This window comes from Neofelis nebulosa, chromosome 1 (genome assembly GCF_028018385.1).
Source record: "Neofelis nebulosa isolate mNeoNeb1 chromosome 1, mNeoNeb1.pri, whole genome shotgun sequence".
In the NCBI taxonomy this organism is placed as follows: domain Eukaryota; kingdom Metazoa; phylum Chordata; class Mammalia; order Carnivora; family Felidae; genus Neofelis; species Neofelis nebulosa.
In genome coordinates, this window is record NC_080782.1 from 53,415,856 (window position 1) to 53,560,034 (window position 144,179).

Genomic DNA, 144,179 nt, shown 5'->3' on the forward strand with positions numbered 1-144,179 from the left:
AGGGAGTGTGTGTGCACACATGCAGGAGAGGCAGAGAGGCAGATAGAGGATCTGAAGTGGGCTCCAGGCTGACAGCAAAGAGCTTGATGTGGGGCTTGAATTCACATACTGTGAGATCACTTGAGCCCAAGTGGGATGCTTAGCTGACTGGGCCACCCAGGCGCACTGTGAATACATGTTTTTAAAAAATGTTCAAAGGAAGGTTTTATGTAACTGATAAGAAGATGGTTAAACATAGAGTAAGATGAATACAACAGATTTTAACATGAGCTTACAACCAGAGTAACAAAGGACATAAAGTACTGTGGAAGTGTGGTTAAGAAACTAAGCTTTGGAGTCAGAAGATCTGAAATGCATGAACATTCTCTACCCACATGACCTTTGGCAAATCTCTCACTCTCTCTAATCTATCATTTATTGAATGATTTGTAAAACAGGTGTATTAAAACTATCTCTCACAGACATGTTTTGGGAATAAGTTGTTAGGTTTATGCAAATTTGTTAGCACATTACTTGGCACCAAGTAAACCCTTTAAGAATATTAAATATCATGGTTATTACTATTTCAAGAATTTACTTCAATCAGGTGCATACACACTTTGAAGGGATTTATTCCCCTGGGTAGAAGAAAAAAAAAAAAAAAACAAGAGTGTCAACAATTATTTAAAATGTTCAAGGAGCACCTGGGGTGGCTCAGTTAGTTGAGTGTCCTACTCTTAATTTTGGCTCAGGACATGATTCTAGGGTCTTGGGATCAAGCCCCCACAGGGGTGCTTCATGCTGAGCATAGAGCCTGCTTAAGATTCTCACTTTCCCTCTAACCCTCTCCCCTGCTCACACACTCTCCCTCTAGAATAAAAAAATAATAAATAAATAAAAGATCCAATATAACAGGACAATATAAAGTAAATTAATTCCTTACTATTAATTTCTTATATTCCTATATTTATTCCTTGGTTTTATGTTCATATGTTAAAGATATCTTGATGGGAAATAATAAACACTGATAATCTAGAGTTGCAATTGCTGTTTTTGGAGTAGTCAAATTTTCAACACTTAAATGGCTACAATTTATTTATTAAATTCATTTATTAAAAACATATATGCCCAAAAGCAAGTTATACAAATATCATCTAGTAAAAACTGCCCTGTGAGTGTTGTATTTAAAAAAAAATTAACATTTATTTATTATTGAGAGACAGAGAAACAGAGCATGGGCAGAGAGAGGGAAAGACACAGAATCTGAAGCAGGCTCCAGGCTCTGAGCTGTCAGCACAGAACCTGATGTGGGGCTTGAACTCACAAACTGCGAGATCATGACCTAAGCTGAAGTCAGACACTTAACTGACTGAGCCACCCAGGTGCCCCCATGTGAGTGTTGTATTTTAAATAGAAACTCATAGTATGGACATTTCCATTTCTATATGTGCTCTGTAATTTTAAGATAAACCCAATAATTACTTATAAATATTTATTTGTTTTAAAATGTATGGAAATGCTGCACAATTGTCACATAATACTTTCAGTCTGAAGAAAGATATCATTGGCATTGTTCTCAATGTGATTATTGTGCAAATGATAATGTTTCAGTAACTGTGCTTGAAAAAAAAACCATAAGCAGTAGAGTGATTGGTTGTGTGGCATTAGATATAGGATAGAAAGTCATTCCCATTTGCAAAACAGTGTAGAAGAGTAGAAGGAGCTGTGACAATTTTACCAGGAGGGGAAAAAAAAAGATGAAAAGATTACATTTCTGGGACTATCAGTCTTTGCTGAATCAAAACATAACCATGGAATTACATTATATATTGTCAGGTAAGAAAATAGTGTTTTCTAATTGTTAACTCAGGATTTCAAAATCTTAGTAAAGTGAGTTTTATTCTCACAACTGCTCAATCAATACATGATTAATGGATAAGCACATAAATAAATTTTAAAAAATTGAGTAATATCACATAGGGAAGCTATGATGAGCCTCAAAGGATATCTTTAAGAGTACATTGACCTTTGTTGTGTCTGAACAGAGGAGGCAACATAAAATGATCTTCAAATTTCTCTTCCTTAAAGATTTATTTCTAAAATCATTTCCCAGTAACATTTCCCGTTCAAAACTCAAGATAGCAAAGCCGGTTGCGGAAGGTGGTCTTCAATTTTATATTTCTGATCATCTCAATCACCTGTCTTAAGTTGTAACTATGTAAGCTGATTGTATTGCAGCACAGGGTCAAGGAACGTTTGTAGCATCATAAAGCCATGAGTGGTATAGACTGACCATTTAGGTTTTTTATTTCACTTGGCCAAGCTCCGCCCCTATCCAAAACGTCTCCCCTGCTAGAAGTCTTCTTGGACAAAATGATTAGGGAGCTCATCAAAGTTTGGACCTTACTCACCAGAAGCATTACATGGAGGCACCCCACCATTTCAGCACCTCCTACCTAGTCCTGTGCAAGTGCTGAAGGGACAGCTCCCAGAGTTTCAGATCATTTCAGAAAGCACTCCCAGGAAGACAGTACCCATCTCCTCTCTGCTACAAACACCCATTCACAAAATCCGAAGAGAGAACTACAGTCGCCCCTAGTTCCTTGGAGATTTAGTTAGACTGATGTTGGAACACACCCTCCTTCCCTAAGTGTATAATTACTCGTGGGTGGAGAGCCACCAGGGAGGGTAATAGAAGAGGGCAGAGGGAAAAAATTAATTAATTTAAAAAAAAAGTAGAAGACGGTTTTGTCCTGACTTCTGAAAATCTTGTTAATTTTCTCTCCTCCCCCTCTCCCATTTTCCCAATCCGGAGAATGATGGAGTTCGAGGCAAGGCAATGATTCCGGAAATGGAGATATGACTCTCAAACCTAGAAATGATCTGGGTGATTTATTTAAAGTTAAATACTCCTCGTCCCGGGAACCCAGCACAATTCTTATTTAAAGGAGCTTGTGTTTTCTCCTACATAACGTAAACAGGCAAACAGTTGCCTCCAGAGGTTGAAAACCCGGTTCCGGAGCGCGTTTCTTGCTGTCTTCTAAGCTACAGACGAAGGTGGGGTGGACAGCGCTCACAACCTGTGAAAGTGCGAAAGCCTCGAGAAGCCCAGTGGCCAATTCCCTACTGGCCAGAACTCTTCCCCGCCATCCCTCATCATTCGTGACTCTGCAAGACACAGGGACTCAGACATGTGTGTGGGAGTGCGTGCGAGGGAGGCAGGCGAGAGGACAGCGGCTCTCCACATGTGCAACCTTGCAGCTAGCTCCCTGCACTCATTCATGTGCATGCAGTGGTTGAATCTTTGATCAAAGCTGGACTAGTTATACTTATCAGCTGTCTTTTTTTTTTTTGATGGGCACACCTTAAAACAGTGTTCATGAATTGGAAGTGTGAAAAGGTACTGAGTGGAGTCCCTATGCCTCTCACCCTCGCTACCCTTTCCTCCCTCATCTCTACTCCCCACAAAAAAAGGGAAAGCTTGCAGCAGATTGTGGAAGGATTTGAGTCTGCAGCCAGAGAGAAGGGGATTAGGGCCAGAGCGATGCAAGTTAAATTGTGCTGCATATAAAAAATGGGCGGATTGGTCTCCAGATCCAGAGGCTGGTACCACCTTCCTTTCTAAAATAAAATCTCTCTGGCATGAAGTCACCGCCTATTTCACATCCGGTTTGCCCTGGGACGTATTACTACTGTCTTGGTAAAGAGAAATCTTTTGTTGTATAGCTGCAGATCGGATACTGGGAAGCAAATTTGGGTGTGAAATCTTCAGCAAAGGAGCACGCAGAGTCCATGATGGCTCAGACCGAGTGAGTGAGAGGCAGAGCGAGGACGCCCCTCCGCTCCCGGCGCGCCGGGACTCGCGGACTCGCGCTGGCTCCAGGTTCTCCGCGATTTTCTCTCGCACACTTTTCCCGGGTCTTGAGCGATCCTGTGCCCAGAGGGGGCCCGAGGTAAGTGCGGCTTCGGACCGCTACACGCACAGCCTTGAACGTGGTTTTTCCTAGCTGGAGAGACGGGAATGCTAGAGAAAAAAAAGAGAAAGAGGGAACAGGACAAGAGCCTGATCCCATAGCAGGTAGAAACAACGAATGTTTTTCTTTCAGGGTGAAAACCGCAGCGATATAGAAGCATTATTCCCCCCCCCCCCCCCCCGTACCTCTTGTCTTTCCTTCTTTTCTTAGGCAGATATGAATTTATTCCGTGGGGTGGGTGGTGACATGTTGTTTTGATTTTTTTTTTTTTTTTTTCAGGAGGGAGCTGGGATGAGGTGGGGAGGGGCTTTGGGGGGCATCGTTTAAAGTTAAGATGCTGGGACAGAAAACCTGTGTTAATGTTCCATCCTTGGGAAGGCACTTTCTCATTCTGGCTGCAAAAATGCCTCTTTTCTCCTTTCCAGTGGACGCTGCTAAAATGCCCTCTGGTGTAGGGGTCTCTCTGGTTCTGAACATAAAAAACTCAACTTATCGTTTGATATGGGTGGTGCGGGATATAGGTGTTTGGAGGGTGTGTGTTTGGCAGGGGGGAGGTTGAAGGTGGAAAAGGGTAAGGAGGCAGCTTAGCATTTCTTTTAAACTATTATGTTTGTATTTGCAAGAAACTTTCTTACTCAACAACTCAAGTGCCATGATAGGTTTGTTTTTCTCTTTAAAATGCCAGAGGAGGACAAAAAGCTATGGTACCATGCCTTGGGATTTGTTTTGTTTCATTTATTCCTTCGGGAATCACCTTTTTTTTTTTTTTTTTTTAATTTTACAAAGGCCAACAATTATTAATGGATAAGAGAAATTGTTTTTCCTTCATAACAAATGTTGAAGATTAATGCAAGAATGAATTATAACTGTGCAATTTAGATGCAATATTTTAACATAATGATATTTATCCAATAATTCTTGTCATCTGTGCCAAAATCAGTGACTAAATTAAGTAGAAACTATGAAGCTCACAGCTCTTATCTCTAGACCTAGACCATTTCACTCTAAACACATTAATTATGTTTCATTGCTTACATGCCTGTTTGTAATGGTTTTTACTGATATAAATGATCCCCAAGAGTGTGGGAAGCATTTGTGTAGATGTACTTAAAGGCATACCACATTAAACTATACAGTGCTTAATAAAAAACATGCTTTAAAAGACATGCAATCCATTAATCACTCACGATACTAAGGAGTATAGATTCAGGGAAGGGCTAATAAATACCTCTAACATTTCTCATGTTATAGCTGCCATTAATTGTAGCAAATTAAATAAAGTGTTGCCACATCTGCTCTTACCCAGGTAGTGCACTGATTTTTAAAAATCGTCTCCACAAATAGGTCCTAGTTTTTCAAAATTCTCTAAGCTTTCCATACTCCTCCTTTCCTCCAGCATCCCACTATCAAGTCTAAAATTCGACAATCAGATGGTGATTGATTGCACTTTACCTAAGAGGGAAAAAAAGATTCCCTTATTCATGCAAAGCAAAGCACTCTAGCTCCCATCTGTCTGAGATGAAACATTTTCTAGCAGCAACCTGGCAGAATTCAAGAGGGCTTAAAAGATATGTGTGGGCATGTTTGTATGCATTTATGTGAGTGTGGTTTGTGTGTATGAGAGAGATTAGCACATGGCTTGACTGTAAAGTGTGTCCTTTAGCCTCACAGAAGCATTAGTGAGCATACTTAACAAGGCAATCATAGGCAGAGAATATAAGCACGACTTCAGCATTCAACAGTGTGTTTCTTATGTTGTTGTTTTTTTTTAAGATAAATACAGTTGCTTCTGAAACCAAGGTAAATCCAGAATTCAAAGATGAAGTCAGTCATTGAAGCATTATTAACCAACCCCATTCCAGCTCCTAAGCATGTTCTCCCCATTATAGACACTAGCTTACAAATTTCAATGCACAGTTCAGGCGTGGAAACTCAAATCAGAAAGGTCAATATTCTCAAATGATAAACAACAAGAAGAGAGTAATTCAAGCTATATTAGAAATATAAAACCTGGAGGAAAAAAAAACTCACAGTTTTCATGTTGAGCAGTATTGTCACCTGAAAGGATTTCAACTTGTATTCTTTTACAGGAGAAATTAAGGCACTGATATATTTCTGAATGGAGAAATGGAAGGGAAAGTGGAGAATGGATGGTCCAGGTTTCCATTGCTTCCAATGAGGTGTCATATCCCAGTGAGGTCATTTCCTGACTTCAAAGCATTCATCTGAACTGCCTCAGTCAGCCCTAGTGGTTATAACCTGATGTTTCTTGCAAGAGACATTGATCTCTACTTGTTCTACTTTTCAGCTGCACAAGCCCGCGATGAAGAAAAGTCCGGGTCTCTCTGACTATCTTTGGGCCTGGACCCTCCTTCTGAGCACATTGACTGGAAGAAGGTGGGGGCACTTTATTTTAAATCTGCATGAGAATTTCTGTAACTTTTTGTTTATTCTTTCAGGGGGAAGAAAATTGTCCTTGGATGAATTCATGACTAAGGGAATCCAAAAAAACTTAACTGCAATAAAATTCCAACTAAGAATAAAGAAGAGCAGTATGAAAAAATAATCATCTTATTTGTGTGATAGTTAGAATACACTTAACACGCTTTTGTTAAAGGAATGTATTCATTCAACATTTAAATCTTAAATTGAACTTTTTACTGTTCAGTTGTAACTGAACAAAATAAGTTGTTTCCTAATTCATAGAAAAAGTTACTCCAATTAATGTCTGTGTACTATGTGAGTTGATTTTCCAACAAGAAAATTTCTAGCCAGTTGTAAAGATCATAGAGTAACTTGTGACTATATGAAAGTGGGAAGTTTAAAATAATATTTGTAATTTGAAAGTCATACGTCTCTATAAATGCATGTGCATATTATTTTGAAACCATTATTTGTGTAATCGATTGAGGTAGAATATGCCAAACAACTATTTGAGAACATTAAGTAAAATTGAACTTTCCCATTTAAGCGTAACTGCTATGGAGACGAGTTATGATAAAAATTTAATAATGTGCTTAACCATATTCAAAATATTTACTAGTGATCAAATCAAGCATATAAACACATTATAGAAGCAATGATATAAATGACCAAAGAACCAAGAAGAGCTAAAGATTTTTCTTTATCTGCTTTTGTATTTCTTGCGTAGTCTACTCCTATGGCCCATAAGAACGTTTTAGACGTATTATAAACACCTAAGGTTCTTCAAAATGTAATGGAAAGTGAACTCTCATGAATTAAGGCAGAGAGAAGCACTAGCTGGAAAGATATGAATTTAGGAGGATTTTTTGAGTTGGGAAGTTGTCTGTTTTTATTTTCTGCTATTGTGTATGGTAAATAATGACTTACCAGATAATGAGGAGATTCCCTATAACCAGATACTCTTAATCTGAGGAGTTAAATGTTATTCATTGCTTTTGAAAAATTATAAGAAGTGTTACTATTGTAATGACCTGTAGATGGAGTTAGTGCACAGCGTTTTATTATATAGTGGTTCATATGGAATCAAAATCAGGTACTGTAACTGACATTTCTTTTTGAATTATATTTTCAGTTTAGGAAACCTTACATTGGCATAAGTGTTTAAGAGCAATACATAATCTTGTTCTTTATCCTGGGGTTATTTTCTGACAATTACAACTGGACATGGTAAATTAGAAGTAGAGATAAAAGAATAACCTGATTAGAAAAATCCCATGAAATAAAGAATTCTATTCCAGTTGGGATAGCAGAACTAGTTTTCTGGGAGGGAAGGAAAGTCTCTTTTGGCTTTTGTATGACAATGAATACAATTGCTGGAAATGGCATTTGTAAGATAAAACCAGAGATAAAAACATTTCCTGAATTTGATATAAGCTTAAACACAAAGAAAATGCAGGAAAAGGTAATAGACAACCGCATATTCTAGGAATCCTATCAACAATCTAATTGTGCTCTGTCACGTCACCCCATCTCATCTTTCCCCCTTCTTATTTCATGCTTTCTTCCTTAGACCCCTTGATCAGGCCTTCCTCACAACTTAAAGTGTACTAGCATTTCTTTTCCACCTTTATCAAGATGACCTTCCAATATCCTTGAAAGATGCATACATGGCAGTTCGTTTTGTGACGAGTTTTTATAAATAATTGCATTCAGACAACTATTTTTGCTTTATTGGTGTTATCTACTAATGAGACACCCTGGAAGACACAGAGCTCAGTAAAAATTTGATTTAAAAAACTAGTAAGATGTTTAATTTTGCCAAAGGAGAGTAAACTCTCAATCTATATGGTATAATGTTGAATTTAGGAGAATGAAAAATTGTTTCATAGAGGTACATTTCATATATTTAATATCATGAAGAGCTTTTAGTTTTAATAGCTTTATTAAATTCAAATTTTATCAGAAAAATGTCCATTGAATTTTGCCAATATAAAATTAAGTACCTTTTAAAAAATAGTCTTTGTTTTTGAAATGTTACTTTGATTATGTTTCTTGTTATGGTCAAATAAGTGTATCCTGGTTTCAATTACTAATTTTTTACATTGAGCAGTAATATAAACAAACAAGAGTGAAGCTGAAAGCATATTAAGTTGAAAGTATGAAAGTGATATTTTTGTGGTGTTTCTTAGTTTACATTCTGAACTCGTTTTTCTTGTACTCAAGGTCAGAGCTATTATTGAAATATATCAGTGAGTGTGATCCACCCTAAGATAGAAAACTCTTCTCTCAAAGGCTTTTGGAAGTGTCATCCTAATCATTACATAGAATATGATTCAATGAGCAAAAATGATAATGTGATTAATATAAGAAATACACAATATTTGAACTGTGGTCACTATGTGGTTGAAACTCAAAGATTAATGATAAGGGGTAGGAACTATACTTGCAAATGAAAAGATTTAAATAGAAACAATTACTCCAGGATAGAAGAATAGAATTAAAGTTTTAGACTAAAAGTTGAAGAAAACCGAATTCGAGTTTAAGCTCTGCTCACAAATAGCTGTGTTTTCTTAAACAAAATCTAATCCCACACTACAGTTTACTAAACCATAAATTAAGAATATTGGAACATGTCTTTTTCAAGGTATCTTTTATTTTTAAGACAGAAATGTTACAAATTCAATTAGAGTTTTAAATAGACACGTCACAAAAATTGGTTCATAAACTTTAGGGGAATGGAAATTACACACTGACTTGAAACTATAATTATCCTAAGAAACAAGTTTTAACTATTTGTCTCATCTAAATACCCTGAGAGAATATCAGAAGGACAAATATATATATATATATATATATATATATATATATATATATATATATAAAGTGGATTGAAGGAAGGTTATGTTGGTAGGTGAAATCTTAGACTAATGCTGCATGTTAATTAAATGAAAACAAAACTATTAATTTGATAACTCATAAATACCTTTTTTTTTTAATTTTGGAAGAGGTTTGCCAGATTTTTTTTCTCTCCCTAGCATGCATTAACATTCTTGCTTGCCCAGAGAAAACATGCATTATAGCATTGTATATGTGCTGAAATTTATACATGTAAAGAGACAAAACACATTTACTGTTATTTTGCTTACATAGAAGAAATAATAGAATAAAGAACTTACCATCTGTGAGAACAAATATGAGAAAATGGTAAAAATTAAAATCTTACTTTTTTTTTTTTTTTTTTACTTTACCAAAAGGAATTTTCAAATTAAGATTCAATAGAAAAGAAGGTAGGAATATCCAGGGAAGGGTTTATTTGGAAAAAGGTTTTAATAGAAATGTATAATTTAGATTAATACCTGAATTTATGCTTTTTTTTCAGCTATGGACAACCCTCATTACAAGATGAACTTAAAGACAATACTACAGTCTTCACCAGGATTTTGGACCGACTCCTCGATGGTTATGACAATCGTCTGCGACCAGGATTGGGAGGTGGGTCACATTATTGTGTTTTTATTTTAGAGAACAGTATTAAATATTTACTAATGAAGCCTTGCTTTCCTTCTAAATGATAGAGTAATAAGAATGGCAGTATGTAGTTTAATGGACTAATCCTATTTTTAATAGATGGCTCATTGTTAACTCAATTTACTAAGGTAGTTCTGTGCACATACCTATATGTAGTAAAAGGCAGATACAAACTTCTCATAATTACATTAAAAATGTTACATTTGCTTGTCAATCATAATGTTTTCTGTGCAATGACTTGATTATCCAGGGAAAACATGAAGATAATTTTCTCCCTTCCAGCCCAAAGGCTACATCTACTTCATTTGGCATTGCTATGTTTGCATTGAATTCAAGTAGATTATCTCTGAGCCTAATGCTCTAAACATTTATTTTGGAATATTACATATTGATCCACTATTTTGCATTAGATTAGCACCAACTCTAGGATAAAAGGTGAATGTGATAGATGGTAATTTTTTTAACCATGCATTTGAACTTAAATCTCAATTTTCTGTAGTAAAAATATATTTTTCTTTCTTTACCAATTAATTGGTTACACTAATGAGTTTCTACTTAGGAAGAAAATAGCACTTAATAATACAATATTTATAAAAATAAGAGTAAATAGTGTTAGCTATTACACACTTTTTTTAATAACCTTTGAATAAGATAATTAACCAATCTTATTTAAACGACTAATGAAACAAAACAAAATATTGATCTAAGAGTAAAACAAGGGAAGCAAGGAAATAAATTATTGTTTAAAGTCACATAGGAAACGAAGGTGAGGATCTATGATTTCCAGCTATAGCTAATGCTACACTTTCTCTGAAGCATTTGTTAGCAACTATTTAACAGGAATATTTAAATTACAATTAAGTGGCAATATTAAGAAAGTCAGCTCTTCTTAGATAGCAAACATATACAAATAATAAGCTTAAGAATCCAAATTTTGATTTTAAAACTGAATGGTAGACTGCACTTACAGTCTATTTTTTTTTTTTAATATTTTGAATAGTGTAATCACATAGATGGGGATCATGGGTCTGTTTTGAGGCTGCCAAATGCCCTTAGTGTCTCAGAGGTTTAAGAGGAACTGCTGTGTCAAAGACACAACTCAAATATATCTCAGAGGTCTTACCAGGTGTTTTTTCTTGTCAATTAAAACGTTCATTCTTGCACATGCTGTACAAATTCCTTCAGGTGTGAATTCCACCTAGTTTTCCTTTTCTACATTCTTAGAAAAAAAATCTTAAGGAACAAATGTATTGTTAAGAAAATGGAGTGCATAACCGTGTATGTGATGTATTGCAGTAATGTTTGTGTATATCTAAACATCTCAATTGGCTTCAGGAAAATTGTCCTTAAATCATAAAATTTGAAATAAATTACAAAGACTGCAGGTAGGGGATGAATGTACAAAAAGAAAAACAGGATAGTGATATAACTTTTAGAAAAAAGACTTTCTAAAGTACTAATGGGCATGCATCTGATTCGTTTACTTCCTGCTCCATGACACCAGTCCTTACTAAATCAGCAGAATTTTATAATGCATCTAGAAAACGTTGTTTTCATTCTGGCTTAGGAAATCCCATGTAATACTTCAACATATGAATATGAGTGTCCTCTGTCAGCTTAGTGTACATAATTTTCACTTTGTGAAAGGATTTTTAAATATATTCACACACACCTTTAATGATCAGCTGTGTGGTTGTATAATACACACACACACACACACACCTTTAATGATCAGCTATGTGGTTGTATTGTTGTTTGGAGTGTAAGTAATAGACCCTGACTGCTCATTGACATTTAATTATATATCTTAACTATTATAGACATGTGTATGTTAACTCTTTAATCAAATATAGTGTAAGCAGGAAGTATTTATCTACTTCTTATGTGCATACCTGGGTCTTGGAGAGACACAGAACTCGAAAACATATAAGGTAGACTAAGAATAAGTTGAAAAGCTAATTTTCAAGAACTGAGATAATGGTAGGTTTGTTAACAGAAACAACTACATTGATTCACACTGCAACATTACTACTTTGTTAGAATTTACTTTTAATACTGATTTAATGCCTCCTAATAACAAAAAAAGAACAGGAATAGTAGTTAGCCAAATGTAGTCGAGGTATATTCTTTTTAATTGAAATGGATAAAATGTGCTATGATAATAGAGAATTCAAGGATTCAAGAAAATTTAAAAGAATGGATGTGCTTTAATATTTGCTAAGATGACTTTTCTGATATTTATTATTCCTGGAAACAGTGATTTTAAGGATATGATAGACCAAACAATTTGAAAAGTAGCTCAAATTTTTGCTTCTGTTTCTATTTTATGTATCATCCTGGAATGTACTGTAATTAAATCTGATAAACTTGAGAGTTATGAGGAAACTTTAATACTGACTCACTTAATTTTTGTTAATTTTCTTGGAGTGCAGTTTTTAGCCATAAGTGATATACTGGTATGTGTTTATTACATGTATCTCCTGAGTCATCAATATTTTTAAGTACATTTTGAAAATGTCTCTCTGTCTTTAGAAAACTACACCTTAAAATATTAAACATAGTTTTTAGATATTTTCGAAGACACAATCTACTACAGAATTAGAAAAACATTACCCCCATGATTTCTGGATGCTATAAGCTGAAATTATTGAATGCATTTTCTCTGTAGTTATTTTAATTTCATTTCTTTACCATAGATTTGTGCGAAGTATGACATAAATTCCAGTAGATCTCCATTGCAAAAGTGTACTTTTGTTGTTGTTATTGTCACATGATCCATTTGCTTCTTTATCTACCCATTTTCACTGATGAAAAGTCCATGTAGACGAAACACTTGAAAGATTATCATTAGCTTCTAAGAGAGTAAAAGTTTCCTCTTAATAGCTTTGTGATCACAATTGAGGTAATCTCTAGCAAGAGAAATGGGCCCACTCTCTTCTCTATTAGGACAAAAGTCTGGTTTTATAAGAAGAGTAACATATGCAGAAGGCAGGGATGTTTTATTCTGAGTATCTTCCAAAGGTATAGAAATGTAATAAACTGAGACTCGAGACAAATGTAAGAAACTCTTGTATGTGCAAATTCATCATGACCTGTTTTTCAGAAAAACACACTGCCATCCGAAGGTATAGCAATACTCTTTGGAGACACACACAGTGGATCTAATAACTAAGCAACAAAATATGAAGCTTGGTTCATCTAGATGATAGAAACCAGTTTGCAGATATTGTTACACTATTTAAAAAGTCTACCTTTTCAGAGCCCAGAGAGCAATCCTGGGAAAATGATAGGATCACATAAAGAAATATACCCTGGAAGGGATATTCATTCTTTCTTTCTTACTCTTTCTTTCTTACTCTTTCTTTCTTTCTTTCTTTCTTTCTTTCTTTCTTTCTTTCTTTCTTTCTTTCTTTCTTTCTTTCATAGAAGAAATAAAAAGGAATACAATTATACAATGTGTGGAATTCTAATGATAGAATGTACTTTAGTCAGGAACAAAAGAGAACAATAAGTTCGCCATGTTTATATTTTATTTTTTAAACAAATTTTTAACGTTTATTTATTTTTTGAGAGACAGAGAGAGACACAGCATGAGCAAGGGAGGGGCAGAGACAGAGGGAGACACAGAATCTGAAGCAGCCTCCAGGCTTCGAGCTGTTAGCACACAGCCCGACATGGAGTTCCAACCTAGGAACTGTGAGATCATGACCTTAGCCAGAAGTCTGATGCTCATCCTACTGAGCCACCCAGGCACCCTTGGCCATGTTCATATTTTAAATAAAAGTTAATGAAACCTTTAAATAGACTCAATTTGAAATAATCAGTAGCCATAAAATACAAAACAAAACTGTCAGAAACTGTGGGATTCATTCTTATTTAAAAATCTCTTTTTTTTGAGGGCAAGGTATAGAGGGCTGTTTCTTCTTTGAACTAGGGACTAAAGCATGTTTTGGAAAGGCTCTTGCCCAAAGCCTGGTCATTACAGAATACAATCGTTGGGGGAAGGGAGAAGGTAAAAGCCAGAAAGAATGGCAAGATGAGAAGCAAAAGGTTAGATAAGAAAGGTGAGCAAATTGGGCATTGAAAATAAGGAGAGGAGGGGAGCCTGGGTGGCTCAGTCAGTTAAGCATCCCACGCTTGACTTCAGCTCAGGTCATGATCTCATGGTTGTGGGATGGAGCCCCACATAGGAGCTGAGCGTGGAGCCTACTTAAGATTTTCTTTCTTTCTCTCTCTCTCCTCTGCCCCTCCCTGCCTCTCATAAATAAATAAATAAATAAATAAATAAATAAATAAATAAAATGAAAATAAGAAGAGGGAAGTGAGAGGGATAGAGAAGGTAAAGGAGAAGAACACAGAGAAGATGGTAAAAGAGAGGAATCTGTGTTATGAAGATTGGTAGGCTCACATGTTCCTTGATTAATCGAGATTCCTCTTCTCTCTTTAAATCAGGACCAAACCAAACACATTCTGAGTTCACCTTCTGAAGGTTTCTCCTTATTGACTATGATTAAAATATATTAATGAAACCTGAATTTTCTCCAGCTTCCTAAAGCGTTAAATGATGCAGCCCCTGAATTGGAACTGTCTGAGTTAAAATTTGGCCACTATCACATTGGTTCCCCCTGCACTCTTGGTGGGGGACAAAAACAACCCATAAACATAGATCCCAAACTCAATTCTGAAGGGAGGTTTCAGTGTTTAAGGATAGGTAATGCCCTTCCAGTGACATCCTTTCCTTTTGCGCAGCCTTCTATATAGGCTACATTTTATCAATAATAGGACAAAATCCCAGGGTGAGCAGGGCTGATGTTTGCAGTTTATTGTCTGGAACATAACACCAGGCTGAGGGGCTGCCCTTCTTCCTGTTCACAGGCTTCTTAAGCATCTTGCTTACAAAAGACCTTTTCTTCTATAAACAATTTTATTTCACTCCTTGGAAAACTGATTAAGGTAAAACCGTTTCTTAAAGTTTATTTATTTATTTTGAGAGAAAGAAAGCATAAGCACAAGCAGAGGAAGGTCAGAGTGAGAGGGGGAGAGAGAGAATCTCAAGCATGCTCTGTGCCATCAGTGCAGAGCCGAAGCTCGGGGCTCCATCCCAAGAACCGTGAGATCATGACCTGAACTAAATAAACTCCAGAGCAGGCCCGCTCAAGTGCTCAACAGACTGAGCCAGCCAGGTGCCCCAGGGTAAAACCATTTTTAATGGAACTCTAAAAGGATAGTGCCAAAGGAATGATATCTTTCTTGGTTGAAGCACATTTTGAAAGGATTACAGAACATTTTTGACTCTCTCCCTCCCTGTAACAGTAGTTTCTAGAAATAATGTAATTTCTTAATTTTGCCTTAGGTGTAACCTCAATGAATAGCATCTAGGGTGATGGATGCCTCTCAAAGACTTCATCATTAAGCCAAAAAGATGAAGATGGTAAAGGAAAGAGAGTGAACGCATACTCATCACGTGACAAACCTAGGTGGATGGGAGAAGCAGAGAGCTAGATGAGTAGATAATGTACTTTACTTATCCCTTCTACACCCTTAAGAGATATTTAGTTAAGATTTTCTCCTTTTTCCGTACGTCTTATAGATTTGGGGTTTTTATTTATTTACTTCTCTCATATTTTACTTGAATATATCATTTAGATGAATATTTGGAACTGGAATATAATTGGGGTTTTTCTCTCAAGGTAACCTTTTTTAAAAGTACTAACATAGGGGCGCCTGGGTGGCGCAGTCGGTTGAGCGTCCGACTTCAGCCAGGTCACGATCTCGCGGTCCGTGAGTTCGAGCCCCGCGTCAGGCTCTGGGCTGATGGCTCGGAGCCTGTTTCCGATTCTGTGTCTCCCTCTCTCTCTCTGCCCCTCCCCCGTTCATGCTCTGTCTCTCTCTGTCCCAAAAATAAATAAAAAGCGTTGAAAAAAAAAATTAAAAAAAAAAATAAAAGTACTAACATAATATTTAACAACCAATCGTATGCTTCAAAGCAAACTTTCTCCTTAACTTCCTAATTTTCCCAATTTGGGATTTGTTATGCTATATAAGACCTTTTAGACTTCTTTTAGCCCAATTATTGCAAGAGATCTCAGCTTTAAGATGCAAACGTCTCCGACTAAGGAAGGTGACTGGCTTGGATATGTGCACAGCTGGCAAAATGGTGTTAACTCCTTGGAGAATTAGTTTAGGTTCTTTGGTTACAGTTCTTTCTACATCAAAATAAGTAAAGGTGGAAAACTAAGTGCTCCGGAAAAAAAGCAAATCGACTTTTGTGAAATTTTGTGTAACTTTGTAAAGTTTAGGTGATTGGGGGTAGAGAAAGCAGTATGGTTTACCTCTTTGTCAAAATTCAACTTTGTATTATTTGTATTATTATTTGTATCCTGTGTGATGATGATATCAGAAGCAACCATTTTATTCATGTTCAACAGAAGCTAACACATACATTTTATATTTATATTAAACAGCCAGAATTGCAAAAATTAAGAGGCTGAGATATTAAGAGGCAATGTGGTGGCTTTTGACAGAATAGAAAGATTCTAAGTTACTGACAATATCCAAAACAATTTAAAAGGTTAGATTCATCCAGTACTTTTTGTTGGTGGTAGTGGTGTTATATTTACGTTGCCAGATAATGGTCTTTGGTATTGTCTTTTGAAATTGGACTCTGGGATCCTTCTCTCTGAATTTGCTGTAGTTTTATCGGGTGCTTTTAATGTGAGGTATGAAACTGATGCTCAGACTTTGGCATAATGTAATCCATTTCCCCAGAAATACTGTATCCAGACATTCCATAATTCAGTTGAATTTTTGAGAAAAAGCAGTTACCAAAAACCCAAGAGGAATTGTTAAAATGAACAGAGAACACCTTTTAACCTTTCCTGGCTGAGATCTCCAGTCAGTTCCTGAAGCCAGCTTGTCTAATGAATCCAACCTAGATACCCAAAGGAATGTTGTAGCATGTTTAGAAACTTTCTACTCTCATCTTTTCCTATTGTATATAAATCATCTGATCAGTGCCAAGAAGTTCCTGAGATGAAATGTAGCTACTGAGATTATGCTCAAGTTATAAAGATCAAGTTATTAGTGAACAGCTGCAGTTTATTTTTTGTGCAGTTACTTCTGAAATTTTTATAGTTTTTATTTCTCATCTTGATTCTACAACCAATGTAGAATATTTTTAAAAATGTTTTCTGTAATGATTGTGCTTTTTTTTCAGGTAGAATCTGAACTCGTTCTTTGAAAAATAATGTTGTAGTGTTTCTGAGATGAGAAACTCTGCCATTTTGGAAAATTTAAGAGAAAACAAAATCCTAAGTGGATGTCATATTCCTCCAAGAGTGCTATAGTTTCGTCTCATGTAACTAAAATGCTATCATGCGAACAGGAAGTATGATGCCTCAAAGCTATTACAGGTTATACAGTCTTGTTCAAGACTTAATATAGACCAAAAGAAACCCATTTCTCCAGCACAGCCATGATATTCTTCTTTAAAGGTTACCCTCTCCCAGTAAAAACTGCCTATAATATAAGGAAGAAAGGAGGGAAATTCTCAATGGAAATGAGATTAATCCCTGCCACAATAAAATTTATTTATTTATTTATTTTTGTCCTGGAAGATGCCTGTATCATTTGAGTACTTTGAATCTGAAAACACGAAAGGATTAGGGATTGATTAGATATCTTGAAATGTGAGTTTCTACCCCATATCCAGATATAGTGGCTGTAGGCAGCCACAATTAAGTAGCTCTACATATCAGCTAGGGAAAGTTGCCAACTATTCTAAAGAATTTAGGGAATGAAAATGAAGGATAGGGAGCAAAAATGTTGCCCCAGGCATATTGGCAAGGAGTTGAAACATTGTCCATTCCAAGAGTACACACTGATGGTTATGTAGGGAGCCCAGAATATTTTCAATTTCCAAACAGGACTATTTCCAAGTGGGGTTTTAAGATATACTTTATTATGATGACTAATGTTAGTCCATTTAGTCTCCATATAGTGACTGCCTCTCTGAATTAATAGACAAAAAGTAACTTAAAGGAGGCAATAAACCTCCCTCATAAGTTATAAGTCCACAGAACAGGGCCTAGTGAATATTACTCTGAGTTCTTCAGCAGACAGCATTTCCAGGAAAAATATGGCCAGTACCATATTAAATAAATTATTGGGATAGGCATTCCTAATAAACCACCACCTGTAATTCTTCACTGTTGATTCCCTCTTCCATTTTCTTTATTACACTCTTATAATGCATTATTCACACAGCATCAGCTTTCTTCTTAAACTGCAAGTAACATCATTTCACCTCATTACCCAAAGGCTTCTTATTGCATTAGAATAAAGGTCAACTGCTTGGTAAAATGCACAAATCTCTTTAGGTGTGGCCCCACTTGCATCCAGAGTGTCATCTTTTACCATGACCATCAGCATCACCAGACTCCAGATATATTATTGGATTTTCTGTTTCTTAAACATCACACATTTATTCTCACCTTAGATCTTGTTCTTTCTGAAATCTCCTCCTTTAATTGTCTTTCCCTTTCTGCTCATCCTTGAATATTTCTCATTATTGAGGTCTCAGTTCAAAGTTATCTCTTCAAAAGTCATTCTTTCAGAGCATGTATAATGATCTGAAATTAATTAGTATAATTTGTGTATGTGTTTCTATATAACTACGATCTACCAATCTACATTTCTAATCTATCATCTATTTATCCCATCTATGTTTCTAATCTATCTAAAATGTTTTCCCCAAGACTAAAAGATAAACTACAGAATAGGAACACTTACACTTTTTTTTCATAATATTACTATAACTTGGGACAGTGCCTGCCTGACATTTAGAAAATGCTCAATAAACATTTGCTGGTTAAATTAATGTACCCAACAAACGCATCTCAAAGTGTTTTTGGCATCAAATATTATTCCACCCTTACTCCAGTGTGATGTAGTCAACTGTACAGGTATTATTTCTTCACTGAAAAGGCAAGAAAACAGGCTCAGAGAGATTAAAGTATTGTACCTGCAATCACACAGCTTGTTCTCCAGGAGAATCAGAGTAAAAATCTGAGTGTTTTGACTTTTAATCCAATGTGCTTACTTCTTACTATACCACACTGCTTTTCTCATTTCTGCCTCAAGCACTAATCATCTTTTTGAATTATCACTTAAAAACATCTGTTATTTCAATACTTATCAGCAGGATATCAACATTGTAAGAAATCCCTGGTAAAAACAAATTTACTGCTGTCTAGCAGCTATAGAGTATATAATATAGTGTGTGTGTGTGTGTGTGTGTGTATGTATATATATATTTCTGTGTGTGTGTGTGTATATATATATATATATATATATATATAAAGCATATAAATGTATATAAATCATATATATAAAGCACATAAAATACTTATATATATGTATGTAAAGTGTATCTTTGAAGGTTATGCTTCTTTAAAGACTGATTTTGAATGGTTTACTTATCATTATAAATTTTATTTATATTGATATACTATTTTAAGATATCCCCAGGGCACCTGGGTGGCTCAGTTGATGAAGCATCTGACTCTTTTTTTTTATTTTTACTTTTTTTTAAATGTTTATTTATTTTTGAGAGAGAGAGACAGAATGTGAGCAGGGGTTGGGGGGAGGGGCAAAGAGATGGGGAGACACAGAACTTGAAGTGGGCTCTAGACTCCATGCTGTCAGCACAGAGCCCAATGCGGGGCTTGATCTCAGGAACTGTAAGATCATGACCTGAGCCAAAGTTGGACACTTAACCGACTGAGCCACCCTGGTGCCCCAACACCTGACTCTTGATTTCAGCTCTTGATTTCATGATTTCACATTCATGGTATCGAGCCCCGTGTCATGATTTCTCATTTATGAGATCGAGCCCCGTGTCAGGCTCTGCACTGACAGGGCTGAGCCTGCTTGGGATTCTCTGTCTCCCCCTCTCTCTGCCCCTCTCCTGCTCACAAGCACATGTTCTCTCTTTCTCTATCTTTCAAAATAAATAAATAAACATTAAAAAAAGGTATCCCCAACCACTGTATTCTTCATCATCATCATCATCATCATCATCATCATCTCATTTTACATGATTCCACATTTATCCCTTTGACACTTGAACATACATATAAATTTACACAAATTTTAAAGACTGTTGATCTTTTTTTTTACAGCGGACAGAGATAGATTACTGTGAAGAATATACTTTAAAAAATTTATTTGCTAATTAATCTGCTCTTTGAACGTTTCCTCCAGCTGAGTTATTTTAATTGATTTCCATTTTCAGACAATTTCCTAGTTACATAAGGGGTCCATTCATGTTTAACTTTGGCTAGCTGTAAAATCATTCCAGCTGAACTTTATTAGAAGTTCCTGACTCATGTTGTGTGCTCTTAAGTAGAATATTGGAAACATAAATATATCTTTACTTTTCCTCATGAGATCCATAGAAAGGCCTTGAGTATTTTCTAGATGTTTCTAATAATACTTTAAGAGTCCAGTGCAATGTCGTATCTATATCTATATCTATATCTATATCTATATCTATATCTATATCTATATCTATATCCATATATAGATATAGATATAGATATAGATATAGATATAGATATATAATAGGCAAGTTAACCATGTCACTTTTTACAGTTTGGGTAAAGTACGTTCATAATAGTCCTCTATCTTGAACCTTTGCACTCTGAATTATAAATCTTCTGTCTTAAAGAACAATGACTTCACTTATCACTAAGGAAATTGCTGGTGAGCTGGAGTGAAAGACATACTTTTGGTCAAAGGAACCTATTTCTTGTCACTGAAATTGTACTCAACTGAACGAGAATGTGGTTTGAGGGTAATCATTAGGTATGTATTTGAAAAGGAAAAACGAAGGAAAGGAATACATAAGATGTTAGCAGTGGATTTATGTAAATGGTAGTATTCTAGGGAGTTTAATTTTTTTTATGTTTTTTTTTTGAAATTTCCAAACATACTATGAAGATTTAAAAAATTAAATAAACAACACGATGCATTCTATTGGCTTCATGTTTACCCAAAAGCTTTTGTAACATTTTAGAGCAGCATTCCTAGATAAGTTTGGGAAATACGGGGCTAAACAAGGTTGATCGCATTTATTTAAAACATGACATCTTAGAGACATTGGCACGCTAATATTCATAATGAATCTTCCAGAGGCATGCATAATAAACAGTGGAAACTGGACAATCACAAACAGCCAATGAGAAATCAAAGAAAACTGTTTGGGTATGCGGTAAGGAAAATACTTTAGAGGGGAAAATACAGAAGGTGTTGTTTCCTTTCTCTAGTTAATCTTATCCCAAGGTCCAGATGGCTTCCTGGATTTCACTGCATTGTGCTTGGTGCCATCACCCACCTCTTCCATTCAGTAGTTGAGTGGTCCCTGCAGGCCCCTCCCCCACCCCCAGGCAACTTCAGTTTGGGGACTTGGAAATTTTGCTACCTTAACCTTAGGGTTTGTGACTATGTTTGGAGGAGAAACAGGATGAACAGAGAGCAAAAATCAGAAACTCTTTAAAGATATCTGTATGGTTAGAGTGCAGGGTGAGGTCATTTGAGGGATTCATGAGGTAAGGGCTCTTGGTCAGGGTACATACCTGGGAATATTACAGTGGTGACTTTTGGGAAATATCAGAGGGAGGTAGCTAGTGGAAAATAAGATGAAGCACTTGAAGATGATGAACTGGTATGGTAAGTATACTTAGGGGTAGGGATAGATAAAAGATTAAAAAAATATACTTTCAAAGTGTGATTATAGCCATTTGTGTGAACTGCTTTGCATTTATGCCTAACCTCTATATGGCACACTAACAATTATGTGTGGCAATAAATGTATGTAAACTTAACCATGTTTTACATTCTATTTTATTGTTACAGTAATCTTTATAAATAGGCTGTTTGGTCTTTATAATTTGTTAGTTATATAGCATCGTCATTTACTAACAATCTAAAACAGCAAGGGGAAATGGCCCATATATTTAGAAAGTGGATATCTCACTTCTTTGCAGTGCTTTATCATGCTAGATTAAACAGATTGGTTGCTCCTAAAACATCTGCTAAGTCAATTTTTGTAAAGCTACTAGCTACCTTGGGGAGTTACCATGAAGTGCAGAAATTATGCCCTGCCTGCACCCAAGAAATAGATAATGGTGATAAAGGAGTTCAAAAAACTACCCCACACTGCCAAGCAGTTGCAAGTGTGCAGACAGGGATTCATATATATTTCCTAAATGAACATGCATTTAATAGTGGATCCCTGCCACAAAAATAAAAATGAAAGAATGGGCATCATTTTAATTCTGCAGATGTCTCTCAGATCTATAAGGTATTCACTGTAAGTCTTACAGTTTATAATCTGCAGAGAATCAAAACTCAGCCTTAGAAACAAAATTAGGTTGAGCCATACAGTTAGAAAAATAAATAAAAAAACAGGATGATCCAACTATTTCAAGACTTATGTAGAAAGAAAATACAGACATTAATTTTTTCTCTTATCACACAATTTGGAGTGCTTTTAATTGCAAGAAATTAATCTGTAAATAATAAAGAAAATTATTTCCTATAAGGAGCATACCTGTAATTCAAAGAATTAGGACGCAAATATGCCCAATTCTATATTATCTGTTGTCTTTCTTTTTGTATTGTTTTCATGACAGTAAGTGCATATTTTGTCATATCAAAGAAAGTCCAAGTGATGGTTCCTTTGCTTCAACTAGAAAGGAAAATGCTGAAAGAGAAAGGCCAAAAATGAGCTCAATTAATAAAATAAATTCTAGTTTTTGTGAATAGATAGCATACATTTTTCTTTTCATTATTGTTTTAATTCGAAGTCAGGCCATGACATTCTAATAAAGTATGAGCTCTAGATGGAGTCTTAAGAAATAGCAGATGTTTAGGCTAAGGAAAAGAATTAGTCTAGTAAAAAATACTTTTGGAGGGGCCCCTGAGTGGCTCAGTCGGTTAAGCGTCCAACTTTGGCTCAGGTCATCATCTCATGGTTCGCGAGTCCAAGCCCTGTGTGGGGCTCTGGGCTGACAGCTCAGAGCCTGGAACCCGCTTCAGATTCTGTGTCTCCTTCTGTCTGCCCCTCCACTGCTTGCAGTCTGTATCTCGCATTGTCTCAAAATAAATAAACATTAAAAAAAAATTAAGAAAAAAATACTTATGGAAAGAGAGTGCAATAAAAAGAAAGAGATGTGTGCACTGGGAAAATAACTGCAGAAGGGGAGAGGATGGGGGCAGGTAGAAGAGGCAAATGGTTATTGCAGCTTAGACGTTGCTGATGGCTGTGAAGGAACAGTGAAGGACAAGTGAAACACTTGCTGTAGAATGTTAACACTGATATTGGAAATAAGTTCTAAATACATAGCTCTATTTTCTTTGTCTCAAACTATGTCCTCCATTTTGAAGTTTTTAAAGGGTAAATCCCAGATAATTCTTACATCAAGGGGTTCATTTAAGCATTTTGGAGCCAATGAAATTGTTAGCCAAAAAAAAAAAAAAAAGAATAGAAAGGAAAAAAAAAAGAAATATTGGATTGGTTGTTGAAGGGATTATCTGTACCTCCAACTTAGATTATAATTTGTGGTACACATTATGTGTAGTATATAATAAGACCTTCTTGAGAGAAATTTATACTGAAAGTATTTACTGTTTGCAAGTGACTTGCTCAAAGATAAAATTCTTGATTTTCAAAAGAATTCATTATTGCATATATCAGATCACCTTCTTAATGTCCTACCTTTGAGATATAAGTGTCCTGATAAATAAAATGAGTAGCTTAAGATACTGGGCCATTAGTTCTCAGAGCTACAGTTGAAAATGACAAAGCCACCTTTTTCATTGTCACATCAAACAAATTGTGTCCTTATATGAAAGCAACATTTTTCAATTTTTGGGGGGAGGGGGTACTATTTCCTTCAAAATTTCTGTGTTGAGTTGTCACCTAACTACAATAAATATGTTTTGTTGGTTGATATATATGCCTCGGAGATTAATAAAATAAAACCACATTGAACTTGAAATGGAATCTATTAAAGGAACTTTTTCTGTGCCAATATATGTCCTTCTTATACTCAAAATTGAAAATATTTATATAGGTTGTCAGATTTTTCCCAGGGAGTAATTTGGATAGTTCAGTTATGATTTAGTGCCAGCAAGCAGTCATTTGTAAAACATACCCTTGAGTCTTTAAAGAGTTAATAAAGTTTGCTGCAGTATACTATATACTTCCCAAGAGTATCCTAAATACCTGGAGGATCTGGTGAGCTCTGTAAGAATGTTTAAGCTGAAATCATACCCATATGCTAATGTTGTTATGACAATGTGAAATGGCTTGGTATCATTTAGGAAAGTGTGTCCATTATTGAAGAATTCATTAAGCAGCCACTGACTCCTCCATGGAGTCTGCCTCCCAAAGTGGCATATTTGGGCTGCATTCTCCATTGAAAAATATTAACTGTGAAATTTCATGTGTAAGCAGCAAATTATCAGGACTACACAGTGGACCAATTTTAGAAATAGCTAATCAAAGCCAATAAATTTCCCATTTGGGTGTGAGTATGTGGTGGTGAGATCTAATAAGGACTATTGATGGACATTCACTGTCCTCATTTCCTGCTTCATCAGAGCGTGTAACTGAAGTGAAGACTGACATCTTCGTCACCAGTTTCGGCCCTGTTTCAGACCATGATATGGTAAGTGACACTACATTTTTGGTTTTCTTAGTATATTTTCTAAATTTAACTTTGGAAAGAAAAGTACAGACCAAGTATGTAGAAAATAACTTCAAATAGCTTGGCTGTATCTTTGTGTCTTTCCATAAGTGTAATATGTAATATATACTTACATATAATGTATAATATCAGCATAATAGGAATATATTAGACAGAGAAATAATTAAAATAAAACACACTGGAGGGAAATGTTTAGCTTCACTGCAAAAGACATTCATTAAATTATTACCAAGAAGGAAAATAAAACTAATACATACCTGTTCTTTCTTTTCCCAACCCAATAAATTAACATGGATATCTCTTCTGTCTGATGGGAATTGGTAAATCAGTAGAGCTCTCAGGATGTTAAGTAATATTTGTGAACTATAGAAGCCAAAAAAATCATAAAGAAGTCATGAAGACATATTGTTATGAATTTTTCAAAGATCTATTTGTTGAATATCATTTTTGAAATGCCTTTTTGTTGACACCATCTTTACATGAAAGTTCTCTCATTTCAGAGTAGTTCAGATGATTCAGAATAAAAATTACAGAAAGTATCAATTTATTCAGAATAAAAATTACAGAAAGTATCAATTTAGACCAGCATTTCCCAAAGTGTGGAAGCTCACAGTTTGGCAGGGTAAAAGCTCTGATAAATCCCGAGGTAAGGAAACCTGTTTAACTACATTTAAGCTAGTGTTTTTCCAATCATATTTGCCTAAAGCCTTTTATATGATACCTGTTGACATTCTGTAGACCTAGTACTCTGTGAGTCAAACACTGGGGAGTGCTGGCTCAGGATAATTACATATGTTAGATCTTAACACAGGTTGAGAAATGTACCAACTATGGCAATTAGAGTCAGCAGAACATAAGAGAGACAGCAGAGTAGTAGATAAGAATACAGATTTCTGAACCAGAACGCTGCCTGGGTTTATAATTCCAGCTTCTGCACTTATATTTTATATTGTTGTATTCTTGGAAGTTCCTTAATATCTCTTTGCCTCAGTTTCTTTACATGTAAGATGGTAGTAATGATAATACCTCATGGGGTTATCACAAATATTAAATGAATTCATACATGACAAGCACTTAAAAAAATCTTGCCTATAGGAAGCACTCAACAAATGTCAGCCATTATTACTATGCAAGAAATAGAGATATAAAAGTATCCACAATTGTGGATTTATTCCTTTGGCAACTTATTACAGTGGTTGGTTTGTAGACCACTTTATTGAAATGTTGTGTTCTACAATAGTTTTTTGCTAAAGTGATCACTCTCTGAGAACGTCTTGTGATTCTCCCATGTTGGAATTCTGTCTTACAACACTATTCTCTTATGCTACTACTCTAATTAAGAACATTTAAAAGATCCCAGTCAGATTTAAGGTCAGATTTAAACTTCCCTGCCTGTATTTCATACAGTCCATAGATGATGCTACTACTCGTCCTCACTTGTTCCTAATGTTGACTATTTACTTTAGTTATTTGCTTACATACTACTTTCTGTGAGGCAACACCACAGGGGGGTGAGTGAACTTGCCTAGGATTCAGGCTGGCTGAATTCAAATCTTACCACTACCAATATAACCTTGGTAAGTGAGTAAGCCTCAAAGTACTAAAATGGGTATACTATTGTAATTGCCCATCCTTATAAGATAGTTAGGAATTTTAAATGACCTATATAAAGTGTTCATAGACAGTGCTCAATAAATAATAGTTACTATTTTTGCCTCTGAACTCCTTATCATGCCATGTACCCTTCATGGAAATTCACTCTATTTTGTACCCATCTAAATCCTATGTTTCTATAAAGGCCCAAATCAAAACCTAAAAGATTAATGAAAACTTTTTTTTACCAATCCAATAATGGATAAAGTTTCCCTTTCTGCATTCTAGTCACATTTACTGATGGTAAAATAACAACTTAGCTCTTGGTCTCATTTATAACAATACTTTGTAAAGTTATTTCTCTTATATAAATGTCTTATTTTCTTCAAGTGATGCCAAGAAATATAAAGACACATTTGTTTCATATCCCTCACAGTATCAGTGCATCGCTGGGCTGCAGTATGTGTTGACTTACTACTTATTTAGTGATAGGTTTAGGAGTCTATATTGTCTTTAAAAAAATACAGTCTTATGGGACTCAATAAATAATGCCCTCTTTCCTATGTGAGTTCGGAGCCTTTTTAGAAATAAGGTAATAGAGTAAGGGGTTTGGAAAATGAGAATACCATCTTTATTACTAATGATGGTGGTACTGCAGGAGTGGCTTATAACTGCAGAAAAGTAGGTTTGCAGACAGTAAACACCAGAATCAGCTAGATTACCACCTAGTTAACAGGCAACACTTTGGCCTCCCTCTGTTAAGGCATAGACTGTCTATGTAAAACTTCTAGCATAGAGAAACAGCCGAATTTATGAGTCTTATGGACAGCGCAGAGCAGGAAGAGGCTGCGATAGACAAGATTGATTTCTCCTTCCAAATTTACCCATCAAATTAAATTATTCTTCCTCCTCCCCTCCCTAAATAGAAGGGTATGAGGGAATGGGGAGCATTCAGAAGATTTTGCACTGCTGAAGCTCTCTTCTCATCAGTGGAAACATTGAGAGGGGATGAAACATTACAAACATCACACACTAATAATGATATTATTCCTCCTCCTCCTCCTCATTATTATAATTATCATCATCATAATGAAAAATGAATATTCTCTATCTCTGGCATCTTTCATAATGCCTCACATAGAGTAGATGCCCAATAGGAGTTGTTAAGGGACAGTGTTCAAGTAAAGGTATATGCAATCAAAAACTTCTCTTGAAAATATTTGATATACTTTTGAGTCATCGGTTTAGATTGTGATTTAAGGAACCACAGTTGTTTGTTCGTTTGTTTGTTTGCCTGTTTGTTTTTGTCTTGGACTAAAGGTGCATGCATTAACCCTATGATTATCATGAGTTACTTTTCATACATGGCCTTTGTCATATATCAGATAGGAAGAAGGAACAGAGTGTCTAAGCCAGTTATACTTCTTATTGCCTAAAATTCCAGAACCAGACGATGTTTGAATTGTTCTGTCAAAGGACAAAATTAGTCAGGTCTACAACTGATATGCTAAGTGGCTAGTGGAAATTATACCTGGCCAATTCATTTGGGAAGATTACTTATTTAAACCACATTATGGGAGGGGCGCCTTGGTGGCTCAGTCAGTTAAGCGTGACTCTTGACTTCGGCTCAGGTCATGATAACACAGTTCAGTTCGTGGGATCGAGCCCCGAACTAGGCTCTGCACTGATAGTGCTGAGCCTACTTGGGATTCTCTCTCTCTCTTCTCTCTCTGCCCCTCTTTTGCTCTCTCTCTCTCTCTTTCAAAATAAGTAAATAGACAAACAAACAAACAAAACTTTAAACCACATTATGGGTGAATTATGCATAAAGAGCAGTAAAGTATGATTTAGAGGCTATTAAAATTAGAAGGCCAAATGAAAAAGCTATTTTTCAAGACCAGAAAACTTCATAGTTTTTAAAATGAGAATTACTAAAATATGTAATTAATAATAAACACTATTGAATGTTTATAATATGTGAGGCACCATGCTAACAGTTTTATAGATCATATTTCATCTAGTAACTCAAACTTTGTATTTTACCTACGTATTATTATTATTATTATCCACATTTTCCAGAGGAGGGAAGTGACCTATCTAGGTAGCAACTTGAACCCAGGCTCTGTGTCCCTAGAGACTCTGCTGCTCCCAAGGCATCTGACTTCATCTGGAATAGAAAACAAAATTAGGACAACTCCTTAGCTTTATTTTAAAAACCATTAATTGGCAATCAAACAGCACATTCCCAGGGCACTAGGTTCTGACAGAAATATCTAGGCAGCACAATCACAGAGCCCTGTTTTCCATGGTGCTTAAAATGTACGAAGTCAGAGCACACACAGATGGTAATAGCTGGTGCGAGTGGGAACACTTCCACACAATATTTATTTAGAAACATATCGGATGTTTTATCCCAGTCTTCAGAAAAAGACTCAAATTCTACAGGGACCACTGTATTGGACAGGGTCACTTGGAGAGACTTTTCACTTGGATGGTGGGGGCTGGAACACCGGACCTTGAACAGATTCTTCACCAGAGCTTCCTCTTTGTTCAGACAGTCTTCTCTAGAGTCTTTTCTTGTGCCTTCTGATTTTTCTTTGCTTAGTTATGACCACCTCACTTTCCTCAGGTTTCCTATCCTGCTACCTGTCCAAACAAATAGCACTTTTTCATTCCCAGTGACATTGAACTCTAGTCTAAATCTGTGTTGATTAGAAATAAACAAAAAAAAAATTGGGAGACAAATAACTTCTAATGTTTACTGAGAACTTCCTATGTTTCAGACATTCTTGCAAGCTATTCACTTGCATTAACTCGCTTCTCACAATAGGCCAGTGAAATCAGTACTGCCATGATCCCCACTTTCTAGGTCAAAAACTGGAGTTTAGAAAGACAAGAAATGACCTAAAGTCATATATCTGGAAGACAGACAATTCAGTTCTAATTAGCAAGTTTGGAACTTATATCCATAACCATCATGCTATGTAGGGGTCTATTTCCTCTCTCTTGTTTCAGCTTCCTGAAGAAAGCGCTGGCCCATCCTGGCCTAATGAACTCTGACCCTGAGGGTTAGGTCATGCCAAGAGCCACCTGCCGCTCCCATGGCAACATTGCAGGGCCTTTCATAGAAAATGAGAAACCAAATATTTACACTCTTGATTAGATGGGTTTTGATCATTATCAAGTGCTTTTATTTCAGTTTTCATTTCTACTTCGAACTGAAGGGAACGTGGGAATCAAAGCTTATCCAGTTAATTTTCTGTGTGTGTGTGTGCCTGTTTGTGCCACCAGTACGGTATTTGAAGGGAGAATTTCATAAATGAATTTGGGCATTTCAATGTCTGCCATTATCACAGGTAAGTAAAGCTGGTTGTAAACATGACAAATATGTAAAAAAAGCAATTTGGCAAGTTTTGACATAATTTTTTTGGAATCATTGACTTTGGGATAGAGCTTGTTAAAGATTTGATAATAAATACATTTTAAGGTTTTTAAAATATTTAACATTTCATTTTCAAAGATCTCCTTGGAGTGAGTAAACAAGCAAAGTTGTTGGATTCATGGGAATATGGTCAGTCTAGGCATCCTTGAAATCTTGATTTATAAGTGACTATTCCCTCTACTGTTTGACAGGGTAAAGTAGTTCAGTTGGACAGAAAATAGAGCTTATGTGGCTGATTCCTGAGTAATAGAAATATCATCATTATCATATCCCTATCTCATAAGCCTGTCTGTTGTCCAGAGATGAGAACAAATACAGCTCAGGGTAAATCCTTCCATTTGCTTTCAGGGTAAGCACTGCTACTCTGTATCACTTCTCCACGTAGCCCATAGGCTCCCTCCCCATTTCTCTCCTCATGGAAAATGCCTTTCCAAGCCCATCGCACTACATGAGTTTCCCTTACAGCATCCAAATCTAAACAGCTTCTCCCTCTGCTAAATTAAAAGATGCTTAACAAATGTTTCTTGGTGAGTAAATTCCTATGTCATGTATCTCAGTGCTTTTTCACCTCACACTTCCGGACACAGGAAAACCTAAGCAAAAATCAAGGTATTTTCTCTTGCCCACAAAAATGAACTGGCATTATGTCACACTTCCTTGTCGCTGTCTCAATCAGCATTTAACACTATGCCTGACACACTGTAAACTATGCAGTAATAATTGTTAGCTACTTGATCAGTAAGAGCTCAGTAATGCCAAACATGTGGCCGAAGCATAAACCTTTACTCAGTCTTTACCCAATCTTACTTAAACCCTGAGAAAGAGACAGGTGGTTAAATTCATGCACAAAATGTCTATACACAGACATTATATATTCTGCATGTTTTAAGATTATATGTATAAGATTAAAAACAACAACAACAACAACAACAACAGCTTTCTGATGCATTGAGGTTTAGGGGATTAAGAAAATGTACCATGATGTTTTCAAGTTAGTCTTTCTTCCAGTTTGGAGCAAGCTAAGATTAATGGAGAATGTGGTAATCTTTATTTCAAACCATTAAGTTCGAAATTTAGTGTCAGTGTAGCAAGTGCTGCAAGGAAGATGGATATTACCCTTTTCAATTTTAGGAGCTGGTAAGTCACATTGCTTGTTTTCAGATTAGCAGATGTTTGTCTCTGGGTATTGCCATAAGGAATGCTGTGTTTATTCAAATAAATAGATTCCCTGGCTGTGAATGATGATGAGCTTCACACATTTCTCATGTGTCTTATACACACATAATCTCACAAACACACACTCACACACACCCGCATATTCTGTATTTTTTTTTTTTTTTGGCAAAGATCCCAATTAACAGTGAAACAGATTCTTTATTCTCATAATGTTCTTTGTTGTGGAGAATTGAAAGTCTCTGCACATTATATGTGAAAAAGAAAAAATTTTGCTTAGCCAAAAAGGATATGGGATTCTCACACTCTTATTAGAAGCCGGAACAAGAGAGAGGAAAACACAGCCATAGAAGCCACAGTGGATGATTTGAGATTGACTGAGATTTTCAGAAACCATGGAAGCACCGCCCCCACCCCCCCACCCCCACCCCCACTCCAAATACTATGCTGGGTCTTCATAACTGGAATTAACCTAATTTAAATATTTTCCTGTATGTAGTAAGCTCTAACATGAATTTTATTTTTTATGTGTACTGTGTTCTGTTTTTTTTGAGTGCCGGTGTGGTGGAGCTGTAGGGAATAGGACATGATTTTCCTTTCACATATCTCAGGAAATAATCAGTGGAAATTTTCTGACCAAGAAATATTTCAGGCATTTTAGGTGTTTTAAAAAATGATTATGCCAGCCAATGATTCACCTGCCACCAATATGTACAGGCTACCACAAGTTTACTTCTGGAAACATCACCTAGCTCATATTTTGCTTCTAAAGTTACAGAAATTATGCATGGTCTGTGTAAGCTATTTGCATTGCAAAATATAGCTCAGTGTACTCTTTGCCATTTTCCAAAATTACCTAGGAATATACAATAGATGTATTTTTCCGTCAAAGCTGGAAGGATGAAAGATTAAAATTTAAAGGACCCATGACAGTTCTCCGGTTAAATAACCTAATGGCAAGTAAGATCTGGACTCCAGATACCTTTTTTCACAATGGAAAGAAGTCAGTGGCACACAACATGACCATGCCCAACAAACTCCTGAGGATCACAGAGGATGGTACCTTGTTGTATACCATGAGGTAAGGATGACTGTGTTCTGTTTGGGTCTCTTTCTGAACTTCTTTCTCTTCCATATATATGTGATCATGAAGCCAGTGGGCCATGGTAGAGTGTCTCGTTTCCTGTCTGCCCTATTCTACAACTTTAATAATTACTCTGTTGTGAGAAATAAATTGACTGAAATATTATGCAAGTATTGAGGTGTTAAGTAAAATGATTAGATAAAATGGGAAAAAATTTATAATGTGTACTAAGTGATATATCTCTCCAACATACTCTAATTCACTATAAGGAAATTCTTCTCCTACTATTAACCCCATATATTCCTGCATCCCAGTAAAGTCTAGATTAAATTTCTAGAAGCTATCTCAAAATATATATCTGAAAGTTTTTCTACTTAAAAAAAGGGGGGGGGAGGGAATAAAAGGAAGGGGAAAAATTAGGACAGCACAAGGGCCTTAAAAACTATAGATTCATGTGAAGGTATACATTTAGAAGAATTTATAATGATACTATTAGATATATATATATATATATATATATATATATATATATATATATATGTATTTCTGCTTTGTAAACATTTCCCTCATTTTGAGATTACTGAAAATCCAGCAGCTGGATGCCATTCATTCATTCATGATTGAATGAAGGAAACATGAATCAAAAAAGTTGTGAATATTTTTAAAGAAAAAATATTTAGAATACTGCTAATTCATGAGAAATTAAAAATTGTCCAGAACTCATTCTTAAGGGAAGCAGTGATTTCATACCCAAGTGACTTGTTAGCATGTTGTTTTTGTATATCTGAACAGTACTTGGTAATTCAGACTGTCCAATTATTCCTTTGTCATGAAAAGGTAATGGAGGCAAAATCCTGGACTTGATGGAGTTTGTTTAGCATGGGAATAGAGTGATATTTTGCTTTTGAAGAAAGCTGCCAGAATTCCTACCTTTTTATACAAAAATATCCAAATGGAAAAGAAAGAAAAATAAAATGCTTCAAGAGCCATTTTAGATGTTGGATTCAACTAGTAAACGTATAATAGGACTTAAAGAATGAAAAAAAAACCTCACAAAAAAAAAAGAAAAGAAAAGAAAGAAAGAAAGAAAATAGAAGATCAGTGGACAGATGTGTTGAGACCTTTCCAGATCATCCAATAGGATCTATTTATAATTGAAACTTGAAATATTCTCCCCTTGTAAAATATCTTGTTTTTGAGCCTAAGTTCAGTATTTATTCCTCCAAGTTGGCACTCTTTTAGGGCAGGACTTGCATATCTGATAAGTTTACCAATTAATGCTTTCTGATGTATTCAGTGTTCTTCATCAATAACTAGACTGTATCTCCCATCTCATAAATTTCTCACCACCTTTGCTAATATGTTATCACTTTCCTTAATATTTTATTTTTAAAATGTGAGTTTAATCATTAATTTACCCATTTCATATTTGCTTCAGTCAGTATTATAATCACTTAATGAGTTTACTGGCTATAAAGCCATCCTGACCACATTTCTTGAGCTACTTAATAATATGGGTAAATATATTTTATAAAAACCATAAATCCCTTCATAATTCCCACCAAACAAGATCAAACATATTTCAGTGAAATTTTTTCTTTACCCTTTTTCAAACATAAATAGAACTCATATTCTCTGAAGATAGGAACTAAAGAGAAGCATAGCAGAGTCCTGGCTTCCATTAGTCAGTAGATTTGTAAAGAAAATGAAATGGTTAGAATATAGTGAGATCACATGCAAAATCTCAAAGAGACTCTATGTTATTGTCAATCTCACAAAGCCTGCGGACATTTCCTCCTTTACCTACGCCTTTGTTGGTTTATGCATTTGGTGCTTTTTTGGGAAGGAGATGGAAGGAGATAGGGAGAGCTGCACTGAGGAGAGAAAGCATTCTCTTCTCTTCCTCACCACCCATGTCTTCCCCACCAAGTCTTATACCAGCATTTATTTGCTTCATTTAATTTTAGTCTCCAAATATTTGCTGGGTTTAATGGATGAGGTGATGATCCTTGTCTTGGGAAACAGTAACAATTCTTGCTCATCATACAAAATCTGGTGTCATCCAGTCATTGTTGTAAATAATTCCTTTTAGATCTTTTGATTAATAGCTCAGAATAGTGCTGCAGTTTGTGTGGGCCTCTCTTGCTTTGTTAATATATTTGCTATAGTTAGTAACACACCATTTGTACTTATCAGAAAGTATCTAATCTATAGGGCTCTTGTTTATTTCTGCTGTTTTCTTTAATTGATAAGGCTGACAGTGAGAGCTGAGTGTCCAATGCATTTAGAGGACTTCCCTATGGATGCCCATGCCTGCCCACTAAAATTTGGAAGCTGTGAGTAAATTTCTTTTAATTTTTCTTTATTCTTATGAGAGACCTACATCTTTAGTAAAGAAAGCTGCAGTTAATAATGTCTGTTAGAAATGTAAAGAGCATGAAGAAAGTTTAAATAGCTATTTGCTGCAAGTACTTTCTATAAGTAATAATCTTTTATTTCATTTTTAATGTTATTTCAGGAAGACATTATTCCCTATCTCCTCAATGAGAAAGAATGGATTTAATTAATTAGAAAAGTTCTACTTTTGTTAAAGTTGTATTAATAGAAAAACAAGTGGAGTATGGATGTTTTTACCCCATATATAATATCTTCCTTCCAATAAATGGAGAGCATTATGTTTATTTTGCATCATTGATGACATTTGTTTAACCTTAGGAATATTGCAAGTTGTGGGGCACCTGGGTGGCTCAGTTCGTTAAGCGTTCGACTTCAGCTTGGGTCATGATCTCACAGTTTGTGAGTTTGAGCCCTGCATTGGGTTCCGTGCTGACAGTTCAGAGCCTGGAGACTGCTTTGGATTCTGTGTCTCTATGTCTCTGCCCCTCCCCTGCTTGCTCGGTCTCTCTCTCTCTCTCTCTCTCTCAAAAATAAACATTAAAAAATTTTAAAAAGAATATTGCACATTGTTTATCAGATAGAAATATTGGTAGGTGGCAGCAACAGATGGTACTCTTTTCTTAATAATGAAGCCTACACCAAAAAAATTATATATTGCCAGAAAAGAACTTACCCTAATCATAGTCTTTAGAAGACTTCTAGGTCTGTTTGGATATACCATGAAATCCATGTGTCTCTTAATGCTTTTGGAGGTATCCTAGATACCTTTATGATAATTGTCTGGGCTTCTGCTATTTGAAAATATGCAGGCACACATCAGAGGAGCCAAGAGAACCTTGGCCAATGGAATCAGGTTCTCTGGTCCTCCTTTATCCTTCTGCTTTGAATAGCACACACGCAGAAAGTGAGTGAGACCAGTGTATTCCTGGTTTCCTGCAGGAGAGTTACTTACAAATATTGAGTCAACTGCTGGACTACCTAACCAGCTTTCTGTTCCCACTAGACAGACAGTCTAAGCAACTATTTTGGTGAAGATATGATTCATAGAAAAAAAAATAGGGGTAGTGTAGGAAGACAGCAAGCAAAGAAAATAGCAAAGGGCCTTCAGGCTCCTAGCAGCACTCCTCATGGAGAGACAAGTGTCTCTATTTATAAATCTAATTCCCTACTGAAACCCAAGGACAAACTACTTAAAAAATTGCCAGCCAAACAGGCCTTTGGTGGTAACTCTCCCCTCCCCACTCTTTCCCCAATTTAATGTATATTCTATGTTATGGACTAATATGTTTTCTCTTGGTTACCACTTTCATTTTTAACAATAATATGATGTATTATGTGTTACTTGTATGTCAGGTAGTATATTAAACATTTGAATATGTATCAGTTCATCTAATCCACAAAATAATCTTATAGTTAGGGAAATCATTCATTATAGTTTGCCTGGGACTATACTTATTTTATTTCTAATATCATGGCATAACTACTAATAGTGCCCCCTTTTACCTTCAGAAATACCTTGTCTTGGACAACAAATTACTTGTTTAGTATATTAGTCAGGAATGTTTTCAAGCAGTTTGTATAGCTGAAAAAAAATAGTTTATATTTTTATATGAGATGAATTAAGGTAAATGATTGTTGGTTGATTATTGGTTAGTCAGCATCTCAACAAGGATGATGTTTTAAGATGCCCTTAGACGTTCTTCCTGATCACAAAATGGCTGCTGCAACTCTAGTCATTGCATCTGCTTTAAAAACAAAGAACAGTAGACAAAGAAGAAAGAACTAGCACCTGTATCAAAAAGATAAAAGCTTTCCCTAAAATCTTAGCAGGCATTTACTCACATCTCATTAATCAAAGATGTGTCCCATTGCCCATGCTAACTGCAAATTAGGCTGGGAAGAAATATTCTTAAGTAGGCACATTGTCAGCCTACTTAAGAAGAAAATAGGAGGTATTTTAGGAAGGGGGAAATGGATAGTGAGTAGAAAACAAATAGTGTCTTGTGTAAGAAAAATAAAAATCTGTTTTCCACCTCAGAGCCTTTTTACATACTCTTTTCTCTATTTGGGTTACTCTTCCCTTGGTTCTTAATGGGACTGGCTTCTTTTATTTTTCCACTTCTCAGTATAAATGACATTTCCTAGGGCCTTCCCTAATGACCTTATCTAAATTTACATACAGTCCTGCCAGTCTTCTTGATTACAATACATGTTTAATTTAGATGTATTACAGCAATAATTATTAGTTTTATTTATTGGTTGACATTTTTATTGTCTGGGGACTGTAAACTCCATGAGAGCACAGTCTATTTTTTTTCTGCATTTCCTAGCACAGAGCCTGATATAATGGAGACATTCAGTAAATATTTATTGAATGGATAAAAATTATAACAATCAGGTTTAAAATGCACCTTCAATGTTTAAGTCTCAGAAAAGATAGCCAATTTAAGGCCTGTGGGGAATTAAAGAAACAGAAAAGACTTGACACTGAAAGGTAAGCATTGGAGCTCAGTGGGAGAGCACCATGACTAATTACCGTTGCCTGCCATTGGCTTGAGAAGCCGCGGTGGTTGATTTATTGTATGGTTAGTTCTCTGACCTGGCCTAGTCAGCACACTTCTGAAATGAAGAAACTGAGGCAAAAGTGTGCTAAAATTCCTTTGACCCAGTTTTTGAAGCAAATGTCTTGCCAAAATGTCAGAGAAGAGGATAAGCAAGAGATAAGATAGAGGATTTTATAATAATTTAGTAGAACACTAAGTAATCTATGTTTATGAAGCATCCAGGGCAACCTCATCCATATGTTGATAAGAACTAAACTCAGAAAAGCAGATGTTTTTCCTTACCACTCTCCATTAGACCCTGATTGTCAGTGTTACATCACATTTTTTGCTCATTGGGGATAGAGCCCTCTTCATAAGGCCAGATAACCAGAAGACAACAGGCATGCTCCAGCTGACGTCTTTTAACTGCATTTTGAGGAAAATACAAATGGGGCTTTGATACTAAAAGAAGAGATTCAGGGGTGGCTGGGTGGCTTAGTCGGTTGAGCTTCTGACTTCAGCTCAGGTCATGATCTCATGGTTGATGAGCTCGAGCCCCACGTCAGGCTTTGCATTGTCAGCTCAGAGCCCAGTTTGCATCCTCTGCCCCCGCCCCCCCCCCTGCCCTTCCACTGCTTGCACTCTCTCTCTCAAATATAAATAAACCTTTAAAAAATTAAAATAAGAGATTCAGTTTATTTTCTGAAAAGAATATCTAAGCAAGTGCTAGATCTAGAAAGGACTTGATAAGTGATGGTTCCCTGACTATCAAGCACAGTGCTTTGTAAATAAGGAGAGAGGGATAAGTAGAAATGTAAGTGAATTCTGAACAATAAATAACTTTAGAAATTATTCAGTGCACCTGCTTCATACAAATGGAGAGATGAAGGCTCCTAAATGTAAAGTGATAGTGTCTATAAGTAGCTGCTCTTCTGATACCAAGTCTATGCTTCCAGTGCTGTAGCCCCAGAAAGTTCTTTCATAGCCCCAACCAAAACTTTTTGTCGTATATTTTAAATTTTTCTTAGGTAATCTGCTCATTTATTTGAAATTGGAGCTTAACATTTTGACTAAATAGCTGAAGGTTCTCTTTAAGCTTCTTTTCTCTTTGCTGAATAGTCTCAAAGGAAGGAAGTTTTCATAGACCTACTTTCTACTAGATACTGAAATGAAGAAATAAGGTATATTACCTATTACGATGCCTTGTGTATATCTGTCTTTTACATCTTAAAATGCCATTTTTTAAATTTTTATTTAAATTCCAGTTAGTTAGCATACAGTGTAATGTATTCAGGTGTACATTATAGTCATTCCACACTTCCATAAAACACTCAGTGCTCCTCACAGTGGCCTCCTTAATCCCCATCACCCATTTCACCATGTGGATCTACTCTGCATTTTGGGAGATTTCCACTGAGAGACATGAACAATACGTAATCTCCACTTTCACAACAATGTCATGTTTATTGTAGATTTTGTGCACAATGGAGTTTCTAAGAAGTTGCAAGAATCAGACATGGAATTATATGACATGAGAAGTCAATGGTAACAGATCTTTTCCTCTAAAATTATATTAGCAGACCATTGGCAACACATGATGAGGTACAAAAAAATAGGGAGTCCAGGCACTGTTGCTAATGCTAGTGTAATACGGTAGCAAGAGTTTTTTTTTTTTATTATTAGTTATGAAATGACACAAAGTGTAGAATTGGTTTCATCCCTAATTACTTGACCAACAAGTATCCTTACTTGGATTTTAAGCATCTAATATACAGTTTTTGCCTAGAAAATCTTTATCAATAGCACTGGAGTAGAATGGATGTCATCCTATGCTCTTACTTCGGTTTTCCCACTATACAGCTATGCACCCTTAAACAAGTCATTCACAGTTTCTGTGCTTCGGTCTATCATCTGTAAAATGAGATAAGCTATATCACCTCTAAAGTCCTTCCATATTAACAATCAATGATTCTTTGTTATCATAAACTTGATATGTCTTCTTAGATAAGGCCCATTAAAAAATTTTATCACGATCAGAAAAATATTTTACTGAATATAGGTACCTACAAATTGTAAGCAATATGGTTCTCAAACTAATGTGCTCTGCACTCTTTGAGGGATTTTATAAAAATAAATCATGTTTCAGATGCTATTAACAAATGCAATCCTCCTCTCTAACAAATGCAATGCTAAAATGATTCAAAACATTTTTAAGTCAATGAGATGTGTTAACTCATTGGTAGGAATTATTTCACAGTGCATATGTATATCAAATCCTCATGTTGTACACTTTAAATGTCTTACATTTTTGTCAATTATACCTTAATAAAGCTGTGAATAAATACACACACACATATATACATACATACATACATACATACATACAAGACTAGTGCCATGAAAAAAGTCAATGAGGACAGCCACAATTAAAAAAGAAAAATCAGTGAGAACAAATTCCAAAACTATTCATTTATCAGTCTTACATATTTATGAAAGAAGCAATAACCACTAAATTAATTTCTAGTATATTCTCTCAAACTCCTGGAAAATTTGATAAAAAATATACTTGAACTTGACTATCAATCTGTACAGAAGTAATGCTGGAGCAGATGGGGTACCCATGTAAAATTAGGAGAATACTAATACTAATATTGACTGCACCTTCTGCAAAACTCATCCCAGAGACAGAAAAAAGCTTTTGTTCAGAGAATGAGGGGCACGGCTCGCATCTTTTTTATGGCAGCTTCACGTGTGTGTAAAAATGCAATGATCACTTCGTATCTCATAATATTTGAGTTTGGACAAATAAAGATTTGAAAAAAAAACACACCCAAGTTTGGTTACCTTGGGATGGGAGGGGATGGGTAAAGCAGGGATGCATTATGACTTTTATGGGCTCTGGGCACTTTTGCCTTTTTTGAACAATTCCTCAAAAAATGTATATTAAAACTATACTTTGATTTATAATTTTATATTTTTAACTTTTATACTTGAGGACTATATTTGTATAAAGATTAATAAAACCCAAATGGGATCACTTTTTTTTCTGATTTTAAAAGAAATTAAAACATTATTTGTCCACCTAAAGGTATTGTGGACCCTGGGCATTTTGTCTACCGTGCCTAATGCAGAAATTGGGTAAGGGATAAAGCTTTTACAGTAAAGCCAACTTTTGCCAACATATCTGCCTCTCAATCACCCTGGAAACTTTGCTTTTGCTAATCTAATAGTCTTTTAACTTTTAATATCACTCTGCATCTCAAGAGAGGAAAGTGTGTACTATCTTTCCACCCTATGTATAGTGGGTGTCCTGTGACCACCAGAAAAACTATGGAATCTCTTCTTCTTCTCACTTATTTTGTACAATTCTTCCCCCACATTTCCTGAGTAATGAATCAGGATTTTGACCTAGTTTCTCATATAGAAGGATGACTGGGTTAAAACTGATATGGTAAATGAAAACAATTGAGAAGTGTAATGAGCTAAATGGTGTCACTCATCAACATCATCATTGTCATAGTAAATATCTATTAAAAGGAGAATTAATTAAAAAAGAAGTAAAATCAGACTTCCTTTAGAAACAGATGTTCCGTAAAATTTCCAGTGTTACTTTTTACATTTATTATGACCTTCTGCTGGCCAGACATAATCTGGACCCAGGCTACTACCTCTAGCCTTATGTCATCTCTTATGGACTTCAGTTCTGCCCATATTGGTATTCCTGTTCTTATTCAAATATATCACACTTTTACCTGCACCAGAGGGAAAAAAAATTTGTTCATTTATCTATCAAACTCTTCCCCAAGACTTATATAGCCTACTCTCATTTCTGTCATGCATATAATTGTCATTTCCACAATGACCCTCTCTGAGTCTTTCACCTAAAATAAGTGCATTCTCTACCCTCTTACCTATTGTGAATGGTTTTATTGCATTTAACACTACTTGAAGTTATATGTTTATTAGCTTATCTGTTTTTGTCCCCATTACTGTCACAGCGGTAGGGAACCTTGTTAGTTATGTTCAGTAGCATATTTTCAGTAAGGCACTTTGTCTTTTGTAGATGCTTAATAACCATTTGTTGTAAGAGTGAACAGATGACTGAACAAATCAGGAAAATGTGTTTTAGTGTTCTAAACTATGGGATATGGGCTCTCCTTTCCTGGCCTGCCCTCTGCAACCATGCAATAGAAAATATGAAACTGATAGGACTCACCAAATAATTAGGAGAATGAAAGTAGCATAACACATGGGCCATGTACCCTTCTTTCCTTTCAGATGCCTATACCAGAGCAGAAGTTGTTTATGAGTGGACCAGAGAGCCAGCACGCTCAGTGGTTGTAGCAGAAGATGGATCACGCCTAAATCAGTATGACCTTCTTGGGCAAACAGTAGATTCTGGAATTGTTCAATCTAGTACAGGTAAGTGCCATTTGATTAATTTGATTATTCCAGATATTTCAGAAGAAATATAAGCAGTTTTTGTGAGAATGTGAGAATTCAGTAAGGTCTTCAATAACACATATAGAAACAAGAAATTCTGCTAAACGAGGACCAATTAAGCGAGTTTATAGTATACACTCTACAGAGTTTTGCCCTTGGATTCAGCATTTAACATCTTTTGGCCTCTGTTTCTTTGTTGGCAAAATAAGGTACTGGTTCTATGTGATCAGGGTAGCAGAGTATTTAGGAATGTGAACTTCTGGGGAAGAATGTATGGATTAAATTCTTACTCCTACCTTACCTGATGATTGTGGAAGAAATAAATTAAATCCATAAAGAGTGCTTATGATATTTTCTGGCACATAAAAAAATCTTTTTTTAAAAATTTTTTTAATGTTTACTTATTTTTTGAGAGACAGAGAGAGACAGAGCATGAGTGGGGGAGGGGCAGAAAGAGAGGGAGACCCAGAATCTGAAGCAGGCTCCAGACCCTGAGCTGTCAGCACATAGCCCGATACGGGGCTCAAACTCACAAACCACAAGATCATGACCTGAGCTGACGTCAGACTCTTAACCAACTGAGCCACCCAGGTGCCCCATGAAAAAATTCTTAATAAATGTTAGCTATTAATATCATCTAGGCCCAATTTATTGCCATGATTCAATGAATCTTAGTGCATTTGTAGCAGTGACCTCTACACATATGATACCAAAAATCAATTTCTTCAACATAAACCTATCCATTCATGTCTCCAGCGATGGATCTTCCACAGCTAAATTCCATAGAAACATAATTACATTACTGACCACTTCACTTTGGAATTAAAAGTAGGTGAGGTACCATTCTTCTTAGTGTTGTAACTGCTTTACCAACAGAATACTGAGAACTAGATCAGATAACTATTAAGCAGCTGGACCCAAAACTTTAAACTTTTAAAGTTGCTTCAAGAAATTAAGAGTTTAGTTATATAAATATCCATTTTATGACTAAATGTAATGTGATCATCAGACTGGAAAATTATAAAGTTTGGATTTTAACCCTCCCTCAATCCTAATACTTTTAGTTATGCTCAACTATTGAAGACTTAACAAGTTTATAGTTGTCTTTAAAATTTTAAATTAGTTCATTCACTTTGATTTGTAATTTCTAAAAAAATGCGATTTGGTAATACGTAAGGGTAGAAGTGCTGATTTTCTAAGAAAAATTTCTTCCTTATGTTTCAGGCTTTATATTAGGACCCTGATAATTCTAATATGTTCATGTAATAGGTCAATATATCTTATTCTGGTTATTGTAAAATTCCTGCTTAATGGTATCTGCCTTTTTCTTACTTTATAGAAACCATGGCTAATCTGTAAATTCAAATGTTTATGTTTCTTGTTTTGAAAAATGGAGAAAATTGCTCCTCAGTTTTGCCAACATTAAAAATACATGTGGCATAGTATAAAGTTTTCAACTTTGCAGTGAGAAATATGTAGACTCAAATCTTGGTCCTGCCACATAGAAGCCTGGTGACTTTGGGAAAGTCCTGTATCCAATTAGAAACTCTGGTGTCTTCTAAGAAGTGGTGATTCTATAATTTTGCATTAAAGATGAGATAATATAAAACATTAAACAGAGTGTTACATATAGTAAATACTCAAAATGGTATGTAGCAGTTATTGCTATAGTCTTGAAGATATTCCATAACATGGAAAATAGTGAAAATGTTTTTTTCTTCACAAGTGAGAAAACATATTAAAATGAGCAGTGTTTACTTTTAAAAATCGAATGCTATTTGGATATTGTGGCAGGCACTGGAGAGTCGATGACAGACAAGGCAGAGATCTTGCTGTCATGGAATGTGAAATCTAAAGGAAGACAAACATATAAACTATAATTATCAAAATGGGTGGTAAGTGCTGTGATTAACATTTTGTGAGGGCAGGGACCATATCTGTCTTCTGTATCCCTATTATTTACTATAGTAACTAAAACAGAGGAGACACTAAATATTTTGAATTAATGAATAAAAAAAGAAATGTATCCAGCCTAGAATAATCAAGGAAGAGTAACTGCAGGGGTTGACTTTCATGTTGTTAATTTGTATTTATTGGAAACCAAATAATCAGTATTTTAAGCCCAGAACATTGAAAATAATAATCATAGGACTTTCCCTCTAGAAATTCTCCATCTAATATCAGTAGAATGGAGGCTGAGGGATGTGAATGAAACAATAATTCAAATTCAGTGGCATGCAGGTATTCAATAGTAAAAGTATACACAAGCCATGAGGATTACTCACGGGAAGGTGTGCCTCCACTCTACTTCTAGTGCTAGTGACCTTGACATGTCTCTGACATGTCTCATGTCTCTGACATGTTCCCTCTTTATGACCAGTTTCCATGTCTTCAAAGTGAGAGGCTTAGTCTGATGAACTCGGAGACTTCTGTGGCCTCATCAGACTTTAGCCTATATACGTTCTAGTTATTCAGAAATAATACACAGGCACAAATTGGGGCTAGGGGATGAGAAGCAGTGGCCTAATCTACCACCACCATGCTGGCTGGACCTCATAAGCTGAGTACATTAAAAGTACTCATCTGTGCTAGAACAGCAAGTTTATCTGTACAAATAAAAGTTTTTTCTTACCATTCCCGTAATGGATATTGTTTGGGGGATGGGAGAAAGGGAGGCGAGGAAAATAGTGAGCAAATTCTCCAATGTAGGAGCTCAGTTTGGTGTACATTTTCATCTCCATGATAAGACACTGAACTATACTTCTTCTGGGTCCCCTTTAGCTCATCAAAAACCCAACCTTATAGATTTCTGTGGGGGAAGAAACAAAGATCTTTTCTAAGGTCTTCCATCCCATATTTCAAATATCCTTGTGGAGCCCTAAAAACAGTAAGTTAAAATGGCACTGAGTGCTGTTACCTCCCTTTTTCTGCCAGAAGACTAGGAATGATAGCAAGAAGGAGCACACACATTGAGAATGATTAGATAAAAACCATCTTCTACCTTAAATTTCTCTGTGGGGAGAGAAGCAATATAGATCACCTCTTAGAAGGGGTTGCCCTACTTGCCTGAGCCAACTCACATGTGAACACCAGTGGTCTTTTTCAGTGGTCTTTTTCTGTGACCTAGGAGGGGGGAAATAAGAGGTTCAGTTCAATCCCTGGATTTTTAAATTCAGTACAAACCCACTAAAGCACAATCTTTTTTTCTGGAGTCTGCCATAAAATTTTGGAGAAGAAAGTAAGTTGGAGATTTAGTTTGAAGTACAGCTAGTCACCTGGCAGAGAAAAACCTTAAAGGCACACTAAATGATGAGACCAGTCAGCTCTCAAATCTAATACAATCCTATGTTATTAATTTATTTATTAACTAATTCCTTCAGCCATTTGCTCACTTACTGTGTTTGACATTGTAATTGGGCCTGGAAAAGAGAGATGAAGGACACAATTCCTGCCTTCAAGAAGCTCATAGTTGATTGATACAAGTAGCTAACCTGCACTTGGCATTGTTCAAATCATCACAACAATCCTGGGATATAGGTATTATTCTTACTATAACCATTATACAGATGGGACATAATTGAATCCAGGGAGATTTAACTATTCTTCTTAGGTCATACAGCAAGGCATTGGCAGAGCTGGGATTTGAACCTGGGTAGTCTAGCTGCAGAGTGCTCTCAACCACATGACTAGAAACAGGAAATGTAGACATGTGTGAAATCCTATAATGTGGTGCATCATGGATTTAAGAGTGTGGGCTCTGGAATTATGCCGTGAAGTTTTTAATGCTGGTTTTACCACTTATTAACTTCCTGACCTTTGGCAAGACATTTCTCTGTTCATTTTTCTCTTGTGCTATTTGGAGATAATAAGAGGATCTACTTCATGAGCTACTGTGAGATTGAAATGAGAAAATGCACGTGAACTCCTTAGCAGAGCACCTGACATGTAAAAACTATGTAATAAATATTAGATATTACTATCAATAATAGTGATAGGGTTAGTGCAAGAGAGCCACATGGCAAGAAGAAGAGGCCATTTCTGCTTGACATATCAGGGAAAGCAGTTTGGAACTAGACCACAGACATGGCCCCCATCTCATTCTACTATACCACATTATGTTTCCTAAATAATTCTTTAAGGACAGCCCATGCAAAAATCATAGTAGTCATTAAGAGGCATGGAAATATGACTTATACAGGGAAGTATAATAATTAAATAAGTATAATAATTAGTCATTAGGTGTAATGAAAATATGGCCAGAAAACAATAACAAAATAATATGTAATGCATTTTTTAAGTACACAGTGATGACTAAAGCCTTCATATTTACCTAAGTTACTAGATGGATTTGATCAGAGGAAATTTAGGTGAGCTTTGCTGAGTATGAATATTTCTTCTTTGTGAATGACTATCTTTTATCCTTAGAACATCAGACCAAAAGAAATTGTGACGTCCTTAAAATCTTCTCTGGATGACTTTATTTAAGGATGACCCTGCAGGGTCACAATGAATGAGGAAACAACCATTTTCCCAGACCGGAGGCAGCAGTGTTGTTAAACATTTATCCAAGGAGCCTCAAGTCTCTCATTTATGAAACCTAGTACATGATCTCCAGAGAAATCGTTGTAGCCATAAAATGTAAAGCCTGGCAGTTGGGGGTGGGGAGAAAAGACTCTATAGTCATCTGATCAACCTATTCTTATCTCAGATGAAGGGACGGGTCTAGAGAGGCTAAGTGGCCTAGAACTCTAACCATTTTTTTTTCTTATTTCTATTTCATAACCCTTTGAGCAGATATTAAAATATGAATTCTTCCCTCGATATTTTTCATTCCTCGTTCCCATTAAAAAGGTATCATAGAAACTTAGGAAACACATAACTTAGAAAACACAAATTTTAGAGTACTTGGAAGGAAAGGATCAACTTTATACGGACCTAATGTTCACTACAACTTTGTTGAAGTGAATGGTTGCTTTCTAGATATGGAAAGAATACCTTTCTATCCTTTTGTCTACACGCTATAAATATGCATGTGACTCAATTTTTTTAAATAACTTCCATATCTACCATTTCATTTTATCCTCACAGCATCCGAGGAAATAATTAAGTAAGCACTATCATTTTAATTGAACAAATGAGGAAACTGAAGTCAAATAAAGTTAAGCAAGGAATTTGCTCTTCAAGTAAATGGAAGCCAGTTCTAAACAAACCCTCAAAGCTGCTTTCTGACTTAGATCCCTGTTTCTTTTCCTTCCTTCTCCTTAATTTTGTATGGTAATGTATCAGAAATATTGTCACATCTAATTTACAAGCTTCCCTGAGGGTTACATGATATGCAAGGATATTTGAATTACAATTCTTCTAGATTATTGAATTACAGGAAAAGAATTTGACATGCTTAGTGCATAAGCACTTGATGTCTAGAGATATTCTTTAAGAATATCTCTATTCAATTTAGGAGACTGATTTTTTTTGTTGTGTTTTTCTTTTATTTTTAAACTATTACAACATGATTCTGATTTTGCTGCCTTTTCTTTTCCTTACTTAAATGTTTTGTGCCAAAGCTTCTTAGATTTTGTTTAATTTAAGAAAATGATTTCAGAAGATTTGAAATCCTCCTTTCTCTATTTTGTTAGTGACAAAATGGTTTATATAACAAATATGTTGAATAATAGTTCCTCCAAAATAATATCATTTTCAGAACCTTCCTAAAATGTTCATTGTGAACAACAGAAGATGATAATGGAATATGTATAGATATTCATCTTTCTGACATTCTGGAATTTTTTCTTTGGGCTGGTAAAATTTTGTAAACCTCAGTTGAATGAATGGTTAGAATAATAATGTGTACTCCTGAGAGGATAAAATGTAACATGGCCATGTCCATAAGATGACATTTTAGTAGCCCGGGGAAAATTGTTTTTTTGCATCTTTCTCAAATTTGAATCATTTAATTCTTTTGGGTGACCTTGGAGGTCACCTAATGTATCTATAGAAAATTAAAAGAAATTAGTAAGCATATTTCCCTCCCAAAGAGAGATTCTGATGGATGTTGATTTGAGTGAGTGCCCTTAAATCTCAGTGTGTCCCTTTTCACCATACAAAGATATTTGAATACTTAAAATATGTAAAACCATGCTATATTCAAAGAACTATCCTTTTCCAATTAATTTTAAGTTTGATGAGAGGGATATAAGCATATAAATTAGATAAACTAAAAAGTATAAGATATTATAAATGTAAACAAGCTATAAATAAATTTGAAATTACTTACAAGGGATCAGTAAATCATTACTGATAACAATTAAAATTACTGATAACAATTAAAACAACTAACATTACTGATAACAATTAAAATTGTTATCATTATTAACAATTATCAGTGAAAGCTTATTTGCACTTGTGAATTATTTCCTACTGTGAAGAATAAATGCATTTATTTTACTAATACTTTTACCAATTCTGATTGGAGGGAACAGATAAGAAAATGGGAAAAGGAACTAAAATTTATTTTAAAACTCTTACACAACATGATTTAAATAGACTCCCTATTCTTCATTCTCCCCACAATATACTTCTCACTATTTTATAGATTAGGAAACAGAGGATCAGAGACTGAGTTGCCCAAGGCTAACAGTAAGAATATAAGATGTCTAAGTTTTGAGCTCAAATCCATTTGCTTCCAAAGCTAATAAGCTTTCCTTTACGGTACATTTCTTCCTATTCTGCTATGGATTCATCCCAACCCATAGGTGAACAAAATATTCAGCAGTAATAGGTGTCACGTAGAGAATTTTGTATCAGTATCTCAATATACCGAGTTGTGAGAATGAGTGCTGAGCTATGAGACGTAATGCTAAAATGCATTTTTAGAGCTGTGACAGAGAGAGTCTTAAATACAGCTTAGGGAGTTTGCTTGTCACTATGTAACACTGGAGACAATGTTGATTGTGACACTGGGGAAGAGTGGAGTATTTGCTAGTGGCATCTAGTGGGTACAGGTCAGGCTGAATATACAGCAACATATAGGACAGCCCTCACAATAAATAATTATCTGTTCAGAAATGTCAATAGTGCTGAGGTTGAGAAACCTTAATGTAGACAATGGGAATCCATTAAGGTATTGTAAGATTTTACATATCCTTTTTTTATGATTATTTTAGAGAGAGAGAGAGAGAGAACAAAGAGGAGAGGAGGCAGAGGGAAAGAGAGAATCTTAAGCAGGCTCCATGTTCAGCGCAGAGCCTGATGCGGGGCTTGATGCCACAACTATGAGATGATGACCTGAGCTGGAATCAAGAGTAGGATGCTCAACTAACTGAGCCACCCAGGTGCACCTACATATGCTTTAAAAAGATTACTCTGCATCAAAGTTTAGGGAAAACTGGAGTGAGGGAGTGGCTAGAGATGAGCAAGACAATTAACGGATCTACAAAGGCATTAAGAGCAGTGACCACCAGATGAACGATAGACTGGGAGATACTGCACAGGAGAAATTAAAATTGTGATGATCAACTTATTCCTTTCTTTCTCCCTCTGAAGCCCTACTTCACATCCATGGATCAATTCCAGGGTTTTAGCCTGAGTGAGTAGAAAGATGAGAGTACCATGAATTTAAAGATGGACTCTAAGTGGAAATTCAACACAGCTCTATGCTGGTCATTATTTTTTATGGGAAAGGTTAACTAATGTCTGTTTTTGAATGTATTTGGTTGGTGATGTCAATAAAAAATCAGAATGTCTGAGATGTCTTGTAGATATTTGGGAATACAGGTTGATTTTAAAAACGATGTTACTTAGAGCTCTAGATTTGGCAGCCCTCTAGGTACAAATGACACTAGGGTCAGGGGTGAGAAAGGAAATCCTGGCTAGAGTCAAGAAAAAAAGGGGAAGAAAGCTGAAAGCCAAACTGCACTCAGAACCTCTATAATTATTTTCCATAAAGATGAAGTTTAGGATATTAAGAGATCATGAACAGTTTTAGCCTCATTAAGGGCTGAAGATGGATGGCCACAGACTGAAACATATATAATAGGTTGCATAGGAGGAAGTTTGGAGTTGAAGGGAAGGAGAAAGATGGAGAAATATGAATACCAAAGGAAGTGATAGTGTAAGAATACACCTAGTTCTCTTCTACCCACTGACAGATAGCTAAGTATATATATATTCAGAATGGATTCTAAAGGTTTATAATTGAGAAAATATAACATCAATTAAAAAAATAAACTCCTACAATTTGGTTTGTATGTCTATCACTTTCGACCTCTAAATGAAATCAGATTTTGATACATACCAAAACCATGAATTGTGCCTACCTAGTCTACTATTTCCTAGCCTAGGCTAGGAATTGGGACAAGTTCAAAAGTTGTATTGGAATGGATTTTCCTGGGCCTCCCTGAAGAATGGTTTGTGGCGGCACCTGGGTGGCTCAGTCGGTAAGTGTCCGACTTTGGCTCAGGTCATAATCTCACAGTTCATGGGTTTGAGCCCCACTTCGGGCTCTGTACTGACAGCTCAGAGCCCGGAGCCTGCTTTGGATTCTGTGTTCCTCTCTCTCTGCTCCTTCCCGACTTGTGCTCTGTCTCTCTCTCTCTTTAAAAAATAAACATAAAAAAAAATTTTTTTTAAAGAATGCTTTGTGTATCTAGGTAGGACCTGAAGAACTGAATGTCAAAACATTTCCAGGTGATTCTGATGAATGTATTCCTCAAAATAAATTTTGAGAAACCCTGGGAATAGAACCCAGGGGATAGCTCACTCTCCTATTTCAAAGATCAGGCTTAAGCTAAATAACTTACTGAAGGTGACAGAGCTGCTGAAAGGAATTGTTGCTGTTGCGAGGAACTCCCCCAAGTTGGACACCAAAGCTTCTTCATTAGACAGCCTGAATGTCTTCCATAGTGGTAAACTGGGGATCTGATCTGTTCTAACCCATTAGTATGTGTCATCGGAGACTCACACATTGCCTTCATGGTCATTAAAGCCAATCTGTAAATAGATGCTCAGATATGTCTGAAATGTGTGATGTACCATGATAAGGTTCTGACAATATCTGTGACATTTCTGGCACCTCAGTCTCATCCTCAGACCCATCTTGGTGTGTTTTTGTAATATCTCTTTCCTTTCCTGGATAAAAGCTTTCCTCTTTGGGAACCAAATGTCACCTGGAGACAGGATAGGTCTAAAGAACATGCTTTTGCTGCTGCTGGAAAAATTTAAAGATAACTTCTTTTCAAGGTCAAATTGTTTCACCTTACTGTCTGTTTTACCCTCTAGGAGAATATGTTGTAATGACCACTCATTTCCACCTGAAGAGAAAGATTGGCTATTTCGTTATTCAAACATACCTGCCATGCATAATGACGGTTATTCTCTCCCAAGTCTCTTTCTGGCTCAACAGAGAGTCTGTACCAGCAAGGACTGTCTTTGGTGAGTGCCGATTAACATTTGCATGCCGATTAACATGGAGGGCAAGTTATATCATATTGGTGACGTTGCTGATGGAATGAAAAAGTAATTATACATTAAAATCTGAAGTTAGCACAATAGAAAGGTTCAAAGAGTTACCATTCTCATTATGGTATGATTTTTAAAAACTTTTTATCTAAATAGCAAAAGTTGTTTCTAGTGCATGTAGTTAGATGGAACTAACGAACATTTGATGTGATGTTTTGGGAGAGTTGAGGAATGAAGCAAACATAAAATACATGGTGATAGATGAAAAACAGAAATATTAATATTGAAATCATATATTTAGAATGTATAATCATGTATCAGTGTATTTTTGGAGAATCTGAGAAAATATCAGCAGAATTACTTCCTTACATATATGAAGGCAGGGATTCTTTAGGTAGGGAGAGCTCATGAATGACCATCATCAGTATAGAAATACCTCATTTTACCTCATGTGTGTGCTTCTGAGACTTCCAAATACACTTTTGTTTTTTCCTATCAAGATGTTTTAAATGTTCTATATGTTATGAGTTAAGGAAATCTAATTGTAATATTGTTTAAATTGTAACAAACTTTTTACTTATTGGAAAAATCACCCCCTAACTTATAATTTTAGAAGCTTGTATTTCATATAAAGAGGGATTTCCTGCCTGTATTGTAGTACACTATATTAATTTTACTTTTAAGACTGATGAAAACAAAATATTCCATTACAAAAAATGAATTCATTGATTGATTCATACATTGATTCAGCGAACATTTCTTTGAAACCTACTGTGAGCTCCTACTATGTTGTAGGCATAGAATGCTACAGTGAACCAAACATAAACTGCTCCACTTATGAAGATTATATTCTGGAGCTTAAAATTTGAGTCACATTGAAAATCATAGATAATATTTATTGAATGTTCTTATATCAGGTTATATTATATAAACCTATATTCTCTTATTTAATGCTAAAAAATTCTATGTACTGTTATTATCCCTGTGTTATAGAAGAGAAAGCTAAAGAATAAGAAATTGGGTAACCTGCCCAAGAATAGCACCTTCTGAAGCTATTAGGTGAAGAGACCCAGACTCTCTCTTCGCTGTAGAGTTGGTGCTCTTAATGACCATTCCAAACCAAAATCAATATCTATATAGATGCAATGATGAGACATGAAATCAGGTGGTTGTGGGATTCATTTGGAAATAACAATCACATATTTATTGGTGAAATGTGAAATTATCAAGGTTTATTCTAAAACATCAACTAGGCACATGCTATATTTAAGCCTCTTTACCAGAGAATAAAAAACCTTAAGAAGCTTATAATCTAAATTGAGGATTATTCATGTGCCGAGATCCCTATGGCATCAATCTTCAATAACAGGCAAGGCATGAAAAATCTGTTATCTCATGAAAAAAACAAGACTTTGCTACGAGTGCCCAGGAAAGAGTCTTTTCTTTTGAACTTAGCAAAGTGCTTCCAGGTTGGAAATGACCAAATCTTTGCTCTGAGTATAGTCTAGGAACATAGCTGTATTAAGGTCTGGGATGGGGGCGCCTGGGTGGTTCAGTAGGTTGAGCATCTGACTCTTCGTTTCAGCTCAAGTCGTAATCTTGAAGTTTGTGGGCTCGAGCCCAGAGCCCCCACGTCGGGCTCTGTGTTGACAGTGCAGAGCCTGCTTAGGGTTCTCTCTCTCCCCCTTTTGCCACCTGCCCCCACATCTCTAAAAATAAATAAATAAACATTAAAAAAGATCCCAGATGATTCAAGCTACAGAGCACAAGAGTAGCTCATTTCAAATTCTTTCTTTAATTACCATTTGTTAATATTAACTAGTGTTGAAGCCACTTACTAGAACTGAGGATTGAACTCTTGTCAAGGTGCTTACTTCTATATGTATATTTAGTTTGAGCCCTTTATTCACTGGAAATTGAAAAAAAGAGGGAGTAGAGAAAATATTTTAATATTTGTGTTTATTTTTGTAGAATGAACCCAGAAGTGCAGTGAAAAAGTTATTTTTATTTATTTATTTATTTTTGTAATGCTCACTCTCCCTCCTTCTCACCCTAATAAATTCTATCCTCCTTTTTGGAAATTCTCTAAAGCATTTTGGAATCTTTTATACGTCAAAAACCTTGCTCTTCACATTTCCAACAATGTGATATCTCTGCCAACTCATGCCCTTCTGGTGAACATAACTACGTATTTGTAAACTCAGCTGTGGCAAGTATTTCTGTGTATCAAGTCATATATTTGTAACATTTTAAGTTCAATACAATCACTAGTACAATTTCTCAAGACCTTTAGCCTTTTAACATTTACTTAGTACACATGTTTCCATTGTTTTTAGTCTCAATTCAGCACATTCCTCTGTGCTGTGTCAGATGCCTGACAGGGTCACAGATATTTAAAGAAAAAATATACAAAGGAAAAAGAAAAAAAAAAAAAGTTGTTCTTTCTAACAGGTTAGTATAAGGTTGAAGAATGCAGCAAAGCCAAAGCCTGTTTCATGTCTTAAGACATCATTTTGATGGTCAATGCTGTCATTTAGAGGCAATGTGGTCCTGTAATTTTGTTGCCACATAGATCTAAGTTTTAGATCCAATCTTCATTTTTCAAAGATTCAGTTGCCTGTAAAATGAGAGTACAATTAATGTAAAATAGTGCTTTTTAAAATATTGAGAAAAATAAAATATATGCATTGTCAGATTGAGTTCTTGGAACTTTTAATAGGTGCTCAACACAGTTTTTTTTCCTTTCTCTGCCCCTGTAGCAAGTGTTGGAAGACCACACACACACACACACACACACCTCTGTTTATGCTAGTCTTCACTCTTAATTTACCGATACATTTAGTTTAAGAACACCCATTCCCAAATTATTTCTGACAGTTGTCTACATGAACCAAAATTTAAAAAAAAATGAAATTCACTGCAGCAGAGATTTACTAACAAGGACCAAAGTTGTCAATAATAATAGTCATTGGGGCACCTGGGTGGCTCAGTCGGTTAAGGATCTGGCTTCAGCTCAAGTCATGATCTAGCGGTTCATGAGTTCAAGTCCCATGTCGGGCTCTGTGCTGACAGCTCAGAGCCTGGAGCATGCTTTGGATTCTGTGTCTCCCTCTCTTGGCCCTCCCTCTACTCATGCTCTCTGTCTCTCAAAAATAAATAAGCATTAAAATTAAAAAAAAAAAAAGTTCAGGATTGTGAGGCAGTTTTCCCAAGGTCATTCAGCAATTACAGAGTTGGGATTTGAACTGGGTTGTTCAGTTCCTCAAATACTGACATTTAATTACTTTGCTTTTAGCTCAAGTTAATATTGATATGTAAATTTAAGAACTGTTTACCGGCCAATATTTCTTAAACCATTTGTTGGTTATATAATACAGATAATTCCCCAGAACTTTCTGTAACACCTCCAAAATTTAGAGTAAGTCTACTCACTATATCTGTGACCATGTATCAAAAAAATATGATTTAATAAAAGTCTCAATGTTTCTTTTTAATCTTATCACTCCCTAATATAGTTACAAAGATCATCTACCTTAAAATTCATGGAAAACTAGGAAATATTGGATGGCTTAAAGCAGCTTAGAAAAATTAGTCACCTACCAGCTGTGTGACACTGCTGATTCTCTAAATATTAATCCAAAAGGGTAATCATAGATATGAGTTTTAGACATGAGATGACAGTATCTTCCATGGAAATAATTTACCATCTTTAAAATTCTTTTACCTATTATTACATTTAATCCTCAAGTAATCTTGTGGAAAATTGTACAGAAGTTTCTCTGATAATTTTACAATTATAGATAGTTGAGAGAATGAAATCTAAATCACCCCTTTTACAGATGTGGAGACTGAGGTCCCTACAAGTAAATTTGCCTACTTGAGGCCATAAAGCTAGTAAGTGGTAAGGTTGGGACTAGTCACTGGAAGAGGTTAGAAGTCTTTCCATCCCATGCAGCCTGAGCCACCCCTATGGGACTACTGTGAGTTTTTTAATACATTTTCAAATGGCTTAAGAGGTACGTTACAATGCTTCTGTTATAGGGTTTTGCATATAGTAGGTTGATTGTATCAATTTATTAAATGAACATTGATGGATATCATTCACATACCAACTCATAATTGTCTAAATAAGCTAAAAACAACTGGCTTGAAAACTGCTTTGAATATAGGTAGCATTAATCACTAGGAATGGATTCACAGAATCAGGCAAATGAGGCAGCATTAACAAAAAAAGGGGAAAGATTGTGGACATTTGAATCAGACAAACTTGTGTTCGTATTTTTGTCTTGCCACTTCTGAGCTGTATAACCTCAAGCAAATGACATGCAACTTATTTCAGGAATTTCTTCAAAAGAGGAGCTGTTTTATTTTATTATATTAATGTTTATTTATTTATTTTTGAGAGAGTGAGTGGGGAAGGGGCAGAGAGAAAGGGAGACAGAGAATCCCAAGTAGATTCCACACTGTAAGCACAGAGCCCAATGCAGAGCTTGAAATCACGAACTGTTTGATCATGACCTGAACCGAAATCAAGAGTAGGAGGCTCAACCAACTGAGCTACCCAGGTGCCCCAAAGAGGAGCTATTTTAGAATTAGGGGGAAAATAGTATAAAAGCAAAAAAGTTAACAATGTAGCAAAATATTATCCTAAAATAATTCAATTATCTATCAATTATTGATTAACAAGAAGCTACTAGCTTCTTGGTTTATACATTTAGGATATGCAGATAGAATATTAAACAGAGATGAGGATACAACAATTTCTTGTGGATCAGAGACAATGAAGATCTATGCTTTCTGTTTGAAAGCGTTGGGGACAGTGAGACAGTATTGTTTCCTTCCCTGCCCAGGACACCTTGTTCAAGGTGCCAGTTTAAGGGAATTCATGATTTTATTAACAGCTTCTCAGTAGCAGAGCAGTTTATCTCTCCAAGAGATCCCCCTCAATACTGCCATACCATGAACTATACACTACACTGGGGTTGTATTAAAACTCATTTATCCCAAACCAACATGGGATGATTAAAAAACAACAACAACAACCCACTGTATCTATGGCACTGTTGGTTACCTTTTGCACAAGTAGGTTGGCCTCCAGTGATCAAATTTTGCAGTATGAACCTACAAATTCACTTAATTTCTCTCTTTACAGGGGTAACAACTGTGCTCACCATGACAACTTTGAGTATCAGTGCCAGAAATTCTCTTCCGAAGGTGGCTTATGCAACTGCTATGGATTGGTTCATTGCAGTGTGCTATGCCTTTGTGTTCTCAGCTCTGATTGAGTTTGCCACAGTAAATTATTTCACCAAGAGAGGTTATGCATGGGATGGCAAAAGTGTGGTTCCAGAAAAGGTAAATGCTTTAAGATCCTGTGTAATGCATCACTGGTATGTCTTATTAGCCCTGTGAGATGGCATGTTCAGACTTTGGGAAATGGCTGAAGAATGCAGAGACAGGGTGATGAGGATTCTTTGTTTCTTATATCATCAATGACTATGTGCTATGATAATTTTGGTAGTGCTAAAGAGAGGGGTTGTTTGAGTGGGCAAATGGGCAGAGCAGAGTAGAGTAAGGAGATCATAGAGAGATGAAGGAGAACATTTCTACTCAAGTATGCTTTCCTGTGCCTTCCATCGATTTGAGAACAGCTTTAATCAACCTGACATTAGGAGCAAATAAAGCTATGCCATTATAATTTTTAGAATTTGAAAATCATAGCCTTTTGGTCGTTTTCTGAGGCTAATCACCTTGGTCATAAATATTATGACTATAATGCCTCAGTGGAATTGAGTTTGTGAGATGCATTATCTCCAATTTTCAGTAAAGCAAGGGGCAATAAATATATTTCTTTCCCCAAATTAGAGCTTTGCTTTAAGGATCATAGACAGAAATCACAGAAAAATTCTTCTTTGTAGAAAATTATCAAGTACAGCTCATTACTGTTTTTCTAAATTAGAACCTATTCTAGAGTGTATTTTAAAGCACATGAAAGGAGGATATTTCTACTTCTGTGGCTTGAAAGTAAAGTATGTCAAAATGCAGGTGAACCTTCAGATGGTAGAAAGAAGGTCAAAGTCAGAGACACAGAGATTGTAAGACATCTAGAAGGAATTTAGAAGAATTCACTCTATAGTAGTTTTCCCAAAATTCTGTTCCTCAGAGTACTAATCTCATGAGATAGTCCCTAAAAATAAAGTTGTGTGGTTGAATACACTTATATAATGGTGTATACTATATCACAGAGTCAGAATAAATTCAAGAATCTGAAAGGGTCTATAGTAAAGAAATTAATGGTGTTTTCCTCATAGCTCTACAGATGTACTAGAAAAAGGAATGCTTTGTGGTGGAAACATCTACCGTATTTAAATGAATTTATAGTGTTACTGATTATAAGATGAGTCATTAATATATGCATATGAAAGAAAATATACCGCCAAGTAAAAGCCCTTTTAGATCTACCCCAGATGAATCAGCTGAACACCCCCATGCTCTCCTACACAGGTAAAAGCGAAGGAAGGCTCTGTGTAGAATGCACTGTGGCAGCCAACAGTACCTGAACCACACCCTCAAAATTTGCCTTCCCTTGAAACATACTTGGCAAGTATTAAAAAAAAAAAATCTCTGAATTTTCAAACCAAGAACCTTGGCTCGGGTTCAGTAGAGAGAGGAGATAAGACAAAGGGATTGTGTTTACTAGTTGGAGAGAGGAATGAAAAGAGTAAAGACAGAGTAATTGTCAAATACGTTAGCCACTGATGGCCTCCATTTGTCCTAGAAAAGAAGAGCAGCCCAAAGGAGAGAGAGCCAAACATAGAGATGGGTAATCATAAGACACTACCAGTCGTAAGACATAGCCCAGAGTCATAGATGTGAACAATTTTTAAATGCACATCTTAGAATCACTGGAATAGTCTACTAAAGTTCTTCAGAATTAATGATATGCAAACGTGGGTGATATGCAACTGAAGTGATGTGCAAACATTGGAAAAAATTGCTTTTCTGTCTTAATACTTTGCTGCATGAGACCAGTGTCTTTCTGATTCTGGCTCATCAGTATTGGTTGTTAGTGATTTGTTACATGAATGTGGTCTGGAAAACATAGAATTTAGGTTGCAGCATTGGTTGAGCTCACAGGTAAGTTTATATTTATCTCTGTCTGATGCTGTATTAGGTTTCCAAGTCCTGTGTCTTAATGAAAATATTCTAATCTCTATCAGTCTATAGTCTATGTTATTCAGTATACAAATATAGATATAGGTATAGTCATTTCTTACCTATATATATACACACATATATATTTATCAGCGAATCATCTATATCTATCATCCTAAGAAGAAAGACAATATTTTCTGTAAATTATCTATGCCTCTGTAAAAATCTTCCCCAGGGATTTGACAGTTTGATTTGCTTATTACAGGGAGTGTGATCACAATGTGACCCAGGTCTCATTTTGACATTCAGAGAGGATGAATAAAATATTTTTTATATGACCAGATGAGTGTATTCTATGATCAGGAGAGTTAAATTTCAGTCTCTAACATGATATAACTTGAAAATAAAAAGAAAATTTCCATTAAGTCATCACATTATCAAGTCAACATTCAGTAGCCGGCTTAAGATCCATTCTCATATACTAAATTGCTGAAAGAAACACCAGCTTCTTAGAGAATATGGGGAGCTTAACGTTCTTAAAAATTAAAAAAAAAATGTTAAGTGCTCTTTCCTGATAAGCCAACCAGATATTTCTCAATATGTTATTCAACTTGATGTTGCAAATAAAAGCACTTAACTTGATAAATTTTAGTATTCTAGTGCTGGAGTACTATAATAATTTGGCACTGGGAGAAATGAAATCTATTAATAATATAAACTCTCCTCCAAGAATTATTCTTGTTGCTGATTACCCATTTCAGCTTATCTAATAGGGTGTCTGTCATTCAACAAATTTTGGTTAGATTGGAACCCATTGCCTCTCTTCAACATCAAAGTACATATACATTTTATCTAAAGGACATGCATGCTTGTATTCTGTAATATTAGAATTCTTATTTTTTAAGAAATGGACTATTACAAGTTCAGTTTGGCTGTTTAACTGTGTTGAAACAAACCATATCTTTTTTTTATTCTAGTACGGTGACAAAAAATGTTACATTACTTCAGGACTACAACATAGTGATTCAGCAACTCTACACCTTAATGCTATGCTCACCAGATGTGTAGCTACCATGTCACCATACAATGCCATTATCATTATCATTATCATTCACTATATTCCCTATGCTGTGCCTTTATTCTCATGACTCATTCCATAACTGGAAGCCCGTATCTCCCACTCCCCTTTCCCCATTTTGCCTTCCCCCCTCTGTATTTGCCTACCCTACTCTGTATTTGTGGGTCTGTTTCTGCTTTGTGTTTATTTATTCATTTGTTTTGGTTTTTTGGATTCCACATATAAGTGAAATCATGTGGTATTTGTCTTTCTCTGTGTAACTTACTAAACCATATCTATTTTTGACCTGTAGTCATTTGACAGTGAAAGAGAGAATTACTTGCCTCAGTTTTGTACAAATAATTATGGAACTTTCTGTCATTCTTCATAAAGCTTAACCAAATCTGCCTTCAGTATAAAATAGGAGTACAGTTAGAGTGAGTGGCCTTACTTTTTATGATGTAATACTAGAAAAAAACAATTTCTGGGCTTTCTGTTGTTGTCTTAATGTAATGTTTACAGATTTGAAGGAGGGGAAAAGGTAGCAGAGACATCACAGGGCTGGATAATAAAGAAATTAACCTGTTAAAATTAACTAGTATTTCTTGTGAAGAGCATCAGGTCTTTCGGTAGTAAAATTTTATTCTGATTCAATAATAAAAATGCGGATTATTCAGAGAACATTGAGTCTGGTTGGCTAAGTTTAGCTCTTCATCAGTATTCTCTATACCTTTTTGGAACATCAGTAACCAGACTCCACTTCTGGTTTTCTGATTCAAAATATGAGATTGTGCCCAAGATATTTGCCCTTTAAAAATGTTTAACTAGTGATTTAGTGTGCACAAAAGAATGAGAACTACTCTTCTAAACTACTGCTATCCAACAGAAACATGTGAGCCACAAATGTGAATGATGTATATAATTTAAAATTTTCTATTAGCTTTTTTCAAAGTACAAATCAGGGAAATTAATTTTTTTTGGTTTTCTTTTTCAAGTTTTGATTTAATTTCCAGTTAGTTAACATATAGTGTAATATTAGTTTTAGGTGTAGAATTTAGTGATTTAGTAATATGCTTTTACCAATATATCCAAAATAGCATCTTTATAATGTGTAAACAATAAAAATCATTATTAAAGAGATGTATTGCATTCTTTTCCTTTTTTATACTAGGCCTTCAAAATCCTGTGCGCATTTTTATACTTACACACATCTCAGAGTAGCGATGTTTCAAGTGTTCAACAGTCACAAGTGGCTAATGACAGTATATCAGACCACATAGCTGTGAACAATGATCCACTTCATTTTTTGGAAATGTCTATATGATAGAAACCCCAAGAAATGCTGCAGTTGTGCAGGTAACATTGACAAGCCGCTGACATTGAACAAGAAATTGGCTTCAAGATACCCTGAATAACTGTTTTATCATTTGCCCACTTGCAACCTGGGGAGAAGGAGCAAAACAAACCACTTCAAAACTTAGTGACCTACAGCAACCTCCAGGCATGTGGGGCTGGGAGCAACCTGGTGGTACTTCTATTAGGATATGGGCTCACCAACATGGTTGCAGTAAACTGGAGACTCCATCAGGAGCAGAGGATCCACAATGGCCTCTCACTCGTCTGGGGCCTGACACTGGGACTGGGCTTCTCACTGTACATGGTCTCTGGTCACTCAGTTTTCTAGTCCAAGCTAATTCATGAGGCAGTAATGTTTTCAGAGGGTAAATGCTGAGGCTGCAAAGCTTCTTGAGGATAGGCTCCTAACATGGCATCACATCACTCTACCTCTTGATAGGGAAGCCTGGAAAATACTGTGTCTGCATTTTTCCCCCAGCTTTATTGAGATATGTGACACATGATATTGTGTAAGTTTGAGGTATACCATGTAGTTGATATGATTGATGATACATTCATATATTATGAAGTCATTACTACCCTACCCTACCCTACTACTGTCTCCATCCCATCACAAAGTTACCATTTCTTTTTTTTTTTTTTTTTGTGGTGAGAACATTTAAGACTTAGCCTTAGCAACATTCAAGTATATGATATGTATTTAGTATATCATAGTATATGATATGTATAAGTATATGTATGTCTCTAGGTATAATCACCATCCTGTACAGTAGATGCCCAAACTTGTCAATCTTATAACTGGGCATTTGTGTCTGCATTTTTAATTTGTCTCAATAAAGCAGGTATACATTCCATTTCTTACATGTTAATCAAAGTATAGATTTTGCTCAGCAACTTATAAACTTCCTTCCCACAGTTTACTGAACAAAATGCTTTTACTCTTTCCTTCGACAGCCAAAGAAAGTGAAGGATCCTCTCATTAAGAAAAACAACACTTATGCTCCAACAGCAACCAGCTATACCCCGAATTTGGCCAGGGGTGACCCCGGCTTAGCCACGATTGCTAAAAGTGCAACCATAGAACCCAAAGAAGTCAAGCCGGAAACAAAACCACCAGAACCCAAGAAAACCTTTAACAGTGTCAGCAAAATTGACCGACTGTCAAGAATAGCCTTCCCGCTGCTATTCGGAATCTTTAACTTGGTCTACTGGGCTACATATTTAAACAGAGAGCCTCAGCTGAAAGCCCCCACCCCACATCAATAAGTCCTTCTATTCACATTCCGTTGTTCAGTCTTCTGCACTGGGAATTGCTTTCTGTTCTCAACGCGGTGATTCCCATCTGCTTTCTTGCCTCTGTCTTAAAGAATTTGAAGGTTTCCTTATTTCCATAATTCATACGAGAACAACAGACCCCTGTCCAGCAGTCCAGAGCAAAGCAGAACATACAGCTGAGAGACAGGATTCTGAGAGAGGAAGCGAGAGAGAAAAATCACGACAGAAGGAGACAGAATGAAACAGAGAGGAAAGGTGGGGAAGGAGGTCCAAGCTATGAGGGAAAGTAGAAGGAAAATAAAACTTAAGTCTGTAACTCCAGGTCATTTGTAGATATTTATTTCCAAATATTCTAAAAAAAAAGATACTGTATATGTCAAAAATATTTTTATGTGGAGGTGTTTCAAAGAATACATTATAAATGTTTAATGACAACAATTTTAAAAATCTATGTCTTTATTGCACAAACTACAGTGTGCTTACATTTTGTTTTGTTTTTTGAACGGATGTATAGCTTTAACACTTTGTTTCCAAAGCTAAAGATCCCAATTTTTTTCCTCCTTTTAAAAATGGCTAGTGCATTATATTGCTGTTAAATGCTATTTTAGAATCCATGGAGATTGCATAAGCAAACGTACAGTTCCTTAAGCATTTAATCCAAAAAAGAGAAATGCTTTAAATAGGCTACTTCATCATCATCTGAGCTTTTACCACTTGCTTCGATGAGAAATCATTTTAACAGAGACATACACTCAATAAAAACTAAAAAAAATATTAATAAAAATGAAATAAAACAATTAAAAATATTCCCTTTGCCACCTTGTCTATATCCAGATAGCACATGGGTCCAATAATCACTTGATACTCATTATGAAGATGTTTTTAGAGAGGCAAACCTATTTTGCAAGCTCTAGAATTGTTGAATGTATTATTTTATATAACAGTACATTAAAAGCTTTAGATTGAAATTTATGATTAGTAAACAAATATAGACTATATAAACAAATTATATATGTAAATATACAGCATGAGATTGTACATTTTTTACTTTTTTAAAGTTGTGTTCTTAAAATATTGTGTAGGACTCACCGCTCTTAGCTGTTAGAATGTTGTTAAGTGCTATATGGAAATACCTTTAGAGCCTGCATTAAAAACAGAACAGCCTGTGGGAATCAGATGGAATTTAAAATATAAAGTCTACTTATGTAGAGAAAGCTTGTAATTTCGAACTATTATCTGGGGTACAGTAGTAAATCAGCTGCTATCTGCTCAAGTCATGCCACATTTCCCTATTTTAGGCTCTTGTAAAATAGAAAGAAAATGGAAAAGCATTAGTTGGAGCTAGAAGATCAACTGTATATTATCACTATATTTGCTGATACCAATTATTTCAATAAGTGTTGTACCATATGTAGCATTAAATATAAAAATACATGAAAGAATGTACAGGAAATAGCTTTTATTGAGTAACATTATTACATTTCATTTATACTGTAGCAATATATTTGTAGGTATACTATGTAAGGGCTTTAACTATAGGAGGTCCATTAATACTCCCTATAAAAATTCTGGTCTGTTTCATTACTTCCCAGAAGTTTTAGAGATGAATATTTATGCAGAAGGTATTTTTGAAGTCTCCTTTTGTCTAACAGAATTTCAGAGATGTTTAAAATTAGCATCCAGAATCCACAGGTCATAGTCTAACCACACTTAAAATGCTACGACATATAAACCTATCAGCATAATTGCCAAATAAGTCCATTGGGATCCATATCCAACTTTTGAGCAATGTTTCTTTCAAAAAGCTGCTATCCAATGATGTAGGAAAAAACACAGTTTGTGTTTTCCTAAGCAAACTCTGGTTTTCTTTTTAAATGTGCTTTATTGTTTGATTTGGTCCTGCCGAAATTCAATGAGCTAGGCCAATAAAGACTGAACCAAGGACGTTTCATCCTCTGGTATCATGTGTAGATATCATGTATAGAAAATAAAATATATATATATATATGGCTCTAACATCCGTGTTGCTGTTTATATCTGTTATTTTTCGGCGTTAACTTAATGTGTTTATTAAGAGCATTTTATCTTCCAGACTCCTCACGCCTAACATTTGGTCTGTATTTTACTCATTAGATGTGAATATTTCTTATTAGTCTGCTTTCTGCTATGCAATGATTGCATTTCTATCATTTCTTAGTTTGTTAGTGTGTGTGGATAGTATTCTATTGTATAAATTGACTGCACAATTTATCAAAGATAAATTATTCTATGTAGCTTTTCTACAGTGCTTTGCTAAACCATGTAATACTAGTTAAGTCTTCCTTGAAAATAAAGATACACTCTTATAGAGGACAGTTCCTGTTTATTCCCAGGAACATTTTTTAAAAGATGACGCTGAATGTTTATTGCACCTCAGTGCAGTGAAGTGGCAATAAAACCTAACATGAATCGAGGTTGTTTATGGCAGATGCATGTATTGCTTTACAGAGTTTAGCAAAAGCTCTTAATTTTATGTCATACTGTATTCTATTATAACAATAAAGCTAACATTATTCAATAACAAAATGGAATGCTTGACTCTCTTTTCATATTATCAATAGGACCTACCAATGACTCGTTTTAAACATTTTCACATAGGACACCTAAAAGTGCCAAGTGCTAGCAAGAATCTCGGGTACAGAGAAGAATTTTGAACATGTATAAATAGTATGACTCTAAACTGTGGTTTTAATTGAATCACTTTTACAAAGAGGAGTTATGAAACACCCGGTATCTGATGCTGCCAGTAGCACGTCGACTTAAAATTTATAAAACATAAATAGAACAGAATCAAAATGCTGAACTGATAATGCAGTATCGACTGTCAATACAGCACATTTGTTTTCTGATCTACTTCGTAGAGACTGGTTTCATTTTTGGAGGGAGGAATCTGAGCACTGTATTTTAAGTCTCCCCTGGAGCTATAACATTCCTCAATGTTTCTATAACCACAAAGTCAGATTAAAGTACAAAATACTTATAACTACTTGAAAGACAATAGAAAAATTATTTCAGTGTAAGGCATAAAACTGTGCTTGGCTTCCACAGATAAGACTATGTGAGGCACAATCTTTCTGTGTCAGATGGTGACCAGGCAAAAACAAAATAAATTGTATTTTTACAAATAATCTTCCTATAAAATGATTCAGGGTTTAGCAAAATTAATCATTTAAAAATCCTCCAAATTACTTATTCAATCCAAATATACTAGGAAAATTATTACATTCATTGATTTATTGGCTCTCACAAAAATGAATGTAGTGAATGATGATAATTTTGGCTATCAAAATATATGCATGTCAGGGCTCACCATAATAATTATCTAAGGTATCAAAATAAGAATGAATTTGGCATGGTAGTTGGCCATCTGTTTGAATTTCATTATATCTGTTTGTTAATACCTTCTGTTGGAGTTTTCTAAAATCTATCCAACTCTGATGACCAAGAACAATCATCTGACTCATTACATTATAACCACATTTCAGTCAAATAAACTCCAAATGTTAATTTAATTAAACTAAGTTCTCTAACATTTGCTGCATCTCTAACCTGTGTTAAGTATTGTGCTACATGATAGGATGGAGACATCAATATTTCATGGCCTTTTTCCTTTAGGAAATCGAAATTATGATAGGGAGGAAGAGAATCAGGTGAAAATAATAATATAAATACTGTAAGAAAAGTAGAGGAAGCTAAGAGACAAACAGCAGGGCTAATTTGGCACTCTTCATAAGGTACATAGTTTTATCTAGAGGAACTAATAATATCCAAGATAAAACTTAAAATGTCAGAGGAATTGAAGTGGTCCTGGACAGTTTGTCAGTGGACTGGGGGTATAATGCCAGCACTATGCGTTGTTAGCCATTTAACCACCATCTAACATTTGAGACCTCTTACAAACCTTCAGAAACTGTGGTAGGTACTGAGATTACAGAAATGAAGATGACTGTGTGATCTTGGAAAGTTCATAATTCATAGAGAATCCAAGGGAACCCAAAGTTACAACACTTTAAACAAGATGTACATCTACCAATAAATGTACAAGGTATGGGGCATTTATACTCAGGAAATGGTATGAGGGAAGGCTTCAAATAAATGTGTTAGCTGAGCTAGTTTTTAAAAGATGATTCAATATTTATCAGGTGCTCTATTGCTGAGGATGGCCGATGGTGATGAGGGGCAGGCCTTTCATTCAAAGATGGTAGTAACACATTAAAACTTAACTCAGAGAGTTACAAAGTCTATTGCCAGGGAACTAACACATGTGAGTGAAGTAGACCAAATATGACACTAAAGGAAGCACCAGGTACCGTGAGAAACAGACCCCATTCCCAGTGTATTTAGCCTCAGCCCCAGTTATTTTGTGCCATGTGGAGAAAGAGTCCATGTATTGTAACATTACTCCAATGTTACAAAAAAACATTCAGTACTGAAATTCTTTTTAACTCTAATTTTGAAACTACTACATTTATTAAATATATGAGCCAGTTGAATTTGGCTAATTCAACTGATCTCTGTTTTTCAGAAAATCTATGCAGATTCATGCATTCATTTGGTGGTCATTAATTGAACAGCCTATACTATGTTTGGTGTGAGAATTATTTCACAGAGAAAGGGCAGGTTATCCTCCTCATTATTAGTGAGCAAGCTTTAAAACTGTATTTGAAAGAATACTAACTACCTACATCTTCTGAAGTCATATTGTTTTTCAACAAAATATTTGTGGTGTAAAGAGAAATCGATATCTTCATGGGGCTGAAAAACAGTAAGGTTCTTTTTGGTTTTCGTTGGTAATATACCCTTCTCTATACTGTAGCAAATTTTATTATGGAAGGTATGATTTCTTCATTAATAGTCCATCAAAGTATAATCCTGGATATTATTTTCTTTGATTCTTACCATAAACATGTAGTTATAAAAAAAGAAATTCATACAGGTCTGTTGATTTGCCTAAAACACTGTGTAAGTAACATTGCCTTCATTATAAAGCTGATACTTTCAAAACTCATCTTTTAAAAACACATTTACACTGGATCTCCTTGACTAAAGGTCTGTTTGAAAAATTAATACCTTATAATATATTACAAACACCATGAATAGTCATTTCATATCAAAAGGAAAGGTCATTTTAGGTAAGCTAGATATGATTAGGGTGGCTCATATTGGACATTTTGGAATCCATCATGGCATAGAGAGCCATTGAAATTAGAGACCTCACGTTAAAGATTGACATGGCCCATTGGGCAGTTCCTGCTGAGCCTTATTTATGCAAGAAACAAGAATAATAATAATTAATGTGAACATTGCTAGAATAGCTGAGGAAGGACCCAAGCAAATCAACTTTCCCAAGACAAATGAAACTTGCCAGGTTTTCTAAAACAATAATTTCAGAATTCTAGAAATCAACCAAAGTCACACAACAAAGTAAGGAATATTTAATCAAGACATAAACAAAAGCATAATAGGGCTGAAACTTTTTTAAGAGCGTGTACAATGCCATGTTTTAACCCAGAATTATACTCATGATCTCTTTGTCTACATTTCTGCAATAATGCTACCAGAGAAGGACAAGCTGGTTAATAAACACCTTCCCACCTGCAGAGGTTCTCACTTAATATAGAGCAAAGCATGCAAAAGTTCTAAACCCATGGATACTGTTAGGTTTGTAGCAATATTATAAGCAAATGGATAAGGAGACTAATACTGAAGGTAGCCAGAAGTTACAATCCTGGTTAAAGAAAACAAAAGACTGGAAGAAGAACCAGAAATGGAAATTTAATGGGAAGATGAGGATAATAAGGCATCCACAGTGAGCTGACTTCAAAGCAATATAATCAGTGTGTTTGAAGAATAAAAAGCTATGTTCATGTAATAAAATTGTTACAAAAATGATACATTACATAGAGAATCTCAATGAAGAGATAGAAATCATTAAAAAGGTAAATCCAAAAGGAAAATCTAGACTTGGAAATAGGAATAGCAGGAGTGGTACAGTTACCAGAGGAGCTCAAAAACAAATCTGAGCTATTATTTTATTATTTGCATGTGGTACCCATATTACAGCCTGTGTTTATGGGTTCATTGGTTTTAGTCCAGAAACTAAAGTACTAGACTAGTTTCTGTTACTCCAGAAACTAAAGTAACAATACCTGGGGGTAAGGAAGGAGGAAACACTGAGCATTTAAACAATAAAGCATAGGTTTACCAGGGAAAGAATATACATTTTACTGTAAATGAGAAGGACTTCAAAATTTTATTGAAATAAATCTTAGAGATTTTTGTCTCATTAGGTGTAAAACTGCTAACTATAATAAATTCCACCTATACATGGAAAAGTCAGTACAAGTAAAATGAAGAAATAAAATTCAATGAACCTGTTAAAATAAAGGTTTTTTTTCTCAATAATAAAATTCAAGTATTTTTGAAAATTAAATTACTTTGTCCTTTAAAGAGAAAACTCAATTTCAGACATTATAAATGAGATGATATTATCTTCTCTTCGTTGTAGTACAGCTGTTTGTAGATCATTCAGTAACATTTGCTCCTGCTGTTTGTAGCTGTCTCCACTTGCCCATTAGCTATAGTTTTCAACTAAGAGCAGGGAAATGTCTGTGGCTATTATAATTACTATAAATTTTTATAATCTTGAAAGATGAAGTATAATTTACCCTCAGAATGATCTAGTTTTAGAGGGTGGCAAATGTGCACATAATGACACACTGCCTAGATATTCCCAACACTCAAGTTTGTGAAACCACATTGCTGAATATAATTAGAAATTTCTGGCATCACAATAATCTCAGGGTGAGGGGTTGAATGAGGGTCTCTTCAAAATATTGTTGAGCACTTCTCTTTAAAAAAATTTATTCAAGTACTTGGGGCATGTGGGTGGCTCAGTTGGTTAAGCATCAGACTCTTGACTTCAGCTCAAGTCATGATCTCCCTTTGGTGACATTGAGCCCTGAATCGGGCTCTGTGCTGACAGTGTGGAACCTGCTTAGGTCTCTCTCCTTCTCTCTCTCTCTCTCTCTCTCTCTTTCTCTCTCTGTCCATCCCCCATTCTTTCTCTACCAAAATAGATAAATAAACATTAAAAAAAGTTACTCAAGTACTAAAAGGTTAAACATTTGAATTTGGTTTTGTTAAAATTGGTCACTCTCTGTTCTTCAGCAGTCCTATTTCTGCACAGATTACCACTGGGAGTTGATGAGTTGACATGTGGAAACTGAATCCACATATTTGGAGGTCAGCTGTCCACATAAGTTCTGCTTCTTCCCTTCATAGCCACTGCAAAAATAGAAGAAACAAATAATATACCAAAACTGTTTTTAAATTCAAGCATTAGGTAGTAGCCAGTAAAGAAGTACTCTCAGGAGCATGCTTTATTCAAAAACAATTTCCTTGAGCAAGAGGGATTATTTAAAGGTAAGATTAAAGTGCTATGTGGCCCAAAGAAGAGATACTTTCTTTTCAACAAGTTTTGGCCAGTGCCCCAAGTAAAAGTTAAATCTTGATGTTCGATCATATCTGTATATTCATCTTTGAGAGACAGAGAGAGAGAGAGTTTGAATGGGTAAAGGGCAGAGAGAGAGGGAGACACAGAATCTGAAGTAGGCTCCAGATTCTGAGCTGTCAGCACAGAGCCCAATGTGGGGCTTGAACCCATGAACTGTGAGATCATGACCTGAGCCGAAGTTGGATGCTTAACTGACTGAGCCACCCAGGCACTGCCAAAATATGGAGGTCTTAATGGATAAGCTCCCTATTGAAGGCAGATTCAAGACTAGAGTATGCATTTCTTTTTGTTTGTTTGTTTGTTTACTTTTCTTTAATGTTTATTTTTGAGAGAGAGAGAGACAGAGCATGATCAGGGGAGGGGCAGAGAGAGTGGAAGACACAGAATCTGAAGTAGGCTCCAGATTCTGAGCTGTTAACACAGAGCCCAATGTGGGGCTTGAACCCATGAACTGAGATCATGACCTGAGCCGAAGCTGGATGCTCAACCAACTGAACCACCAAAGTGCCCCTACATTTCTTGAATTCTAATAAGAAAACAAAAATATAAACTTGTTCTTCTGTGTTGGACTTTCCACTGCACTACTGTCTTAATCTTTACCTATTATACTTTAAGAGAAGAGAGATATTTAACCGAAATCATACCAAAAGAATGTTTAGTCCAATCAAGATTTTGAATGCTATGGGTATTCAGAGAAACTCATCATTAAGCAGGTACGTGTCTGGAGTTGTTATGTGACAGGAACTGCTCTCTTTACACACTGGGTCACAAGTGTTCCCCCAGAACACTTCTGCTTTAACAGAAGTGCATGGCATGCACAGTAATAGAGTAAAGAGGATTTTATATGAACATATATGAGGGGAACTGTAATGAGTTGAATGATGACCTCAAAAAAGATATAGCTACGTCCTAATCCCTGGAACCTGTGAGTATGACCTTATTTGGAAAAAGGATTTTTGCAGATGTAATTAAGTTAAGGATCTCAAGATGAGGTCATTCTGGATTATCTGGTCCTAGATTCAATTATTTATAGTCTTAATTTTTTTACTGTTTATTTATTTTTGAGAGAGAGATAGAGAACGAGCAGGGAGGGACAGAGAGAGAGGGAGATACAGAATCTGAAGCAGGATCCAGGCTTGAGCTGTCAGTACAGAGCCTGATGTCGGTCTCGAACTCACAAACTGGGAGATCATGACCTGAGTCAGTCAGATGCTTAACCTATTGAGCCACCCAGGAGACCCAAAGCAACATCTTTTTAAATATTTAATTTATTTTTTTATTTTACATTCAAGTTAGTTAGCATATAGTGCAAAAATGATTTCAGGAGTAGATTCCTTAATGCCCCTTACCCATTTAGCCCATCCCGCTTCCAGAACTCCTCCTGTGACCCTCTGTTTGTTCTCCATATTTAAGAGTCTATGTTTTTGTACCCCTCCCTGTTTTTATATTATTTTTGCTTCCCTTCCCTTATGTTCAACTGTTGTGTATCTTAAAGTCCTCATATGAGTGAAGTCATGATATTTATCTTTTTTTGACTGACTAAATTTGCTTAGCATAATTAACCCTCTAGTTCCATCCACATAGTTGCAAATGGCAAGATTTCATTCTTTTTGGATTGACAAGTAATACTCCATTGTATATATATATCACATCTTCTTTATCTATTCATCCATTGATGGACATTTGGACTCTTTCCATACTTTGGCTATTGTTGATAGTGCTGCTATAAACATTGGGGTGCATGTGCCCCTTTGAAACAGCATACCTGTATCCCTTGGATAAATACCTAGTAGTGAAATTGCTGGGTTGTAGGATAGTTCTATTTTTAATTTTTTGAGGAACTTCCATACTGTTTTCCAGAGCGGCTGCAGCAGCTTGCATTTCTACCAGCAGTGCAAAAGAGATCCTCTTTCTTCCTTCTTGCTGATTTGGATGCATTTTATTTCTTTGTGTTGTCTGATTGCTGAGGCTAGGACTTCTAATACTGTGTTGAATAACAGTGGCAGGAATGGACATCTCTGTCATGTTTGTGACTTTAGGGGGAAAGCTCTCAGTTTTTCTCTGTTGTGGAAGATAATATCATTGGTTCTTTCATATATGGCTTTTATGATATTGAGGTATGATCCTTCTATTCCTACTTCCTTTTTTTAAATTTTTTAAAACATTTATTTATTTTTAAGAAGAGAGAGACAGAGCAGGGGTTGGGGGAGGAGAGAGAAAGAGGGAGACACAGAATCTGAAACAGACTCCAGGTTCTGAGCTGTCAGCACAGAGCCCGACGCGGGGCTCAAACTCATGGACCGTGAGATCATGACCTGAGCCGAAGTCAGATGCTTAACCGACTGAGCCACCTAGGCGCCCCTATTCCTACTTTCTTGATTGAGGGTTTTTACCAAGAGAGGATGCTATATTTTGTTAAATGCTTTCTCTGCATCTGTTGAGAGGATCATGTGGTTTTTGTCTTTTCTTCTATTGATGTGATGAATCACATTATTTGTGGGTATTGAACCAGACCTGCATACCAGATATAAATCCCACTTGGTCGTGGTGAATAATTGTTTTAATGTATTATTGCATCTGTTTGGCTAACATCTTGTTGAGGATTTTTGCATCCATGTTCATCAGGGAATTTGGTCTATAGTTCTTTTCAGTGGGGTCTTTGTCTGGTTTGGAATCAAGGTAATGCTGGCTTCATAGACAGAGTTTGGAAGTTTTCCTTCCATTTCTATTTTTTGGAACACCTTCAAGAGAATAGGTGTTAACTCTTCCTTAAATGTTTGGTAGAATTCCCCTGGAAAGCCATCTGGCCCTGGACTCTTGTTTTTTGAGAGATTTTCAATTCCTTTGATTTCTTTACTGGTTATGGGTCTGTTCAAATTTTCTGTTTCTTCCTGTTTCAGTTTTGGTAGTTTATATGTTTCTAGGAATTTGTCCATTCTTCCAGATTTCAATTGGCATATAATTGCTCATAATATTCTCTTATTATTTTGTATTAGTTTGTATTTCTGCTGTGTTGTTTGTGATCTCTCCTCTTTCTTGATTTTAGTTATTTGGGTCCTTTCCTTTTTCTTTTTGATCAAACTTGCTAGGGGTTTATCAATTTTGTTAATTCTTTCAAAGAACTATCTTCTGGTTTCATTGATCTGTTCTACTGTTTTGTTTTGTTTTGGTTTGGTTTGGTTTGGTTTTGATAGCATTGATTTCTGCTCTAATCTTTATTATTTCCTGTCTTCTGCTGGTTTTAGGTTTTATTTGCTGCTCTTTTCCCAGATCTTAAAGGCGTAAGGTTAGGTTGTATATCTGAGAGCTTTCTTCCTTCTATAGAAAGGCCTTGATTGCTATATACTTCCCTCTTATGACCACCTTTGCTCCGTCCCAGAGGTTTTGGGCCATGGTGTTATTTTCATTGGCTTTCATGTAGTTTTTAATTTCCTCTTTAACTTCTTGGTTAGACCATTCATTCTTTAGTAGGATGTTCTTTGGTCTCCAAGTATTTGTTACCTTTCCAAAATTTTTCTTGTGGTTGATTTTGAGTTTCATAGCATTCTGTTCTGAAAATATGCACGGTATGATCTCAATCTTTTTATACTTGTTGAGGGCTGATTTGTGTCCCACTGGAGAAGAATGTATATTCTACTGCTTTAGGATGAAATGTTCTGAATATATCTGTTAAGTCCATCTGGTCCAGTGTCATTCAAAGCCAGTGTTTTCCTATTGATTTTCTGTTTAGATGATCTGTCCATTGTTGTAAGTGGGGTGTTGAAGTTCCCTACTATATGGTATTATTATCAATGTGTCTCTTTATGTTTGTGATTAATTGATTTATATATTTGGGTGCTTTCACATTTACAGCATAAATGTTTACAATTGTTAGGTCTTCTTGGTGGATAGACCCCTTGATTATGATATAATGCCCTACTTCATCTCTTGGTTACAGTCTATATTTTAAAGTCTAGATGGTCTGATGTAAGTATGGCTACTCTGGCTTTCTTTTGTCGACCATTAGCATGATAGATGGTACCCCATCCTCTTACTTTCAATCCGAAGGTGTCTTTAGGTCTAAAGTGGGCTCCAGCATGTAGATGGATCTCGCTTTCTTATCCGTTCTGTTATCCTATGTCGTTTGATTGGAGCATTTAGTCCATTGAAGTTTAGAGTGAGTACTGAAAGATATGAGTTTATTGCCATTATGTTTCTTGTAGAGTTGGAGTTTCTGGCGGTGTTCTCTGGTCCTTTCTAGTCTTTGTTGCTTTTGGTCTTTTTTTTTCTTTCATCTTTTCTTCCCTCAGAGAGTCCCCCTTAAAATTTCTTGCAGGGCTGGTTTAGTGGTCATGAACTCCTTTAATTTTTGTTTGTCTGGGAAACTTTTAATCTCTCCTTCTATTTTGAATGACAGCCTTGCTGGATAAAGAATTCTTGGCTGCATATTTTTTTTGATTCAGCACATTGAATATATCCTGCTACTCCTTTCTGTCCTGCCAAGTTTCTGTGGATAGGTCTGCTGCAAACATGATCTGTCTTCCCTTGTAGGTTAAGGACTTTTTTTCCCTTGCTGGTTTCATGATTCTTTCCTTGCCTGAGTGTTTTATGCATTTAACTATGATATGCCTTGTTGATAGTTGGTTTTTGTTGAACCTTATGGGAATCCTCTGTCCTTCCTGGATTTTGATGTCTGTGTCTTTCCCCAGGTTAGGAAAGTTTTCTGCTATGATTTGCTCACATAACCCTTTTACTCCTTTTTCTCTCTCTTCATCTTCTGGGACCCCTATGATACTGATGTTGTTCTTTTTTAATGAGTCACTGATTTCTCTAATTCTGAAATCGTGCTCTTTTGCCTTAGTCTCCCTCTTTTTTCTCGCTTCATTATTCTCCATAAGTTTGTTCTCTCCATTGATTCGCTGCTCTGCCTCATCCATCCTTGTCACCATGGCATCCTTTTGAGATTGCCGCTCAGTTATAGCATTTTTAATTTCATCCTGACTAGCTTTTACTTCTTTTATCTCTGCAGAGAGGGATTCTAATATATTTTTGACCGCAGCTAGTGTTCTTATTATTGTGATTCTAAATTCTGGTTCAGACATCTTGCTTGTATCTGTGTTGATTAAGTCCCTGGCTGTCATTTTTTCTGCTCTTTCTTTTGGGGTGAATTCTTTTGTTTCATCATTTCAAAAGAAGAAAAGGAATTAATGAGGTAAAAAAATTAAAATTAAAAAATTAAAAACAACACACACACACACACACACACACACAAATCAAACAAATGATGCTAGATCCTAGGTGTGTTTTGGTCTGGTTATTGAAATGAGCTTGATAGATTAGAGAAAAAAAGAGGGAAAAAAAGGAAAAACAAGAAAAGCAAGAGGGAAACATTTGAAAATTTGAGAAATTAAATACAATGAAATAGAAAAAATAAATGATGGAAGTAAAATAGTATTGGAAAAATGTACAAAAAAGTAAAAAATGTAGTAGAAAAAATAAAGAAAAATATTTTTAATAAAAATGGAAAATAAAAATAAATTTTTTTCACTTTCTGTATTCAAGAAAAAGACAAGAAATGAAAGAGAAAAAAAAGAAAATTGAAGAGATGGACTAGTGAACAGACCGAAATATGACTGAAATTGCATTGTTTTCCCCTAGAAGTCAAACTATGAACCACTTTATAGTCCATAAACTAAGCAGGCAGAGATTTGCGGTGTTCCTGAAGAACGAAGTGGGCCCAGTTGGGTGGGGCTTAGTGTAACAGCTCCGTTCTCCACTAGATGGCACTGCTTGGCCTACTGGGGTGGATTTTTGTGGCACTTGTAGATGTGTATGTGCATGTGTGGGAGAGGTGAAAATGGCATCACCCAGCTGCCCAGTCTCTAGTATTGGAACTCTGTGCTCTCCGTGACCAAGAATGGTGCACCCAACATTTGTCTCCGGGGATTTAACACCGTCTGTGACCAAGCCGTCAGGTTTCCAGGTAACACCTCCTTCCTGAGTTTTTTCTCAGATGTGGCTGTGTTTCCAGACCCCTCACTTCTGAGGGACTGTGGCTTTGACCTGCTCAAATCATCTGGGGGAGGATCTCACTGAGCAATTGCCGGCCACACCCAGGAACATTTGCCAGACAATGCTGCTGCTGCCAATGCCTAGAGGCTGCGGCTGGGTGCCAGCCCAACCCAGAAAAAGTTCACGTGATTGTGTAGCAGCAGCGTTTCAGGGATTATGGAAAATCACAACACACATCTGGCACCAGGCTTCACCCTTAACAAACTTGTTCCAGCACCAGCGAATATGGTTGTTTTCTGGGGTCTGCTGGGACCTGGTTGCTGCACAGCCTCTACCAAATGTCCTTCCAGCAGTGAAACCGCTTCTGCCCATGTGGCCAAGGACCTTCTGGACCCCACTCTGCTCCTGGGGATTCTCCCTTCCCACCAGAGCACTGCCAGGTATTGAGCTGCGGAGTTTCAGACTCTGTGCTCCCCCTGTTTATAGAGTCTTAATGGAATTTAAACCCTCTCCTTTCTCCTTTCTTCCTTTTTAGTTCAGTCCCTGTGGCTGTTTCCACTTTCCCCCTTTCTCTCCAGCTGCTTTTGGTGGGGGTGCTTTTCCCATACTCTCCTCCCGTCTTCATCCTCTCTCCACAAGGAAAAACAGCTCCCTGCCCTCCACAGCTTTTCTCTCCCTCAGTTCATCTCTCCACACCAGATAACTGCTGAGTTCTGTGGTTCAGGTTGTGTAGAATGTTGTGTTAATCCTAAAATCAGTTTTCTAGGTGTGCAGGATGGTTTAGTGTTGAGCTGGCTGTATTTCATGGACACGAGACACTAAGAAAACTTCCATGCTGTTCCGCCATCTTGGCTCCTCCCACTAAGCAACATTTTTAAAAACAGATTTGTCATTAAGCTCCTTTTCATGTGTTGGTGATCTAAATAGTGAACAGACAGAGACCTTCCTTATATCAAGCAAGAGTCAATGCTTCCAATATAAGAAATTTTCCCAGTTATCTATGATACAAAGGAATGAATCTTTTTTTTTAAGTTCATTTATTTTGAGAGAGACAGAGCATGGTGGGGAGGAGACAGAGAGAGAAAGGGAGAATCTTAAGGAGACACCTTGCAGACAGGGTAGAGCCTGACATGGGCCTTGAACTCACAAAACCATGAGACCATGACCTGAGTCTAAATTAAGAGTCAGATGCTCAGCCAACTGAGCTACCTATGAGCTGCAGGATGGAGTCTTGACGTTTGACTACTGTTGACTATGACTCATAGCATATTTCTAAGATTTTATCACAGTAATATACAAGGGTTTAATGATCTATTTAATGGTGTATAGTAGCTCTTCCATATGCCACCATTTGAAGTCAAATAATTATTTCTCATATATCCAAAAGCACACAAGCAAGTATTATTTACCCCCACATCAGGCTCACTGCTGTCACCTGTCAGTGCAGAGCCCACGTAGGATCCCATGTCCCCTCTCTCTACCCCTCCCCTGCTTGTGCTCTCTCAAAAATAAATAAACATTTTAAAATTTCCAATATACAGAAGTACCATTAAGTTGTAAGAAAAAAATGAAGAAAAAAATCCCCAAAAGATTATAAATAAACTTGAATGGGTTATTTTTAAACACTGAAATACCAGAAATTAGATCCACTTACTTTAAGAATGAAAATTTAGTATGTGAAACTTGAAAGCTACATCCTGGCCAATAGCCTTATTTCATAGACAAAGTCACTAAAACATAGAGACATGAACTACCCAATTTGCACAGTTTATAGCAGGCATGGTATCAGAAATGTTAGTTCAACTCCCTAGCCAATACTATTTCCAAGATGCCCTATTTTCATGTTCCTATCTAAACAATTGCAGTATCAATGTTACTTAGACAACTGAAAGTTTATTGCAGGCATTGGTTTAGGGAGAAGAAGCTAGAGAAGTGTCAACAAATTTCATTTAATTACAACAAAAGTCACATGTGAATAGTGGCCCAAATTATATTTAGTAATCATGGATATCTGGAAATTATTTTGATGGGTTAGAAAATAATATGGTATCTTAATAAGCAGTATTTTCTAATAGATGGCATTAGGATATTGCTAATTCTCTTACTGACCCGTTGAAAGCACATAGAAGGGTTTCTAGTCAACACAGGTCTTATCTCCTAATGCCTACCAGGCTATTATGGGAGTATTTATTTGAACTACACATCCTTGTCAAGTCATATAGAGGTTTATGATTCTTTTATACATTCTGTCAAAAGTAAGTTACAATGCTAGCAATATCCTTAACATGAAAATAATTACTCAGACTATACTTGTAAGAACATAAATACTACATTCATTAGTAAAAACTACTATGCCATTTTACTTGTGAAAAGTCAGTCTACTAGAGCAGAGGGCAGGATGGATCAAAAAAATAATTTATTTTCTTTTAGAAAAGGGGATGGTCTAGGTAAGCTTCTGAAACAGCCTTGCAAATAGTTAAGTTTTATGTAACCAAAACCAAACTTCCTCTCTCTTTTACAAACAAAACAAAACAAAACAAACAAACAAAAAACCCTAACTGGAGATTTACACACAAAATAATGAAATCATTTATGGCATTGAGTGTGGAGATGATTTAACAGGTATATACTTATCTCCAAACTCGTCAAGTTGTATACATTAAACATGCACAGCATTTTGTATGTCAATCATACCTTGATAAAGTGAAATCATTAAGATAATAAATACAATGAAGAACATAAACCTACAGAGATAACACCTTGGTTGATCTCTGTGAGAGGTCAACATATGTTCTGAGACATAAGTGACAAGAAGCCAGAAACTGATCATCTACCCAAGCCAAACAGAAAGCTGTATGGCTGGGATACACTGGTAAAAATTCTAGAGGATAAATAAAGTATACATGCTGAAGTGTTATGGGTAAGAGCTGTAGGAGATGTTGGACAGGTATGCAGGGACCATACCTTGGAGGGTGTTGTAGACCATTAATAAGAGGCTGGAATTAATTTTAAGTTTATGAGAAGCTATTGTAGTTATTCAAATGATAGTGGTCAGTCTGCTTTGTCTTAATTAAAAATTCATGTCCTTTCAACTATAACAATATTATACCTCCACATCTTTTTCTTAAGACTGCCAGAGAAAAAGCATATAGAGTTGATTAGATAGAGATAGCATATAGAGTTGATGTAGAGATCAGGTCAAAATCTCGTGGTTCCATGAGCTGGAGCTCTGCATCGGACTCTGCGTTAACAGTGTGTAGCCCACTTTGGATCCTCTGTCTCCCTTTGTCTGCCCTTCCCCTGCTTGCATATGCATTCCCTTTCTTTGAAAAACAAATGCACATTGGGGCGCCTGGGTGGCGCAGTCGGTTAAGCGTCCAACTTCAGCCAGGTCACGATCTCGCGGTCTGTGAGTTCGAGCCCCGCGTCAGGCTCTGGGCTGATGGCTCGGAGCCTGGAGCCTGTTTCCGATTCTGTGTCTCCCTCTCTCTCTGCCCCTCCCCCGTTCATGCTCTGTCTCTCTCTGTCCCAAAAATAAAAAAAAAAAATAAAAAAGAAAAACAGATGCACATTAAAAAATTTAAAAAAGAAGAAAATAGATAAGAATTGCTTCAGGAAAAAAAAAATCATTATCACACACCACATAGATTTTAGGGGAAAAAAGATAAAAAAGGAAAGAAAGAAAAGAAACCATGTTTCTCCAGATGAGAAGTTTAGAAAACCGAGCAATGAGATTATTAGGCCTTTATATTGTTTACAGATTTAAAGAGTATGTCTTCTGCTTGGGTGTGTATTAATATGTGCATTTTATTTATGTTTTATTGATCAGGTAAGAAAGGAAATATGAAAAATAGTAGGCACAGGTTGGAATTTGTTGTAAAGTTAGACATGTAAAGAAAGCCTGCTACTAGTAAATGAGAAAGGGCCAGTTGAACAATGAGCAGTAGATGAAGCTGAGGTTTGGATGGGAGAATTAGACATCTACAATTATTTTTAACAATTTAAAAAATTAGAGGGTGCCTGGGTGGCTCAGTGTGTTAAGTATCCAACTTTGGCTCAGGCCATGATCTCATGGTTTGTGAGTTCGAGCCTCACGTTGGACTCACTGCTGTCAGTGCAGAGCCTGCTTTGGATACTCTGCCCCCCTCTCTTTGCCCTTCTCCCACTTGTGCTCTCTCTCTGTCTCTCTCTCTCAAAAATAAAAAAATAGAAAATATAAAAGAATTTTAAAAAAGTTTTTGTATATATATTTTTCCAGTTTTAAGGAGATATTAAAATCTGCCAATAGTAGACCTGCATCCTAAAAGGAAGCAATGAACTAAAGGTGTCTGTGCCCCTTCCAGATTGGGCATGGACCTTCCAGTTCTTTATAATCTCACCACCCTCTACTATGCTGTGTCTAACCAGCATGCACACCTGACTTCACTCATTGATATTATTCTCAATGTTGTAGGCATTTGGAGACTCCTAGTCTATAATATTGTGAAATCTCAGTGGAAAGTGAGCTGTCAGACTCTCTGATGCAGTACTTTCTTCATATACCTGGGTATTTCACTCTCTCCCTCTCTTTCTTATATTTGGGAAAAAATGTGTGTGTGTGTGTGTGTGTGTGTGTGTGTGTGTTTGTGTGTGTAATGTGTGTATCTGTTTGTACCTCTCTCTCAATAGATAGATAAATAAAGAAAAGGATCTAAAGATATACACACATATATACATACGTAGTTGTTATCTCTTCACATATTTCCTCCTATTTGCAGAATCTGATATAAAGAATGTGTAATGCATAACACAGATGATGACCACATTTTTTTTTTTTTGGTCTAGAATTATAACAAGGTTTAAAACAAACTTCTCAAGAGCTAATGACTTCTTACAGTGCCAATGACACCTACATTTTTTAAAATAAAGAAAGGACAAATTCTCTATATTGGCATCTCTGGCTTTCAGGTACCTGTTTGCTTTTGTTGTTGCCAAAGGTTATTGGGACAAAGCAGAAATGACAGATTGTCTGGAGACCATAAGGCTGGTAGCAGCCCACGGCAGTCCAGACAGCACCAGGGAGCAAACCTTCAACAGACTGCCGGGCCCTGTGCTCATTCTTTCATCAGGACTGCTGAAGGATGCAGGTGGCCTGGAGATCAGGACACCCTCATATAATGCAGGAGAAATAGTGGATATTTCCTTCCACCTGTTCCATTTGGCTCTTCTTCATTTGATACAAATATCCTCAGGAGCAAAGAGGACCTGCTTTTAAGGAGAGGTCAAATATCCTCCCTTTTTATCCATAAGAATAAAAAATAAATGCAAACCTACGGAAAAAAAAACTGTAACAATGAAAATAGCTTATTTGGCAGAAAAGGGCAGGGATAACCACAAGGTCAAAGATTTCTACTGATAGAATGTGTCATTTTAACCTTTCCCTGCTCTCAAGAGGAATATCTCCTGCATGGGCTTGGTCAATTTCCTGGACCAAAAATATAACCTCCCTGGGAATATTTGCCCTACAGTATATATCTCAACCCCTCCAAAGTCTTCTCCAACCTCTGTGGTGGAACTTTTGTTTTAGATCGATTTCTAAGTCTTATTTACTCCCATTGAATGGCAGGTTTTCCCTTCCTTATTCTCCTTATTCTCTTCACTGGCAACCCAGCCTCCATTTGACTTGCCCAGCACTCGCAGCCTCAGGCTCTGTCTGACCCTGGGACTTACTGGCCAAGTGACCCTCAATGGAAGCATCCAACGTGTAAAGTCAGCATTTATCCAAAGGTGAAACTACCGTGCTGTTGAATCACCCACAAACTTAGCCCCGATTGACTCCAAAGCCTGTGCTCTTCACTTCAGCAGAATTTCACTAAAACCGCATGAAAAATAATGAATGAATGGGAGCGACAAAATGCACTGTGAGTTCGGAGGTGAGTGTATCAGTTTGAGTTCAGAAAATTAGGGAAGAATGTAACTTCAACCACCCCAAATGGATAGTGTCTGAATAAACAGACTGGAGGTAGGGGACATCACAAGAGGGGTAATACAAGACAAAGGTGTCAATCCAGCAACATCTGAGGCATGTTATAAGAGCAATGAGAAAACGAGCTGTTTAAGCCTTTTTCTTTTTTAAAAATTTTATTTATTTATTTTAGTTTTGAGAGAGAGAGTGAGACAGAGCGTGATGGGGGGAGGGCCAGTGAGAGGGAGACACAGAATTGGAAGCAGGCTCCAGGCTCTGAGCTGTCAGCACAGAGCCCAATGCGGAGCTTGAACCACGAACCCTGACAACATGACCTGAGCTGAAGTCGGACACCCAACTGACTAAGCCACCCAGGAGCCCCTAAGCTATTTTCTTTTTAAATGGGAGAACAATAATGGAAGCTTGTATTGTAAGACCATGTTCTCAAATCACGTGTCTTGATGTTTGATTTATTTTCATTCATGAAGGGATCTAATAAAGTGCAGTGCTTATGAGTATAGATTCTACTTTAGAAAGATCAAAATTCAAATTTCCTCTCGCACTATCTGTGTGAACAAGGGTAAATTCCATATCCTCTCTAGGCCTTATTTTTGTGATTTATAGTGAGAATAATATTATTTAGCTACCAGTTGACTAGAAAAATCAAATGAGATGATGCAAAGAAAAACTAAGTACAATGCCTAGCACATAGATTTTTTCAGGAATTATATTAATATATATTATATTAATAATACATATTATATTAATTATTCAATCATCCAATACCCTTTTTGGAGCACCTATTAAGCTTCATTTGCTGTACTGGGCACTAAGTGTAGAAGGATGAGTGAAATTGATTTTCTGTTCTCACTTTATTATCTATGGAAGAAGGTGGGAATTTAACCAATAGTTTCAATACCATAGCATACATGTGATTAAGTTAAGTACAAAACCCTGGGTCTCCTGCCAAGGAGTAAGCAGCCACTTGGTCTGATTCTTACCTGATTCACACTTGGGAGGTCAGGTAAGATTTCCAAGATTTAGAAGTGATGAGCTAATAAGATCCAGGAAGGATCTTCCAAACTGAGGTGACAGCAGGTGCAGAGGCCTCACAGAGTTCAGAGAAGCCCCACCAAACAGTTCACCTGGAGCATACCCAGCCAGGACAGATGGGGCTGGAGGGTTTCCCAAGGATCTGACTTTTTTTTTTTAATTTGAGAGAGAGAGAGAGAGAGAGAGAGAGCATAAGCAGGGGAGAGGGGCAAAGGGAGAGAGAGAATTTTAAGCAGGCCCCATGCTCAGTGTGGATCCCAATGCAGGCTTGATCCCACAACCCTGAGGTCATGACCCGAGCTGAAATCGAGTTGGGCCCTCAATAGACTGAGCTACCCAGACGTCCCGCAAGGCTCTGCCTTTTATTCACACTAATGCAAGTGCAGATGGTGGAGGATGTTACCTCCCGCGTGAAAATCACAAAGAGAAAGAGGAGGGAGGTGAGTGTTTCATTTAGTTTGCTATAACAGCTAAAGGCATGGACTTTAGAAATACTGAGGTTTTGGGGAGCCTGGGTGGCTCAGTCAGTTAAATGTCCAACTTCAGCTCAGGTCATGATCTCAGGTCTCCTGGATTCAAGCCCCTTGTCGGGCTCTGTGCTGACAGCTCAGAGCCTGGAGCCTGCTTCAAATTCTGTGTCTCCCTGTCTATCTCTATCCCTCCCCTACTCATGTTCTGTCTCTCTCTCTGAAAAGTAAATAAACATTAAAAACAATAGAAATACTGAGGTTTTGTATTTTTGTACTTGGCTGTTACTGTTGTTAACTCTGGGCACCTACTGCTGCAAACCTCATTTTCCTTATCCATAAGATGGGGACAATTCTCGTAGAGTTACTATTGGTGATTAACTGAGGTATTGTGTGTAAGCAATTAGCTCAGGGGCTAGCATATAACAAAGACTCTGTGTTTGCTAGCTCTGCTGATCACTGATTATTTTATTAATGGTAATAACTTTGAGTTAAGAGTGTTGGGCACAGTTCCAAAGCCGTGCCTGCTGCTGTCACCACCTCTGCTTGTGTAAATAAAATATAATAATTCATAAAATTTATTTTGAAAAAAGAAGAACTTAACCTTGAAAATAGAACACCAGATTGCAAAAGAGATGGAATTATAGACAACCTTGCTTAAAAGATCATGCATAAGTCTTTGGTTTCTCTTCCATGTTTCCTTCTTCTCTAGACCTCTATCACCCAGTTCTCCTCTCCACTTTCTTCCATGATCCATGTCCTGCCCACAATTCTCTAGACTGTCTTCATCCCTATACTGTATGAAGTAGAGGAAAAGGTCATATAAAGAAGTCACAATGATGGTGAGGAGCACCTGGGTGGCTCAGTCTGTTAAGCGTCTGACTTTTAATTTCAGCTCAGGTCATGATCTCACAGTTCCTGAGATTGAGTCTTGCATCAGTATCCATGCTGACAGTGTGGAGTCTGATTGAGAATCTCTCTCTCTCTCTCTCTCTCTCTCCCCCATTAGCTCACTCTTTCTGTCTCAAAATAAGTAAATAAACTTAAAAAAAGAAGTCACAATGGAATGGGTAGCCCTTTATGACAAGGGACCCTACTCCCTTAAACAGTTAATTTTATCAAAGCTTGAAAACTGACACAAAGTTTCTTTAAGAAATTTGGAAGTTGAGTCATTTAAATGTTATGTTTGAACTAAAATATCACAATAGAAATATCAGATCACACTTAATTTCTTACTATGGGACAAGTATTGGCTAACAACTTTGCATACAGCATGATGTGATTCAACCATTAACTCTGTTTTACTTAAAAATGGAGGCACTAAAGTAAATTGGGGAACTCATCACAACTAATAAATGACTTTTATTAATTCGGAGTCTTTGATAACAAACAACTCTTAAATTCAATTATGTAAACTGAAAGCTCTAAACCAGAAAATAGAAAAAAATAAGTTTTTTGCTAATCAGTGGGTAGGCCTTCTTGGGCAAGCCCTCTTCTCTCTACCGATTAACTTCCAAATCTGTAATGTGAATATATACATTTGAGACATCTTAACAATTTTATGTTTCTATAATTTTATATGAGCCCTCAATAGATTCCTCAAACTGACATTTTCTACATCTCCCTGAGAAATTCCTGGAACCATTTAATTCTAAAGGGCAAGTAGAGAATAATGGATTATACCAGTCTATGAATGGAAAATACCTATCACTCCTGTTCAAACTTTCTCATTCCTCTTCCCAAGGCAGATATTGCTAATCAATCACCGTACTCATTCATGACAAGCAAGACTAGATGAGGTCTCATTATCCCACTAAAAACCAGACTGATATGTGAGATAAAACTTATCTGTCAACATATCTACATTGCGCTGAAATGCTACCTTACAGAAAGCTGTAGATTTCACAAGCACCATTTTCAATGCAGGGTCACAATGCTAGGGCCAAAATGTTCTCCCCATGTCCTTCTCACATCCTTCCCCAGGAACCTGACCTAGTACAGAAATTCTCTCTCTCTCTCTCTCTCTCTCTCTCTCTCTCTTTCTCTCTCTCTCTCTCTCTCTCTCTCTCTCTCCAGTCAGAAAACTTGCTGCCTGGACCTTGATTATATTCAGTTAGAAGCATGATAATAAGTTTTTCTTATGTTCATCCATTCACTCATTATTCAACAAATATTTACTAATTTGTTTTTATGTACTACACACTCATCTAGGCACTATGAATAAAATATGAAGAAGATAGACACAGATTCTCCACTTATTGGAAACTTCCTCTTTCACAGCAGATAATCAACAATTGAAAAGCATAATAAATGGGTTCCAGAAGCATAGAGTAGAAACATCCAGGATATAAAAGAAGTCTTGCCGGACAAAATGCAAGTTGAGTTCCAGAGGATATGTAGGAATTAGATAAGTACAGATAAGAGGAATTGAGTTCCCACAAAAAAAAAAAGGGGAGGCCTGGGGAGCAACTATCTAGAGTCAGAGGAAAAACAACTGGAGCACTTTGTAAAAACAATGGGAAAATGGGAATAAGTTTCAGATGCAAGGTGGAACATTGTAAGAGATGGGGTTGAAGGTCTATGAAGGGTCTATTAATAAATGCTCTTGAAAGCAATCAAAACCAACAGTGGATAACTTTTTAGAAAGTAAGGGACCTCATTGAACTGGTTAAATCACATAATTGTTGGAGGAGCTGTTTAGCTAGATTTCAAGAAGTACAGGAATTAAGAGATTCCCAGGGAACTCAGTGGCAGGAACTCATGGAATTTTCTTTAAGGCACAGCCACTGCATTAACTCAGCTCCAACCACCTCAGGTCCTTTCATGCACTCAACTGTGAATTCAGTTCTTGGGAGATTTTGATTGGTCTAGCCTGGGTCATGTACTTACTCCTTAAAGAGACACTTTAGTTGGCAGTTCTAACAGAATACTGTGCAGTGGGAGGTGGTGTCTTCCAAAACAAGTATGCATGGTTGGGTGGTACCATGCTGGCAAAAGGAGCTGTAATGGATAAAAGGCAACAAACTCAAGAGATGCCTTCTATACTAAGATGCACACTGTATCAAGTATGAATGCTAAACTGAGGACAAGGGGGTGACACTGAAGAGTTAATACAGGAGAATAATATGAGCAGGACTGTATTCAAGGACAAGCATAAAGAAGAATGGAGTAGGGGTTGACCATCCTGGGGGCTACAGGCACCTGGGTATGAGATGATGTATGGATATTTGTACAAAGAAAGAGGTGGGAAGGACAGAGAGAAGAAATTTAGTTTAAGAGACATTAATCCTGTAGGACGAAAAGGGCGAGAGGATATAATATGTATCAGCAGCTAGCATATTTCCAGGAACAAAGCAGGAGCTTAGAAAATATCTACTGATGCAACTTCAATGCAGAACTCTGTGGCTTAGGAGGTGCTTAGTAAATTTGTGCATTTGTACACATTCTATGCATCACAATATCTACATTTTCCCAATATATTCTTAATTTCTCACATCACTTACAATAATTATTTTTAATCCCACTATTTTATAGTTTTGCTGCCTAATGATAAGTAAATACACACTTGTTCATGGGGAGAATGCAATCATCTCATTTGAATGAGAATCTCATCTGGGAAGAATAAGGAACATATAGGAAAAAATAGTGTTCCTAACCTGCAGGCATTGCTTAAAATGCAAGAAAGTAGAAAGCCGTAGTAAGAGGACATGTAAGACTAATTGTGATAAATATCCTAGAAATTTAGATTCGTTAATGTGATGGCTTTTAAAAAGCTCTAATTTCAGCTTTTCTCTCTTCCACAACTATAACAAACACAGCAACATTCTTTACCCATTTCTAAGAAAACAGAAATAACAGACTCTGCACATGGAATTTAACAGCAATTAATTGGAAGATATGGATGTTAATGTTTTGATATAATCTTATATGAATTCATTAAATAATTTTACTTGTTAAATTGGTATAATGGCATCCCAAATTGCAGATAATTTTGTTTCTCGAACAGAGAGAGATGAGCAAGGGAAAAAGAAAATCACCAAAGTTCCAAAACAAAACAATAGGAAACCATTCTAGACAGAAGTTGCTGTAGCAAACTGACTCCGGTAGGGATTTGGGAGTTACTGATGAAAATCTATAGTCATCACTCTATGCACCACTGTCACAAAAAGAGGAAAATGAGAAAGCAGAACCAAGGCTCAAGAGAGTTAGAATTGAAATATAAATTAAATGTAATCATTCCATGTATTACCACCTCTGCTCTTGCACAGCTCAAAAACCCATTTCAGTATAAACACAGTGCCATGCGGTTCCATGTGTAACAAGTTGACCTCAAAGGGGAAAAAATGATCTGTTCTCACAACTGAGGCTTACTCTTGATTAAGGGAATATGATTGTAAGGGCAGTTTGGGCACACTGTTGCAATTCAAATGAACACTTCAAGTTTAAAAGAATCTCATTGATCAGTCTGCCAGTAAACCTCTCTTTTTCTTCCTTAGTCTCTCCTCTTCTCTTTTTTTTTTATTATTGAGCTATATGTTATAATATATTATAAAAAGCTACCATTCTGTGCTCTGCTCTCAATCTACTGAGTATTGAGGCTAACAAAATGATTAAAACCTAAGAAAAAGATAAGACAGCTATCAGCAGAAATAAATACAAGAAGGCAGGAAACTATTATTCCCTGCAAAAGGCTGAAAAAAATACTGACAGACTAGAATTTAGTGTGCACCTAAATTATCATTTTGAAGTGAGAGAAAAATTAAAGACATTCAGACTTATAAAGAATGTGGGAGTTTACCACCAAATTAACTTTACTAAAGTAGTGATTAATCATTGTAATCCAGAATCTAGAAGGAAAGTATACAATACAAGGAATGAACAAACATAAACTCCTAAACTCCATATATTTAATTCAATTTACTTTCATTAGCAAAACTAAGTTCAATGAACTCCTAATTGTTTACAAATAATATTTTTAAATTTATTTTGTAAAAGAACAATAGTCAGCTTCTGGCTATAATGGAGTAACTGAGATGAAAGTTACCTTCTCATTGCAAACAATTGGAAAACTGGGGTAGCACAAAAACCCACAGTATTCAGACATTGTAGCCCAGACAAAAAGGACTATGATCACAGAGAAAAGAGAAGCAAAGGATCATCCCAGATTTTGGTCTAGGTGAAATATCCTAATGTCTCAGCATGGGTGATGCAGGTGGAGTTAGCATGGTGGTCTCACTGAGTTGAAATGATGCTTAACATCATTAATCATCAGGGAAATGCATATTAAGACCACAACAAACACCAACCATTACACACCCACCAAAGTGGCTAAATTTAAAAATGTTGAATGGGGGGCCTGAGTGGCTCAGTCAGTTAAGTGCCGACTCTGTTTCAGCTCAGGTCATGCTCTCACAGCTCGTGAGATCAAGTCCAACATCAGGCTCTCCACTGACAGTGTGAGACCTGCTTGGGATTCTCTTTCTCCCTGTCTCTCTGCCCCTCCTTCACTCACATTCTCTCTATATATCCGTCCCTCTCTCTCAAAATAAATAAATAAATTTTAAAATGTTTTTTAAAAAATAATAAAAATATTGAAGAATGTGGACTCACCATATGACCTAGCAATTGCCCTCCTAGGTATTTGCCCAAGAGAAATGAAAACATGTCCACGTAAAGACTTGTACATGATACTTATAGAAGCTTTATTTGTAAGCATAAAAAAGAGAAAAAACTCAAATGTCATTCAACGAGAGGACGAATAGTTGTAATCTATTTATTCAATACAGCATTATTTATAAGTAAATGGAACAAAGTACTAATGTACATAACATCATGAATTAAAGTCAAAAATATGCTGAGTGAAAAAAGCCAGACAGAAGAGACTGAGTACCATGTGAGTTCATTTACATACAATTCTAGAAAAGAAAATCTAATTAAGAGTGACAGAAAGCAGGTTAGTATTTTGCCTGTGTCCAAGCCAATGAGAGATTGATAAAAAATAAGCTTCATTGAGATTAAATAGGCAAATTATTTCACAATTTGTTGAGACCACATACTGCTGTTGTTTTTAAGCTATACCTTAATATAGTTAATTAAAATGTAAAAATGAAAAATCTAGAGAAACATTATATAGCGAATATGCATATGAAAAGATATTCAACTTTACTGGGGTTTAGGGGAAATGCAATAATATGCCACAATCAAATTTGCAAAAAATTAAAACGTCTGAAAATACCAACTGTGGACAAGGATGTGGAGAATCATGAAATCTCGTACATAGGATGTGGGAATGTCAACTGATACAACAGCTGCTGACAGTATCTGGTAGATTTAGGGTATGCTGACCCCAGTGAGGTGTGTGCACAATGACACTTGCAGTCAGATAGCCCGGGTTCAAATCCTTCTTACCTAATTATTATAAACTTTTGATTCCTTCTTTGTAAAGTGAGGATAATGAATAAATCTACTTCATAAAAACATTAGCATTAGATCAGTTAATAGATGTAATATACGTAAAGCCTTAGAACAATGCCTGGTTTGAGCTGGGAAAGTTATGCAGGGAATTTTAATTCTTTCAACATTTAGTTTTGCTTTTTTCTTTGAAATATCTTTGAAGCCAATTGGATAATGTCACATTTTGTAAACCATGTGCTGAGTCACAGATGTTTATGTTATTTTGTTTCAATGGTTCAATATACTGGAGTTTTATCTTAAAATCGTAATTCTTCATGTCTTTATAAAAAGTAAGAATGCAAAGGATAAGCATATAAACTTTACAGTTTTTCTTACAGTGGAGCTAATTCATTTGCTCGTGTTGGCCAGCCCCAGCAACACTCATGTTGATAGTTCCACCTGTAAAGTAACAAGACTTGTTAGCAGCATAGGTTTCAAGCATAGTTCACATTTACAGACTCACTTTCCATCCATGTACACATATGCTTGTAGTTTTACCAGATATAAATTTACATTCTAAATATTCTACATATTTCTGAACATTTTCCAGAAATTAGTAGATAAAATTATGAAATGACAACACTTTCCTTAGAGGAAGATTGAGTTGTCAGACTGAATGATCTGGGAATTAATAAAATAAGATTAAAAGTTGTTCTTTGGGAAAGAGACAGAGAGAGACAGTGAGCAAAAAGAAGGTAGGAAAGAGAAAGAATAGAACGAAACTAATAAAATATTAGTTCATAATAAAAAGCTTTTCTAATACAGACTCTCATGAAGCTGAGGTTCAGAGTATTTAGATCCATCACTGAAATAAGCAATGGATGCAGCAAGAAACAAGGACAAATATTTATCAAATAGATTTAAAATAAAAAATATGTTTGTTGATATTTCCTAAAATAAAACAGATTAAATGCTTTTTAGTTACTAAGATGTCATTTTCTTTATTTTTTAACACACAATTAAGTACAGTGATTTTTTTTCCCTAAATGGTGGTATTAGAGGCGATATTTATCATTTTTGAGCTTTGTGTTCTCATATAACAATATTGCTTTTGGAAAAGTTTATTGCTAAAAATTTATCTGAGTATCTCAGAAAAGCCACAAAGCTTAGGATCTTAGATTAGATTTTATTGTCATGACATACTCCACATCTAGGAACAGTCCAGTGCCTGAAATTAGCCTATTGCTAAATTGAATAAAAGGGTACAACCCTAATGTGAATATACAGATTTAACTTGTTTTTCTGAGTAGCTACAACATATAATCAATCACAATTGTAAAACACGGTGCTTAAGAATGTGAGTTTTATAATTTGCATTTTTGAATACATATTTTCCTAACTGGGTGACCTAGGGGGAATTACTACTTAGTTTCCTCATTTTCTGGGGTGGCTGAGTGGCTCTGTCAGTTGAGCGTCTGACTCTTGATTTCAGCTCAGGTCATGATCCCAGGGTCGTGGGATGGAGCCTGGTGTCAGGCTTTGTGCTGAGTGTGGAGCCAGCTTGGGATTCTCTCTCTATCTCTGTCTCTCTATTTCTCTATCTCTCTCTGTCCCTCTCTCCCACTCCCACTCTCCTTCTCTCTCTCAAGAAAAAATTTCCTAATCTTTAAAGGAAGATATTAAAAGTTCTTAGTCTTGGGGCAGTTGGGTGGCTCAATTGGTTGAGCATCAGACTCTTGATTTTGGCTCAGGTCAATATCCCAGGGTCGTGGGATGGAACCTCACATCAGGCTCCACACTGAGTGTGGAGGACTCTCTCTCTCTCTTTCTGCCTCACTCCTTACCCCCCGATATTATTGTATTTGGAGGTGAGGCCTTTGAGAGATAGTTAGGTTTAGATGACATCATGAAAGCAGGGTCCTCTGAATAAGATTAGTGTTTTTATAAGGAGAGGAAGAGACCAGAGCCTGATGTCTCTCTCTCTCTACTACCTGAAGACACAGAGAAAAGATAACCGTCTACAGTCCAGGAACAGGGCCTTCATCCAGATTCCTACAGTGCTGGCACCCTGATCTTGGACTTCCCAGCATTCAGAACTATGAGAAATAAACATCTGTTGGTTAAACCATCCTGACCATAGTATTTTGTTATAGCATCCTACACAGACTAAGACGCATAGAAAACCAGTATATAATGAGTAGTTACTAAATAAATGTTAGTTTAAATTATGTAGCCTTTTGTTTATTGATGGGTATGTAATTTGCATTCAAGTTTTCATTTAGGCACATTACTCATATGTTAAAGAGGAAGGAAACACAGAAATTTAAAACTAAAAGTCAGTCTGAGGGGTGCCTGGGTGGCTCAGTCAGTTAAGTGGCTGACTTCCGCTCAGGTCATGATCTTGTGGTTCGTGAGTTCGAGCTCCGTGTCAGGCTCTGTGCAAACAGCTCAGAGCCTGGAGCCTGCTTCGGATTCTGTGTCTCCTTCTCTCTCTGCCTCTCCCTCCCTCTCTTTCTCTCTCTCTCTCTCTCTCTCTCTCTCTCTCTCTCAAAAATAATAAATAAATATTAAGAAAATACTTAAAGTCAGCCTGAAACCAATCTGTTATAATCATTCCCCCTCCTTCATTTTTGCAACTTACAGCACAATTATGGCCTCACATTTCCCAGCTACACAAGTAGTCAGTGAATAGGATCAGGATGGAATTCAGGGCTTCTTGTTCAAAGTCAGCATTTTTTCCACAACACTTCCCTTACGTATCATTACATACCATTTAAAATAAATCATAGACTCTAACACCTTTCTAAGAATGTGGTTCAGAGTGATAAATATGAAATTAAAATTCAACCCCTACCTCCAGTCCACCCCAGGTAGCATACTGGAAAATTTTTCTCTAGAGAAATTCAGTTGTTCCAATACAAAGTCAAATATCTAGAGACACTATGAATTGTTTTCTACAGAATTTTTGACTGAGGACCATTTGTTTCTTTTTATTTTTTGTTTGTTTTATTTGTTTATTTTTTGACATTGAAAGACAGTTGAGAACATCAGGGCGAAACCTGTTCCATTTTGACATTTCTTATTCCTTATTTCTGCTGGGCTAAGTCTTTCAACTGTTCCACCTGTTGGTCTGCTAACTTTCCACCATCCCTATGCCTGTTCAGTTCAAGAAGTCATCATTCCTCATCCACAATATCCTGATAGCCTCCCTACCTGAGCTTCCAGCCTCTGAGATGGTCCATCTCTAGGGACTTTGCATACTGTAGCTACTGATTCCTTCAAAACTTGAATTTGCCTTTGCAATTATGATGTATTGATTCTAAAACACCCAAAAGACTTATTCTAAGTCCAATATCATTTGTCTCTGCTTGATTGCTTTCTTTTGCTTCATTTCCTTTCCTTATTTGAAAAATGTAATGCATGTTTATTGCAGAAAATATAGAAAGCAGACTATCAAAAGGAAGAATATAACATTTTATACTCTCACCATTCAGACCAAGATCATTTTGAACACTTATGCATGCATTTTTCTGGTAAAGCCAGGTTTCGACTTTGCCTTTCTATCTACACTAATTCAGTCATAAAGACATTGTTTACTGGGAAGGCATTTTCATCTCATCATTCATTTGCTTTTTGTTCTGAAAATAGCATGGACATGTCAAGTATGGAATTCAAAGTGGTCAGAAATGTATTTTAAAAACTATCACAGTTATAATACCTGTCCATCTTAAATCAAAGCTCAGTACTGAAATAGTGCAATAATTTGCTCAAAAATTTATAAATTAGCTATGAAATAAAATCCAAATCATAAATCTTTCACTCAGTTCAAAAGCCATATAACTACATAAGACTACCAACCTAAAATAAAATAAAGAGCAGCTAGCACTGCAGGCAGTTCAAATTTGATACAAATGAGCAAATGTCAATACCATTTAGAAGTTACACTAACAGCAAAAATTAACTTTGTAGAAACAATCAATAGGGACTAAAACTTAGTTTGCAAAATTATTTGGTAAAATTTTTATTGTCTAAAATTGGTACAAGAATTGATTCTTACTGACAAAACTTACATCTGAAAACATGGCTTTTCTGTGGCTTTCTTCCTCATCAGATGACTGTCCTATCAATTTAATTTTTTAGAATATATGACACAAAGAACTGAAAAGAAACAAAACCAAAGAAATTATAGTTAGCAAGATTCAAAATAAATAAAAATTCAGTAAATTAGGTAAATCTTCACTGTAAAATGTATCAGAAAATAACTATTCCTCTTAACAATTTTGCCTAAATTGTCCTTTAGAATTACATTTGCTCAATTGTGTTAATTAATATCAGAAAACACCTTTTGCTAAAAATTCATCAATATTGGTATAATTTGGTTAACTTGTTCTCTAATAAACTGAGTCTTAAACGGTTCTGGGTCAAAAGAACAGGAATAAAATGATGGGGTCACATTTCATATGCCTCTTATTCCCCACTCGTGCTAGATTGAAAGCACTATACTATACATTTATTTTACTTGGTCTCTAATTTTCTTTAATTAAGAATTGGAAATAGTTAAAAATCATTAAATATAATTACACATATAATTTATTTTGTATCTAATCTTATTCTAGACTGAGGCATTTTTACACCAAATAATGTCAGATTTTGCATCTTAAAAAAGAAGAACCCCTAATAGCTTAAGACAGAAACACTTACTAACACTGTTGAAACTTTATGTGTCCTTCTGTGCTCACATTCTCTTAATTTGTTACAAACGAAAGCTCCATCATACTCATGATACATTTCTTCTATTTGTAACTATTCAAGTCTCCAAACAGACCTGAGCTTAAGCCTGTCTCTGCCATTTATTAATAGCAGGATCTTTTTAAGTTAATGAATCCTTATAGCTCAAAGCACAATTTTTCACTGAAAGAATAATCTTACCATATCTTTTGTGTTGTTGTGTGGATGGAGGATCATTCATAAAAACACTTAGCACCGTTCTTGGTGCATGGTGCATATGCAATGAATAAAGAGTTATTATTATGGTCATTGTCTTTAGTAAGATTAAGATTAATTCCTAAATTCATACAGTGTCTTCCGTTTGTGGTGGCTTTCTCCAAGAGACTTAAGAAGAAAGCAGTTGAAGGGTTGGGATTAAATATTAAACTTAAAGTAAAAGTCACACTTTACCAAAGACGCATGAAACTGCCATGTAACTATTGAATTATTTGTATAATAGCACAATAATATTTGTAATATATTTCATATTTTTTCAAAATGTGTAAGTAACTAACTGCATTTAAGACAGTACATAAAAATGTCTTCTAAAAGACAATGGTAAAAATGAAATAAAATACAACCTTCAATATCAGCATGGTCTCTATACCACTTTAAGACAGTTGATGAAATTCTTTTTGCATGTTGGTACTATAACCTGTACGCATGAAGAATGAATGACATACTACCAACATTGGCAGGATATCCATCCTATATTTGAAGTGCTAAATGTATTTCTGTTCATTTGTTTGTTTGCTTTTACACACACTTCTTGGTAATAAATCTAATTACATTTAACCATGCCTGCATTTATGCAGATTCACACTAAAGGGTCACCTTAATAAAAAAAAAATCACTCATATTTTTAAGCCTGGATTAGGAACAGTGAAAAATAACACTTTAAAGATTTCCAAATGCAGAATATGTAAACAATTCAGGAATTATTACCACATAATCTAAAATAAACTATGTTTAGTATCAAGTGAAAAAAGAGGGATGGCAGAATACAGTGTTAAATCAGTATGGCAAGAAAAATATTATCTTCTGTGGTAACTGCACTTCCCATGCAAAGACATAATGTTAAAATATATTCTATCAGCAATTTATGTTAAAACACATATATTATTTATACATATGTAATGAAGTAGAAATTGCTGTTTAACTTCCAATTTGCTTATCTTGGATTGTTCAAAGAAAAATATCATCAGTCTTCAGCATTATCTTCTAATACCTGAAAATTGGGTACCTGTAAAAGATATCAATGATATGTACATATCTCATCAAATACACCTTTCATATAAAGGTGTAGATATAATCAGTGCTACTGATCAATGCTTATCTCTAACTTGGTGCAAGATCAAAGAACTGGGAAAATAAAAATAACAAGAAGTGGAACACTTTTTTTTCACCCAGCTGTCTTTATAAATAACTAGTATACATGGTACATTTAGGCCTAATATACTTAGTATTGCAATATTTTATTCTTAATTTAATTTTCAAGGAATGACAACATGGATATTGGTGAAAATGTTTATACAATTGCATTCTCAACCTCTTCATTTTGCAGGTTTATTGATTCCAAGAGTTTCAGTTTAAAAATCACTTAATGTAAAGTACACTTTGCAACATTAAGTGATTTGTACATCACTTAATATATACATTAAGTATATATATAAACACACACACAAGAATTTTTTGCAGCATAGTTTATGATCACAAAATATTATAAAACTCTGAATGTCCACCAATATGCAACTGAGTAAACAAATTATGATACAATACTATAATTAAAGAATACGTAGTCATTAAAAGAATAAAACATATCTATATGACATTGATGTGAGACAATCTCAAAGATATATTTTTAAGTGATATTAACTAAGTTGTGTAAAAATAAGTGGAGTTGAATACCACTTAAATTAATAAGTAAATGTACACACACACACACTTATTTGGATATTAACTGATGGCAAAAAAAATCTCTAGAAAGCAGAATTATTGGCAGTGAGGTGGGAAACTTAGTTTTACTTTATATGCTTCTGTACATTTTTATCTATATGAAAAGTACATATTCTTTTTAGGAAAAGAATATCTGGCTAAAATATTTTTTTTTTTTTAATTTTTTTTTTTCAACGTTTTTTATTTATTTTTGGGACAGAGAGAGACAGAGCATGAACGGGGAAGGGGCAGAGAGAGAGGGAGACACACAGAATTGGAAACAGGCTCCAGGCTCCGAGCCATCAGCCCAGAGCCTGACGCGGGGCTCGAACTCACAGACCGCGAGATCGTGACCTGGCTGAAGTCGGACGCTTAACCGACTGCGCCACCCAGGCGCCCCTATCTGGCTAAAATATTAAGTCTTATGAGGAACTATAATACCTGAACAAGTTACTGGTTCAATCAAGTTTGTAACTAAATTCTAAGCTGAATATCCCAAAAAACTTCTACCAAAGACAAAGATATATAACATATATAACACTATATTGTGTAATTGAAATTTGCTAAGAGAGTAGAACTAAATGTTTTCACTAAAAAGTGAAAAATATAAATATGTAAGATAATGGACTGTTGATTAACTCAGTAGGGGGAAACCCCTCACAATGTGTGTGTGTGTGTGTGTGTGTGTGTGTGTGTGTGTGTGTGTGATATCATCACATTGTGTTCTACAATCCTACAATTTTATTTGTCAGTTATACCTCAACAAAGAAAAATACATTTTAAAAAATATTTAAAGGAAGATCTATAACATTACATATAGAAAGAGAAGCATTCCTATAATCTTGATAAAGAAGCTAGTGATTGAGATGAAGTTAGGAAATTAGCAATGCTAGTTATACAATAGTGAAATATTGTTGATGTTTTAGTGATAACTTTGATTATTCATATTGAAAGGCTACCATATGCAATACCTTCATTATATATGAGGCAGCAAGGATGCAGCCAAAAAGCTCCAATATGCTGACATGACCTGATTTACTGAAGGTCACTCAACCAATCTGTGTTAAAATCAGAAATGAACTACAGCTCGTAATGGAGCCCTCATTTCACTAGCCAGCACTGTCTGATAGAAGTGGGTGGCATTCATCATGGTGACACATTACCTGTAGCTGAGCCAATGAAGTGGGACAACCATAATAAAAGAAAATTAGTGAAAAAAATAGAGAAAGAAAGTCTATTCAAGTTAAAGATTATTCCCCTTCTACAGTAATTTCAGATTTCCTGGTATACTTATTTCATCACATTGACCTATTACAATAAATAGGAACAAGATGGAAATGCAGAATTTGGGATTAAAAAAAAGCATCTGGAGTGACATACGAGTTTAGACTCATCACTTCCCATTTAATTCTCTGACTGAATTTGTGGTCAACACTAACCAAATGCAAACATATTTTATAGAGCCACTTTCTCAGCTCCCTATTGTTTGCTCTCCTTAGTTATTATGACTAAAATGCATTTCAGAAGCAGAAATGTATAAAATGTATTCAAATGTGACTTATTGTCCTCTAAATATGCCTCATCCCTTCACCTATGACATTATTTATCTGCAAAAATCAAATTCAAGTTTATTAAATAGATGTATGTTTCACAGTTCACAATATTTAAATAAGTTTGGACAGTAATTGCATTTCTCAACAGTCTCCTGGGATGAAATAAAATACTATTTTTTTCTGACCTTCAACTGTAGGAAAATGACTTCATTATCACTTTCCTATGTTTGCAATAGACTGTCTCTATAATCATTTATTTTGATGTTACATAATCTGAAATATTTTTACAAATAAATGAAAAACATTTTCTTTTGATAGATACCTTTCTATAATCTCTCACTTGGGACAAAATATAAATACACACACACACACACACACACACACACACACACACACACACACACACATTCCCCAGAATGAAAAAGTTAAATTAAAATAAATATTTGAAGATAAAGAAAAAATTCCTCTTAATTTTCTCTTTTTACAGGTTAATTCTCTTCAACATTTGGTAGCTCATCTACAGATATATTACCTTTATCAAATCATCTTGGAATGCAATATCCATTATCCAATGCAAAGAATTGTTTTTTCCCTCGTGCTGACCTTATCCTTTCATTTATTATTACAAGGGAGATCACAACTATTTTTTAGGTACTTTTTACTACTGGGTAGTATTGAATTAAAATTGCAACATCTGGGGCACTTGGGTGGCTTAGTTGGTTAAACGTTCGACTTCAGCTTAGGTCATGATCTCACAGCTCATGAGTTAGAGCCCTGCGTTGGGCTCTGTGCTACAGCTCAGAGCCTGGAGCCTGCTTTGGATTCTGTGTCTCCCTCTCTTTCTCTGCCCCTCCCCCACTCATGCTCTGTCTCTGTCTCTGTCTCTGTCTCTGTCTCTCTCTCAAAAATACATAAACGTTAAAAAAATTGCTACGTCTTTCTACATTTATTTCAATTGGTAACTAACTTATTCTTATAAATTTCCTTTTGGGAAGCAAGCATACATTTCTATTGTCACAATATTTTTCTTCTTCAAATGGACAATTATTTTAACCTCTCAAGGACTTCTTTGTATCTGATACTGTAATTGATCTTTTTTGTTTCTTTACAATATCTGTCACCTCCAAATTAGGCAAGCTATCAGTGTTCTTATCAAAGTCATTAATAAAATTTTGAATGTGGTAGAGTCAAAGAAAATGTCATAACGTTCCAACTTGACATTGACATATAGCATCACTTTTAGGTTGTGATTCCACCCCTCTCCATTATTAACCATGATATATTTTTGTGCCTGATCCAATAACATTTCTTAAAACTCTGTCAAATGCTCTACTGAAATGCAGAAGCACTCTAACTTTCAGTCTGTAAAACCTCGATTTTGGGAGAGGTACAACAAATAGAACATTCACTTAGATTACAATAAATAGCTTAACATGCATGGCTATCCCAATAAAATTATCACTAATTCTAAACAATATTATAAAAAATGATACTGTATATCATTATCCTCTTTAGAACCTCTTCACTCTTACTTTTCTGCATCATTTACTTGTGTCCTTATTTCTATGCCTCATTTCCTTCCCACCAGAATTTTGGATCTCATGGCTTAGTTAAATTTTAAAAAAATAGCAATTCCAGTAGTAATAGTTGCTAGCTTTTTAATTTTCTAAGTAAAGAGAATACAAATAAATTAATTCATTTGTTGTTTTCATTTAAGGAATAATTTTTATCATTAAAAGAAGAGCATAATCTCAAAAATTAAAAAAAATAATAATTACACGTGTCTTTCTGAAAATTGACCACATTTCACTGGCTGAGAAAATATTTCTATACACCATCTTTTAAAGACCACTGATCTAGGGACTTCTGGCTGGCTCAGTTGGTTGAGCGTCTGACTTCAGCTCAGGTCATGATCTCTCTGTTCTTGAGTTCGAGCCCCACATTGGGCTCACTGCTGTCATTGCTGAGCCTGCTTTGGATCCTCTCTCTGCCCCTCCTCTGCTTGCACTCTCTCAAAAAGAAATAAACATCTAAAAAAAATAATAATAAAAACCACTGGTCTAGAGTTTGTTCTCAGTAGACCAAAAAAGAAACATTCCATTTACTCAATAAACATACAGAAAAATGTATTATGTGTCAGAAATTGTGATAAGTGCCTCAGGGATGGAACAGTTTGTAAGATATGCTTAATTGAGGAGAAACAACAGGCCAGCAAACAGGTAATCAGCTACAATACAGACTGGTGGTAAGTGTTATGACAGGGTCAGCTTAGGGTGCAAAGAAAACATGGAGTGAGGGCTACCATATTGATCTAAAATGAGCTAAAGAAGGCTTCCCAGAAAAAGTGAGGGTTAAGTTAAAAGGTAAGTAATTGACAATGATAATAACTATGATTATGATGATATTAAAGAGCAGTAAGGAAAAAGACACAGAGAGAAGGTTGTTCAGATATCAGAAACAAGTAATGAGGCCAGGCATTGAGAACAAAATTGAAATTTTAAAGTAACTAAAAGTAGTTTAGCATAAAGCACAAGAAGACAAGGATAAGATTGAGGAGTTGTGATAACAGAGACATTTAGATTAGTGAAGATAACAGTGTCTACTTTCTATTGAGTTTCTACTTGGTGCTTTACTGCCATGTATTTAAATTAATTTTGTTCTTACATTTATTATATTTGACCAGCACCTGTAAATCACTTATATTTACCAGACTTTCTTCTAAGCAAGAGAAAGGAGACTAATTTAACCCTCAAAATATCTATTTATGTGTATTATTTTCTCCATAATATTAATGGGAAAACCAAAGTATAGAGATGCTACATAACTTGTTAAGTGATACAACTGATAAGTAGCAGAACTTGGCTTCAAATCCAGTCTAGCTCCAGAACCTATGCTCTCAAATACTACATTATGCAAAAGAAATGCATAGTATCTCCATTTTGAAGTTGAGGAACTCATTTAAAAGATTGGTCCAAGACTTCTGGGACCAGAATTTATGTGTATTCTACTTCAACTTCATGTTCTGCAACAATAAGAGCATAGCTCTGAACATTCTGGAGCCAGACTGCCAGTGTTCATATCTTTACTATTTATTAACAACTGTTTGTTAACTGTATTATTTTAGAAAACTTTTCTTGCTTTCCTATGCATCAGTTTCTTCATCTGTAAAAAATTCAATTGTAAAATATATGCCACACAAGGTTGTAGGTAAGAATTAAAGAACTATTATTTCTAAAATACTTTAGAAGTGAGCATAATTGACAATGCCCTATAAGAATCATTTATTACTAGAAAGTTTTACATGGCCTCCTGGTAAGTAAAAGCAGGCTCTAAAAACATTTGTCATGATCACGGAGCACCTGGGTGGCTCAGTCGGTTAAGTGTCTGACTTTGGCTCAGGTCATGATCTCATAGTTTGTGGGTTTGAGCCCTGCATCGGGCTCTGTGCTGTCAGCTCAGAGCCTGGAGCCCGCTTCGGATTCTGTGTCTCTTTCTCTGTCTGCCCCTCCCCCGTTTGTGCTCTGTCTCTCTCTGTCTCTCAAAAATAAATAAATGTAGAAAAAAAAAAACCTGTTAAAACATTTGTCATGATCAAATAGAATTTCACAGATGTGTGTTCAAAGAAAATATTTTGTTTTATAAAAACACACCTAACCTGATTAAATGAGCAAACTGATCATGTAACTTTCTAGGGCACAATTGGCCCATTAATAGTTTTAATAGTAAATTCATCATTCATCTTAAATGTTTTGTTTTTCTTGTTATTGAAAGTTTAGATTTACGACTTTTGGGCATCAGTTTCAGCTAATGGGAAAATTAAAGATATTCTTTGGTTCTGTTGCTGAGCCTTTTCAAGAATCAGCTTTCCTTTCAAGAAGAAGCCAGTAAGACCAATCAGGATGGTATGATCTGTCAGCTGAATGTACCATTTGTTGATTTCAACAGTAAGATGCCTACAATTGACATTTTAGTCTTCCTTTTAAGGCTCTTTAAAAAATTAAATACAACAGAAAAATTGGCTGAAGTTTAGTGGGAAATAAAGAGATGAATTACTTATAATGAAAATGAAATTTTCAAGGATAATTTATTCTCTAAGCCAACCTGTAACATCATAAACTTGTCTTCGCACATTTTGCAATTTATTTAAAAAATTCTTGAGTGTCCACTGTACTCAGGCATTTGAAAAAATCTGCTGAATAAGGTATGTCATATTGTGTCACATTATGTATCACATTGTGGTTCAGGTACATGTTAGAAACCAACCATACACAGAATAACAAGAAATGATCTCTGCCCTGAAGGAACAGTTGGTTTCTGTTATCTTATAATTCTAAAATTCAAATGACTACCACATCTAATATTCAGCATTTATATTTACTCAATCAACAATAGTCAGAACATTTCTTGGTTGCTACCCAGTTAGTTTCTAATTAATATTTGTCTTCTCCTAAAAGGGAGCATAGTAAGATATATTCATTGACATTTTGTTCTTGGAGAAGATTTCTCTTTCAAATTAACAAGTAGATATTTAGAAACTCAGTATCAGTACTTTGGCCTTTCTTAAATCCAGAATCAAGAATTATTACCCACTATCAATACAATTCTTGGTTAAAGAGGAATTATTGCCTCCACTTTTGTATGGGTAAGTGTTTTGTACTTAAGAAGAAAACCTTGTTCTGAATTAGAACCAATCAGATAAGTCCTTTTCAAGGTGAAGTGTAGCTAAATGTGAGCATATTCTATCCCCAATGTTCAATAGAATTTCCCAGATAAAGTCCTTGTTCCTAAATGATAGTGGTACTTTTGATTTCTGCACTAACTTTTTTTTCCTGTACATAAAAAAATTAAACAGTTATTAGGATATTTGACTAAAATGCTTATTTTTCCATCAGGTAGAATATAAATGATTGTTATTTATTTATTTATTTATTTAGAGAGGGAGGGAGGGGCAGAGAGAGAATCCCACAGGGCTCAATCTCACAAACCACAAGATCATGACTTGAGTGGAAATCAAGACTTTGAGCCACCCAGGTGCCCATCTTTTTTTATGTCTTTTTACTCTCATTTGACAGGAACTGCCATTTAAGAATATTTCATAGTATTGTAGTTAACCCTTCTTTTTATTTCCCCCCAAAAATTTGCTTAGTAAGTATGTCAAGATGACATTCGCTTTCAAAAGGAGAAACACAAAAGCATCTGAATGAATTATGGGATAAATAATCATTACCTATAAAGATGGGAGACTAGATATGCCATTTCACTAATTATAAATAACATCCCTGATGCTAATCTAGAAGCGAAATGGTTCATCAACTTAAATTAAGACTGGGTTTGCCCCTCTACAGAGTTAGTAAGTGGAAACATGCATGCTGCATTTGACCTGCAGTAAAACAGGAGATCCTGAAATTTTATTATGATCCCTACATCAAATTTAACAAGGCAGTCTTTTAGATATATCAAATGTATGTACTCCCTGAATACAGATTTTTTTTTAACTTTGAAAAGAAATATTTTATGCATGAATTGCTATGAGATGTCTTAGCTGAGAAAAATACTATGATTACTTTAAGATGACATTCAATTGATTCCCTTTCTGTTAAAAACAACTGTGTTTCTATATCCAGAGAAATAACTGGATAGTTTTCCTCATAATTGGAACTGGAACTTTTTTCTCTAATATTATGAAATAAATGTTGATCGTGCGCTGAACCATTCCACTATCTGCAAATAGGAAGAGTGGTGAGTTTTTACTAGTTACTCACTTTGACCTTCATCCAGTTACCTCCATTAGGAGGAGCTCCAGCTGGGCATTATTTGGCCCAGCTGGGTTTAACTTGGCAAGCTTCAGAAGGTAGTCATTTTAACAGTGCTACAAAACAGTGAATTTTAAAAACCAGAACACATGCATTTTCTGTGCTTTCCCTCTCCATGTAAAAGCAAAGCATTGTGGGTTTTTTCCTACTAGTCTAATCTTAGAGTCTACACACTAACTTTGGTTTTGTTGATACATGTAAAAGGCTGCTTCAAGAACATTGGCTCAACAACTGAGTCCATTTTTCTGAAGCACTTAGAGATGGTGTTAGAATAATCACAGACAAAAGAAATGGTAGAAACCTGAGAAGTCAATTAAGCAGGGAACAACTTACTCAAATTCTTACTCAAGTATAATTTAATAATTGATTTCTGATTTTCATAGTATACAATAATAACTACTATATTTTGAACACTTACCATCGACTGGAACTGTTGTAAGAATTTTCTCTAACTTATCTGATTTATTTCTAAATAACTTGTGATACAACTAAAACAGAAAGTTTGATAACCTGCCCAGGTTACACAGCTAGTAAAGGGAGAAACCCAGCTTTCATCAAATGGCATTATTTATTATTCAAAAATGTTTACAAAGATTTTTTTTTGCCCAGATTTCTCCTACCATGTCATTTTTTCCCCATTCTAATAATCAAATAAGGAAACACAAAATGAAATTGGAAAAATTAGCTTGTTACTTTTGCTTTTATTTTTGACACTAAGAGGTATCTGATTTCAGCTTTTTTTCCCAGTGAAATGATCTCATCCTTTAATATCCCATGCTGGCCAGGAGCAAATTTTTAGGGTCCCTAAGTTAAGTTTCAAAATTCCTAAAAGTGGGTTTTCAAGTCCATAGGATAATAGCAGCTAATTAAATTAAATCTGTTTTTCAGGTACAGACAGACCCATGAGAAGAGATTCCAATAAAAACAAACAAATAAACCCATAAACCCATTCTTACTGTATAATTAAATCATACAGGATACTATTCCTGTCAATTTCCATGTAAGTTGGAAGACAAATTCCCAAGCTTGGCACAGCCTGTCCTAAAACCCATGCTGAGGCAGGCCCAGTGATGATAGAAGATAGGTGAAGGCCCTCCCTAAAAGAGAAAGAAACACCTGGGTGAGGAAATAGATTCAAGATCACACAAGATCAGAACACAGTCTGCAGAATAATCAACAGAAAGGTCCTCAAAACTGGTCAGAACAATAAATGACATTCTTGAAAGAGTAATGTTTCTGGCATATCTTAGATGCTTGGAGTAAAGGGAATGAACAAAACAAGTAGTGGAAAACAAAGTTCCTACAGAACAAGATAAAGTACAAGCCTCAGCAAAGAGTTCAGCTCTTGTGTATATGAAGTTAAACTATAGGCCCCTGAAACATAGAACTCACATAGTTCTACTAATCCCATAATGGGCATACATGCCATTATAATCTTTAAAATGGAAAGAAAAAATAAGAAACAAATGCCTCCTCTCCCTTCAGAGGGTCGAAATGTTTTCCTCTTTGCCTTTGGTCTGTGCCAGACATTTGCTGTAATTAAACTATACAATGGTAAGTGTCTTAATTATAGGTCAGTCTTAAGTCTTTATCTGTCATTTTAGCTTATGCTCTTTACATTGTGTACCACAAATACACCCTTTACTTCATTGGTGTTCTTTCAATTTATGAGCAAACACATGAAGACACTCAAAAAATATATGCTATATGCTGTGTTATAAATTTAGAAACAAAAAGCTCCTATAAAACAAAACCGAATCACAAAATCAACATACCAAATATTTTCTACCAAAAGAAATATTGCCTATTAAAGATACTGAGCTTTACTACACAGCAGATCAGGGCACTTCTGGAATAAGAAACCTAGTTAATCACCCTTTGACTTCCTATCTACATGTACTTGTTTGTTTTTCTAATGCAAGAAACTCCAAACTAACCAGATGTCATCCCTCTCTTTATAACACTCCAAAAGGTAACCGTTGATGGACAGGCTTTTTTGTTGTTGTTTTGTTTTTGTTTTTGTTTATTGTTTTTTCCTATGGAAAAACACACATGCTCTTCTCTTAGCCTGAACCACTTTCTCTAATTTCTCCATATGGAAAACTTTACTTACTTTCAATATCAGTCCAGTTATCACTTCCACTCCTCTACTATTGCCAACCTTTGTCAAATGACCTTCCATGTACTTCTGTGGTACCCTGTAATTCTCCACATAGTTCTTATTACATTGCACTGCAATAGCCTTTTCTCCATCTTTCCCCACTAGACTATGAGCCCCTTAATGGTTGAGGCCAGTCTTTCTATTTACAATTTTGATCCTGATGTTTTGTAGGAACATTAATTTTTGTTTGGAGTAACTAATGATGTCCTGAATGAGTAAATGGCTATACATTTAAAGATTGAGTGATTATTGAATATCAGGTATTGGGAAGCCCAAGTTTCAAATGTCTAGGGGATGTTTGGTTAAAAGTGAGTGTATAATAAATTTAAGTGAGGATGGAAGAGTTACTGAACTGGAAGAATAGTGTATTAAAAGATTTGCTCCATATCACTGGAAATTTACTTGAAGCTAAAAAACACTGTAGATAAGTTAGTATTAATTAAACTACTTTCTGGTACACTAGACTTTAATTACATTTTTTCTTGTCTGATAATTGATCCTCTTCTATCATCTTTTTCTCACCCCAATTTTTTGCTGACCTAGTAACCATAACATAGTCCTCAATAACTTACAGAGTGTCTTGTGATGTTAACTTTGAATTTAACAAGGTTGTGCTACTGAACATCTTTAATTAAATATTACTCACTTTAGTGGTTGAATGGACATGTATAGAAAAATAAAACATCTGGGAGGAAAATATAGACCTTTTGAATGAATTAAAATGAAGCACACATGAGAAGATAACTGTATCCAAACCCCAACACTTCCATTCCTCCATGCAAATATACCACCACAATCCACAATTTTGGAAAAAGCAATCCTTTGTTGCTTTTGCTAGAAAGTTTTTTCTAGAAAACCTGACAGGATGTCTTCCTTATGGGGATTACACGAGTTATAATAACATGCCCTATACCCCAAATATTGTCAGTTTGCACCGTAAATATCCCAGCATTTTTCATCTACTACCTGTACCTTAATTCTCTTTTAAATTTTATTTTGAAATAAGTATAGATGCATGGAAAATTGATAGATAATACAGCGAGGTCCTGCGTGCCTATCACCCATTTTCCCTAATAGGTAGTACAATATTAAAACCAGGAGTTTGACATAACTATAATGTGTGTATACATCTCTATGTCATTTGTGATTTATGTAACCACCAGCACAATCAAGACACAGAAATATTTCAGCCCCACAAAGATCTCCCTGCTACTAAGCTTCTACAGTTAAACCCACCCCTACCACTCCATATCCCCAAACTATGGTTATATAATTTTGGAATTTAGTGAATATTATATAAATGAAATCATAGGGTATTTGACCTTCCGAGGTTGTCTTTTTTTTTCACACAGCACAATGAAATAATTTGTTCTTTTGTCTTGTTGAGTTATATTCCGAGTAATGGGTGTACCACAATTTGTTTAAATATTCCCCATTGGAAGGTATTTTTGTTATTTTCAGGTTTTTACTACTATACAAAACTGCTAAGACCATCTTACACAAGTTTTTGAGTAGATACAAGTTTTCATTTTCCTGGTATAAATGCCTAGGAGTGTTGTGTTGAAGGAAACGATCCAGAGATTGTGATTTTCATTTGACCTCAGAGCTCCACCCAGGCAACTGGAGGCTCCTGGTCTCCTCTGTGTCCTTGGAGGGAACTTACATCCACCATTCCCACAGCTGAAGCCATTTCAAGGATGCAGCTTTGAAAGAGTAAGGCAAGTTGAGATCACCTGGAATGAATATGTAATTAAACCTCATTAGGGCCTCTATATATACTTCAAGATTCTCACAAGGAAGTTGCCTTGTGGCTCCCTGGGACAAATCTCATATGTAAGTTCCCTTGCTTATTAAACCTGTCACCTACCCATTCAGAGTGATCTACCTCTTTCTTTGGTCTCTCCCTGCCCTCTGTTCTGAAGTTAATTTTAGATTTCATTCAGGAAATTCCCAAGGTTGTTGACCAATGACTGCAACCAGGAGACCATGGAAATGGGGCTTAGGAAAAAGCCAAACTTGAGAGAAATTTTAAGTTGGCCACTGGCCACTGAGCTCTGGGAAACGGGGGTAGGGGGAATGGCTGTTAGATGTTTATATACCCGCTGCCTGGTGAGTACAGGGATGCCTCCAAATGCCAGCTAGGTCAATGTATTTGTTTAAGGAACTGCTCATAGAGCTGTGATAAGGAAAAACAATAAAGGCATTTTTGAAGAGATCGTATCCAAGTTTAGATCTGAAAGATTAAAAAGAGATAGTCATTTGTAGATTTGAACATGACTGTGAATTGTAGGAATAGATCAGTTTGAATGTAATCATGTTTTAAGTAGAAAGAATAGCAGGTCAGTTGGGTGGCTCAGTCAGTTAAGCGTTTGACTCCTGATTTCGGCTCATGTCATGATCTCATGGTTCATGGGATTGAGTCCCACTTTAGCCTCTGTGCCAATAGCATGGTGCCTGATTGAGATTCTTTCTCTCTCTGCTCCTCCCCTGCTCACTCTTTTTCCCAATAAATAAATAAACTTGAAAAAAAAAAAAACAACAACAACCAGAGTTAAGTTGGAAGATGGGGGCAAGGTGGAAATCTTGGAACTTTTGAGGAAAAGAGAGGAGGCCAGTGCTCCAGGACAATATTGCATGAGTGTTAATGTGGTATGGGATGGTGCTGGAAAAGGAAATGGAGTCAGATCTTACACAAGAAGCAGTGGAAAGCCATTGACAATTTTGAAGTTAGGGTGATAAAATATACTTTGCATTATAAAAGACCCATTCTTCTCTATGGATAATAGACTGAGAAAAAGATTGAAATAAAGTATCAGAGTGATTGCAAGAGGCTCTCAAGGTGAGAAAAGATGCTTTGGTCATAAAGGATTACAGATTTAAAGACTCAGATGGTAAATATCTAGAAAACTTGGAGATACTTTGGGTAGATGGATATGGTAGGAGGAAGAATCAGTATTACAATATATACTTTTTCATGTTTTGATATATCTTCTATGTGACAGTATTTATAAATCTACATTTGTATAACCTACAGTTGAGTAGATGGCAGGCCGTGTGGACAGGAGCATCAGTTTGGGACTCAGTTCATCTGATTTAAATTCCTATCTATAGTACTTACTGCTCACTGGAAATTAGAAGATGGGCTTAATTTCCTCCCTGGGAAAATGGCAGTGCTAAAACCACAATACTGTCATGTGGGTTGTTGGGAGGCTTAACTAGGAATACAATTGCAGTGTCTGCAACAGAGACTGGCGTTGTGTATCCAGTGAAGGGCAGTAGAATGTAGTGGAAGCATTTATTGAACACATGGGGAATAACCATCGATTGTACCCGTGCAAAGTTAGGAATGGGTTTGTAAAAAAGTATTACTTTTGTTGAGGCTTGGAATATCAGAAAACCTTGGCCAGGTGAACACAGCAGATAAGGGAGAAGTGAAATCTACTGATTTAATTGGAGAGAAGAAAACTAATCTTGCAAATAAACATTCATCTCAGGGAGAAAGGTCTGTAGTCTCTAGGACACTGTTGTTATTTTGCAGTAATATAAATCAAACTAACAGTTTCTTTTCTAAAAACATATTGAATCCACTTACTGGATTATTAAATCATTGAGATGGTGCATTTTGTGAGGATTTTATGTTGATAGTGATGATAGGATCTTATAAATCAGTCTGTGAGGCCATCCACGTGTAAGGCTTATCCTGCACAACATAGATCTACCCCATGAAGTGGGAAAGTGTCTGTCAAAGATCCCTATAAGGCAAACCTCTTTTGGCTGGTATTGAATAGTCCTGACCCCTTTCTGCCAGGATGTTTGGAAATCAGGTAGCCACTCTTTTCATTCAGGCTCTTCCAATTCATTTTATCCTCTAGGTCTTTGGAATGCTCATTTTAATCCCAGTTCTTTTTAAATTACTTACATTTAGTTTTTAAGTGAGGTTGCTGGAGTTCATTTAATAATGGAAGACATGGAAGGAACATAGATAATTCCTCACTAACAGCAGTTCAATACCAGGACTTTAATAATAATCTGGAGCATAAACAATTATTAATGCCCTTTGTGCTATCTTCACATAACCATAGATTATTTAGAAGTGTGTTTGATTTCCAGATATATGGAGACCTTGACATACAACTAGTTATTAATAATTTCTAACTTAGTACCCTTTTGACAAGAAAATATGGTGTACTTATTTTTACCCTTAAAATACATTGAGACTTGTTTTATTGCCCACTGTATGGTTTATGTTGGTAAATATTGCCTATGTATGTGAAAGACATGTATCCTACAGTTGTTCAGTGTGTTCTAAAATGTCAATTAGAAGTTGCTTGAAGCTGGTTTTTAAATCTTCAGTATTCTTGTGGATATTTGATATGTATATATTTTATCATATACTGAAAGATGCTATTAAAATCTCCATGACTGTCTATTTTTCTATTTTCTCCTCTAGTTTTATCAATTTTTCCATCATTATATATTGAATCCCATTAAGCACATGCATATTCAGCCTTATCTTCTATATGAATGGATCCTTTATATCATGAAATGCCAGTTTTATTTCTGATAATATTCTTTATCACAAAATCTTTCATTTCATTAATATTACACAGTCAAGGCCACTCATGCTGTACAATATCTTTTAATGTTGCTGTTTGTATTAATTAGATTAGTGGCTCAAATCACATCACAGAGATTAATTTGAGATCTTATTCCACGAGAAGGTGAAAAAATGCAAAAAACTGAGTTGCTCATTTACCTCCACTTTGATTATTAATTCATTTATTCAACTGAAACACCAAAGAGAACATATCTGTGCCAGGCTTTCTTCGGCATGCTGGGAACACAGCAACGAAAAGACAAACCAATATCCATGCCCCCACCAACCCTGAGCTTATATTCATTCACTTTTTATTCATAATTTATTCGTAATTTATCCATTAGAATTCTGTTAAATCCTAGCATATCCTTCATCTCTAGAATTTAAGGAAAATATATTCTGTTGATAATAAAGTCATTGTATATCTACTTATATTCAGAGTTTAAGTACCTGGATATTTACAAGTGATAGCATAAAATTAAGCATTTGTACTTTCCAATTTGTGAAAATGAATGACTTTGGAAGCCCATTTACTGCTAAATATCTAAGTACAGCTTTCTAAAAGAGTCAGAAGGAAATGCTAGAAGAATGATTATAATGAAATTAAAACATAATTAATGGCTTTAGTAGTTATTTACACATGTCAGAAAACAGAATACATTGGAAGATAGGCCTGTAGAAAATGTCAAACTTGAAGCCCAGAAAGGAAAAAAAAAGGGAAATAAAAGAAAGAGTAAATATGTTTTGGAACAAAGAAAAAAATATCTCTCTTGTGCTTTTTTAACATTAAAATACACATAAATTCCAGAAACTTTCAAATTGGAAACTCAGAGTGGATGGCTCTAGATAATATTTAAAGAGTTACTATTTTCCAAAACTAGTGAGCTAAATCTCACAGTCAAGTGTTTCTAGATATGCTAAGTAAAATAAAACCAAAGAAACGAGTCTTGGACATACTGTGTTAAAATTCTTAATCTAAAGAGAAAATATTAAAAAGAGAGGAGGGGAAAAAGGACATAATGTATTCAGGGGAGCAGCCCACAGCAGCATTTTGAAAGTGGGGAAGGCAGAAAAAAATTAAAGGTCATCTTTAAAGCACTGAAAGATGGAGAATTGCTTAATTATTATAATATCAGATAAAGTAGAATTTAAGAAATTTTACAAGTATAAGGAACTATCCATACTGGGAAAAAAAGGTGTGATTTCAATAGGGAAATACAGCAGTGCAAGAATCCCAAGCATGCTCTGCACTGTCAGAACAGAGCCAGTCACAGGACTCAGTCTCATGAGCTGTGAGATCATGACTTGAGCTGAAATCAAGAGGTGGACACTTAACCACCCAGGTGCCACAGTCATGTAATCTGAAGACACCTATCAGTAAACTGCTGTAGTGAACACTGATGTGCTAATAGATCCTGATGTGCTAATAGATCCTGATGTGCTAATAGATCCTGATGTGCTAATAGATCCTGATGTGCTAATAGCACTGATGTGCTAACAGATCCTGATCTGTTTTCTGGGAAAATACCCAGAAGCAGGATTTCTGGATCATATCATAGTTCTATTTTTTTTTCTCTGAATAAACTCCATAATTCCATACTGTTTTCCACAGTGGCTGTACCTTTTTACATTTCCCCTAATAGTGTACAAAAGTTCCAGTTTATCCACATCCTGACCAATACCTGTTGTTTTTGTTTTTTGATAATACCCATTCTAATAGGTGGGAGGTAATATTTCATCATGGGTTGGATTGCTATTTGCCTGGAAATTAGTAACATTGAGGACCATTCCAGATAGTTTTTGGCCATTTGTGGGTCTTCTTTGAAGAAATGTCTATTCCAGTCTTGAGCTCATTTTTTAAATTTGGATTATCAGGGTTTTCTGTCTGTTTTTGTTACTGAGTTTTAGGAGTTCTTTACGCATTTTGGAAATTAACACCTTACCCAATATATATTTTGCACATATTTTCTTCCAACCCATAGGGTGCATTTTCACACTATCGTTGATTGTTTGCATGTAGAAGCTTTGTAGTTTGATGTAGTCCCATTTGTCTATTTTGGTTTTTTTTTTTTTTTTTTTTGGTCCTATCCATAAAATCATTGCTAAGACCAGTGTCATGGAACTTTCCCCCTATGTTTTCCTCTAGGAGTTCTACATTCAGGTCTGAAATCTGCCTTGAATCCATTTTGAGTTGATTTTGGTGTACAGTATAAGATAGGGTTCCAATTTATTTCTTGTGCATGTGGCTATTCAGTTGTTGCCATTTTCTCAACACCATTTTCAAAGAGATTCTCCTTTCACCATTGTGTGTTTCAGGCAACCATAACTGTTAGTTACTTCTAGGATCTCTATTCTGTTGGGTTTCTCTTTGTGCCAGCACCATACTGTTGTTGTTATTATTGTTTTGTAAAATATTTTGAAATCAGGAAATGTGATGCCTCTGGCTTTGTTCTTTGTAAAAATTGTCTTGGTTTTTTAGGGTCCTCTGTGGTTCCATATGAATTTTAGAATTTTTTTTGTCTGCAAAAAAAATGTCATTGAGATACTAAAAGAGATTGTAGTGATATTAGCACTGTAATGTTCACTGCAGTATAATTCACAATAGCCAAAATGTGAAAACCACCTAAATATCCATCAACAGATGTTGTATATATATGCAATGGAATATTCAACCTTGAAAAAGAAGAAATACCTGACATAAAGTGAAAACTTGGGTGAAGCTTGAAGACATTATGCTAACTGAAATAAGCCATTCAAAGAGGGACAGATACTGCATGATTCCACTTACATGCAAGGTGTCTAAAATAGTCAGGGTCATAGAAAATAAGTAGAATCATGGTTGATGGGCTGGGAGGAGTAGAAAGTAGGGAATTGCTAATCAATGGAAATAGAATTTCAATTATGCAAGATGAAAAGTTCCAGAGATCTGCACAACAGTTTGTCTATTAATAATATTTTGTTATACACTTAAAACTGTAGGAAGGTATATCTAATGTTAAGTGTTCTTAGTACAAAAAAGTCATCGTAACTAAAACGGTAACTAGATCAATGCACAATCATAAATGAAAATAACTCCTTTCTTTCTGTAACTAAAGGAAAACAAGCAAACAAAAAATCAGTAAGAATAGATGAAGAAATTGGATTTACGACAAATAGGGTGTTCTACTAACACAACAAAGAATAAATACTGTGTGTTAGTGCATCTAGAGCATTGACTAAAATATTACAATACTGGGCAATGAAGAATAGATTGTCTACCCATAGAGAAATTGAGGTATAATCAACAGGAAATTACTCCCTATGCTTGGGAAATAAGAAATACCATTCTATGTAATCTAAAGTAAATTATAATGTGAAGGCAACATACTAAAATCCAAGGAATGGAATTACATATGTAATGGAAATTTCTAGCTCTATCTGTAGAGTATATAAGCATACAAATAGATTCTCTTCTAAGACTGCTCTAATAGGTTACTGTAATGAAACCGTTTGGACTTTTGGTAATCAAAGGAATTTTGGTTAACCTGTCAAAGCTATCCACAATTTTCTTAAGTTTATTGTATTTTAAATTATTTTCTTAAAATGTATCTCATTTTAAGATACATAACTGAGATCTTATTTTGATTTTGTTTTCATTGTTGAAAATATCTCCTTACTATCAAGTTTGACCTTGTAAGAATAGGGTACCTTTTATTCAAGGCTACCAAATAAGTATATATCAGTAGAAAAGAGAAACTCACGTAAGGCAAAATGTATACATAGATTTTAATAAGTGAAATGCTCATTTTCTTAACAAAAAAGCATTGAAATGCAGAAATTAAGTTGTACATCAGAAAAAACATACAATACATTTAGTGAAGATAAGCTTTTGGTTAGCTATATTAAGGCATCTTTTTTTTTTTTTTTTCTGAGAACATTAGTTCTTGTGTTCTCTTAACAGAAAAAAAACTTAACTTTTTTTTACAAGAAAACAAATCTACACCTTTATTTACTTTTCAGTTAGTTTAAATCTTTGAGGGGTATAGCATCACATGGATTCTGTGGCCAATGGCTTTAGCAGGAAGGGTGCTTTGGAATTTGGCAGAAATCCCACTACTATTTCCATGAGCATGAGTTACTTTTCCCCAGATTACTCTGGTTTTGTTCGGTTTGTCACCAGGAGTCACTGTGTTATTCTTTGCTTTCTACACATACGCACATATCTTGCCTACATAAAATTCAGTTTCATCTCGAGCATAAGCACCTTCAATTTTCAGAGGAGCTGTGTGCTCCCTCTTGTTCCAGAGACCCTGCTTATAGCAAAAATGACTTTGGACCATTGCCTTCCAGACATATTTGTTGTTTTTAGAAGTCTTGTTCCTGGCAGGCCTCCACAAGTTCCAAGATGGCAGAAAGAGAAATGCCAACAAAGTTTTAATAATTTTCCTTTTCTTCAATAAGTCAAAATTGTTAGGAAATCAAAAAGACTTTACTGAAATATGAATTGGGAAATCTGTATCCTATATAGGCCATGCTATTAACTAACATTAAAACTTTTTTCAGAATTGTCTTAAATTTGCTGTTTAGAATCCCTCTAAATTAAGATTTCATGAGCCTTGATTTTGACACAATGGTATCAAAGTCAACTGATGCAAAGTGAGGGACTTTGCCATCTTCCAACTTAACTCACCCAGTTGGTAAGACAAGTGTGGCATCATATTAGGGTTGTAAAATTACTCCAAAACTTTTAGTACTACCTAAAAGTTCCTAAGAACAGAAAAGCATTCATTAGAAATCTACTCTTTAAACACACACACACACAATCTTACATTCATGAGTTTTTGAAGCAATATTTGATAAACAACTTTGCCACCTAAAATAGGGCTTTTTAGCCACAATGTCCTTTTATTTTCTATATCTTTAAAAAAAACCATAATGTAAAAATGGCAGAGAATAGCTCTGTGCTATCTTAAAACATTCTTCTTTGATATACAGGGAAAACTTTGGTTGGATAATAGAAAATAAAATTTATCCATAAAGATAAATGTAAAAATAAAACTATCTACCTCTGGCGTGCTGAACTAAATGAACTGTAATTCATTGGACTTTAGAGATCGGGCAATAAAAATGCATTAATTCAAAAGTGGAAATGAAAAATTTATCTTGCCACCCTCCTTATCAGAATCAGGAAACTTACTTTAATCATTCCTGAAAAAAAATGGCAGCAAGGAAATTAATCCAAATAAAATAGTGAGAGAACTTCTACCCCATGTACTTATTAAGCATCAGAAAATAAGTTAGAGAACATATGATTTTAACCTAAGTATTGAATCAAATATTCTATCACCATGGGTGTAGCCAAATGGCAAAAGTGACTATTTTCAGTGAATGCCTTATTTCAGAATAGACATAAAGTTTTAGAATCCATGTATAGTTCCAAAACCAATACTTAAATTCATTTCTAAGATGAATGTAATTTCTGAAAATCCTACTTTGTTGAATGAAAAATACTGATAAGTAGAAAGATAAATTGTATTCTGACATTTTCTGTACATACTCATTACCCTATACAATTTATAGCTATCATCAAAATAAGAATAGCTCTAATGACTATTAATATGGCTTTGAAGGAAAAGTATTTCTTCTCTGTATAATACTGTCAAAAGTCTCAGAACTTGCCTAACAAAAAATCAAGTCCTCATACCTTCTTAAACATTTATCAAAACAGAAAAGTGTTAATATTACATTAAAATGTTGAGTTGAAGTTTGAATATTTTAAAAATCAGCTTTATTGTGGTAGAATTTATATATAGAAAAATTTACCAATGTAAGTTGAATATTTCATTGAGTGTATATGTATATATATATATACATACACACAGATGTGTGAGACAGAAAAAGACTATAGCTATCATAATACTCAAGAAAACTCCAGGTTATCTGCTTGCTTCTCTTTAGTCCATCCTTTCCTCCTATCTCATGCCTCAGAAAATGACTGATTTTGATTTTTGTCATGAATCATTTAATACCCAATACTTTCACAGTCATTTTGAAAAGATGCTAAATTGCTATGTATTATACAAGAGTCATTATGATACTTTTCTGTTCCTAGCAAACACCAGCTAGGCAAAAGCAATTCTCTTAAATGTTAAAAATAAGAGTGTCTCCACTTAAGAAGAAGGCAGTGCAATGTCCTAGTTAAGAGGACAGGTTCTCGAACACGTCTGGATTCAGGGTTCACTCCTTTTACTTAAGAGCTGAATATTTGGTCAATAACTCAGTTTCACTGTGCCTACATGGATAAACTAGAAAAGTAATAGTACCCACTTCATGGGGTAATGATTATATAACTTAATGTATGCTATATACATCAAGTTTAACACCACCTTTTTTACATGCATTGTTCACCATTAGCAGTTACTAATTAGGTATAGACTTGGTTCTAAAAATGTGTATACTTTGTGCAAATTGAGTCTACTTTAAGAGTCTAATATTAGAGAATTCAGATATTAAAGCAAAATAAAAATAAATCTATAAAACAAGTACTTTTTTCTATGTCTTTAAATTGTTTTCCATTCTATTAGGTTATATTTTAACTAAAAGAAAATGTGTATCCAGAGAATTGAAGAATTTAATCTTGCTGGATTCAAATGGAACCACTTTCTACTGGTTGAACTCAGTGATATTTTTCTGGCTTGCCTCTGGACAATTCTTAGTCCTGCTCTCTGACATATTCTTAGCCTGGAAATCTGACCTCCCCCCACCCCATTAGTCTTCCAATAAGTTAGATTTTCTTATATTCACAATGGAGATACTAAAGCTGTAGTCTAGTCATCTCCTGAAGATATTCAGAGGCTTTTTTGAAAGAACACGTATCTGTTTGTACTGCACATTCCTTGTAAAGAAGTAATGTTGTTCTTCATATTCATAAATATGTAACCAAATCAGAAATATAGATGGCACATAAGTCTTAATCCTTTTATCTAAAGCTTATGCTCACAGGACTCCTTTTCTTTAGGAATTTGCTTTATGTCCTATAAAGTTTTTAATATCAATGTTTCAAAAGCCTCCTTTAATCAGATTTTCTATGGCCTTTATCCTTACTAAAATGTTGACTGTCTTAAATTGTTCCAGAGTCTAGCTTTGTCACTCAGACCTTAGACTATGAAATAGGTTTAATTATAGTTAAAGAATCCATAATCTGTCTAAGCTTTGTTAAATTCTTTGCTTTGGTATTACAAATGGAAAGTCGATTTATGATAATGAGCTAAACAGATTATAGATTCTTCTAATATTTTTCACTTTTGACTCTTATTTGGGCTCTGGAAATCATTTTAGTTATGAATACTTTTTAGAGAAGTAACTTTATTAATACATATTACATTGTAATTATTTAAAAAAATTAATACCAGCTTTGATCTTTGTATCATCTGAGATAATAATAGAAGCATAAGTCTCTTATCTTCTTGATTGTTAAAGATATTACAAAGCATAACTAAAAATAACTCCATACAGTCAAGTTTGACCTTTTAAGATTCAAAAAGGTTTTAGGCCATTTTTTTTTTCCTGTTTGTAGAAGTAATGGTTCTTTAAAGAAATGGAAGGATATTAAGATTTAATTTGTAATAGATCTCAGCATAAACTTTCCCGTGTTTAAATTTATTTTTTAAATGTTTGAAAGAAAGCACAAAAGGGGGAGGGGCAGGGAGAGGGAGAGAGAGACTATCAAGCAGGCTCTGTACTGTGAACATAGAGCCTGACTCAGGGCTGGAACACATGAACCATGAGATCCTGACCTGAGCTGATATCAAGAGTCAAATGCTTAATTGACTGAGTCAACCAGGTGCCTCTAAACTTTACTGTGTTTATATTTAGATTTCATTTTTTTGTCTTTTCCAATTGAGTCAATTTTTGATTTCTGTATAATTGTTATACATTCATTTTCCAAGGTCAAGTAACTGTTACATATTCTAGTAGATAAATAAACTAAATTACCCTAAAAAGAACATATACTTAAAATGAAACAAAATGTTTATGTATTTCTAAAAAGCTAATCACATAAGCATAAATCAGACTTCACATAAGAGATGACATTCAATATATCAAGTGAACATAAACCTTCAGTTAGCTGACTAGGCATATCAATTTTTCTGGTAATGCTGATGCTTCTTTAACCTTAATAAAGAATTAATAGTATTTCACTTTGTCCTTCCTAGATGAGCAATCGATCAACCTCACAGATGTTTCTAATTCATCAGGAAAACAATGAACTCTCACTCTGAGTAAGTCCATGGCCTGTAAAGGACATAAGGCCAATGTGGTATTTGAAAGCAATGAAGAAAAGTTACACTTTGAATAATTTATCCAAGACACAGTTTGTGAAAAACTGTATCTTTTCAAATTTTGCCAAAACAGAATATAGAGCCAGAAAAAGATCTTGTTTAGTTTAGCTTTTTTTCCTGGCAAATCTATAGAAATAAAAAATGTGTTTTAGTATATGTCTATTACTAGACTATGCAAAAGGTGCTGGATAGTTTTTTATCAGATGTGGAAGAATATTTGAAATGATTTGCCTTGAATGCACATCTTTCTTAACTGATAAGTAAAAGTCTTTGGTGGTTGAATTCCTGTTGTCAAACATTCATGGACTTTATATAAAACACAGTCTTGGGAAACTACGTGGATTTGAATCACAGTACCACCACTATAAGACCCTAGGAAAAACTTTTAATTATAATGAGCCCCAAGTTCATTTGTCAAATCAGGACAGTAAGTTCTGTGCCTCACATGGTTGTTACATGATTAAATGATATCATGCACTTGAAGTGGCCAGCAGAGTATATGGCACATAGAAAGTGTCTAATTCACATTAGTTAGCTATTATCAGTGTCATTATTATTTGTAGGCAATTATTATACATGTTAGTGCTCCTTGACTATAATAAAATATGAAATTAAGCTTCTGGATACTAGTGTGGATAGAAGTTATTTAATACTCCCTACCCCCAACCCCCACCATCAGGTCAGCTTGTATTACTAGTTCATCCATCAAATGTACTCTTAGAAATAACAATCATCCACTGTTCCCCATCAATCAACAAAGCCTTATTACCAGGCATCATCTATTTAGGGTCTACTATATACTATATGAAGGGCCACTGGGAGATACTTTAGGAGTATATGGCAGGGATGGTCTATGGTCTTTCTTGGATTTTTTGGCTGAATTAGAGCAGACTAATTCACAGGAGTCATTCATGAATAATAAAATGAACTGTAAAATTACAGGCTACATATCAAGGCAAAAAGTGTTGACCCTGTAATATATTTATAAAGAGTCTTCAAGATTCAAGTAACAATATATAACTCAAATTAGATGAAATATAAACATGAACTTACTGGCCTGTATAAATGAAAGACTTCGGGCAGATATTGGGTCAGGATCCAGGAAATTAAATAATTGCATCAGTCCTCAGTTTGTCTCTGCTTCTCTATTACATTTTGGTCTGTGTTGGGTTCATTTTCATAGGGCTCTCCCTATAAACTGGTGAAATTGGTGTTGGCATCTCCTGACTCACAGAACCGAAATATGCCAAAGTCCAAGAATATATCATGAAGTCTATTCTCTCTGGTATCCATTTTTCAGCCAGCTTTGCTGAAATTATGTTGGATACTTCCAAGCTATTTCCACTAGGTGGCCTCTGACAGTCCAAAGTTATATCCTCACTGTCCAAGGACAGGAAGGAGTTAGAGATTCTTTTAATCATCTCAACAAAATCCCATGAGTGCATCACCTACATCACTAGTTCTGGTTTGTCTACTTACCCATTTCTGAACAAATCACTCTTTGTGTATGACAGAGGGCAGAGGGAGAGGGTTGCCATGCTTTAAATGGCTGAAGTCTGAGCCATACAATTACTCCTAAAGCCAGACGTGAATTTAAAACCACCAGAACCAAATTAAATGGATTTTAATATGGAAGGGTTTGTTCTCCAATGAGAACAATTAAGATGTTATTGAAAGAAGATTTTATGGATGCCTGGAACATTCCAAAATAGATGGCCATTACATTGCTTAAGGCAGGTTGGATTCCTAATCACCAGTTCTTACTCTAGAAAACCCCAGCACTGCTTCCAAAATTCCTGTGCAATCTTCAGCAACAACTACTTAATTGGTAAGCTCTAACTTGGTTTTCACTGTTTTCAAATACTTTAAACACTTAATTTACATATCTATATTGTGAGGTAAATATTATCTCCTATTCAGATGCACAAACTGAAGCCTATCTGGGATTTGTGCAAGTCCCCAGGGCAAGTTAGGTAAAAAGCAAGTATATAAAAACATATCTGGTTTAGAATATATAAATTAGAGGGGCGCCTGGGTGGCTCGGTCGGTTAAGCCTCCGACTTCAGCTCAGGTCACGATCTCACGGTCCGTGAGTTCGAGCCCCGCGTCGGGCTCTGGGCTGATGGCTCAGAACCTGGAGCCTGCTTCCGATTCTGTGTCTCCCTCTCTCTCTGTCCCTCCCCCGTTCATGCTCTGTCTCTCTCTGTCTCAAAAACAAATAAACGTTAAAAAAAAATTAAAAAAAAAAAAGAACATATAAATTAGAATGTATAAATAGAATTACCTTGTTATTTTAGGAGCATCGCCTTGCATTCTCTTAAGTCAAGAGACATAAATTTCACTACCTATAAGAGAAAGGCAGGCAATATAAATTGATGGAGTAAGCAGGGTAGAGATGAACAAAGTCACAAATATGCATATCTTCTGGAGATGGGCAACTCCTACATAGTGACAGATAATAGTTGCCATATAAACATGTAGACTAAATATCTTTAGTCTTTGGATCTTTCAAAGATTAAAGAAAGGGTAAAATATTTGAATGCTGTATGCAATTTCCTTTAAGTCCTAGCATCTTGGAGGCTACATAAAATATTTCTCATGTTATACATGTATGGTGTTTTAAACAGTGCAATACCCTTACTCTTACTCAATGTCACTACTGCAGAATTAACTGTGTTTACTTCTCCTTTCTCAACCTGCTGTTCCTAGAATGAATCACTTCATGGGAACACTGTGCTCTTCCTCAGATAAATGAGCTGCATATTCTATCTTGCTCTACATTTCTCTGAGCTCTCTTCTTCCTTTGTGGCATTATTATTAAACCTCCATAAATTGTGAAACAAGATGGAGGAAGAGGCAAGTTGTATAGAAAAAAGTTGGAGGCAAATGAGATAGTCTGTCTAGCTAACTGGGGGATGAAAGGAGAGCAGTAATTTAAGAAATATTTCAGAGATAGAATTGAAAAGGATTTCCTTTCTTTGGATGGCTGAGAGAAGGGAAGAGTTAAGATTCTCCTGATTTTTATTAAAGAAGAAATTGAGATCAAGAGGGCTTGTTTAAATCCACAAGTGATAGCAGAGATAGACATAAAAACCACCCAGATGTGACTTCCAGCTGTCAGTTGCTTATCTCTTGAAAAGTTTCAATAGGTTCTCCCACTTCCTGTGTCTTTCTCAGCCTGTGTGTGTGTGTGTGTGTGTGTGTGTGTGTGTGTGTGTGTGTGTGAGTGACCCAGTGAGATGACAGCATGTCACAGATAAGCTCCTTGTTTTTGTGCATGATCATAAGAAAATATGAAACTGGGGAATAGGGTGTTGGGCATGAAACAATAAGTAATACAATAAAAACAAAATACTCATTGGAATTTCAGTCATCAAACTCCTTGCTATTCAGACTTTAAAACATTTCCTTTAAGGAAAGATCTGAATGAGTACCTATTTCTCTTTCCCTATAACCACCTTAAAAAATAGCATGCCTGTGATATTGTATCAAAAATGTATCATTTCTTTCACTTGAACAAATAAGTTTCTGCCTATCACTTTGTTCTAATTCCCCTAAATTTGCCCTCATTTATCACTTTGTCCAGGCATATTAGCCTCTTTTTCCCGCCTGTTCCTTGAACATGCCAAGATCTTTTCCATGTGTTCTTCCTTATGCCTGGAATATTTTTGCCCCAGATTCTCACGTGCCTGCCTGTCTTTATCTTTTTAGAAACAGTTTAAATGTCCATTACTACTCAATCTGAAGTTACACCCTCAGTTAACTATTATCTTGTACCACTATCCTAAAACATATTTGTTTAGTGCTTTTTTTCATTATTTGCTTCTTCCACTAGAATGCAAGCTCCATTTGAAGAGTCCTTATTTGTCAATATCACCATTGCATCCCAGATCTGGAAGAGTAATTGACACATTGGAGGTTTCGAGGTCTCTGAGAGGCCATATCTTTTCCACATGTGTTCCAGAAAATGAAAAGAAACAGAGATGGGCAGACAGAACAAGAGGGCCAGATGGAGGTCAAAGCATTATCTACATTACTAGCTGTAATGTATTGACATTACTCAACAAATAGCAGACTCTCCCTTTCTGTATCAGGCAATTCCCGTCTAGGACAGCTTGATGCAAAAGAATATGCCCCTGGAACATCAGATAAGATTCCTAGTTTACAAGGGAAAAAGAAGCTACATTGAACCTGATCAGTTTATTCTTCTCAGTTATTCTAATCCTCTAAGGTCACTTTTCCCTCCCAGAGAATCAGTATGTGAAGAGGCAGGGAGAAGCCAATATTTACATTAACTGATGTCCTTTGACACAGAAATACCTAAAGTGAGAGACAAGCATGTCTTCCTAAATACTAACGAGTAAATATTCTTGGAATGAATTATGTTCTTTAGCTCTAACTATAGGTGTGAAAAGGAGATGCTGTGGGTTTGAAAGGGATTTTCCCAAATTTATTAAAGCAGGTGTCCTATTTTCTACTAGAGTATTTTCATACAACATTGTAAAAAAGTATTTCTAAGTTTGGAGCTTCTTGGTGGCATGTGAAGGCCACAGGAACTAATGATGAAGGGTAAACACAAGAAGACAAATAAGCCCTGAAATTTCAGCAGAGGAAATGAGACCAGTGTTTATATTCTAGGCACCCAACAGCTTGGGCCCTAAGAACTGGTTTCCTCTGCTCATCGGCTGCTCATTTTCAGTGAGTCTCCACTACTAAAAGAAGACAAACCATCGGCGGAAACTAATCTGTCCTCATTCAATTAAACTGCGAGGCAATTACTTTTTTCCCGTAAGAGAGTGCAATTAGTCCCCTTTGAAAATTTATTCCAGCTCCAGGAGAAAAACAGAACCTCTGAAAATGTATGTCAAAAGCAAAAATAGGAAGAAAGGCTCCTCACCCTTCTTCTCCGTCTGCAGCTTGAGTTTTCCCTCTTTGGGGCCCAGCCTCTGTTTGTTTGTTCTTTGGTGCCTCTCTTACCTGATTTTCTTCATGACCTTTCCTAGTTAGGGACCTTTTCTCCTAGTACAAAGAGGCACAGGGATAGGATCTGAGAACGCATAGAAGCAGCATGATATACCAGTAGATCAGTTGGATTTGGAGATGGAGCTGTTTTCTGCTCTGTGACTCTGGGAAACCTAGCTTCCCTCTCTGGGCTTTAGTTCCCTTATTTTTAATTCGAGGCATTCATATTCACATGGGTGTAAAATGGAACACTTTTTAAAATTCTTTTCCAGTAAACTCTTAAAATCAATAAAAATTTGTAGTTGTTTTAGTTGAAGTATCAAGGGGTACAGGAGTACATAGAAGAGTAAAAGTCAAGGATGTTCCTTCTTAGCAAACTCAGGATCCCTCTTAGGCCCTTAGGAATATGTGGAAGAGACCACTGAACTAGACAATCTGACATTCCCTCCACCTATAATAACTCTGAATCCTCCTAGTCTAGGAGCATGGTTTATAGATACTTGATAGACCTAAGTTTGTATCATAAAAGGATCTTCTTGACCCTTGGAAATTTAATCTATAAAGAGAGTTTACTCTTTTGCAAAATAGAGGAAAATTGATTTTTAAAGAAATGTTATACTTTTCTGAAACATTCTTAACTTTACAAAGTCTTAGCATTCTTTCTGAAAAAGTAGATAAAAATCTTTCAATCACTGTAACTAATCCACACTGTTCTGGAACATAGACATAATTACCATTCCTCTTGTCACTGAACTTCAGAGTGTTACCATCCCCCCCACACACTGGCTGCAAATAATACTGAAATGAATACCCATGCATATGTCTCCTTCCATGCATTCAAAAGAATATATAGATTATGAATCTAAACTGGAATCAGATATTTAATATTTTCCATTCTGGTAGATAACATCTAATAATTGCCCAAAGGTTGTGGGGTTTTTTGTTGTTGTTTTTGTTTTTGCCAATTTATGATCCCAGTAATCTTGAACTTTATTACCCTTTTTTCTATAACTCTATCAATATTTGGATGCATCCTACCCTTAAATTTAATAATTTTAGTAATTTTTTGCATTAATTTTCACTATTGCTGAGCTAATACAGAATCTGAAACATTAGGTACTTTAACACATATTTATTAAGCTGGACAGATTTGTTATTTTTTCACTAGACATGAGAATAACAAAGTATTGTATAATTAGTATTTTTTCTTGACATGTTAAGAATTAATGTTAAGAACTTTAGATTACAGGTAAATTAGGTGTAATGCTAATAAAAGGGGAGTTCGGGAAGCCAGGTCTAATATGAGAAATAATTACATATGGAAAAGAACAATTACTTTGAACCTGGGCAGACTGAGTTTGAATCTCAGTTCTCCCCCCACCACTATTATGTATGTTACTATGGGAATTTTACTCTACACACTATGCATCCATTTGTAATTTGTAGAGTAGAGGTTGCACAGCCAATTTCTCAGGACTATGAAAAATGATCCACATATAATGTAAGATGGCCAATTTGGTCCATAGTAGCTATCAGACATTACTGGTTAGGTCCATATAAAATGCCAGTCTGGTGATCTACCCTACAAGCTTTATATGTTTTCCAAGACTCCATGAACTAGATACCAATATAATTTTCATTTGGCAGAAATAGGACTCAAATTCAGGTTTTTTTTGAACTTCTGGAATATACAAATCAAGGAGGATACATTATTTTTAAGAGAGAAATATTTCTATTTTCAGCTCACCACTTGCCCAGCAGTAGTGGAGAAGACCAGATCTATGACAATTGCTTAATAACTTTTATGGGAAACTTGGGCTCTGATTGCAGGATGAATTGAGGTCTGGAGTTTAAACAAGGACACTTAAAACTTCAGCATTTGTTTATCCATCATCTAGAAGAAAGACCCAGAAAGACTTGTGCGTTCGAGGATGGGGCAAAACAATTAGAGAAGGATTTGTTTAATTATTTTTACTTCCACAAATAAGACGCCAGCCATCTGGCTTTTGGCAAGGGAAGAATTCATTCACTTGACTCTTGGGAAATGCTAGGGGCTTGAAAGAATATGTCAAAAGACGAAGACAATATTAGGCATAAATATAATACTTGCTAACTCAGTTTGCTCACCCTTGCTCCTGCCAGCATTAGACATCATGTGTCTCACTACCCAAAATGCTGCAGTCACTTTCTAAATGGTCTTCCTCATGACATTGGCCTTTTCCCCAAAGAGTTTTATTTTATTTTTTTTGTCTGTCTTTCCCAAAGAATTTTAAAGCAAAACGAAAGAGAAAATTTTCCAAGACAGCCAAACATGATTGTAGTGCCGTGACCAACATTTCTTCATGTTTTCTAAATCACATTTACCTGCAGAGGCTCTAAGTCTCGGTGTACTTTTCTCTGGGCATGTAGCATGTCCATGACCATGGTGACTGTCTACCCCTTGCTGTGACTTTGTGGAAACTACCTGTGTCTTCTTGGAGAAGACAACAGGTATAAATAGCCCTGAGAAATTAATTGTCTGAGAGGACAAAGCTGTTCACCCATAGGTCTAGCTATAAATAAAAATTGCTCACTAAAAAGCAACGGAAGTCCTTGGGGTCAGAATAGGGATTTCCAGATTGATGTCTAACATCTGAAAAAGAAGGAATATGTGTGATGGTGGAGGAGGAGCAATAAGATGGGATGAAATTATAAAATCCCATGCCATTAAGTGAAATGCATTTTGAATAGTGGGATTCAGAAGTAGTAACAATAGGAAATATTAGTCCTCTATAATGTTAACACTAATGAACATGTGTCTGTGTCCATGCTTGATTGATGTTTTAACTTAATGTCAGAGGTGGGTCAAACTTAACATGTCCAAAAGGTAACCTACCACCATTCACTTTAAACCTGTTCTCCCTCATGGGTTTCTCATTTCAGTAAATGGCACCATCATCCACTGAATGGCCCAAAGCAACTGATGTCCCACATCCAATTAATCACTACTACATCTCCTTAATTCTCTTAATATGTCTCCTTTACAACCCCAATATACCTGGCCAGTAAGGTCTAACAATCTGTCACTTGGACTCTTAGTGTAAGACTCCAACTCAGCTTCCTCCTTCCACTCTTATTACCCAAACTAGCTCCTACTAAATTTTTTAAAAATGCTAATCTGACTGTCCATGGTATGCTCTCTGGGGAAAATACAAAGCTCCTATTTGTTATGTTTGCCAACTTCTTTGATGCAAATACTCCACTATGACCAATTTCAAGTTGCCAATATGATATCACTGAACACAGAGTTGGGGAAAAATAATTAAAATCATCTTGGGAGTTTTCTCTCCCATTTGCAGAGATATTCTTCTCTTCCACTTATCCTTATTTTTTTAGGCAAAATAAAATTTACACATGTGCTAGCAGATCATGTCCTAATACAGAGAAAGCATGATGAAAGCATGTTTTACCATAGGCCATGCTCTAGGGCATGTTTTCCACAGTCTCCATGCTCTTGACATTTGGGGCCATAAATAATTTTTTGTTGTAAGAAGGCTGCTCTGTGAATTGTAAGGTAGTCAGCAGCATTGTGGGAATCTACTCATTAGATGCCAATAGCACATCCTCTCCAACCCCATCTTTTCCTCCCCACCAACATGTGACAACCAAAAATGTCTCCAGACATGGTCAGATGTCTCCAGAAGGAAGGGATAAAGTTGTTCTTCATTGAGAGTCACTAATATGTGAAACAATTTCAGGTAATTACTATAGCCCCACATATGTGTACAAGCTGAAGGTTTCAACTCTTAAACTATCATCTGTCTTCTAGGTATCTAAAGTTCTATTTGTTTTTCTTAACTTTTTTTAAGTGGAAGTGAGGGGGTGGTGGTGTTTCTTTGTTCCATTGTTGTGTTTCGTGTGTTGCTCTATAGACAAAAGGAGGGACCTTATTGGCAAGGAATAATCTGGATATGGCTTGGAAAACTGCATATCCTTTCTGCTGAACCTATTAACATTGGCTAGCAGGTCTTACATGGATTATAACCTCCATATGGATGTTAGATGGCACTCACGTGTCTGTGGATGTGGCACAGCCCCCCATTGGCTCCTGGGCAATTAGTCATTGACAGCATACTACTGGACAGTCTGTTCTTTTAGTTCAGGACCCCACAAAACTCTCTAACCTTACTATGATTCTTAAGCCTTAGGAATAAGGACAGTTTGTCTATTTTCTTGCAAATATATATATATATATATATATATATATATATATATATATATATATACTTATATATATATATATAAGTTTAACTTTTTTTTCAAATTGTTTTTCTGAATCTATTAACATCAGGTAATTTTCTAGTCTAATCTCTTAATTGGATGGATTACATTAAAGAGCTTTCTCTTTGTTAGGGCTTAGCCCTCTGAATTCTAAATTAGCAAACTTATACAAACTAAAACCTTTTGCTTTCAAGGTTAAATCCTCTCCAAAATTTCAAGAATTTTTTTTAACTTTTTTTTTCTATGCATTTGATGCATCACTCTGATCTATTTTAATGTGAATAACTACATAAAAAGCAGAGTGAGGGGGTGGACTGGAGGGGGACAGCAGAGAGGAAAGGATATCTCCAACAATTACAGTATCAAAATATTATCCCACTACAAATTTAGATTATTTCAATGTATAATGAAAAGTGTAATATTCAAGTGTTCTAGGTCTTTGAAGCCATGGCTATATGGTTATGAAGCCATGACCCATATGAATTAGCCTCTAAGGACTGTTTACTATTTTACAGAATGATTTACAAACAAATATTGAAGAGGGATTCTCTTATTTCTTCACATGTTGTGAAGAAAATGGTCTGATTAATGGCCTGATTAATACATGCCTAGAGCAAGTTTTCTAATATATCCTTTTAACGTCCAAGCATTGAGATACATACTTCCTTCTGAACTTGGTCCTTCTCCCATCCTCCTCTTCTCTAGATTGTTTAAGACCAAAATCACTTAACCCAAAAAAGCATGTAACCAAAATCACTTAACCCAAAAAAGGGACAACACTTTCTTACACTTTGAGGAAGAAAAAAAGAGAAAGCTTTGCTGAAGTTGTAGTTGCTTTTAGGTACAGGCTGAAGGGAAAGGCTCAGAACACAAAAGTCCTAGCAATCTATGAAAGTGCTGTGAGAGCACAGAGAAAAGAAGATTTACATCTGTCCATGAGTGAGGGCTGGGCTGAAGGTGGAGGGGGCAGGAAAGTATTTATGGAGGAAGTGACATTAAATGGAGTTTTGAAAAATTAATAGTTTGCCAGGAAAGAAGATGCACCCCAAAGGTGTGATTTTTTTTTCCTTATCTCTTCTAATGTATACTTTTCCCCCCATGCATCTGTTACTTCATACAATTTGTGGTTGTGTGTGATATCCGTACATAATCTCTTCAATCATATGATAGATTTCTTAAGGTAAAACTATGTATTACACTTATTATTCCTAACATCTTTTTGATGAATTATAGATACTTAGTAAAGGCTTTGACTATTGGTGAAAAGGTGATAAAAATTATATCATCCCTCTGTTTTCCTTCCCCTCCAAGAACCTAATTATTTTATGCTAAATATGGATTACACATGGCTACATGGAGGACTTCAACATCTTCAGCCTTTTCTTCTTCAGAAGGAAAGTGTGGTAACTGTAACTCACAGGATGCTTCTTAAGTGGAGCTTGGAATAGAAGTCTGGAGGAGGGAAATTCCACAAATGAACACAGATGTATTATTTGCAGATTAGCTAACATATGGCATGTTTAATTGCAGTTCTAAAACAACAGCAAGACTAAAACTGATGGTTCATTTTTAAAGCTTCAAGTTATAGTACCTTTTAAACATCATTTAAATGTCAGTGTTTTATCCAAATTACCTAAAGCATTTCTCATAGCTTAAAAGATTGAATTGGAAATTCCAAAAATGATTGAAGATTTAAGGAGAAAAAAGTCTTTAAAAATAGGCTGACTTTTCATTCATATGGTAAATCATAATTTCTTTTTCCTCTTTCTCTTCCTTCACTTTGAGCAAAACCACAAGATTTGGAATAAAAGCACATTAAGACATAATAATTGTACTCTTCCTTTCCATTTATCTTGAACAATGAAAAGCACAAAAGATACAGTCAGGTTGATAATAAGAAACTGTTCTTCTGAATGATTATTTTATGTTTATTTTGTTTATGATTAAGTGATACATAATATTCTTAGTTTGCCTTTTTCTTCAAAAATCATTTTGGGGTAAAAGTTGCAAATCAAAATAGTGCAAAACCAGAAACAAGTGAAAATTTTGCATTTTATCTGTAAAATTTTAAAAATCTCACAAATTCATAATATTATTTTATGGTATCTATAAGCTTTCTAAAATTGTTGTGTGACCAGAGATTGATAATACTTGATTTTCAATATAACCTATATAACTTGATTTATTTTTAAGTTTTATTGTGATATATTTTTACTAGATAAAATACATCAAACATGAATATGTAATTACATAATTTGTGTTTAATTGAAAAGTTAAAATGCACGAAACCACTGTCAAGAAATATAATATTGGAATAATATTTCTTGGAAGATTCCAGTGCCTTCCCTTAGTCAAATCATCCTTCTATCCCTAGAGGTAATCATTCCCCTGACTTCTATAAACACGTATTATCAGGACTTTATTAGTTTGCTACTTAAAATGCAGTATATTTTGTGGTTGCTTTTTTTTCAAATTGTTTTTCTGAATCTATTAACATCAGGTAATTTTCTAGTCTAATCTCTTAATTGGATGGATTACATTAATTTCCTAAAGTTAATGACCTCCTTCCTTTCAGGGATACCCATAACTTCCTTATTATTCATTTTAAGTTATTGGTTTTCATTTGCTATTATTTTGCAAGAATATTATGACATTAATGAAGAGGATTAGAGAGTGTCTGGGTGGCTGAGTTGGTTAAGTGTCTGACTGTTGATTTTGGCTCAGGTCATGATCTCACAGATCATGAGATCAAGCCCCGAGCCAGGCTCCATGTTGACAGCATAGAACCTGCTTGGGATTTTGGGATTCTCTCTCTCCCTCTCTCTCTGTCCCTCCCCCACTCATGCAGGCACACACACACACTCTCTCTCTCTCAAAAATAAGTAAACTTTAGGGGTGCCTGGGTGGCTCAGTCGGTTGAGCGTTCGGCTTCGGCTCAGGTCATGATCTCACCGTTTGTGAGATCGAGCCCTGCGTTGGGTTCAGAGACAGGAGCCTGCTTCAGATTCTGTGTCCCTCTCTCTCTCCGCCCCACCCCTGCTTGTGCTCTCTGTCTTTCAGAAATGAATAAATATTAAAAAAATTAAAAATAAATAAACTTTAAAATAATGGAAGAAACAATATATATATGTATATGTGTATACACACACACACACACACATATATGTGCATACATACACACAGAACTATAGGTGGTCAAATGCTGTCTAAATTATTTCTATGTAAAAATAAGTTTTATCATTTTTCTATAGAAAATAATTTAAAAAGTCATGTTCTACCCTTCATCACCTTACTTTAAAAAATGTTTATTAAACATATTATTTGGGAATAAGTGTGGCTGTGCATATTACTCCATTTAATACTTCAAAACATCTGTAATTTTTACTCAGATTTGCCCTTGTAATTAAGTAGAATGTTTTAAAATATATTCTGTAGCCTACTGTCCTTTATTCCAGAAAATATTAAGAGCATCATTTGGTGTAAAGTTAATAGGTATATGAAATACACTGCTCCAAATGTGAGCTTTTGATTTTGCAGCCATTTTATTCTCAAAAGGACATGATGAACTGTTATGCAGTTCATTGTTACTGTATTGACTTGTGTACATACACCTACCAGATGGTACCTTGTTCCTAGCATTTTCTCAAGAGGGAGCAAAATTCACTTAACCTGTCATTATTTCATCTCCAAAAAAAGCTTCTAATTTTAGTAGTCCACTATCAGGATGGGTCTAAGTTAAGGCAAGGTGACTATGACCTAACATTAATGCCTCAAGGTGCAGTGGGCTAGAAGAAGTGTCCACAAGAGCTTGAAATGCTAGAAGAATTTGTATAAAAATTATTTCAGATCTTTTACTTTGTCTAAAGCTAAACAGAATTGTACATACTAATTTGTAATGTAATTGTCTCCATTTCTGGGTGTCATTTCTTATTTCTGAAAGTCATCTTCTGACATTGAAGCATCAAACACTGATTGTGTTTGTTTGTTTGCTTGCTTTTACTAGCATCTTTGATTTGTATGTATGTTCCAAATTTTAAAGAGTAATAAATGCTCACTGCAAGAAGCTCAAAAAACAGAAAAAAAACACAGAAATTTAATTTTTCAAAAATCACTTCTAATTCACCATTCATAGAGAATAATTTTTAGCATTTTGATGTTTTCATTTTCAGATGTATGAGTAAACAAGTTATATATATAGTGTATGTACTCATTAAACTGTTGATAGACGTTTGTGCTATTTTTTTTTGTTAGTTTATTTAGAGAGCAAGAGAGAGAGAGAGAGAGAGAGAGTGAGTTGGGGAGGGGCAGACAGAGAGAGAGAGAGAGAGAGAGAGAGAGAGAGAGAGAGAATCCCAGGCAGGCTCCACTGTCAGTTTGGAGCCCAATGTGGGGCTCAAACCCAGAACTATGAGATCATGACCTGAACTGAAACCAAGAGTTGGATGCTTAATTGACTGAGACAACCAGGCTCCCTATTTGAGCTATTTTTAAAAAATACAGTTGACACATGATGTTACATTAGTTTCAGGTATACAATCTAATAATTCAGCTTCTCCATACTTGATGCTATCCTCACCACAAGTACCACCTGTTACCATACAACATATTCTAATATTATTGACTGTGTTCCCTATGCTGCACCTTTTATTCTTACGACTTATTCATTCCATAATTGAAAGCCTATACTTCCCACTGCCCTTCACCCATTTTGCCCATCTACCTCTCTTCGGGCACTCATCAGTTCTCTGAATTTATATAAGTCTGATTCTACTTCTTTTGTTTGTTCATTCATGTTGCTTGATTCCACATATGAGTAGAATCATATAGCCATTTGTCTTCTTGAGTCTGACTTATTTCACTTAGTATAATACCCACTAGGTACATCCATGTTGTCACAAATGGTGCAAACTCATCTTTTTTATGACTGTATGATACTCCATTGTGTTATATACATGGCATCTTCCTTATCCATTTGTCTGATCATCAAAGAAATGTAAATCAAAACTATAGTGAGATATCACCTTATACCTGTCAGAATGGCTAAAATCAAACAGACAAGAAGTAACAGTTTCTAATTGCTGGAATTTTTATTGGAATTGTATCTGCAGATTAAATTGGGATAAATTGATGTTTTAATAATACTGATTCCAATCCATAAATAGGAATGATTCTCCATTTATTTAGATCTTTGATTTCTTTTACATATGTGTTGTAGTCTTCTACATATATTGCATGATTTATAACTTGGTACTTTTTTCTCTTGTTATTATAAATGGTATTGACTTTTTAATTTAAAAATTCCAGTGTTCACTGCTGGCATAAAGAAAAGCAATTGACTTTTGTATATTAGCCATATATATACAGCAATCTTATACATGCTTTTTGTTTTCATGACATTTGTTTTTAGTTTTTGTCTTGTTTAGTTTTTGATGATTCTTTGAGAGTTTCTAAGTAGACACTCATGTCATCTATGAATAGAGTTTGATTTATTCCTTTCCAGTATGTATACCTTTAAAAAAATTTTTTTAAAGTTTATTTTGAGAGAGAGAGCATAAACAAGAGGAGGGGCAGGGAGAGAGAGAATCCCAAGCAGGCTCCATGCCATCTGTGCAGAGTCCGATGTGGGGCTCAAACTCACAAACCATGAGATCATGACCTGAGCTGAAACCAAGAGCCAGACACTTAACCAACTGAGCCACCCAGACATCCCAAGTATACATTTTATATAATGGAAAAAGTAGACCAAATGCAATAATAGATGTGTGATACAAGTAGAGAGATGGAAATTCTAAAAGAAGTCAAAGGGAAATGCTATGAATAAAAAACAAACAAACAAACAAAAAAGTGTAAGAGCAAGAAATAATACTTTTGATGGGCCCATTGGTAGTCAACATAGCCAAGGGAAAAAAATCAGTGTTAATGTTATTCCTTTATTAGCTCTTCATTAACACTTTATTTTTTTATTCATTTTATTCTTATGGTGGTTACCATATAAATTAAAACGCACATCTTAGATTTATTACACTGTTGATTGAATTCATTCATTACCACTTCTCAGGGAATAAAAGAAACTTGTAACACTTCATTTTCATTTCACACCTCCAATCTTTGGTGTTAAATATGATTTTTCAGTATATCTTTCACAAGACATTATTTTTCTTTTATTAAGTAGCTACTATTCATCTTCATTTATATTTATTATCATGTTTACCTTTCTAGTATTTTTTCCCCTAAAATTCTAGGCTTCCATTTGGGATAATTTTCCTTTTAACCTGAAGAGGTCCCTTTGCTAATTTTTGTACATTAGCCCTGATGGCAATAAATTCATCAAATATCAGTGTTGCTTTTTTTTTATCTTAAAAAAGAAACATTTCTCTCATTTTAATTACTGAAGGATATTTTACCTGAACAGAGTTCTAAGTTGGCAGTATTGTTATTTTAACACTCAAAGATTCTTTGTACTTTCAAAGACTTTCTTAAAAAGTTTACGGTCAGTCTTACTGCTTTCTGTTGTTTATGTACTTTTATGTGGTTATATTTGAGATGTCTACTTTCTTTTCTAATTTTTTAAGTTTATTTTTTGAGAGAGAGAGAGGTTCAGGGTGAGAGAGAATCCCAAGCAGGGACTGCACTGTCAGCATGGAGCTTGATGTGCCCAAACCCACAAACTGCAAGATCATGATCTGAGCCAAAAACAAGAGTTGGATGGTTAACTGACTGAGCCCAGATGCCCCTGAGATGTTTACTTTCTAACTATCACTTAGTTAGGTGTCATTTCTTTGTATTTATTTTGTATGGGATTTGCTGAATTTCTTGAATCTGTGGGTTATTTTCATCATATTAAGAAAATTATTGAACAATATTTCTTCAAATATTTACACTCTAGTAGTTCTCTTTTTAAAGGAACACTGACTGAAAGACACTACGTAATATGTGCCTTACATGTTTCTTAGATACTATTTAAATTTTTTCTTTCTGTTTGTACTCCAGTTTGGATCTTTTCTATTAATTTGTGTGATTTTTTAAAAATGTTTTAAATGTTTTTATTTATTTTTGAGAGAGAGACAGAGCATGAACAAGGAGGAGCAGAGAGAGAAGGGAAACACAGAATTTGAAGCAGGCTCCAGGCTCTGAGCTGTCAGCCAGGCCTGATGCAGGGCTTGAACTCACAAACCACGAGATTATGACCTGAGCCGAAGTCGGATGCTTAACCCACTAAGCCACCCAGGCGCCCCTTAATTTGTCTTTTAATTCACAAATTGGGCTTTATTCTGTGTCCAGTTTGCTCTTAAAAACCAACTGAAGAATTCTTAGAATTCTTAGTTTGCAGTCTTAGGATATCTATTTAATGGTTTTAAATGAATTCTGTATCTGTTGAAATTCTGTATTTTTTAATCCATTTTTTTATCCTTTTCTCAGGTGTCTTTATCATATGATTATAGTTCTACTGATGACTTTGTCTATAGTTCCTATCTCAGTCATCACTGATTTTGCTATGACTGAATCTTTTTTCCTCTTGATTACTTGTCACTCTCTTCCATATATATATATATATATATATATATATATATATATATATATGTGTGTGTGTGTGTGTGTATGTATATATCATATACATATCATGCATTGGACACCATGGAAGATACGTGGTTGATATATATTACTTTCTTCTAAAGAGTATTTAATTAAAATATGTCAGGCAGATAGATTACATGCAGATTAACTTGACAGTGTTAAACTTTGAGGCTTTTGAGAGATGACTCAATTTCATTTTTTCCCTTAAACTTAGGGCACAATTCAGGGGTGTCTCAGTCGATTAAGTGTTGGACCTCGGGTCAGGTCATGATCTCACCTTTCCTGAGTTCCAGCCCCATGTGGGCTCTGTGCTGTCAGCCCAGAGCCTGGAGCCTTCTCCTGATTCTGTGCTTCCTGGTCTTTCTGCCCCTCCCACTCACATTCTGTCTCTCTCTCTCTCTCTCTCTCTCTCAAAAATAAACATTAAAAAAATTAAAAACAACAACAATAATAAACTTAGGGCACAATCCTTATTCCTAGGCCATGCCCTTCCTGGGTTTCTCAGTAGCTGGGCTCAGACTAAAAGTTCTTTCTCCCGATATTGTAATAACTCTGAAAGACTTGTCCACATCTCCAGCCTCTAAGTGGTTCTCACTTCTAGGCCTCCTCAAATCTACTGCTATGTATGTATAGCATAGGGGTTGGTAAAGAAGCCAAGAATAGTTGTTTATATAGGATTCTAAAGCTCCTTCCCTGCTTCTTTCTCTGTATGGCCAGATTTCCCAAACCCCAGCTCTGAGGGCAGCCCTCAACTCCAACTCTATGTCCTTTGCTGGTTGAGACCACTACTCTGCTTGGAACCTATGTTCCTGTGCCACATTTTAGAACAAGGATTGACAAATATTTCAATAGTAAAAGACGGGGAGTCTATTTGCTGACCCTGTTGTTACAACATTCTCTCAGGGGAAAAGCCAAGGTAACAGTGGAGTTTAACATCTATGTATCCCTTCTCTCAATAATGGCACCTGCTATCCAGAGTATACCAAACAGCTGACAACTGATTTTTTTTTAAATACTCTCACCAGCTTTTACAGTTTATATATTTTTAATAGTGGGATGGTCTGATGACAGCTACTCCAGCTTTGTCAGAACCAATAGTCTTCTCTTAATCTTATTTCCATATGAAGCTTATAGTCTAAATATTAAAAAAAAATTGGGGGTGCCTGGGTGGATCAGTCAGTTAAACACCTGACTCTTGATTTCTGCTCAGGTCATAATCTCATGGTCTTAGGATGGAGCTCCGTGTTGGGCCCAGTACTGAGCATGGAGTCTTCTTGGGATTCTCTGTCTGCCCATACCTCTCTCTCTCTTTTTCTCAAAATAAATAAACTTTAATAAACAAACAAATCTTCATTAAACCACAGTGCTAAATTTCCTCTGCTGACCTCAAAGAAAGATGTGAGGCATAACGTTAAGAAGGGAAAGGGGTGGAAATGAAGGCAAAAGTAAGAGATAGTGGGGGAATCTTTACATATTGTTTCACTTCATCCAAAGAAGTTATATAATCTCTCTGCCTTAAAAAAAAAATAAAGGTTTACAACAATAGCAAGTCTTTTTGTTTAGAGCTTTTTAATTTACGGTGAGTCTTTTCTCATTTGATTAGCAAAAAACTTAGATATTTTCTGATCAGAGAAATATATAATTTCGTCAGAACAATATATAAATAATTTGAAGCTTGCTTGATGTTTGAAATTCTCTGAACTATTCCCTATGTCCACTAGCATGTATAATTGAGAGATACTCATTTGGTAGAGGCTGTTACCTTCTCCTGATCATTTCTGTAAGAGTATCTGTATTTAAGAATACATAACAAAGATGCCTTCTGGGAGTGTTGTGTTCTAGTAATAATGTTATAATAATGTTAAGTGTTAAGTAATAATGGTACTTGAGAAGAAAAGTTACTTAATAGAATTTTTAATTTAAATATCTTAGTATACAAGTTATTTTCTTTCAGGAAGGTGTTTTCCAAGCCCAAAGCAAATAAGTAATATTTCTTCCTAAGTAGCTAGAAAGAATTGGGGGAAAAGCCCATAAAAGGCAACCAAATGCAAAAGTTAAGTGTCAAGGTCATGTAGGCATTCAAATTCTGACTTAATTTGGTTCACATCCTTTTTCTCCACTCTGAAGTCATGTTTGTGGATGTTAAATACAAATGACTTGTTTTATTTTTACCAGCATTGCATTTGTAAAATCACAAACCAATTTCAAGTAAATGTCCTTGATTTATCATTTAGCTCGGGTGAGCTCAATCCAATATGAAATAAAGAAAGAATATCAAGCTAGCACAAAGAGACATCTCTTGCTGTAACTGCCTGAGGTACATTCATGCAGAAGAAAGCTTTGAAATGTCTCCAAAATAGAGTTGGTTAAATTGCCTCTTAAAAGAAAGTATTTAAAGTCTACCTAAGTATAGTGTCAACTCCTTACATGTGGTATAACTGATGTGCCCATTCTAGATATAAACTCTGACATGTAGAATTAAAGATTAAAGGACACTGAGGAAAATTCAATTTGACAAATGTTGTAATCGATGACCTATGGATATATGAACTCACTTTGTACAGGAGGAACCCCACAGATTCCTAATAAAAATTCTCAGAGCTACCACTGATTGAGTACTTAATAAAATATCAAACACTGCATAAATTATCTATTTTAAATCTTCCAATATCTGGTAATGTTTTATCCCCATTGTGAAGCAAATGAAACTGTGACCCAAGATGGTTATGTGATTCATCACAGTTCCAAGCTAGTCCAAAGCAATGAACTAGTCTAAAAAAGCAGTGTTTACCCCACATCCCTCTGGATTCAAGGCTAGGGACCTCAAAACCTTGCCATTTTGCTTCTGAGCTACTTCACTGTTATGCAAATTTAGTTCAAATGGTTTTTTTGGCTAGGCAATTAAGTCACAGAGAGCAAGACCACTTCTAATCTACCTCCACTTGGATGTGATGTTTGATGTGGAAAACAAAGGCAAAAGAAACAAATTTCTTTGCTACTTACAGCCCATTGACAAGTACTTGATACAGGCAGAGTGACATTCCTCTGGGAGCTCAAGCTGCTTCAGTGATGCAACTAAGGGCAAAAGGCAATCTTAGCTGACCACACCCCACCTCCCCCCATCCTGTAAATCTACTTTAACATATAAAAATTCCTTTGAAATGTCCTTTATCTCTACCTCTTGCCCCCAAGGTAAATGTTGACAATCCTACTCCAAGCTTATAGCCCACTGATCTACATTCAAAGGGTCTCATGACTGAGGGTTTACTAGAAAGTAGTAAACGACCTTTGCTAACAACAGCTAGCCCCTGCAAGATCTTGGAAACTTTACTTTCAAAATTCCTTACAAATCCGCTATCCCTAATTCCCTACCAACCTGGAGGTATATAATCAGTCACCTGTCACAATCTCATTGTAGCTCTTTCTGCACACGGGTTCTATCCCCATGCTTTAATAAAAGCCACCTTTTTGCCCTGAAGATATCTCAAGAATTCTTTCTTGGCCATTGGCTCCAAACCCCAACACAACATTTCCACATCAATGTTCATTTTCATTATTTCATTCACTCATTTGTTAACTCATTTAACAAATATTTACTGAATGCAGATCTCCTGGCCATTAGAAATGTACAAGACAGACAAAATACCTCTCTTAGGGAAATCACATTCTAGTAAAGAAGACTGACAATAAGGATAATAAGAAAAATAATTACGATAATTTTTAATAGTGGAGTGCCTGTGTGGCTCAGTTAAGTGTCTGACTTCGGCTCAGGTCATAATCTCATGGCTCGAGAGTTTGAGCCCCATGTCAGGCTCTGTGCTGACAGCTCAGTGACACAGCTCTGTCTCAGTGAGACAGTCCTGTGTCTCCCTTCTGCTATTCTCCTGCTCTGTCTGTCTCAAGAATAAACAAACATAAAAAAGGATAATTTCTAATAGTGATAAGTTCTATGAAAATTATGAAATATGCTACAAATGGAATGAAATTTAGATAGCGTGGTCAGTGAGGCCTTTCTAGTCAAAGTAACATTGCAGTTGATAAAATGTATAACTCACCTGCATTTTAAAGCCTAAATTTCATACCTGTCAAGCCTTGGGTTTGCTTAATTCAAATTGAGATTTGCTCTTCATTTCTGTATTACTGCTTCAGGGGAAGAGTCTTTGAGCTCCTCAAAAGGAGATGCATCCTTTTATTGCTATTTTTTTTTATTATAGATACTGCTTTACAGTAAGAATATTTGCTTGCAAAGGATAATTGTCTCCTGTGATAGCATAACTTCAAAGTAAAAGTGATTACTTTTTCCACTGCTATTCCTTACCATTTCAAAGAGCCTCTGTTGCCATTGTTAGTCTTGTTGAACATGGTTCTAATAAAGGAAAGTGATCTGCTTAGTGGAAAAGGTATGTCAATTCATGAGATGATGGTGAGTCTCTTTTTTTCCCTATTGTGTTAGGAAAAACGTTAATCAACCAGGCAGATGGGAGAAACGTCTTCAGAATACCCACTAGTCATGTAGGCACTATTGTTTAATTGGTTTTCTTCATTTAAATAATCATTAACAGCTTGTATGAACCAAACACTTTCCTAAAGTTTACCTTATAATATAATGAAAAAGCATTCATACCAAAACTAGACAGACACACACAAAATGCATCTCACAATGACAATACATTGCTATATTTATATACTATTTATTTATATACCTAAAATTTATATTATTTATTAGACCTTTACTAAGGTAACCTCAAATTAAGTTTTTATTTGTAATGTTTCCAGGTAGTCCCTGATAGCATCATATAAAAACTTTTGTGAATCGAGGCAGTTAAAACCTTGCCTTACACAAGGGAAAATGTGCCACTGACAAGAAAGGCTTTGGGAACATTCCTAGTTTGGAGGACAAAACACCCAAAACCTATTAAAATTCTGAAATATCATTGCAAATTGTGATCATGTGTTATTTTACTATGGTCAAACTATGATTAAAATGATATTTATATTCTTACTACCAAAAAGGTAATGCACATTTTTGCTTCTGATCAATTGAGGTGATATAATCTCTTAAGGCAAGAATAGCACCACTGGCTCTCTTTGCTTCCTTTAATTATTTAATTATTTATTATTCCTTAGCTTGGACAAGGTGTAACTACAGATTTAGTGCAAAGAATTTCACTTCACTAGTGCTTAGGCCTTATTGGGGAAGCATAGCCAAACCTTTATTCTCTATGGCATGTGTACATGGCTTTGAAATAGCTGTATTTCCAAACTAAAGCTCAAAATCTATAAAAGAGACAAGATATGACAGGTGCCATATACAATGAACAATTATTAAAGGCAAGATTTGGTAACCAAAATTTCTTGTTAACTCCTTTATATCTTCTCTGAACAATCATCGTGATGTTCAATCCTCTGTTTCTCTAGCACATTCTTTGTAAGATCAGTTAGGGATGGTTATTTGAAAAATAAGTTTCTTGTTTTTCTCCACTTGCTACCTCTTTGTAACGATCTTAAATAGTGAGGCTTTCTTCTTCAAGAATCTTCTGAGAATCATGTGTGACTTCATTTGCCTACCAAGTAACTTGAGCTAATTTATTTAGTTATGTGAAATCCCTGGAATAATTCAGCATCTCAGCATTTATATGAAAACTTAGCTGTCCATCTCCTAACCCTCTCCTCCCACAACACCCACATGAACACAAGAGTATTTCCAATGGGGCATAAGCAAACCGGATAGCTTGAGTTACATATTACCTAACGATTTACTCAGGATTGTCTATCTACATCTCTGATCTCTTATCCCTCCTCCACTTTGTATGTTAAAAGTAGATAAATAATCATGCACAAATTCACAAATGGTGTTGAAATAAAAACTCCTGAAATGTAACACCCTGTAATGTAGTGAGAGTTGAGTTATTTATTTAAATATTTTTATTATTGTGGAAAACAACTCTTTATTTTCTGTAACTTCCAGTAATGGGAAATTATGAATTTTCTTAGTAAATAAACTGAAATCAATACTTTCTGTTAATTCTCAGCTCAAAATAGCCTGATATTGTATCTCAAATATAATCAGTGGTAATGTGGTAATGTAAATCACGGGACATTTTTTAGACAATTTTCAGCAAGTAACTTTAAATACTTAAAAAGTACACCTCCTTTAGGGTGCCTGAATGGCTCAGTCATTTGAGTGTCCAACTCTTGATTTCGGTCATGATCTCACAGTTCACAGTTTGTGGGGTTGGGCTCTGTTCTGACAGTGTGAAGACTGCTTGGGATTCTCTCTTCCTCTCTCTCTCTGTGCCCCTCCCCCACCTGTACATGTATCCTTTTTCTCTCAAAATAAATATTAAAAAAAAGTGTACTTCCTTGGACTTAACTACCAATATCAGGAATTTAACCTATGGAAATAATATGTACAATTATATATGATTATATATAATCAATGAATATATATAGTATACATATCAATGATATATTCAGATATATAGAGAGAGATATAGATGTGGGCATATATATGTATATATATCTCATTTAGGGGTAATAAATATATAATCATATGTATATATTTCAAATGTATATATATATATATTCATTGTAAATTGCTTGGTTTTTTGTTGCTTTTCAGTCAATGGATCACAAGAGTAATTTTTTAAATGCCTGCTTGTCCACTTCTCCTCAATCGAGATTTTCCAGATGTACCACCTACTGGGCAGAATGCATTATATTTTGTCTTAATTCTACATATGGCTTGAAAGGTTTACATTTGAAATTAATAAGTATTCATAATTTACATTTTTTGTTTATAATAACAAACTGAAACTTTAATTCCTTCAACAGAAAGAGTATCTTGTACTACATTTTATGAATTCCAGAAAGTCAATCCTCTCTTTCTGTATATGAGGGAAATAGAGTTGCTAAGCAGAGAAGCGATTTACATAAGACCTATAGGTCTTTTGTTAAGCAACTGAGAAATTATGATTGGAGGATCAGTATATTTTTTAATAAAGTACACAGCTTCCCTTTACCACTCCCTGCCTATACAGAAGATTTAAAAAAAATAGATGTACAGATATTTTAAAAATATGTACAGATATTTTTAAACATTGCTTTAAAATTGTTCTAGAATATAAAACTATTTTTAAATAAGCATATATTTAGATTAGGACCTAGCATAATGTCTGTTTCTTTGTAAACCACTAAACACATTTATTGGGAGAAATGGAGAGGGAAGGGAGGAAGGAAGACATATTAATTATTAACTACAAGGTATGCCAGCCATACTTGAATTATCATTCATTTATAAACTTACCTATAGGTAGAAAGATGTAAGTAAACTTTACAAGTATTCTCTTTTAAAGATCATTTTAAATATATTCAGATGCAGTGGTTTTTAAAGCAAACACAAAGAAATAATGATGGATTATGATTTTCCCCGTGCATTAAGTATACCTGCTGGTTAGCATTGTATTTTTATTTCCCATTTTGTCTTTCAATTTTTAGGGCATATTTAGTGATAAATAACTGAATATGTTTCTCATTAAATATAATATATTCAGTAATTACATTAGCAAAGGATACACCTCTCATAGGAAGTGAACTCCCTTGCATTCACATTTATGTATGAATTTTTTATGAGGAGTGTGAGCTGATGAATGTAAATGTTTTCTAAATGAAGGGGTAAAGATGATAGACTTAATCACTGATTAGAAACTATAAACTGGTAATCTCAATACTTCTTACAAAAATCCTAAGCAGCTGGGGCTCCTAAGTGGCTCAGTTCATTAAGCATCCAACCCTAATTTCAACTCAGGTCATGATCTCATGGTTCGTGGGTTTGAGCCCCACATCAGGCTACACACACTGAGCATGGAGCCTGCTTGAGATTCTCTCCTTCTCTCTCTGCTCTTCTCCCCTACTTGTGCTCTCTGCCCCAAAAAAAGTGTAAGTAGATAATGCCAAATGTCAGTGACATTGTTGAGCTAATAGACATATTGCTGGTGGGGGAAAAAGTTTATATAATGACTTTGAAAAATAATTTAGTGTTACCTGATAACACTGAGTTTACATAAACTACATGTCCACTATTTTCCATTCCTAAGTATATGCCCTATGTATTCTCAATCCTTGTTTATGTGCACCAGAAAAAATATTCAAGAATGTTTATGAAAGAATTATTTTGTAATTAAACAGTGAATAATCTAAATAATTACCAATATTAGAAGAGTTAAAGTATTTGTGATATAGTATTTCAATAGACCACTCTAGAACAAGATAGATAGATAGATAGAACAATATTGGATAAATCATAAAATGTAAATTGAGTTTAAAAAGTGGACAATAACAGTGTAACTCCATTAAGATATATTTCAAATGAAACAAAATGTTTAGGGATATAAGCATGAACAGTTAAAAAAGAACAAAGAAACAGTAAAGAAATTCAATATAGTGTCTGTTCTAAGGATGTAGGGAAAGAGATGGAAAAGGAATTGGGCATATAGAGAACTTTAGGGTATCGTTAATAATCTTTTAATGAAACTGAGTTCTGTGCCCACAAGGGATTGCCATTATCTTTATTATTTACCCCTTACATATATTGCACATATATTCAATTTGTATCTACTGAATATTGAATTTAAAAATTATTGCATGAAAAGTGATAGAAAACTGGGCAACATTTGTGTTTAAAATAGGTATTTTTGATTAAATAAAAATTAAACCTCAGAACAAAATTTTAAAAAGAGAAACAAACAAACAAACCAAGAGTATTACTTGGGATCCCTGGCATTAGCTACTCTCATTACCTATTTTTCATCTGTGGTGTAGTTAAGTTGACTCAAGCTTTGCCTGTCCCTAGATCTTTCTGGCATAAAGAATATTAAAAAAAACTGATAAGAACTAGAATTTATATCATTATGATTCTCAAAGAAGCAGGTTCTTAACCAGATTTAAATCTGTAGTTCTTTTGGAGTAGATGTGCACATTTGTGTTTGTGTTTGTGTGCATGCACACACCCCACACATGGAAGGCACCGAAACAGGTCAACACTTACATCCATTTGAGACACCATTTTTCCATTCAAGAGCTGTGAAGTATGTTTGATGAATTCACTGGACCTGACTGATGACCTATCACTATTACTACATGGTGAATTGTTGTCTGTCACAGGGAAGTCAAAGCTATCA

The 144,179-nt window shown here is 35.4% G+C and overlaps 1 protein-coding gene and 1 pseudogene across 3 annotated transcripts; one reads left to right on the forward strand and one right to left on the reverse strand.

The window, feature by feature from the left end:
- Positions 1-3,497: 3,497 nt before the first annotated feature.
- GABRA1 (gamma-aminobutyric acid type A receptor subunit alpha1) lies at positions 3,498-64,218 on the forward strand. 3 transcript variants are annotated; one of them, XM_058722502.1, is made up of 10 exons: positions 3,505-3,932; positions 6,262-6,350; positions 9,757-9,869; positions 24,573-24,640; positions 31,748-31,968; positions 34,225-34,307; positions 41,190-41,333; positions 50,631-50,783; positions 55,963-56,165; positions 61,333-64,218. In XM_058722502.1, the coding sequence occupies exons 2-10, from the start codon at positions 6,277-6,279 to the stop codon at positions 61,642-61,644; spliced, it is 1,371 nt and encodes a 456-aa protein (XP_058578485.1). In that variant the 5' UTR covers positions 3,505-3,932; positions 6,262-6,276; the 3' UTR covers positions 61,645-64,218. The 3 variants fall into 3 exon arrangements, with proteins under 3 accessions (XP_058578505.1, XP_058578485.1, XP_058578496.1); XM_058722513.1 differs by lacking the exon at positions 3,505-3,932 and adding an exon at positions 4,016-4,057; XM_058722522.1 differs by lacking the exon at positions 24,573-24,640 and having other exon boundaries at positions 3,498-3,932.
- A 49,668-nt stretch (positions 64,219-113,886) lies between these two features.
- Positions 113,887-114,215, reverse strand: LOC131510225 (large ribosomal subunit protein eL33-like; annotated as a pseudogene).
- Positions 114,216-144,179: the final 29,964 nt, after the last annotated feature.

Coding starts and splice junctions, on each gene's coding strand:
- GABRA1 (XM_058722502.1), top strand. CDS start 6,277: ATGAAGAAAAGTCCGGGTCTCTCTGACTATCTTTGGGCCTGGACCCTC. Junction 9,870..24,572: donor TCTGCGACCAGGATTGGGAG/GTGGGTCACATT, acceptor CTGCTTCATCAG/AGCGTGTAACTGAAGTGAAG. Junction 41,334..50,630: donor AATTGTTCAATCTAGTACAG/GTAAGTGCCATT, acceptor TTTACCCTCTAG/GAGAATATGTTGTAATGACC.